At 35.7% G+C, this 144,179-nt stretch overlaps 1 protein-coding gene and 1 non-coding gene across 3 annotated transcripts; one reads left to right on the top strand and one right to left on the bottom strand.

Annotated features, from left to right (window-relative positions):
• The first annotated feature begins 9,223 nt into the window (after positions 1-9,223).
• KLHL4 (kelch like family member 4) lies at positions 9,224-116,749 on the top strand. 2 transcript variants are annotated; one of them, XM_047765600.1, is made up of 11 exons: positions 9,224-9,783; positions 78,864-79,031; positions 79,408-79,544; positions 82,330-82,526; positions 87,412-87,624; positions 92,259-92,445; positions 100,216-100,440; positions 103,636-103,798; positions 106,341-106,553; positions 110,338-110,509; positions 116,299-116,749. In XM_047765600.1, the coding sequence occupies exons 1-11, from the start codon at positions 9,362-9,364 to the stop codon at positions 116,362-116,364; spliced, it is 2,163 nt and encodes a 720-aa protein (XP_047621556.1). In that variant the 5' UTR covers positions 9,224-9,361; the 3' UTR covers positions 116,365-116,749. The 2 variants fall into 2 exon arrangements, with proteins under 2 accessions (XP_047621556.1, XP_047621555.1); XM_047765599.1 differs by lacking the exon at positions 116,299-116,749 and adding an exon at positions 112,596-114,035.
• Positions 61,792-61,896, bottom strand: LOC125119053 (U6 spliceosomal RNA). The gene has a single exon (XR_007133009.1). It is a non-coding gene; the product is annotated as a U6 spliceosomal RNA (small nuclear RNA).
• Positions 116,750-144,179: the final 27,430 nt, after the last annotated feature.

The raw sequence follows: 144,179 nt of genomic DNA on the forward strand, positions 1-144,179 counted from the left end.
AAGTCCCCATTTCCATCATTCTGATTCAGGCTCTTATAGTCTCTTATCTATGCTATTGCAGCAGCTTTCTGATTTTCACTGTTCCTCTCTTTTCACGGTAATCCATCTCTCACATTACTGCTATATTTATCCTCCTAAAATTCTAATTTTTTATAGGACTGTAAATATCTTCCATTACCTAGCGATGCTTTGTTCATAATAAGTAGTTGGTAAATACTAACTGAATTGAATTATTTGTGCAACCCTAGATATATGTACTTTTATATCTTTTACTCATTTACATTAACTATCTTGTAAAGTGTATTCACCCCCAGTTTGAGCTATGATCTCTGTGTCAGTGATTCCTAAATTTTTCTTTTACGATAGACTATCGTCTATATTTTGGTTTGAGTTCTCTAGCTGCCTATTAGATCTTACTATAGAAAAAATGTTTATCCCTATTTTATGACTCTAAACTCTCAAGAATCTGTATGCTGAGCTAACAGCATATAAGAGAAAAAATACCATTATTTCATAGGGAGATTACCTTAAATTAAAATTTTGTTGACTTTGGGACTTCCCTCATGGCTCAGTGGGTTAAGAATCTGGCATTGTCACTGCTGTGGCTCTGGTTGTAGCTGTGGCTGGAGTTTGATCCTTGGTCTGGGAAATTCTGCATGCTGCAGGTGTAGCCGATAAATAAATAAATAAATAAATAAATAAATAAATAACTTTGATTAAACAGATATGCTTTTAGTGTTTGAGAATAAGATTTTCCTTTAAAATAGAATTTTAAAAATTAGTTTTGGCCCTCATCAGTGTGAATCTCATTATAAATATAAACATTCACACTGGTCTTTACTTATATGACATTATGATATATTTTAATGTTAGCTACCATAAATAAATAAATTTTCAATATCACAAATATCTTTAGATGTAGCAATAACCTATTTTGATATTTAGTAAAACACTGTTCTTTATTTCTAACTTTTTAAATGGTTAATTTTTATTGAATAGATAAAAGTTATTAATTCTTATTTATTGTTTACCTTCAGTATGAAGAAAAGAAATGAAAATATGGTTTGATAAGACAAATGAAAATCATAAATTTTCATATTACAACTATTTAGATTCATTTCCAAGACCAGATCAAATGGAAGAGGATGGAAATAATCCAAAATATTATACTATGGAGGAAAAAATATCTAAATTACCCCAAAATTCTTACTGTCATAATGGAATCCATTAAAAGAACTAATTATACATGTAAGTAATAAGAATAAAGTCATTTTTACTATTTTATTTATTTATTTATTGGCCACTCCTGTGGAATGTAGAAGTTCCTGAGCCAGGGATCTGAACCATGCCACAGCAGCACCCTGGGCCTCTGCAGTGACAACTTTGGATCCTAAAACCTGCTGTGCCACAAAGGAACTCCACATTTTTACTATTTTAAACCAAAGCCTGTTTCCTTATTTCAGAATGGAAACTTGAAAAGAGGAAAGTAGCATACAATGGCTGAACAGTGTTTTTGTTTTTTTGGTTTTTTGCATGTGGGTGTATGCATGTGTGTGTATATGTGAATTTGATGTGCTATTTTCAACAGAGCCTCTTATTTTGGAGGCTATTTTTGGCCTTTTTAGAAGCCTCACTCTGGATGCCTCACATATATTAAAGAAATAACATATGATGTAACAGAAATAGGCAAAAGGTGAATCTGAATTATCTATAATAGTTTGTATTAGTATGTCCACAGTTACAGATAAAAAGTCAAAATCTATGTTCTACAAGGTTTTACATTATATTTATTGTCCAAACACATTATAAAATGAGAAAAGGGCTGCTGGAAGAAACTTGAAAGAGAATTTAGAAATTTCAACAAAACAAAAAAAACCCTCAAATTTCTAGATACAGAAACTGCATAATATTTCAAAATACAAATTCTGCAATGCAGTCTTCATGTGATGAGTACATGTTTTTTGTAAAAACACAGAGAAAAAAATGATAGACATACACATACACATAACAAGAACCAAATCATTTCCTGTAAACAAAAAAACTTCATAGCAGTAAATTCTATGTCAAATGGTCAATAATACAATTTTTCTTTTCCCATCACCATACAAGTACACAGATAAGCACACAGACCTTGGCAGAGTCATACAGGTATATTTATATACTGATAAGTACACATATATGCACACATAAACACACACACTGAATTCAGATAGAAATTTAAGGAAATAAATTTAAGAAGGTAAACTTTAATCTCTACTAAATTCTAACTCAGTTATGTGAACATACAAGTCAGAGCTACAAAATCACAGTAATCTGTTTAGCAACACACTTTGGCTTTAAGATATTTGTTCAAAAAATACTTACACACATATGCATAAGTATTATGTACATTCTCATAGTCATCACATAGAGAAGAATTACAAGACTGAAACATAGGAATTGCTGATGGTAGGTATCAAGTAAAAAGGAAAGAGTAATGAAAACTAAGGCACAGAGGGTAAGGAGAGACAGCATATTAAGAAAGATAAGGGGGAGAAAGTTTCCAAAAAGATGGAATGGTCAATAATGAAAAAGATAAGCTCTTGTCAGCAAGAACAATGCAATTATATTTGCATCCTAAAAGCCTAGCATATAGTAAGCATTCAATAAGTTTTTGTTGGATGAATAAATGAATGAATGAAGGCATAATTTTTTTTAAAAAGTCAAGGAAATAAGTAATGAGAAGAAATAGTTGTATTCAACTAGGGACATATCATTGGATATTTTTTTGCCACCATTCCGTGGGTAGCATAAAAAGGAAACAGGGACTACAGGAGTAGGTGGCATACTCAGCAATCCAAGAAGTAGATAATGTAAGTCTTCCCACTGCATAAATGCCCTTCCACAGGGTTTAATAAGGCATTAAGTCAATGTTTGGTGGGATCCTCAATGCCTATAGCCCTATACTCTATGTTCTCTGATTGCCCTCGTTCAATCTCAACCTAGCTTTATCCCTAGACTTCATCTCTCAACCTCTTCCAACTTGAGTATTCCTCTCAACTTTTTATTTCTCTGTCGCTTTTTTTGTTGAATGAGTAAATGAGAGTGAATCAGTGTGCTCATGATCACAGTACTATCTGGTGACAGGACCCAGTTTTTTCTCTGTTCAGCACTCTGCTACCCACTGTAGGGAATTGAGAAGAAACACAAACTATCTTTCTCTCTTTTACCCTATTACCTATCTGGGTCCAAATCAGTTCTAGTTATGTGCCTGGAAAATTGTCATGTATATTTTTCTATAGATGTTCATATACTTCTATTTATAGGTGACTTAATTACTGTTGATTTGTTAACTCAGCAGTGAATGATTTTAGCTTCCAATAAAAATATTAAAAAGAGAAAATATTTGTACACATCTTGATGTATATCTTCAGACAGTAAATTGAGGCTCAAAATGAATAAAGAATGTTTAAAGTATATGAGTCATTATGTTGAACAAAGGTGATACAAGGATTGTGGCCAAAGCACAAGCTTACTTTTACCTCCCACTGTTCTTTAAAAATTATTTAATGAAGATAATTGTCCTCATCTTCCAGTTCCCACTGATTACTTTATATTTTATTTTATTTTATTACATTTCATTTTATTTTATTTTATTTTGCTTTTTATGGCCCAAGCATATGGAAGCTCCCAGACTAGGGGTAGAATTGGAGCTACAGCGGCCAGCATACACCACAGCCACAGCAACACAGGATCTGAGCCACATCTGTGAACTACAGCACAGTTCATGGGTGCTGGATCCCTAATCCAATGAATAAAGCCAGGAATAGAACCTACATCCTCATGAATCCTACTCGGGTTCATTAACCTCTGAGCTACGAAGGGAACTCTCCCAACTGATTACTTTAAAACACTGTTACTTGGAGTTCCCATCGTGATGCAGTGGAAACGAATCTGACTAGGAACCATGAGGTTGCGGGTACGATCCCTGACCTTGCTCATTGGGATAAGTATCTGGCATTGCTGTGAGCTGTGGTGTAGGTTGCAGATGCGGCTCAGATCCTGTGTGGCTGTGGCTGTGGCGCAGGCTGGCAGCTGTAGCTTCAATTGGACCCCTAGCCTGGGAATCTCCATATGTGGTGGGTGTGGCCCTAAAAATCAAAACAAAACAAAACAAAAAAACAGTTACTTAAATTGTGATCTATTAGCCACTTGCAAAAGGAATCACCTCGAGTGGTTGCTAAAAAGGCAGATTTCTGTACCTTACCTCAAAACTACTTAATAAGAATCTGCAGTTTTAGTAAGTAACACATGTAAAGTCTTGGTGCACTAAAGTTTGAGAACGATTGCATTAAAGTGAATAGTTTCAATATAGAGCTAGGGACAACAGGCAGAAGATTTGTAGAAAGCTGCTGGAGAACACCCCTAATTACCTTACCTATAAAATGGAAAAAAAAGGGATTAAAATCAAGTCGTGATCTTTCAAAATTGAGTTAGCCTTCAGCAAATGTTAGCCTTCAGTAAAATGTCTTCAAACATTTTTTGCTCTACATAACCCCTATAAAAAGTTTGAAAAATATTGTACAGCCTGATACATTATAATGCTCACATACAAACTATCATATCATAAATTTAAATAGTTGCAAAGGGTATAATTTTCAGCATATTTGTAAATATTAGCATTTCAAAATAAATTCACCCTTTCAAATATATCCAATGAATCTAAATACTGTGGTAATTTAACACCTCTATTATTCATTTAATAATGCATGGGGAAACTTCTTTAGTAGAAGAAATTTTAAATAGTTCATTTTCCTTGAACTGATATTTTCATTCCACTTTGCTAAAATAAATATTTCCTAACACATTTTTACTAAACAAGGATTTTATTGATTACCTTATCACAGTCCCTGCAACAAAAATACATACATAAATCAAATTTTATTTTTAAAATTTCCTTTGACTTCAAGTGCAATTTTTTCATTTGAATGAACAATTAAAAAAATAACATAGCTGCATTTTATATTTGTAAAAAATATTAAATATTAAAATTTCAATGGGAATATGTTGTTAGTAGAAATAATTGAGTCTTTATGCTCAGTTCAAGTATCAACAATGGTTATTACTTTTTGCTAGAATGAGACAGGTGTCAGCAAAATTAATTTATATTTGTTTATTTGTGTTTTATAGATGTGAGCACTGAAAAAATTTAGTTTACCTAAATGAGTGGCTGTAAATTGAGGGAGTTTTATTATAGCAATATCATTGAATTACTTGATCTTTTTCAGTGTCAGGAAACTGACAGGGGCTATGAGTCAATATCAATGTTTGTTAACTTCCTTCAACATTTTGTAGTGATTTTGTGTGCAGTGACTTAGGACAGGATTGGTTGAAAGCCTTGGTTTAGCATCCAAGCTTTCCAAATCAGATGTTTCTTTTCTTTTCACCATAATGATGCCTATTGTGGTTTGTCCCAAGTGAATAATTCCACATCAGGACCTTGATAGGTTGTTGATGTGCAACTTTTAACAGACAGAAATCTATGACTATGATTATTTTTCTTTAAGTTGTATAACAATATAATTATGGGAAAGAAATAAAACTAAGTATTCCCAAGTACATATGAATAATGTTAACTGCTGAAGTGTCCTAGTAGCTGACTAATTTAACTTGCTGGCCAGAATTTTACTCAGAATGCAACATCGGAGTTCCCGTCGTGGCGCAGTGGTTAACGAATCCGACTAGGAACCATGGGGTTGCAGGTTCGGTCCCTGCCCTTGCTCAGTGGGTTAACGATCCGGCGTTGCCCTGAGCTGTGGTGTAGGTCGCAGACGCGGCTTGGATCCTGCGTTGCTGTGGCTCTGGCATAGGCCGGTGGCTACAGCTCCGATTCAACCCCTAGCCTGGGAACCTCCATATGCCGCGGGAGCGGCCCAAGAAATAGCAACAACAACAAAAGACAAAAGACAAAAAGACCAAAAAAAAAGAATGCAACATCAAGAGAGAATATGGCTGCTGAGTTGCTCGGATATTTAAAATGGTTTTCAGGCTTGTTCCTCCACCTGTATAATCATTAAGTATTTAGAAGGGTATTGTAGCCCATAACCATTATTATGATTTCATTTTAAAATTTCAGCACTTATTGAGACATTAAATTCTGTGATAATAAAATCATTTAGAATTTGTCATTCATTAATTCTACACATACTATATAGTTACTAGATACCAAGGAGATACTAAGGCAATGGGTAGGTAATAATCAATAAAATGTGTTTACTGTCTTCACAGACATCTTTATTTTTGTTTGAATATGTTTAAATCTTACTTTTATAATCAGAAATGTAAAAGGAAACCTCCTGCTTTGTAAAATATTATTCTTTTTTATTATTTTCTAGAAGATCTATATACTTTCTTAGTCATTCTATAATTCTATGTTTAAGATCTACGAAAATGGCCATAATCTACATACTTTAAAAGAGCACATTCTTGTAGGCTCATACAGAGTAATGTACTCTCAGTGTTTAGATTTTGAGAGGTATTAGTTACTATTCATCCTATTATAAAAGATACATAGGGACATACACAATTATATCTGAACCATTAACAAGCTCAGGGAATGTATTAGAAAAATAAGGTTGTAGATTCCTAATATCCAAGAAGGTTATTATTTAGACCCCCTTAGACGGCCAATTTAGTGATTCTTCTTGTGCCTACCACATATTATTTGTAATTATATTATAATATTTTATTCATTCTGCTTGATATTTTTAGTTTGCTCACTCCATGCCCAATATTGTGTTTTAGGCACAGTGGGGAATACAAAAATCTAAGATACATATCTTGACTCTAGGTATTTACTTGGAATGTTATCTATCCAGATAAAAGAAAGGCAAGTCATATTTAGTTGCCAGTACTCATTGTGTCTGGGGTTCATCAGAAGAACTATTTGAGATTCTCTTCAATTATTTATATGCTAAGTACCAGCAACAGACAATGCACTCACCAAGGAGAGATGATAATAAATGCTAACATGGAGGCTTAAGAAGCCTATTGGAAAATAGGGTAGAAAGTTGAAGAAAGGAGTAACCTGTTTATAACTGGTATAAAAAGCAACTATATATCCATCAGTGTGCTTATTAATTTTTTTGTATTAGAAAAGTATAGCTAGCTAGCTAGATGAGTAGATAGATAGATACTGATTTATTATAAGGAAATGATTCACATATTATGGAGGCTGATAAGTCCCAAGATCTGTAGTCTGGAAGCTGGAGATCCAAGAGAGCCGATTGTATATTTCCAGTTCAAAGGCCAGCAACTTGAGATCCAGAAAGAGTCAATATTTAAATTTGAGTCTGAAGTCAGGAAAAAAATGATGTCTCATCTTAATGCAGTCAGGCAGGAGGAATTCCCTCTTGTTCGGAATACGTCAGTCTTCTGATTATTCGGGCCTCAACTAGTTATAAGAGGCCCACCATCGTTAGAGAGGACAGTCTACTTAGTCCATTGACTTAAAGGTTAAGCTCGGAGTTCCCGTCGTGGCGCAGAGGTTAATGAATCTGACTAGGAACCGTGAGGTTGTGGGTTTGATCCCTGGCCTTTCTCAGTGGATTAAGGATCTGGCATTGCGTGAGCTGTGGTGTGGGTCGCAGATGTGGCTCGGATCCCGCTTTGCTGTGGCTCTGGTGTAGGCCAGTGGCTACAGCTCCGATTAGACCCCTAGCCTGGGAACCTCCATATGCCGAGGGAGTGGCTCAAGAAGAGGCAAAAAGACAAAAAAAAATAAAATAATAAAAAATTTAAAAAAATAAAGGTTAAGCTCATCCAAAAACATCCTCACAGAAACACCCAAAATAATTGACCAAATATCTGGGTATCCTGTAGCCCATTCTAGTTGACACATAAACTTACCATTACACCTATCAAAAAAGAAGACAAAGGAGGAGGTATAGTTAGGTTTATAGAAAACTGCAGGTGAAATACCCCCAAAAACTTAGAAAAAGATATTCATTCCATTCTCCAAGTTTTTTTAAATCCATTGCAAGTAGAAACAGAAATTTGTGCAGCCTCTCCATTATGTATGAAGAAACTGATGCAAAAAAGTAAAGTGACTTGTCCAAGATGATACAGCTCATTAACCATAAAGCCAGAGCTAAAATAAAAATCTTATAATTTCAGTATTATTTCAAAGGATACATTGGTACAGTTCCCCCCTTATCAACTATATGCATGATATAGAAGCTTTTAAGTTCAAAGTAAATTTCAAAATGCCATTAGTGAAGGCATTACTTATACATTACTGTCACAGAAACATTTACCTCTGTACAAAGTAGTGATTCTGATTCAGATCTCAAAGTACTTTGTGCACAGTTATTACTGAGTTATGTGACAATTTGGAGTTACTTCAAAACATGCCTTTTGCATCCTCTCATATGGACTTTTGAACAAAGAAAACAGACCTTTAACACTGCCTGTGAAACTAAAGAGCATGATAAGGAAGTGTTTATTCAGGCAAGGAGCCAGAATGGACTATTAGTTTTCAAGCTTTGGTTCCTGAGAGAAGACATTTCTTCTAACCTAACCAGCTTAGAAAAACACTACTCTCTTGCTTGAGGTATAGACTTAAAATACCATTGATACATTCCCTAGTGGGGTGTGTATTTTTAGTCATGAGTAACCATCACTTTGTTATGTTTCTGAATTTGTTCAGATTTTCAAGCAAATATTTCTATAAAGACACTAATATTTTCATGTACTTTGTAAAAATAACTACAAACGTGCACGAGGGGGCTGATGACAAGATGCTTTCTCTTAATTAACTACCTTCAAATTTTCCATAAGAACCTCAAAATAGATCATAATGAATTCTCTGTTACAAATTCTCCTAGGACAAAGTGGCACATTTTTAGAGGTGAGCTGCCAGGAAACAAAATCTGACAGGGGGTTGGGTGAGTAGAATCTAGAAGGAAGGGAGTTTAAACACTTTGCTTTTGCTCACTTTAAAGCTGAAGCTACTGTACTTCAGTAAGGAAGGAGCTGGGTTAGATATTTGTGAGTCCAGGCGGGAGGGCCGGAGTGTGCAAATCTAGCAGCTGGAGTGTGTTGTGGTAGCTGCTTTCCTGTGCTAAGCTGATTTACTTGTTTAAGGTCTGACCTCATCATCCTGTCAGTATGGGTTCCCACCTACACTGTTTGTGGCAGCCTTCTGCTTCAGCTGAAGCCAGAAGTATTCACAGTGTACCACAGACAGCAGGGGAGGGGGGAGGAAGAAAGACTGCTCTCTGCACTTGTGCTTTTGTTAGTCCACAGAAGAGGCAGAGAAACAAGAGATAACAAAGGCTGTTTCCTCTCTGTGAGAGAAGGCTTTTGTCTTTCCTCCTGCAAGATGTCAGTGTCTGGCAAGAAAGAGTTTGATGTGAAACAGATCCTAAGGCTGCGCTGGAGGTGGTTTAGTCATCCTTCTCAAGGTTCGCCCAACACTGGAAACTGCCTTCAGCAGGAAGGATATGAGCATAGAGGGACCCCGGTTCAGGGCAGGTTGAAGAGCCACCCTCGGGACAGGAATGGACTAAAGAAAAGCAACAGTCCTGTCCACCACAGCATACTGGCACCAGTGCCAGGACCGGCCCCTGCCCATCAAAGAGCCCTTCAGAATTGGCACCCACAAAACCTAATAGAACATCTTCAAGCAAATGAAGATACTCCTAAAGCAGTTCCAGAGGAGAATTTGTTCAAAAAATCTTGTGAGAAACACTCACAAGATTTGGAGATGATGGCTGATGATAATACAGAAGATTCTACAGCAAGGTAGGAGTTTTCAATCACATAACAAGTCATAAGCCCAGGTTAACTTATCCTCTAAAACTCTCATTTAGTGTTTAATTAAAAGTATTATAATAATCTCTGAATTTGTATGCAGACAATCCGGATCTCCAAGTAGCTCCCCCCCCTTTAAGTCTATAAAGGAAAATAGTAATAATACATACATTTTGATAATTAATGGAAATATCTTTTAGAGCTGTGAGTTTGCTTTTCCTATTCCACTCTGATTCCACTAAGAATTCTGTTTCAGTTCTAAGAGATGTTTATTATAATTGCTGATTTTCTGTAAATATTCTCTGTGGCTTGAATGTTCAAATAGTTGTGATTTTTTTTACAAGTGTGATGAATCAAATAGAACGCTTTTCTGACTTTGTCAGTTAGGCCCTCTCTGACAAAGTAAAAGTTCTGACTACTCAGTACATCCTTATCTGTTCCTTTGTACACAGTTGCTATATTGATGCTTGATAAATGTTATCCTTATGTGAGAATATGGAACAGTTCCCTTTGGCATTTGAGATTTATTTCAAGTTGTGTTACTTTGATAGCTAGTTTGCAATCATAAAAATATTTTGCGTAAAGCAGGTAATGAAAAGCTGCTTATAGCAGTGAGATCTTAAAGTAGGAAATGGAATATGTCGGCAATTTCAGGACATTAAAACAGAATAAGAAGTGATTAATAAAATTTAGTTTAAGTATATTTCATGAAATATTTGTCTTTATTTTTGAGTCCACTGGTATAATTTGAGTGGAAGAAAACAGTGTTCCCTTCTCTAATATTGTCTAATGTAATTTAGCCTGTAAATCTTTACTATTTTTTTTTCTTTTTTCGTTATCAGATTTTATTTCTCCAACATGCTGTAGACACAATTAATGATCTTGGCAATGTAATTAAAATGTAAAAGAGCTATAACAAAAGAAGTATTTTTGAAATGTCTTCAATTTTATGGCAGTTCAACATGAAGCTCTGCTAATTTATTTAGAAATCTGGGTATTTGATATACTATGTCTCTACATAAGTATAGAGGAGAAGGACTAGCAAATTTGTTTCTAGATATGTTTTTCCAATATATCTACCTGAAAGTTCCTCACTTCCATAAATTCAAAACATAACATCAATAGAAAAAGCAGGATGACAACATGGCAAAAGACAAAGCAACTATGCAAAATGATGCCTTTATAAGAACTAAGTCTCTGCTGAAATGCAAACATGAAACAATTTTTTGCAATGACTTTAAGTACAATAATAGATTGTGATGCAGATGTCTTAAGAAATAAAATGTGTATATATGAATTTTCCTAAGTATTTTTGTGATTACTCCAGAAAATGCTGTATAACTATTGGGATTGCAGGTTGTATTTAGTAAAATACTTGGACTTTCAAAGTAATATATAATCCATACTTTTAGATTCAGTAGGTTTTCAAATTATCTCCCCTCATCATGAAAAACAGTTTTTAAAACTGCTGAATTTGGAGGTTAATATTAAGTGCATTTGACTCTGTTGTATGTATAGAAATTTTAATTATCCACTGTGATTTCTTGACAAAATTCTTTGAGGATCCCTAAATTGATTTTCCAGCATGAGAATATATTAACAATAAATTAGTTGCTAAATGAAAACGCCAGACAAAATGTCAAATGTTAAGTGTCATCAAATAACATTTTAAAAATATATTTCACTTTTTATTTTATTCTTGATTATATGCATATCCTTTAAAAATGTTCTGTTAAATATCCTATAATTATGGTGGAAAGTTAATATTTTCTTAAAACAAATACATGAAGTGGTTTTATATATGTGTCAATGATATTTTAAGCAGAAGAGAAGGGGTAAATTAAGGACCTTATTAATTGAAATATAATGTTTATTACTCTATCATTACCCATTGTGAATAGTCTCATCTTGGTTAAGGAGAATTTGAGAAGGAACTTTCTTATGCCCCACTTTTCTTTTTTTATCTTTTTTTTCAAGTTTTATTGAAGTATGGGTGATTTACAAGGTTATGATAATTTCTGCAATACAACAAAGTGATTCAGTTCCACATGTACACAAATCCATTCTCTTTCAGAGGCATCTCTTTCAGATAATCTTTTCCCACAGAGATTATCACAGAATATTGGGTGAAGTTCTCTGTGCTATACAGCAGGTCCCCGTTGCCTCTCATTTTCAACAAAATTGAGAAGCAGGAGGAAAAGATCCTGCAAAGTTGCAGCAACCTGCCACCCCCTTAATAGAACTCTTGTGGTTAAAAAACAAACAAAAATAGCAGTCAATGTGGAGACTCATCATACTAGTACAAGATGGGCTCTGACACTTGGGGCAAAGTAAGGGTTTTTAAGCCATCCTCTTTTCTACAAATATTACAGGGAACTAGTAGAGAATGGACTAAGTTACTAGCATGTAATATAGTTGAGTAAACTACAGTTATTCATGGAAGAGATGATAAAGTCAAAGTAATAAAGTTATATCAATATATTGGTTAGGGGATTCAAAAATCTAAGTACATTCCTATGTAATTGAATTATAAGTATGTACTTCATTTGGAAGCAGCTCTATATCATGATCCCACCCTGTGAGTATGCACATATCACTAGGCCTGTCATCAGAGGTCTGGGCCCAATTATCATTTTCTTTTTGTTCTGGTTATCTACTAACTCTGCATCTTTGCTTTCCCATATATAACAACCTTGCTCAATGTCCTTTCTTTTATTTCGTGCCTAGAATTCCAAAATCAAAATATTTCGTTATTATAATTATGCTTTTATATGACAAAATATTAGCTATACAATTATATATATATATATTATATATAATATATATTATGTATTTAAACTGGTTATAAAGAAATGATTGCATAAGTACCCAGATGTATATCAAGGTGTTAAATTGCATTTGCTAAGACAAAAGCAGTTATCTCCACATTGTGCATGAGATCATTCAGTGCTGATGACCTGTGCATGGGCCCAGAACAATATGCCCCAGTGCAAAGTTGGAGATTCACAGGGCTGTTTAGTTTTAAGGAATTGGCAAGAATGAGGATTATACCCTCATCCTACCTGTTGGGGCTTTTAGTTTTGTGTAACTTACTGATTGTATGATACGTGATTTTCTATATCTTTGCCAGTGATACCCTGTTAGACAAAACTCCAAATTCCCTCTCCACTTGAGCCCTTTCCAATTGTCAAGTGAGTTTGCCTAGAAAAAAAAATAAAATTTAGAATTCATTAATAATTCATTCCACAAATATTGAGCACCATTGTGAACTAGGCACACTTCTAGGCACTGGAGATAAAGCAAAACCAAAACAGAGATCCTCTTTTCATGGAGTATACATAAAAATAAACCAAAATATAGTACTTAAGTGGTTGTAAGTAATATGAAGAAAAAATAATTAGGAAAAAAACTAGAGGAATGAGTGAAGAAATAATCCTTCAGATAGGGAAGTCCTTTCTGATGAGGTAACATATGAGCAGAGATCTTGTGGGCAGCTATGAGAATGTCTGACTCAAGAATTCAAAGCAGGTGAGAGGTTACTGCTGCTGTGCCACAGGGGAACCTCTAATCTCCATCTATCTTTTTCTATTGAAATCAATGCTACATGTCTCCAAACAATCCATTGATTAATGTCCAAAACATCCTTAACTGGTGAACTCAAAAATATTCCTTGACCTGTTATTTTTTCATGGTGACTTTAAGATCACAGGCATATTCCATGGCCACAGAGGTGACTTTCCAGCCATCCTGTAACCATGGTGCCATTTTGTCCTCTGGGGATCTGGCTATTCAGTCAGTAGATCAATGCCTCATGTACAGAGGCCCCTGTGCCCTTTGTGAAAATGATATATTTGCTTTCTTAACAAAACAGTTCAGATAAGGCCAAGTATATTGTTTTGTCTTCATCCTCAACACAAATCTATCTGTGACAGGGTATACACTTGGGAAATATTTATGCATAAGAGAAATCTTAAACCTTAAACATTGAAGCTTATTGTAATATCCTTTCTCATGAAGTAGGAAGTAAGGTATGTGGGTATTTATAGGGAAAACTTTCCAAGGAAGACAGAACAGCAATTTCAAGAGCCTTGAGATGGGAGTATGCTTGATATGTTCAAACACAAGGAGGCTAGTGCAGCTGGAGTAGAGTTTTTAAAGGGGAGAGTGGCAGCAGATGGTTTGGGGAAGGTAATACAACATTAAAAATAATAAGTACCCCAAAAAACCTTACAGTATACATACACACACACACACAAATAATAATAAGTACATTTTGTAGACATTTGCTATGTGCCAGGCATTAAATACTTTATGTATATTTTCTCATGTTCCCAAGGAAAATCTTTGAATGTAAAAATAGTGTTCACATCTACAAATGATATTTCTTTGAGTATAATTTTGTTGGATATATGTTGTTGTTGTTTCCTATCTTCTTACAAGGCACAAAAAATATGGCTTTCTAAAGTTCAGAGTTAGGCCTGCTTTACTTAATTTTACACTGAATTATTCAGTAGAAACTATCACTTCAAAGGAAAGAATAAGGAACAAACTATAATTTTATTGTTTTTAAGGTTAAATCCCTTTGTGGGTTGTAATGTACTGTACAAAATTAAATGAGTTATTCAATTGCTTTATTAAATTTAGAGCATTTTAACATATATTTTAAACTTAGTGCAATGATTCACAGCATTTTTAGAGATGGGACTTCTACCAGTGGATTTAAAGCCTTGCTACTCACAACCACTTTCTTGAGAGTGAAGTACCAGGTCTTTATGACTAATTCTTAACGGTGTGGAGTTACATATATATTTAAGTTAACATTAATTAAAATATATTTACTATTTCAGAAATTTGGGACTCCTTTCTATGTAGGGATCTGGTGATATGTTTGGGCCATATTTCTTTAAAAACTATGATTTAGCACATATAGTTGTTATTTCTGGTATTTGAAAGACAAGCATTATTTCCTTTTGCATCTGGAAATATAAAGAACTTAAAGTATATGGTATGATTTAATATGTGACCTCAAGAGCAGCATATTAATTACATTGACCTTTACATATTGTTTATATGTTCAGTCAGTACTTTAAATTTTATTTTTTAAATTTGTATATCTCCTTTCTGACTTTTGTAAGACATCAACTTCTTAACACTTATATTTTTTATTTCTTTCCTATGACCTATAAGTGAAAATAGTTCCAATATCATAGATATATATGCCACATGCACACCTACACTTTCGTATACGTGTGTGTGTGTGTGTGTGTGTGTGTGTGTGTATCAGTGTGAAATTCTTATATTTGAAGAAGATGAAAAACTGAAATCAAGGTGGAGGACTAGGGAACACTGTATCCTTAATAAAGAAACACAAGTCAATATTCTGTAAGATGAACCTGGAACATCCTGAGCCATAAAGTAAGTCCTCAAAAAAAAAAAAAATGATGATGGTGTGTCAGAGGGACACAGAAACCAACTTAAAAAAAGCTCCCAATGGCCAAAACTCAAACAATTTTAGCAAACAAAAAGTATTATAAATTTAAGTAAAAAATAAACATTCATGGAATTTCCATTGTGACTTAGCAAGTTAAGGACCTGACATAGTCTCCTTGAGAATGCGAGTTCAATCCCTGGCCTTTCTCAGTGTGTTAAGGATCTAGCATTACTGCAAGCTGCATGTAGGTCACAGATGTGGCTCAGATCTGGTGTTGCCACAGCTGTGGTGTAGGCCTCAGCTGCCACTCCAATTCAACCCCTAGCCTAGGAACTTGCATATGCCACAGGTACGACTGTAAAAAGGGAAAAAATTTATAAGTCTGTATGATATAAATAATTAAATACATAAATAAGAGAGAAAAACCAAATCTCTTGTGCAGAAGAATTCCAAATAATGTACATACATACTCTGTCCTCAAGGAGGTAGAGCTAAATACTGTGCCATAATTGTGGGCTTCTTTTCAAAGAGTATGGAAGAGTATGGAAGCATGGTGGGGGAAGAGCACATTTACAGTGGAGAAACCTGAAGAATACTATCTCAGGCAGGTAATCAAGATTAACATTAAAACTGCTCAGTTATGTGACAGTATATACACTTGGTATGATGTGATGAAAATGGCACTCCTGTTCTCTACCTCCATAAAACCCATCATGCCCATCTAAATCCAATCCTGAGAAACACACCAGACAAATCCAAATAAGAGGAGATTTTTAAAAATTCCTGGTCTTGACTCCTTGAACTGTCAATGTTATCAAAAACAACATCTGAGAAATTGTCACAACCAAAGAGGAGCCTAAGAAGACATGATGAATAAATGTGACATCGAACAGAAAAAGGACCTTAAATAAAAGCTGAGGAAATCTGAATATAGAATTGACTTTAGTTGATAGTGATGTATCAAAATTGGTTAATTGAAGAGAGAGGACAAGATGGCAGAGGAGTAGGGGGACACGCTCGCCCTCTCCCACAAACACAACAAAAAAAGCACATCTACACAATAAATGACTCACACAGAACAGCAACCAATCGCTGGCAGAGGAACCTAAACTCCAATAATGGCAAGAAGTTCGTGATATTACTGGGCAGAATGGGAGAAAGGAGGAGAGTGAGAGAAGGTGAATCCAAGCGGGACAGGCGCTCCCGAAAGGGAACTGCAGAGGAGAAAGGGATCCCGCACCCTGGAAAGTCACCTACACGGGGGAAAGATCAAACGAACCGGAGGAATCTCCAGATGCAGAGAAGAGTATAGCAGTAAGGTGGAGTACTGAAAAGCCGATCAAGAACCAAATGAACCATCTGAACTATGGGCACAGTCACCAAAAATTGAGATGCCTGGGTGGGGGCTGGGCACTGAGTCCTCGGCTCCAGAGGTTAGTCCCTGAGAAAGGGCGGGGGGATGCCGGGTGGGGGCTGGGCAGCGAGACCTCGGCTCCAGAGATTAGACCCCGGGGAAAGGGCTGGGGGGGCTGGGCAGAGCGGAAACTGCTTGGGAGGTCTAGAAACCATTTGACGGGGCAGAGACTGCCTGGGAGACTAGAAAACAAAGCTGTCGCAGAGGAAGGGAGCAATACTCTAGGGGCTGGGAAGTGGAAAGCCACATAAGAGGGAACCTGGGAGAAGAGCCTGGTCTGCGCCCATGCTGGGGAGGGGAGAGAAGAAGGGGTGGGTCCCCATAGAATACCACCCACGCCACAGCAAGCTTACAGGCCCGCTAGCTAGCGGAAAGCTGTGCTTCCCAGTGCATCCCCTCCCCCAACCCCCACCACCCCCTATGCTCTCCCGGAACCTGGGGCTGCCTGCCATCCAGGAGGGCTGGCCTCAACAATTGCCTGAAGCCTACCATCGCAGGGGCTGTCCCTGCACAGGCCTGCTTGCCCTTTGGAGGGACTACACTTCCGCAGAGCAGCACCAAACACCACCAGCCCCCGAGAAAAGGCCTGCAGCCCAGAAAAGCTAGAACAAGCCTAGCCAGGCCATGAATAGATCTGCCTAATTCCTGGACGGTTTTTCTGAGTCGGGCTGCCCTGGGGAGGAGCCTCTTGGGTTTCCAACGGCCCTGCTACCCACCCAAGCCCCCAGGGGGTGCCCCACTCCCGCAGAATAGCTTCTCAGCACCACCAGCCCCCTGGAGGACCCCCTGCAGCCCAGAAAAGCTGCAACAAGTTTTGCCAGACTGTGAAAAGATCCGCATACATTCGCAGGCCGTCCTTCTGAGTTGGGCTGCCCTAGGGAAGAGCCTCTTAGGTTCTCAGTGACCCAGATAGCTGCTCCAGCCCTCAGGGCGTGCTGCACTCCTGAGGAACAGCTGCCCAACACTGCCAACCCCCTGCAAGAACCCCACAGCCTAAAAACACCAGAGCAAGCTCTGCCTGACCAAGTGAAATCTGCTACCATCGTGGTGTGGACCTCCCAGTCCTGTCTGCCCTCAGGAAGTCCTCCTTTGCTTCAAAGAAACCCTGTTAGCCCCATCAACACTCCAGAAAAGCCACACTGCCTCAAAAAAGACTGACCAACAACACCAGCCCTCAGGAAACATTCCACAGCAGTGACAAGGCAAACACTGCCCAGTCACGGAGACTACAACTCCCCCAGGAAAAAGAAAACAACAGGGAAGATGAAGAAGCTGAGAAACCACCCCCAGTCAAACCAACAGGAGAACTCACCCAAAACAGTCAACAATGAAACAGATCTCTGCAGTCTGACAGACCTGGAGTTCAAAAGAGAAATAGTGAAAATACTGAAGGAATTAAGAGAAGATAGGAACAGTAATGCAGATACCCTCAGAAAGGAACTAGAAAATATAAGGAGGAGGCAAGAAAAACTAGAACACTCATTTGCAGAGATGCAAGCTGAACTAAGGGCAGTAAAAACCAGAATGAATAAGGCAGAAGAACGAATCAGTGATATGGAAGATAGAATAATGGAAATCACTCAATCCAGTCAACAGACAGAAAACCGAATCAAAAAGCTGGAAAGCAATATAAGAGACCTATGGGATAATATAAAGTGGGCCAAGCTAAGCATAATAGGAATTCCACAAGGAGCAGAAAAAGATAAGGGGATGGGAAATATATTTGAAGAAATTATCACTGGAAACTTCCCAAATCTAAAGGATACTGGGTTCAAGATACAAGAAGCACAGAGGGCCCCAAACAAACTGAACCCAAACAGACCCACAGCAAGACACATCATAATAAAAATGGCAAAAGTTAGTGATAAAGAGAGGATCCTAAAGGCAGCAAGAGAAAAGCACAATGTTACCTACAAGGGAACCCCCATAAGAATATCAGCTGATTTCTCTACAGAAACACTACAGGCCAGGAGGGAAGGGCAAGAGATATTTAAAGTGCTACAAGGAAAAAATATGCAACCTAGAATACTCTATCCAGCAAGAATATCATTTAAAATAAAAGGGGAAATAAAATTTTTTTCCAACAAACAAAAACTTAAAGAATACAGCAACACAAAACCCAAGCTAAAAGAAATACTGAAAGGGCTTCTCTAAACCAAAAAGAAAGTAAGGAAAGGGAAGAAAAAAGAAAAGAAAAAAAAAGAAGAGGAAGAACTAGGACTGAGGAAACCACAATCAGAGAGCAGTCACTCAAATAAGCCAGCATATAGATTTAATCATGAACAGGCCTCAAACAAAATAAAATTAAAAAGAAAAAAATAAAAAAGAGTCATCAAAACCATAAAATGTGGGCAAGGGATGTTAGGAAGTAAATAACCCTTTTTGTTTGTTTGTATGTTTCTCTTCTTAATTTTAATATAGTAATGAAGTGTTTGAACTTACAGGACCATCAGGCTAAAACACACAATTATGGGAAGGGGTTAGCATACTTAAAAAACAGGGTGACCACAAGCCAAAACCAAATATTGCATTCACAAAAAATGAAAAAAAAATACACTCAAGCAGATAATAACAGGAGACCATCCAACCAAAAAAAAAAAAAAAGAAAGGAAGAATGGAGAACCATAGAATCAACTGGAACACGAGGTTCAAAATGGCAATAAATAATCATCTATCAATTATCACCTTAAATGTCAATGGACTGAATGCACCAATCAAAAGACACAGAGGGGCTGAGTAGATAAAAAGGCAAAAACCTTCAATAGGCTGCCTACAAGAAACTCACCTTAGGACAAAGGACACATATAGATTGAAAGTGAAGGGGTGGGAAAAAATATTTCACGCCAATAGACATGACAGAAAAGCAGGAGTCGCAACGCTCATATCAGACAAAATAGACTTTAAAACAAAAGACATAAAGAAAGACAAAGAAGGACACTACTTAATGATTAAGGGATCCATCCAAGGAGAGGACGTTACTATCATCAACATATATGCCCCAAATATAGGAGCACCCAGATACATACAACAAATATTAACAGACATAAAGGGAGATATTGATGAGAACACAATCATAGTAGGAGACCTTAATACCCCCCTCACATCAATGGACAGATCCTCTAGACAGAACACCAATAAAGCAACAGAGGTCCTAAAGGAAACAATAGAAAAGTTAGACTACATTGATATCTTCAGGACACTACATCCAAAAAAAGCAGAATACACATTCTTCTCAAATGCTCATGGAACATTCTCAAGAATCGACCACATATTGGGACACAAAGCTAATCTCAATAAATTTAGGAGCATAGAAATTATCTCAAGTATCTTCTCTGACCACAAGGCCAGGAAATTAGAAACCAACCATGGGAAAAGGAAAGAGAAAAAACCTACTGCATGGAGACTAAACAACATGCTACGAAAAAACCAATGGGTCAATGAGGAAACCAAGAAGGAAATTAAAAACTACCTTGAAACAAATGATAATGAAGACACAACCTCTCAGAATCTATGGGATGCTGCAAAAGCAGTGCTCAGAGGGAAGTTCATAGCAATACAGGCCTTTCTCAAAAAAGAAGAAAGATCCCAAATTGACAGCTTAACCCTCCACCTAAACGAATTAGAAAAAGAACAAAAAAGACCTAAAGTCAGCAGAAGGAAGGAAATTATAAAGATCAAAGAAGAAATCAATAAAATAGAGACTCAAAAAACAATAGAGAAAATTCATAAAACCAAGAGCTGGTTCTTTGAAAAGGTGAACAAAATTGACAAACCCCTGGCCAGACTCACTCAAAAGAGGAGAGAAAGAACCCAAATAACCAAAATTAGAAATGAAAAAGGAGAAATCACAACGGATACAGCAGAAATACAAAAAACCATAAGACAATACTATGAACAACTGTACGGCAACAAGTTTGACAATCTGGAAGAAATGGACAATTTTCTAGAATCTTACAGCCTGCCAAAACTGAATCAAGAAGAAACAGACCAACTGAACAGACCGATCACTAGAAATGAAATTGAAGAGGTCATAAAATCACTCCCGACAAATAAAAGTCCAGGACCAGATGGCTTCACAGGTGAATTTTATCAAACATATAAAGAGGAATTGGTGCCCATCCTCCTGAAACTCTTTCAAAAGGTTGAAGAAGAAGGAAAACTCCCAAAGACATTCTATGATGCCACCATCACCCTCATTCCAAAACCAGACAGAGATACCACCAAAAAAGAAAACTATCGCCCAATATCATTGATGAATATAGATGCAAAAATTCTCAACAAAATCTTAGCCAACCGAATCCAACAACATACCAAAAAAATTATACACCATGACCAGGTAGGGTTCATCCCAGGTTCACGAGGATGGTTCAACATACGCAAATCAATCAGCATCATACACCACATTAACAAAAGAAAAGTCAAAAACCATATGATCATCTCAATAGACGCAGAAAAAGCATTTGACAAAGTCCAACATCCATTCATGATCAAGACCCTCGCCAAAGTGGGTATAGAGGGAACATTCCTGAACATAATCAAAGCCATTTATGGCAAACCCACAGCAAATATAATCCTAATGGGGAAAAACTGAAAGCCTTCCACTCCAATCTGGAACAAGACAGGGATGCCCACTCTCACCATTGCTATTCAACATAGTTTTGCAAGTCCTAGCCACAGCAATCTGACAAACAAAAGAAATAAAAGGCATCCATATAGGAAGCGAAGAGATCAAACTGGCACTGTATGCAGATGACATGATACTATACATAGAAAACCCTAAGGACTCAACCCCAAAACTACTTGAACTGATTAATAAATTCAGCAAAGTAGCAGGCTATAAGATTAACATTCAGAAGTCAGTCGCATTTCTGTATACCAGCAATGAACTATTAGAAAAGGAATACAAAAATACGATACCTTTTAAAATTGCACCTCACAAAATCGAATACCTTGGAATACATCTGACCAAGGACGTAAAGGACCTATATGCCAAGAACTGTAAAACTTTAATCAAAGAAATCAAAGAAGATGTAAAGAAATGGAAAGATATTCCATGCTCCTGGATTGGAAAAATCAATATTGTAAAAATGGCCATACTACCCAAAGCAATCTACAGATTCAATGCAATCCCTCTCAAATTACCCAAGACATTTTTCACAGAACTAGAACAAACAATCCAAACATTTATATGGAACCACAAAAGACCCAGAATCGCCAAAGCAATCCTGAGGAACAAAACCCAAGCAGGAGGCATCACTCTCCCAGACTTCAAGAAATACTACAAAGCCACAGTCATCAAAACAGTGTGGTACTGGTATCAAAACAGACAGACAGACCAATGGAACAGAATGGAGAATCCAGAAATAAACCCTGACACCTAGGGTCAATTAATCTTTGACAAGGGAGGCAAGAACATAAAATGGGAAAAAGAAAGTCTATTCAGCAAGCATTGCTGGGAAACCTGGACAGCTGCATGCAAAGCAATGAAACTAGAACACACCCTCACACCATGCACAAAAATACACTCCAAATGGCTTAAAGACTTAAATATACCACAGGACACCATCAAACTCCGAGAAGAAAACATAGGCAAAACACTCTCTGACATCAACATCATGAATATTTTCTCAGGTCAGTCTCCCAAAGCAATAGAAATTAGAGCAAAAATAAACCCATGGGACCTCATCAAACTGAAAAGTTTTTCACAGCAAAGGAAACCCAAAAGAAAACAAAAAGACAACTTTCAGAATGGGAGAAAACAGTTTCAAATGATGCAACCGACAAGGGCTTAATCTCTAGAATATATAAACAACTTATACAACCCAACAGCAAAAAAGCCAATCAATCAATGGAAAAATGGGCAAAAGACCTGAATAGACATTTCTCCAAAGAAGATATACAGATGGCCAACAAACACATGAGAAAATGCTCAACATCGCTGGCTATAAGAGGAATGCAAATCAAAACTACCATGAGATATCACCTCACACCAGTCAGAATGGCCATCATTAATAAATCCACAAATAACAAGTGCTGGAGGGGCTGTGGAGGAAAGGGAACCCTCCTGCACTGTTGGTGGGAATGTAAACTGGTACAGCCACTATGGAGAACAGTTGGGAGATACCTTAGAAATCTATCCATAGAACTTCCATATGACCCCGCAATCCCACTCTTGGGCATCTATCCGGACAAAACTCTACTTAAAAGAGACACGTGCACCCGCATGTTCATTGCAGCACTATTCACAATAGCCAGGACATGGAAACAACCCAAATATCCTTCGAGAGATGATTGGATTCGGAAGGTGTGGTATATATACACAATGGAATACTACTCAGCCATAAAAAAGAACAACATAATGCCATTTGCAGCAACATGGATGGAGCTAGAGAATCTCATACTGAGCGAAATGAGCCAGAAAGACAAGGACAAATACCATATGATATCACTTATAACTGGAATCTAATATCCAGCACAAATGAACATCTCCACAGAAAAGAAAATCATGGACTTGGAGAAGAGACTTGTGGCTGCCTGATGGGAGGGGGAGGGAGTGGGAGGGATCAGGAACTTGGGCTTATCAGACACAACTTAGAATAGATTTACAAGGAGATTCTGCTGAATAGCATTGAGAACTTTGTCCAGATACTCATGTTGCAACAGAAGAAAGGCTGGGGAAATAATGTAATTGTAATGTATATATGTAAGGATAACCTGACCCCCTTGCTGTACAGTGGGAAAATAAAAAAAATTATTAAATAAAAAATTGGTTAATTAATTTTAACAAATTTTCCATACCAGTGTAAGATAATAATAATAGGGGAAATTAGACATGGAGTTTACAGGGACTCTATCATTATACTATCAGATTTTTTAAAATATACAGTATTTTAGCAAAGAATATCCTAGTAACTGGGGTTCATAAATCAATACTAGAAGACTACCCAATTGTAAGAACAGTACCTGTTATTTGTTTTGTTTATCTTTGTTCTTTTGCAACTGATTAGGATACCAAATCAAAATCAATGGGCCATTACCTTCTCCATGCAAAAGTCCCATTTATACATTGACAACAAGATAGTAGCTATTTTATGATGATTTTTATTTTTTCCATTATAGCTGATTTACAGTGTTCTGTCAATTTTCTGATGCACAACATGGTGACCCAGTAACACATATATGTATACATTCTTTTTTCTCACATTATCATGCTCCATTGTAAGTGACTAGACATAGTTACCAGTGCTATACAGCAGGATCTCATTGCTTATCCATTCTAAAGGCAATAGTTTTCATCTATTAACCCCAAGCTCCCAATCCATCCCACTCCCTCCCCCTTCCCATTGGCAACCACATGTCTATTCTCCAAGTCTATGATTTTCTTTTCTGTGGACAAAGGTTCATTTGTGCTATATGTTAGATTCCAGATATGTGATATCGTATGGTATTTGTCGTTCTCTTTCTGACTTACTTCACTCAGGATGAGAGTCTCTAGTTCCATCCATGTTGCTGCAAAGGGCATTATGTTGTTCTTTTTTATGGCTGAGTAGTATTCCATTGTGTATATATACCACATCTTCCTAATCCAATCATCTGTTGATGGACATTTGGGTTGTTTCCATGTCTTGGCTATTGTGTATTCATGCGCTGCAATAAACATGTGAGGGCATGTATCTTTTTTAAGGAAAGTTTTGTCTGGATATATGCCCAAGAGTCGGATTGCTGGGTCATATGGTAGTTCTATGTACAGTTTTCTATGGTATTTTCATACTGTTCTCCATAGTGGTTGTACCAATTTACATTCCTATCAACAGTGAAGGAGGGTTGCCTTTTCTCCACACCCTCTCCAGCATTCGTTATTTGTGGACTTACTAATGATGGCCATTCTGACTGGTGTGAGGTGGTATCTCGTGATAGTTTTGATTTGCATTTCGCTAATAATCAGAGATGTTGAGCATTGTTTCAAGTGCTTGTTGACCATCTGTATATCTTCCTTGGAGAAATGTCTATTCAGGTCTTTTGCCCATTTTTCAATTCGGTGGTTGGCTTTTTTGCTGTTGAATTGTATATGTTTTTATATTTTAGAGATTAAGCCCTTGTCAGTTGCATTGTTTGAAACTATTTTCTCCCATTCTGTAAGTTGCCTTTTTGTTTACAACAAGATAGTATCTTAAAGGCAAGCATAGGGAAATCAGCTAAAGTTCTGACAACATCTCAAAACTAAATGCAATTCAATTCCTATCCTCACAGTACTGATTTTGGTTGTCATTTGGAATGGACTAAATTTTTAAAGGCATAGAAACCAATAAGTCCATAATTTGGTATGAAGATACTCCTTTTTATTAAATCATTCCAGAACACCTTGGATTCTTACAAAGTGGAATATATTCATTGGTGTTTCAAATGCAAACATATCCTGTCACTTTTTTTTTTCTATTTCTTTATATTGCTGTCTGTTATTTGTCTCTCAGGAGGAAAACAATAATGGCACACATAAGACAAGCACCCTTATATAAAAATATTTATTCCTTCATGATAAAATGAAAAATATAGCCATTGGGTATATTTTATTCATGGGCACTCTGTTCCATTATAATTATAGTTTCACTAAAGAGAATGGACAATGTGCATCCCTAGTGGCTGAGAAATAAGATTTATTAAATATACTGAAAAAAATCAAAGAAAATATAATGAAAAGTGAAAAAATGGAAATCAAATAGTTTTCATTATCTGACGTAGGATGGAACAGGTATTACTGAAATTTTATCCAAAAACCATTACATAAGGTTTTACTCTGAAAACACTGTAAAATTTGTATTTTCCAAATCAGTATATAGATATAATACGTACATGTTACTAGCATTTTCACTGGAGGAGAGCAATACCAGTGATATGTTTTTTGAAACTATTAGAAGTGATTCCTTTGTTACTCCTGGTTAACCTTTTGTAGCCTGTTACTATTAGTCAAAGTGACTTATCCTTTACATGTTTCAAATATTAATGTACAGAATGGAGACCTGCCCTCCTTACACCCTATCTATTGTTATTGCTTCTTCAGGAGACATACTAAACTCCTTGCAAATTAAATGATTGGTTCTTGATCATTCCACTGCTAGCTCACTCAATAGAAGCTGTGTGTCAAGTCTTTTGCCCACATTTCCCCTGTAAAACTAGATTGCTGTTAGCCCAATGGCATGTAGATATCTTTTTTTGGCTAACACTAATCACATTAGCTATAACAGTACTAATAAACAACTGCATGTGTAGCAGACAGTCACATAAAACTTCAGGCAACATGGCTATTTAATTTAGTCTGAATTCTGTTGTAACATTCAACAAGCCAGTTGCTTAACTAAGATGTTGATGTTCATTTGTTTCCTCCATTCAGCAAGTGGTTTTTGAATCTCATCTGTATGCATTATGCTTTCTTAGGCACTCTAAAGATGAAAAGATAAGTAATAGTGCTGATTCCCACTAAGGGTTACAGTACTAATGGTGAGTTAAAGTGCATTCACTTGGAAGGTTTTATGGCAAAATTGTATTGCAAAAACAGTTTAACTTGTTTGGTCTTAAACTGTTTTTTGCAATACAGTTTTGAGGGAACATTATAAATCAACTTATACTTTAATAAATTTACTTTTAAAAGTTGCTTGGTCATTGAAACCAATAAGCATTCAAAGACAAGTAATGATTCTTACCAGAGCAACCTTAGAATGCTTCATAGAGGAGCATGATTTGAGATGAATCTTAAGGATGGATATAGTTTTTTTGCTTTATTTTTTTCCTTTTTGGGCGCACCCACGGCATATGGAAGTTCCTGGACCAGGGATAGAAGCCGAGCCCCAGCAAGATCCTTAACTCACTGTGCCACAGTGGGAAGTCCAGAATGAATAGTGTTTTGATACAGATATAGGGAAGAATGTGGTGAGAAGAAAAATGGAAAATATAGGATTTGGCATATGGAGTACCCATTTAGGATATTTAGCTATAAGATGTATAATACTTTTAGCAAGGTCTAGTTGAATGGGATTCTGGGACTCTGAACAGATCACTAATAATACATTTGAATAAGTGATTTTTAATTTTTAAAAATGTCTTTTAGGTTTATTTTATTTTACTATTGGCTATCTATATGTCTTCTCTGATGAAATGTCTACGTTCTTTGTCCATTGTTAAATCAGGTTATTTGTGTCTTTGCTATTGACTTGTATGAGTCCCTTATATAGTTTAAATATTAAGCCTTAGCAGATAGACAGTTTATTAATATTTTCTTCCATTTTATAGGTTGTCTTTTCACTCTTGATTATTTCCTTCGCCATGCAGTTACTTTTAAGTAGATGTACTTCCACTGGTCTATTTTTGTTTTTGATGCATATGCTTTACTGTTATATCCAAAAAATTATTGCCAAGACAATTGTCATGAAGTTTTTCCTTTGTGTTTTCTGCTACAAGTTTTACACCTTCATGTCTTACATTAAAATCTTTAATCCATTGTGAGTTGGTTTTGTGTATGGGATGAGGTCCAATTTCATTATTTTGCACATAGATATCCAGTTTTCCCAACACCATTGTTGAAGAGGTGTCCTTTTCCCATTGCGGATTCTTGACACTCTTGCGAAAGATTTCTATTAAAAAATTACATTGAGATTTTGATAGAGATTGTACTGAATCTGTAGAAAGATTTGGTATTTATGGGCATTTTAACAATATTAATTTTTCCAATCCGTGAACATAGAGTGTCTTTCCATTTATTTGTGTCATTTAATTTTTTTAATCAATATTTTATAATTTTCACTGTACAAGTCTTTCATCTTCTTGGTTAAGTTTATTCCTAAGTGTTTCATTCTTTTTGACACTTTTGTAAATGGGATTGTTTTCTTAATTACCTTTTTAGGTAGGTCGTTTTTAGTGTAGAGCAGAAAAGATTATTTTTCTATTTAGAGGCACACCCTTGGCATATGGAAGTTCCCAGGCTAGGGGGTCTCATTGGAGCTACAGCTGCTGGCCTATGCCAGAGCCACAGCCATGCAGGACTCGAGCCGAGTCTATTACCTACACCACAGTTCACAGCCACGCCAGATCCTTAACCCACTGAGGGGGGCCAGGGATGAAACCTGAATTCTAGTTTGGTTCATTACTGCCTAGCCACAATGGGAACTCCCAGAAAATATTTTTACATGTTGATTTTGTATCCTGCAACTTTAACGAATTTGTTAATGAGTTCTACTGTTTGTTTTTTTTTTTTTTTTTTTTTTGAGGAAGCTTTAGGGTTATCTAAATATAAGAGCATGTCGTCTGAAAACATAGATAATTTTTCTTCTTCCTTTCTGATTTGGATTACTTTTTTTTTTGGCTATGCCCATGGCATGCAGAAATTCCAGGGCCAGGGATTGAACCTTTGCCACAGCTGCTACTAGAGCTAGAGAAGTGACTGTGCCAGATCCTCAACCTGCTGAGTGACCAGGGAACTCCTTGGATGACTTTTATTTCTTTTTATTCTCAATCACTCTGGCTAGGACTTCCAGTATTATATTGAATAGAAGTGGCAAGAGTGCATATCCTTGACTTTTTCTTGACCTTGGAAAAAAGCATGCACATTCATTTTTTTCACCATTAAATATGATGTTAACTGTGGGCTTTTCACATATTACCTTTATTATGTTAAGGTAAATTCCTTCTGTATTCAGTTTATTTGGAGGAATGATGATGTTTTAAAAGTCTTATCTTTTACCATGTTTTCAAATTTTATTGTAATGAATAAGACATTTATATCATCTATTAACAAGCTATTTACATCTTTTCAGGAGTCCGTGAAATTATATATTAATCATATAAAAAAAGACCATACAAATTTTAGGATATTCATATTGAGTACAATTACAATTGTATTAAAGAATATAGTACTTTAACTGGAAAAGTATTTCTTTTCAAAAATTAGTTATAAGAACAATCAGAGAAATGTTGTTGTATTTCCTTAGGATAGTTTCTTTAATCTTGAACTTTTATTATTAAATTCTGTACACGTGAAGACTACAATACAGATTACATATGCTTGAGAAAAAATGTTATTTTTCAGAACTGTCAAGATATTCCACGTTATTATATTTTAAAAGGTAATATAATTCTTTTGTGGCACAGTGGGTTAAGGTTCTGGCATTGTCACTGCAGCAGCTTAGGTCACAGTTGTGGCACAGGTTTGATCTCTGGCCTAGGATTACATTAACCTTATAATCTTCCACGTGTAATGAACTTTATTAAGTTCTTTGAAAGGATGACAGAGAATTAAAAACAGAGAATTACCCTTATGGAGTTCATAATTCAGTTGGAATGGAAAAAAGAGCCTTCCCAATCAAAGTTTTGAAAGCAGTTATAAGACTACCCAGGATAATTAAGATGGAGCTAGGGTTAATGGCTCAAGCCATCTTGAAATGCAAACATAAAACAGTTAATCCAAGAATAGAAACAAATTTCAACCACATGGAACATTTTTATTAATTTGAATTTTTCAAACCCCCAAAGAAAATAACCCATGAGAATTTACCATCACTGTGAATCCTCAGCTCTCAAGTGAGCTATTTTGAAGCCTGGACAATGATTACTAATACAATGCTATATATACTATAGATACTTATTGATCATACTGATTATATTCTGACACATTGCCTGCAGTCCTACCTTTCCTTCTCAGTTCCCAAAACTAATGCATTTCTCTTACTTTCTCTTTCACTATTTTTTTTTTTTTTGGCACATGAGGATTGTTCTCTTTATCTTCTATGTTTTCTTTGCTTTCTGTATGAGCTAATACATTAATAGTACATAAGTCCTTTTAGAATTTTTATACCTGTTGAACATTTCACGTTATCTTACTTGTAAAAGAAAAAAAATAACAACAAATGTCCAGCAAAAATAAAATAAATAAATTGTGGTGTATTTATACAACAAAATATATTTTTTAAAAAGTACATATGTCTGGAGTTCCCAAGATGGTGCAGCAGAAACAAATCTGACTAGGAACCATGAGGTTTTGGGTTCAATCCCTGGTCTTTCTCAGCAAATTAAGGATCTGGCATTGCCGTGAGCTGTGATGTAGGTCTCAGACTTGGCTCGGATGCTGTGTTGCTGTGGCTTGGCAGATGCCTTCAGCTGTAGCTCCAATTGGACTCCTAGCCTGGGAACCTCCATATGCTGTGGGTGCAGCCCTTAAAAAAAAAAAAAAGTGCATATGTCAAAAATTGTAATCCCAAGCAAAAACAATAAAAAAGGAAAATGGTTTATTGTCATTTTAAAGTGAGCTAGAAAATGAAATGAAAAATTAATCTTTTCTCTACAAATTATGAATCTGATTAAGATAATTAATATATCAAGTAATCACCTTTCAGAAGCATTTAACTGGTCTTAACTTGGATTGCTTAAGGATAAAGAAAATTTGATAGCAATTAGCATACATCTTGCTAATGTATCAAGATCAAGATTATTTTTATTTCTGTATAAAATATTTTTACATACACTTGAACTTGCTACATATGATCAAAGCAAGTACATACGATGTAATTATTTTCATAATTATTGCATATCTGAAGAAATAATGGGAGTTCCTGTTGTGGCTCAGTGGTTAATGTACCTGAGTAGTATCCATGAGGACGTGGGTTCAATCCCTGGCCTCGCTCAGTGGTTTAAGGATCCGGCATTGTTGTGAGCTGTGGTGTAGGTCGCAGACGCAGCTCTGATCCAGAGTTACTGTGGCCTCGGCATAGGTTTGCAGCTGCAGCTCCATTTTGACCCCTAGCCTGGCTACCTCACATGTCGTGGGTGCATCCCTAAAAAGACAAAAGACACACACACAAAAAAATAATAATAAGAAAAAGGAAATTAATTCTCTGAATTTTTTTGTCTTTTTTCATTTGATTGAAGTGTCTGTAATAATTGCACATTTACATATATCTTAGGATTTTAGAAAGGACTTTTAAAGTGGTGGACAGATGTGGGAAAACCTAAAACAGAGTGATTGTAGCTAATTAGTGCTAAAATTGGGACTATTAAGGAAAATTTCTAACCTCTGGACTTTCACAGTGCTATTCTATCAACAGCATATTCAGCTCCTTCTGGTAAATCTATAACTGTCCAGTCATCATTGCAGTTTACGTTTAAAAGCGCCTGTGTTGGAGTTCCCGTTGTGGCACAGTGGTTAACGAATCCAACTAGGAACCATGAGGTTGTGGGTTCGATCCCTGCCCTTGCTCAGTGGGTTAAGGACCCAGCGTTGCCGTGAGCTGTGATGCAGGTTGCAGACGCGGCTGGGATCCTGCATTGCTGTGGCTCTGGTGCAGGCCAGTGGCAACAGCTCCAATTAGACCCCTAGCCTGGGAACCTCCACATGCTGTGAGAGTGGCCCTAGAAACGAAAAAAAAAAAAAAAAAAAAGTGCCTGTGTTAAGCTGATTACAGAATTTCTTGGAATTAAATATTTGAAATAACTTTGACATTTTATTTTTGATTTTTTAAATTTTTTAAATTATAGTTGATTTACAGTGTTGTGCCAATTTATGCTGTACAGCATAGTGACCCAGTCATACATATATATATATATATATCTTCTTTTTTATCATACCATCTTCAATCGTGCTTTATCCCAAGTGATTGTATATAGCTCCCTGTGCTGTAGAGTAGGATCTCATTGCTTGTCCATTCTGCATGTAATAGTAGAATTTGCATCTACTAACCCCAACCTACCCATCCATCCCACTCCTCCCCCCTCCTCCTTGGCAACAACAAGTCTGTTCTCTATGTCTGTGAGTCTGTTTCTGTTTTATAGATAGGCTCATTTGTGCCATATTTTATATTCCACATATAAATGATATCATGTAGTATTTGACATTTTAAATTAGATAACTGCTACATCAAAGATATAAATTAGGACATATTACAAACCTTTGTATCATAAAAATAGTTATTATTGTGTTCATTCTACTGTTTACAGAAAACACCTAAAACATACAGTCAATTCAGGAGTAGATGTTTTAGTCCATAAATTGTCACCACACAGGGCTTCTCCATACACTCAGTTCAAGCCAAGGCAAGAGGTTTCCCTGGTCAGGAATCATCTACTCTTTTGGCTTCCGCTTCACTCTTGATTCTGCTAATCAAGAACTGAATGAGACCATATTTATGGGGCTATTTTAAAGTAGATCATTTTTGCAACTTTATTCAAAACTGTAAACCAGCTATAATGGAAAAAAACAAAAATCATTATATAAAAAATGAGGCAATTCAAATTACACAAAAACAATTTAGGCTCTATTCCCTTATTTTCCTTTCAGCAATGTAAAATTGGTGATAAATATATCTATGTAAAACCTTTAAAATAACTTTTAAAGTTATCCTTCAATTTTTTTCTTCTTCAAGCCCAACTGTCAGAATTGATATAAGATCTTAAAGTCCCCTTTCTTGCCCTCTGGGTAATTTAGTTAGTCTGCTGACAGCTATACAACTGGCAAGGGTCTGACTATCACAGATATTTTTTTGTGTTGAAAGAGGCTTGCAAAAATAAATGGATAAAAATTGCTGGTTTTACTCAAAGTTCTGTGCCATTAAGATGAGAAGAAAATACTGCCAAAAACATTAAAATTTGTGAAACATCTGGTATTGCTTCCATTCAAGCTCAAATAATAGGTATTTCCTCTTGCATAAAACCTATTTCCTTTTATCCTTCCAGCATAGCATAGATTTCACAGGTGCATGAGAATTCATGTCATTATTTAGCTAAAACATCAATCTGCCTAAAAATGTGGAAAAGGCTCATATGGGGGAATATTCTTTGCAAAATTAACAAGTTGTTTTTCATTTTCTTTCATTTTGAATGAATAAAATGATAGTCCTTCTAATGTTGTATTAGAGTTGTATTGGAGTTCCCTTTGTGGCTCAGGGATGAGGTTGTGGGTTCAATCGCTCAGTGGGTTAATGATCCGGTGTTGCCATGAGCTCTGGTGTAGGTCGCAGGCTCAGCTCAGATCCGGCATGGCTGTGGTGTAGGCTGGCAGCTGTATCTCCGATCAGACCCCTAGCCTGGGAATATCCATATACCACTAGTGCGGCCCTAAAAAGCAAAAAAAAAAAAAAAAAAAAAAAAAAGGAGTTCCCGTCATGGCTTGGTGGTTAACGCACCCCAACTAGTATCCATGAGGATGTGGGTTTGATCCCTGGCCTCAGTGAGTTAAGGATCCCGTGTTGCTGTGGCTGTGGTGTAGGCCGGCAGCTGTAGCTCTGATTTGACCCCTAGCCTGGGAACCTCCATATGCCATGGATGTGGCCCTAAATAGACAAAAGACCAAAAAAAAAAAAAAACTAAAAAAAAAGTTCAAAAAAAAATAAACTGTATTGATAGTTAATTAAGTAATTCTTAAATAGCTTGATCACAGCTTACTTTTAAAATATAGTTTAAAGATGTTTTCAAAAATTATAATCTAAACATGTATGTCTATTTTTTAAATTTTATACCAAATCACATATATTAATTTATAAATAAATAGAAACAATTTCTTTTGTTTGTTGAATGATGATTGTTTAATTCTGAAATTGTATCTAAGAAGCATTTATAAGCTAATGGACTATTAAGCATTTTTAATGATTAAAGAAAGCATTTGCATCTTTATATTTTTAAGGCTCTCCTTATTTTTCACTGATGTATACAGTTACCATTAGTGAAGTACACTGAAAGCTCTGAAGCATAGGATACATGAAACATTTATTAATAGTAGTAAAAATGGTGTACATTGTGACATCAGAACACACTCTATTGAATTTAAGCCTGTTTATTTTTATGTATTTATTTTTTATGGCCACATCCTCAACATATTGAAGTACCCAGGCTCCAGGCTAGGGGTCCAGTCAGAACTGCAGTTGCCTGCCAACACCATAGCCACAGCAACACCAGATCTGAGCTGCATCTGCGATCCACACTGCAGCTTGTGGCAATACAGGATCCTTATCCCACTGAGCAAGGCTGGTGATAAAACTCTCATCCTCATGGACACCATGTCCTAACCTGCTAAGCTACAGTGGGAACTCCAGCCTCCTTAATTTATTTCATTTGTAAAATATCTTTGTGTTGAAACATCTTGATCACTCATCTTTGCTACCGCTATGTTATAGTGCTGTTTCCCAGAAGGCATGGATTCATTCTTTTTTTTTTTTTTGTCTTTTTGTATTTTTGCCTTTTCTAGGGCCGCTTCCACGGCACATGGAGGTTCCTGGGAACCTAATCAGACCTGTAGCCGCCGGCCTACACCAGAGCCACAGCAACGCAGGATCTGAGCCCCGTCTGCAACCTACACCACAGCTCAGGGCAATGCCGGATCCTCAACCCGCTGGGCAAGGCCAGGGATCGAACCCACAACCTCATGGTTCCTAGTTGGATTTGTTAACCACTGCGCCACAACGGGAACTCCCATGGATTCATTCTTGTATGCAATCGAAAGAAATAAAACTCATTATTTCTAATAAAATACTATCTCTTCTCCCTACCTCCATCGCCCTAAAAAGAAGAATGGCTCTTGAATTTTAAATTCCCTAAGAGAGCCTTTGAGGTAAAAGTCACACTTACACTGCTGAAAAATAATGAAGTGAATATTGTGGATAAAAGAGTAAACTAAAGACTTCTAGCTTTTTTCCCAGCCTTTTTTCTTTAGTTGATATGTGGGAACCAAGAGGTCATTGACTTGGTGCAAGTTGTCCTTTAAAAACACACCTCTTTTGCATCAATTTTTGTTACTGATCGCATGTGATATTTGTCTTTCTCTGTCTGACTTACTTCACTTAGTATGATAATTTCTAGGTCCATCTATGTTGCAGCAAATAGCATTATTTTATTCTTTTTTATGGCTGAGAAATAGTCCAATGTATATGTGTACTACATCTTTATCCATTCCTTTGTTGGTGGGCATTTAGATTGCTTCCATGTCTTTGCTATTGTAAATAGTGCTGCAATGAACTTACAAAACAGAAACAGACTCAAAGACTTCGAAACCAAATTTGTGGTTACCAAAGGGGAAATGTGGGGCAGGAGGGATAAATTAGGGGTTTGGAATTGACATATACACACCATTATATATAAACTGGGTATCAAGGACCTACTGTATAGCACAGGGTAATCTACTCAATACTAAGTAATAACCTATATGGGAAAATAATCTTAAAAAGAACGAATGTATATATATAGCTGAATTATTTTGCTGTACACTTGAAACTAAAATACTAAGTCAAGCATACTCCAATAAAATTTATTTTTAAAAAATATCTCTGATTACATCAAGAAGACATAAAACAATAGATAATTTTTATTTATAGTATTAATTTGAATTCTAAGGAATAATTACTCCAGTGATTTTATTTTTTGTATTTTTAATGATTTTCTAATTTTTCAACTTTGAATGGAAATTCAGGAATGACTCTATGACCTTCATCTCAGAATCCCATAATAGTATTCAACCTACACACACATACTTCCTAAAAAAGGTCAAGCTTTCAAAAACCATATCTTCTTGTCAAGGCACAGCTAAATCAATATGATTTGTTTTACTAATGAAATGCTCAAATAAATCTTAACTAGCTTAAATAGCATTCATGCCCTTCAGATTTTTCTTAAGTATTTAAAAATATTTCTATATTTATTTAATTATTTTTGTCAATAGCTATAGTCTCATTCTTCTCATTTAATGGAAACTAAGAGCACATGGCCAGGAAAAAAAAAAAAAAAGGTGATATGGGGAATTTTCCTAATTATTTTGTTTTTATAATTCATCCAGATATTCTAAAAAGTGACTCCAGAGTGCTACAGAAGTCAAAATGAATTAGAAGGAGAGTCTAATCGGAGCTCCAAACATGTTCTGGATGACTATATCATAAAGCCAGGGTTGCATCATGAACCAACTATGTCAAAAAGATCGTGTCTACATACCTGATTATGAACTATCAGTATTACTGACATTTATTTCTAGAAACTACTATATTTTACCCACTAATGTTTGCTAGGTATGGTAATTTAATTAACAGAGCAATATCATAGTTGAGATAACAGAATTGGCCTTGAAAAAATTGGCAGTTAATTTTTGAGGGGACTATTACTGTATAGTGTTAGACATATAACTAAAAAAGAAAATGATTTGGAAGTTTCTATTTAGTAAATTCTACTCATACTAATCACATTGGGAATTCAAAATCTGAATTCATTTAATTTTATTTCTCTAAAGATGTTTATTTTGTGGAACCTTGCTAGAGTCCCAGGCTGAAATATAAAGGAAAGCCCCAAATTCTGCTACTATGTATATCACTCATGAGGTTTTGAGTGCGAGATTCACCTAGTTCTACATCCTTCACCCTCATGTCTCTGCTTTTCTCTTCTTAAATGACAGGGAGTTATGTGAGAGAAAACTTGGAAAGTACAGAAACAATACCACAGATCCCAAAGCCAGACCTACTCTTTTATTTGAGTTGCTTCTCTTGCTGGACATTGTTACCCAAACCTTTAACTTTTGCAGATTTCATTAAATAACATAGACTCTTTAGTACTAAAATAAAAAAAAAAATCACATGAGACATTCATTTTATTTTCCTATTTTATAAATAATTATAGCTAAAACATACATTCTTTTTTGAGAAGAGAGTACTGCACAAGAGATACAAGAATTTGTCATTTTAATGAGATTAGAAAATTCAAAAAGAACCAAGAATATACAAGTTATAGTCTGCATATTATACATGCCATATAATATATATAAATTATACATATATACACAGGATATATTTTTTTCTTAGTAATGTTAAAACTTTTGCGTCATTTGTGGTTTAGACTGTTTCCATACTAGTTTCTCTGAAATCTCTTACTGAGGGCTTCTTATTATTACCCAGTATCTGTTACATTTAATAGAAAGTGAAAAGGAGGACATAAAACTATTTTTTCTTGATTAAATCTTTTTGTCATAATTTTTATTTAAATATAAAATGTGCTCTGTTTTTTTTTTCCCTGTTTGTGTCTCCTGCCTATCTGGAAAGTAGCTTGACTTCTGCTAAAACATCATATTCAAGGCACATTCTTTATGTTTTGCTTGATGAATCTGATTTTTATATTAAATGATTTTTTATGAGATTCAGCTATACCAAACATCTTGTTTTTATGATTTTTTCATAGTTTTCCATTTCTCTATGAAACATCCAAAATAATATGCCATTGTAAAAAATACACCTAGTTGATTTTCAGAGTGAGCTGTGACTAAAAAGCAGCAATGTAAATTTGCCAATATTGGTTTCTTGAATTAATATCTGTGAATTTTAAGCAGGCACTACTGAAAGTTGATAATAATAATACTCTTTCCACTATGCCGAATGAAAACCAGTTTTCCTCCTGTCTCTTGATCTGCTCTATGCTGCTGGCTGCAAACTTAGAGAATAATTGTTAATTGTTATGGACAGCAGACAAAGTATGACTTTATAGTTTATGGTTGTCCTCCCTTGAAGAATCATTTTTTTCATTCTATACCACAGTTTGTATTCAATTTGCTCAAAATATCAGGCATCACTAGTTTTATAAAACTAATAGAAATGGAAAAGCAAGCTGACAAAATGGCTAATATGCTGAGTAAAAAAAATAATTATTATGAACAATGTCATTCAACTCATGCTAACAAACCTAAAATGCCCATTGTTTTCTGAAAAAAAAAAAAAAAAAGCTACTTAGAGCCCCACATCCAACCCAAGTGTGTTTGAGTCCCTGGACATTTTCCTCCCACTCATATGTTAGAAAAAGCATTGTTAGGGTGCACTCTGGAGTCAAAGTATCAAAATCCAAAGGCTAGTTCTGTAACTTATGACCTCAAGTGAGTTATTTAACCTCTTTGTATCTCAGTTTCTCTTGTTTTTAAAATAAGAGAATTATATGCACCTATTTTATATGGCTATGTGGAAGATTAATTGAGGCAATAAATATAAACTCATTGGAACAATGTCTTACATATGTGTTTAATACATGTTAACATTATTATTTTATATTTTCAACAATTTTCATAATACCTCATTTATCTTATGTGATATTGTTAAGCATTCTATAGTTTCTTATAGATGATAAAACCTGCCTCCTAATTATTTGGCCATTGTTTAATCATTCAGTTAATTATTTTATAACAGGTGTAAGTCATTGTTATTTTACCAATTCCTTCATTTAATTTCTCATTTGAGGAGATTGCCACATATCTTCGAAATCTAGTCAATTACAAACATTCTTCCCACATTCGCTAAAGTGGATTTGCTAAAATGATTATGTTTAACAGGTAACATTTCCTGTAATCCAAGCAGTGGATGCAATTAAAGAATTTTAAATACCCCATTTTACATAGTTGTGTTATGTTAGTTGTGGTAAAATCAAATTAACAAAATAGAGCCTATAAGATAATAAAAACGTTTAAGTCCTTGTTGATATTCTAGAAACACACATTGTGGAACACAAATGCAAATAATGTTTTGAACAAAGGTAAACTTTTTCTGTAAAGGAACAGAGAGTAAATATTTTGGGTTTTTCAGGCCATCCAGTCTCTGTTGCTGTTACTCAACTCTGACTTTAGCTCAAAAATAACCTTAGATAATGTGTAAGTGAGTGTGACGTGTTCCAGTAAGATCATATTTATGAACATTGAATTTGGAGTCACATATAACTTTCCTGTGTCCTTTGGTTTTGTTAGCCAGTAAAAAATGTAAAATCTGTTTTTAGCTTACAAACCATACAAATCAGATGGCTGGCTGGATTTGGTCCACAGGCCATAGTTTGTCAACCCTTGTTCTGGAATTATTTTGTGAGACATTAAGGGAATGTTTTCCACAACAGACAACATGAGAACTCTGACAGCCTTAGCTGAGATACTTTGAGCCTTGGACTTTCCCACTTTCTGAGTCTTGCTCATTTTCAGAAGTATTTTGTTTTGACACTCTATTTAGATTCAATGTTGTATGTAAAGATGCTCTTAACTACTGTTAACGAAGCTAAAATGATTCTGGGTGCATGTTTTTTATACTGATATAAAACAGTTAAATGAAAGTCAAGAAAGTGTATTGCTATAAATTCTTCACATCTGGAAAACTAAAATCATGTGAAAGCAAAACTTCTCCCCAAACTACTACTTCAGTCATATATCAATAAACATTTAGAATGTATACTATATAAAGTATCTTGACAGAGAGAATGATGTATATTTCCAATTGCTTACATTCTAGTAGAGAATATAAATATGCATACCAATAATTATGATGCAAAATGAAACATAATTAAGTGCAATAATAGTATATCCAATAAGCCATAGACAAATGTCAGTATTTTGTAGAGTAAATAAGAAAAAAGTGCTTATAAAAACTGTACCCTTACTGTTAAAGAATATATACAACTGTACCCTTAGTCCTGGCATGTTAACTATTGATATACATATATAGTGTGTGTTTGTGGGTGGGGTGTGTATGTGTGAGGTGTATTTATTCCTTTGGACAATAATTAAGTGCCCGGTGGTTTCATGAAAAGCTAGCTTGTTTTGTATACTGGGAAAATGTTCATGTTAAGGTAAAGCCAGATATCTAAAAGAAGTGTTTCCAACCAGCATTTGTTTTTAGAACCCAGGAGCAATAGTGCTTCAGTCTTGCTTCTGGACTCCTTATGGCAGTCCCTTAAATAGAAAATGTGTAATTGGAGGAGTACTAGAAAAATACCTCAAGGCTCAAATATTCTGCTCTTATTCACCTCAAGAATTTCCACATTTTGGGGGGAGATTATATCCTCTTTTTCAAGGCAGTCATTGTCCTCTGTTAAGCCATAAATAGCCCTGGCTCTTTTGCTACTGGTTTCAATAAGGATCATGTTTATTTATAGGCCTCTGATCCTGTTTTTCATATGTTGTTAGGTTAATTTTATCATAATCCAAATAAGGCAATGATGTCTCAAAATGGATCCTTAAATTTACGATATTACATTACATAAATTAATAGAATGTATTACCTGTAAACCATATCATCCCAGAAATCTACTTTAGCAAATACTTTTTAATTTAATGTAAATATGAGATAGGAATATATTTGGAAATACAATCCAAAAGACAGAAAAGGTACTTTATTAAGAAGAACAAGTTCTAGGAATGACCACCACATTTTGAAAACCAGAAACCTGTATTAAGAAACACTTAACATGTTGCTAGTATGAAATACAGATATTGTGTATAGGTATCTTGCCAAAGTTATTTAGTTGTAATGCATTGACAACCACATTACAGAAATATGAATATGCATTTTTGTAGGATTTTTCTAATACAATTTTTATAAATATCATCAAAGTAAGATTAATTAGATTTTTGATCAAGATACTTGTAAATTTTATGAAATATTATTGTTAATGTAGTGTTTGCTTATTTCAAAGCAAGACTTTAATTACATTAAAATAGGTACAGGAAACAGAAAAAAATCAACAAAATGAAAAAACAACATACAGAATGGCAGAAAATGTTCACAAACTATTTATATGAAATTAATATCCCAAAAATATAAAGAACTCATACAACTCAATAAAAACATTATTAAAACAAGGAGTTCATGTCATGGCTCAGTGGTTAATGAACCCAACTAGTATCCATGAGGACATAGGTTCCATCCCCAGTCTTGCTCAGTGGGTTAAGGATCCAGCATTGCCATGAGCTGTGGTGTAAGGAACAGATGCGGCTCAGATCCCACATTGCTGTGGCTGTGGTGTAGGCCACCAGCTCCAGCTCTGATTTGATCCCTAGCCTGGGAACCTCCATATGTCATGGGTGAGGCCCTAAAAATACAAAGACAAAAAAATATTATTAAAACAGGAGCTGCAGTGTAGGTTGAATCTGGCTTGATGTGGCTATGGCGTAGGCTGGCAGCTACAGCTCCAATTTGACCCCTAGCCTGGGAATTTCCATATGCTGCAGGTGTGACCCTAAAAAGACAAACAAACAAACAATCAAACAAAAACAAGCAGAGGACTTGAATACACATTTTTCCAAAGAAGACATACAAATGACCAAGAGGTATGTGAAAATATGCTCAATATTATTATTCATTAGGGAAATGCAAATCAAAATCACAATGAGATATCACCTCACACCTATTAGAAAGGCTATAAAAACATGTAAGAAATATCAAGTGTTAGTAAGGATGCTGAGAAAAGGGAATTTTTTTTTTATAATTTTTTTTTCCCACTGTACAGCAAGGTGATCAAGTTATCCTTACGTGTATACATTTTTTTCCCCACCCTTCGTTCTGTTGCAACTTGAGTATCTAGACATAGTTCTCAATGCTACTCAGCAGGATCGCCTTGTAAATCTATTCCAAGTTGTGTCTGATAAGCCCAAGCTCCTGATCCCTCCCACTCCCTCCCCCTCCCATCAGGCAGCCACAAGTCTATTTTCCAAGTCCATGATTTTCTTTTCTGAGGAAAGGTTCATTTTGCTGGATATTAGATTCCAGTTATAAGTGATATCATATGGTATTTGTCTTTGTCTTTCTGGCTCATTTCACTCAGTATGAGATTCTCTAGTTCCATCCATGTTGCTGCAAATGGCATTATGTCATTCTTTTTTATGGCTGAGTAGTATTCCATTGTGCATATATACCACATCTTCCAAATCCAATCATCTGTTGATGGACATTTGGGTTGTTTCCATGTCCTGGTTATTGTGAATAGTGCTGCAATGAACATGCGGGTGCATGTGTCTCTTTTAAGTAGAGTTTTGTCTGTATATATGCCCAAGAGTGGGATTGCTGGGTCGTATGGAAGTTCTATGTATAGGTTTCTAAGGTATCTCCAAACTGTTCTCCATAGTGGCTGTACCAGTTTACATTCCCACCAACAGTGCAGGAGGGTTCCCTAGAAAAGGGAATTTTTATGCACTCTTGATAGGAATATTAAATGGTGCGGCTGATATGATTAGTTTGGAGCTTCCTCAAAAAAATAAAAATACAACTACCATATGATCTAGCAACCCCACTTGTAGGTATATATCCTAAGGAAATGAAATCAATATCTTGAAGACATATCTTCATTCCCACATTCATAGCAGCATTATTCACATTAACTTAGGCATGGAAATAACCTATGTCCACTTAGGGATGAATGAATAAAGAAAATGTGGTATGTTTGCACATACAGGTAGATAGATATAGTTGTATACACTATCTAAATGCATATATACAGACATACACAATGGAATATTACCTGACCATGAGAAAGAAGGAAGTCTACCATTTGCAACAACATCAATAAACTTTGAGGATATTATTATGCTAAGTGAAATAAGTCAGACAAAGAAAGACAAATATTATATGATCTCACCTATATGCAGAATCTTTAAAAGCTAAATTCATATAAACAGGAAGGAGATTGGTAGATTTTGGTTACCAGGAGCTGAGGGTGGGGCAAAGAGAGAGATTTAGTCAAAGGGTCAAACTGGAAGCAAATTTCCAGTTATAAGATGAATAATTTCTGGGAATCTAATGTACAGCGTTGTAATTATAGTTAACGGTACTCTATTATGTACCTGAAAGTTGCTGAGAAACTTAAATGCTCCCATCATAAAAACTAAATGATATTTTTATGTGAGGTGATGGATGTGGTAACTAACCCTACTGTGGTAATCATTTTTCAATATATATGGTACATGCATATCAAATCATCATATTATACACCCTAAACGCTCACAACGTTATGTGTCAATTGTATCTCAAGTAGCTGGGGGGAAAGGTGCAAAAAAATAAGAAAATAGAAATAAACTAGAATGAGGAAGGAAGTTATAAAACAAAACAAGGTATATATGAATCTATTATCCAAAAATAGCTTGAGTTGTTTTGTGTATTTAAAAAAAAAAAATAGAGACAGAGTAGAAAGCGATTGACAGAGGCTGTGGCTTGGGTCAAATAGGGAGAAGTTGTTAAAAGGGTAAAACCTTTTAACTATAAGATGAATAGAGTCTAAGGGTCTAATTTAATATGGTGAATATAATTGATAATATCAATTGTGTAATTGAAATTTGCTAAGAAAGTAGATCTTAAATGTTTTCACCAAAAATTAATTAACATGCAAGGTGATGGATGTGTTAATTAATTAGATGAGTGAATCCATTCACAATGTGTACCTATATCATTATGATGTGCATTTTAATATCTTACAATTTTATTTTCTAATTATACTTCAATAAAGTTGAAAAAAGGAAAGTTAAATTTACTTAAGGTTTTAGCACATCCTGTACATTTTAGCATTTTAGCATACACCTACCTGTATATTGTAATCTAATGCAAAATAGCTGAAAGTCTCTAGCGTGTGACTTTATAACACTATTTCAGAATAAGTGCCCTCATTAAGAAGATGACATTTAAAAAGCTTTTCATTTCACATGAAGATTCAATCAACATCATGCTTAAAGGCCAGTCATTATCATTTTCTCGTGAACTCGATTTATTATTTTAATGAAATATTTTCATAAATATATGAGCTTTCATTTCAAACTGTAGTGTTGAACTAATCGGTATCTATGTATTTGGTGAATACTTTAAATATATATATCCTATGTGCCGTCTCCTAGGAGAGACAGATATATATATATAGGAGAGAGCACATAGGAAATATTTACCTCTTAAGAGGTCCTGAATGTTACTGCCATGCAGTTGCTGTGCATTATATATTATCTAATAGAGGATTATATAAAACAATCACAACTCCAATGATTTTGTGACAGATGATAGACATGTCACAAGAAATATGGTTTAGGTTACTTTAGAAATACATCTAAGAAAATAATTTTGTAATAGAATATATTCCCCATAAAAATCATTAAAGTATTTTATTTTTTTATTTTTTTGGCTGTTCCACGGCATAGGGAGTTCCCCCTCCAAGGATCAGATCCAAGCTGCAGTGGCAACCCAAGCCACAGCTGCAGCAACACTGGATCCTCAACCCACTTTGCCAGACTGGGGATTGAACCCAAGTTCCAGCACTCCCAAGACACCACAGATCCCATTGTGTGACAGCGGGGACTCCTATATTATTTTAAATATTATAATATTTTATTTAAAGTAAAGTAAACTATTTAAGGTAAACTATGTTTTCAAAACTCTCTTCACCTGACATGCACATTTTCTCCTTTTCCTTTATTATTTACTGATTTAAAATACAGATATACTTAAAACGTTTTATTTCAATTTTCACTTTTTACTTCAAAGACCCAAAACTCTAGCAAGTAACACCATACAATCTCTTTTTTTGGCCATCAGGGGTAAAGTGTGAGAGCAATCACTAACTTCATCAAGCTGTCATTGTTTTTATGAAAACAAAGATTCCAATTACTTTGTAATATCACAAAATTAAAGAAATCTCACTTAAAGGGCAAACTCTGGATGATTATCATTATGGCATACATTTCCTTCCACCTTTATTAATGAGTGTTTCTGTGTTGAGATATTTTCTAATTTTCATACCAACATTTTAATACTCCATTTAATCCATGAACTTGGTTAGGAAGAAATTTCTACATTTCGGTATTGCCTGGAGCAAGTGTTTTCAGTCACTTATATTGACTCAGCTATTGTATTTACTTTTCAGTTCTTCAAATTCAGTTTAATAGACTGAAATCCAAGATTTGCCAACTCTATATTTAGCTCTCATCAGTACACACTTCTTTTTCAAATTCCATTTTCATACCAAGGTTGGATTCTACCTTTCACCTATAGTTTTCCTTGACCACTCCAGCCCACAATGATCTCTTCCTTCTCTGAAATTATAGAACATAGTAGGCTTAGGTTAATATTTGGACCAATTAAATTTCTATTTTGAGGACTTAAACATTTAAATTGTATTCACTGAACAGGATATATGCACACCTGCTATTAGGAATTAAGCATTAATCTTCATCATGATAATGAGGTTTTTTTGTTTTGTTTCATTTTATTTTGTTTTGTTTTGTTTTTTGCTTTTTCGGGCCACACTTGCAACATATGGAAGTTCCCAGGTTAGGGGTTCAATCAGAGCTAGTCAGAGCTACAGCAGCTGGCCTGCACCACAGCCACAGTAATGCAGGATCCCCAACCCACTGAGCGAGGCTAGGGATTGAACCTGCATCTTCACGGATACCAGTTGGGTTCATTTCTGCTGCACCACAATGGGAACTCCCGATAATAAGTTTTTTTTATTGTGAATTAGGCTTGACCTAAGAATCAGACTAGGAGTTCCCGTGGTGGCTCAGTGGTTAATGAATCCATCTAGGAACCATGAGGTTGAGGGTTCGATCCCTGGCCTGTTTAGTGGGTTAAGGATCCAGCATTGCCGTGAGCTGTGGTATGGGTCACAGATGAGGCTCGGATCCCGTGTTACTGTGGCTCTGGCATAGGCCGGCAGCTACAGCTCCAATTGGACCCCTAGCCTGGGAACCTCCATATGCCGCGGGAGTGGCCCAAGAAATGGCAAAAAAACAAAAACAAAAAAGAATCAGACTAATCTGGTAGCTATCTGTTGTTACAAAGAACAGCTTACATTAACCATATTTTAATGATATTGCTGTATTTAGAATACATTCTTCAGTACTTTAATAGACAATATTAAATGACCCCCATCTAATTGCTCAAATAATTCAGTCCCTTGAGGTTCTTAGCTTAAAATCTTTACATCAATATGGAGACATATTGAGATTCTTTTAGGACTTTTCTTTACAATTTTTAGGCCCAAAATGTTTTTATGACTTAGTACTCTGGGGTCTCAGCCAAGTATGTATTAACATTATCAGGTGTATTGAAGGCTCGTGATTGAGCCCACACTTTTACAAAACCTACAGGTGTTTCTGCAGTCCATTTCTATACAGATTATGATCGGTCTGACACTAAATAAAAATAAAATCAGTCTTCACTATAGAAATTAAATCCAGTACTGGGTTTTTATTTTCTAATCAACAGTATACACTACTAATACTTCAGAAACCTATCCTCCCTCCATTGACTAGTCAATACCTGTCTGTTCATTCATTCTCTATCACACATTGCTTTGTTCTATTTTCTTCATGGACTAGTCACTGCTGAAATTATCTTGTTCATTTATAATCCCCCTCACTCCTAAATACAAACTCTACAAGAGCTGAATTCTACCTGTCTTGCTCACCTAGGTATCTCAGTGCTTGGTACATAGAAGGCGCTCAATAAATATGTGTTGAATTGTACTTTATCAAAGAATTCAACCATTAATAATCTTCCAGTAATAATCTTTACAAGTTCAATTGAAACCAGTGATATTTGACAGAGACAACATAAAGTATCAAAATTACCTATGTACCATTTTTAAAAAGAGGATTCCTAGGCTTTGTACTAAGCATACCGAACCAGAATATCTGGGGGCGGAGAGGGTGCATGCCTCAGGGACCTATATTGTGTGACCTAAATGTTGCCATCTAATACTGATGTAAAATAGCTCCACTAAATACATCTGATAGGTGTTTGAGAACAGCTGGTCTAGGCCTCATGCTAGTTTTCCATTCATCAGGTTTTGTAACTTCTGTCTCTGTATTATGTTAGCTCATTCTAAAGCAACAATCCTGAATTTTATGATGTAACCCAAACCCAAAGTTTGGGTAAGCTCAAACTTTTCTGAATTTACAATTTAATTTAATACCTTCAGTTTTTATAGAAAGGCATTAAGAGAAAACTTGGTTTATGAAAGCTTTCTGTGTCTCTCACAAAATTAGTCAAAGAAGTTGTCCTTTGAGTAACAAAATTTTCATTATTTAATGAGTCAGCAATAACTTCCTCCTTAGTTTTAGGTCAAGAAAAAATCTGTCACTCCCAGTTAACTTGTATGCTTCTGTTTCTTAGAAAATTATATGGCAGAATATGGTTTCCTTTTGATTTAGCAAGCTCAGAATAAATTTTACTATTTAACTATGGTAACTAATTTATACCAAGTGTTCAGTAATTTGTGGTTAGTTTCTGCTGTTTCTTTGATGTTTTGAAAGGTATCCTTTAGAATTCTACATCTGATTGCAATGGTTCTTTAGTATATATTTTAATATTTCTAGGCATCACAATCCTTTCTGAAAAAAAGTAGAATATAAATGATAAAAACGGAACTTTTGATGTAGTAGAAATATTCAGTGCTATTTTCTCATGTCTCATTGTATGTGTATATGTGCCTGTATATTAGGTTACTGAAAAACAATAATTTATTGAGAGAGAAAGAGAGAAAACCACCAAACACTTTGCATAGAGCCTTGAATATGAGTATTTAACTTGTTCAATGAGGGACTACACGTGTGTCAACTAATGATAAATTGCAATTTATACCTGAGGAGGCATAAGAACAAGTAGACGATTTGTGAATTTTATCTCTGTAAATGCTTTAATTTCCAATGTCTCTTTGCATAATATTTTATGTCTATGTAGAACTGTGTATCTGTGAAAGATTTTGCAGAATCTTGGTCTCAGGCATGAAATGCAAAAAAAGGTTGATTCAAATATACTTTTGTTTACCAAGAACCACACATCTTCACTTTAAAACTGTTATACTTGGAAATAGAAATACAAATAGAAGTTCAATTTACTACTTAGCTGTCATTTTCTGCTGCAGTTACAAGTGTTTGTTTTTCAGTTAGTGCATCTATCTGACCCCTCTCCAAGCAAAATTTTAGATTTTGTACAGTATTTTTCATAGTGTTATTTTAGCATAACTGTTTGTGAATTCTGGAGACATGCAGTAGTCAGTGTGGAAAGATAGTTTCATTAAAATAATCAACACATCAACAGACATAAGGAAATATAAATCAACACCTCCATTGCATATAAAGACACTCATAAGAAGATATCTCTATAAATATTGACTTCTCTGAAAAAATAAATAACGACTACTTATGTTTTACAAAGAATGGCTAAGCAGTGTAAAAAAAGTAGAAATGAAAGATTGAGGATCAGAAAAATGTATGTGCTCTAAAAAAACTAAAAAAAAACATATTTTTAAGTACTTAAACATTGGTAAAATTAGAAATATTTTTTATTTACTTTCATGATTCAATTTCATGCAATAACTTTTTGACTGAATCAAATCAGTGAACCACTACATTTTTCACAAGACTGAGGCCATTTCTCCACTGTTAAATTATTTGGCCAGTACTAAACTTTATGAAACTTTGAAATAGCTAAGATTGTCTATTTACTTAATATATATATTTGAAGATTTTTATGAACTTGTCACCCTTTGAGTTTGACAGTGATAAGAGAATGTTAATCATGGTGCTTAAATCATTTAAAAAGGGGTTTGAAAGGGCATTTTTATCATAGTGAGGGTAAAAATAGTTTAAAAAAGGAATTCTTTAGAAATTTAATAAAATTAATGGAGAATATGTTAAGTACTATCTAACTACTAAATGCACAAATAATTGGTGTCTCCAGGTGGCTCAGTGGGTTAAGGATCTGGTGTTGTCACTGCTGTGGTGAGAGTCACTGCTGTGGTGTGGTTTGATCCCTGGCCTGGGAACTTGCACAGCCCACAGGTGCGGCCAAATAAACACATGCACAAATAATTAACACAAATTTATTCATAAACTACAGTTTGACTCTTGAAGCTCACAGAAGTATAATACATAACAAATAGAATATATTTCCAAGAAAAGCTAGTTCTAAGATTATAAAATATGTACCATGAGAGTTGATACAGATTAAAAATAAATTATCTTGATAAAGGTTTTCATAAATTTCTAGATAAATTGTCTGTAATAATTAGGTTATTAAATTCTTATTATGGTACCGCCCTTTTTGAAAACTGTCAACACATCCCAATTTTCTACTAACAAGTACAAAATTGGAACACAGGCATTATCGTTATCAACAGAATGCTGTATTCCGCCTCTCACACCTATTTTCCAAATCCCAAAGGGTATGAAATGGTATCTCATTGTGGCTTTGATTAGCATTTCCCTAATGGCTATGATGTTGAGCATATTTTCATGGTTTTATTGACCATTTTTTTATCTTCATTGGAGAACTGTCTATTCAAATCCTTTGCTCATGCATTCACTTGAGTTAGTCTTTTGGTGTTTACTTGTAAGTTTAGTTGTATATGTTATAGATACAAGTCCTGTATCAGGTATATGGTTTGAAAATATTTTTTCTCATTATGTGGGTTGTCATTTTACTTTCTCGTTCATGCTCTCTAGAACATTTTAACTTTGACTGAAGTCCAATATATTAATTTTATATTTTGCCTCTACTTTTGGTGTCATATCTAAGAAACCATTGTGAAATCTAGGAGTTCCCGTCGTGGCACAGAGGTTAACGAATCCGACTAGGAACCTTGAGGTTTGGTCCCTGCCCCTGCTCAGTGGGTTAATGATCCGGCGTTGCCCTGAGCTGTGGTGTAGGTTGCAGACACGGCTCGGATCCTGCGTTGCTGTGGCTGTGGCGTAGACTGGTGGCTACGGCTCCGATTAGAGCCCTAGCCTGGGAATCTCCATATGCCACTGAAGCGGACCAAGAAATAGCAATAAATAAATAAATAAATAAATAAATAAATAAATAAATAAATACAGACTTTGGAGTTCCCGTCGTGGCGCAGTGGTTAACGAATCTGACTAGGAACCATGAGGTTGCAGGTTCCATCCCTGCCCTTGCTCAGTGGGTTAACGATCCGGCGTTGCCGTGAGCTGTGGTGTAGGTCGCAGACACGGCTCGGATCCTGCATTGCTGTGGCTCTGGCATAGGCTGGCAGCTACAGCTCTGATTCGACCCCTAGCCTGGGAACCTCCATATGCCGCAGGAGCGGCCCAAAGAAATGGCAAAAAGACAAAAAAAGAAAAAGAAAAATGAAATCTGAGGAAGTGAAGATTTACCCCTATATTTTTATTTTCCTAAGAGTTCTATAGTTTTAACTTTCACATTTAAGATCTTTGATTCATTCTGAGGGGGTTTTTTTTGTATATGGTTTGAAGTAGGGGTCCAAATTCATTCTTTCGCATGTGGATATACAGTTTTGCCTGTACCATTCTTGAGAAGAATGTTCTTCCCCCTTTGAGTGGTCTTGGCAACTTTGTCAAAAATCAATTGACCATAGATGTATGAGTTAATTATGTTGTTGGTGTTGTTTCATTCTTTTTCAGATTCTTTTCCCATATAGATTATTACAGAATATTGGGTAGAGTTCCTTGTGCTATACAGCAGGTACCTGTTGGCCAGTTAAACTCTCTATTATATTTTGTTGGTCTATATATCTCTCCTTATGCAGGTACCACATGATTAATGTAGTTTTGTACTATAAGATTTGAAATCGGGAGTTCCCGTCATGGCGCAGTGGTTAACGAATCCGACTAGGAACCATGAGGTTGCGGGTTCGGTCCCTGCCCTTGCTCAGTGGGTTAAGGATCCAGCGTTGCCGTGAACTGTGGTGTAGGTTGCAGACGCGGCTCGGATCCCACTTTGCTGTGGCTCTGGCGTAGGCTGGCAGCTACAGTTCTGATTAGACCCCTAGCCTGGGAACCTCCGTATGCCACGGGAGTGGCCTTAGAAAAGGCAAAAAGAAAAAAAAAAAGATTTGCAATCAGAGGATGTTCGAGTCCTTGAGCATCATTCTTTTATAAGGTCACTTCAGCTATTCAGTGCCCCTTATTATCACATATGCATTTTAATATCAAGTTTTCCATTTCTGCAAAAAAAAAATCTGTAGCAATTTTAGTGGTGACTGCATTGAATCTGTATATTGTTTTAAGAAGTATTAAAAATATTTAAATATTGTTTTCTAATCCATGAACAAATAATACATTTCCATTTATGAATATATGCTTTAATTTCTTTCAGCCATATTTTTTAGCATTGTGATTAAATATACATAACATGAAATTTACCATTTTAATACATTGTAATAGTATAGTTCAGCAGCATTTAGTACACTTGCATCATCTCTGCTGTCCATCTTGAAAACATTTTCTTCATCCCAAAATGAAAGTCTGTACACTCTGAACAATAACTGCTTCAGCCCCTGCTAACCAATATTCTATATTCCATGTCTGTGAATTTAACTATTATACGTACATAATATAAATTGAACCATACAAATTAGTCCTTTTCTGTCTTAGCATAATAGTATTCAAGATTTATCTGTGTTGCAGCATGTGTCAAAATCACAATCTTTTCTAAGGCCAAATAATATTCTACTGTATGTGTATATCACATTTTGTTTATGCACTCATCAGTTGATGGATATTTGTTTTGTTTTTTTTTTCCATCTTTTGACTATAGGATAATGCTGCTGTGAACATCTTTGAACAAATATCTGCTTGAGTCTCTGCTTTTAATTCTTTGGTTATGTATACCCAGAATTGGAATTGCTGGAAATACAATACAACTAGATTTAACTTTTTGAGGAACTGTCATATAGTTTTCCCCAGTGGCATCATTTTACATATCCTAAGTGTTCTGATTTCTCCACATGTTCACCAATATTTGTTATTTTTCTGATTGTGTTTAGTTCATTTGTCTTCTTTGTGTTTTTTTGCCTTTTGTCTTTTTAGGGCTGCATGCATGGCATATGGAGATTCTCAGCCTAGGGGTTGAATTGGAGCTACAGCTGCTGGCCTACGTTACAGCCACAGCAATGCAGGATCTGAGCCACATCTGCAACCTTCACCACAGCTCACGGCAACTCTGGATCCTTAACCCACTGAGCGAGGCCAGGGATCGAACCCACAACCTCATGGTTACTAGTCAGATTCGTTTCTGCTCCACCACAATGGGAACTCCCATTTGTTTTTTAATAGCCATTCTAATGGGTACGAGATGATAACTCATTGCGGTTTATTTCAGTTTTAAGTACTGTGTTCACCATCAAGTTTTCATAAAAGCCCTTTATCAGGTTGAGGAAGGTCCCTTCTACTCCTAGTGTCTTATGTTAATCATGAAAAGGTGTTGGCTTTTGTTGATTTTTTTTTCTGTATTGGTTGAGATTTTCATGTATTGTTTCCTTCATTCTACTAATATGTTTTATTATATCGATTGACTTTTGATTTTTTGCTCAAGCTTCCTGAGATAAATCCCACTTGGTTAATGGATATAATCCTTTGACTATGCTGCTGGATTTAGTTTGCTAGTATTTCATTGGTAATATTTATATCTATATTCATAACAATTGTTTTTTTCTGTTTTTTTTTTCTGGTAATATCTATTTCTGTCAATGCTGGCCTCATAAAATCATTGTAAAGTGTTCCTTCCTTTTTAAATTTTGAAATAGTTTGAGAAGGATTAAAGTTAATTCTTCTTTGAATGTTTGATACAATTTACCAATGAAGTCATTGGTCCTAGCCTTTTCTTTGTGGGAGGTTTTTTGTTTTTAATTGAAGTATTATATAGTTTCAAGTGTACAGCATAGTGATTCAGTATTTTTCACAGGTGATAATCCATTAAAATTTAGTATAATATAATGGATATTACCTGTGCAATACCGTACAATATCATTCTTACTTATGTATTTTATACCCAGTCATTTGTATCTCTCAACCCCTTACCTCTATCTTACCCCCCCCTTCACCTCTCCTGGTAACCATTAGTTTGTGTTCCATATATGTGAGTCTTTCTGTTTTGATACATCCATTCATTTTTTTTTCTTAGAGTATACGTATAAGTGATGTCATAAAGTATTTGTCTTTGTCTGAATAACTTCGCTAGGCATAATATTCTCTAGTTCCATCCAAATTGCTGCAAATGGCAGAATTTCATTCTTTTTTATGACTAATATTCCATTATATATCAGATCTTTTTATCAATTTGTCTGTCTTTTGATGGACACTTGGGTTGCTTCCATGTCCTGGCTATTGCTGTTAAGAACATTGAGATGCATGTAACTTTTTGAGTTAGTGTTTTCATTATTTTCTAGATGTGTAACCAGGAGTGGAATTGCTGGATCATATAGTCATTTTGCTTTTAGTTTTTTTAGGAACTGAGTTCCATACTTTTTTCTACAGTGGCTTCACCAATTTACATTCCCATAAACAGTGTATAGTAGTTCCCTTTTCTCCACATCCTTGCCAACACCTGTTATCTGTAGAATTTTTTATGTGCTTCAGTATTCTTGAACCAATCCATGTGATACACAATATTAACAAAAGATAAAAATGGTAGGGGAGGGAATGAGATGGACTGAGACTCTTGGGTTAATAGATGCAAACTATTGCCTTTGGAATGGATAAGCAATGAAATCCTGCACTATAGCACTAGGAACTATATCTAGTCACTTATGATGGAGCATGATGGAGGATAATGTGAGAAAAAGAATGTATATGTATGTGTGACTGGGTCACTGCTGTATAGTAGAAAATTGACAGAACACTGTAAACCAATCATAATGGGAAAAATAAAAATCATTTTTTAAAAAGAAAATAAACTAAGAAATCATTAGGGATCTCTTTAAAAAATCATATGTTCATCTTGATAGACACAGAAAAAGCATCTGGCAAAATTCAATATCTATTTATAGTAAAAACTCTCATCAGCATTTGTATACAGGGAATGTATCTCAACATAATAAAGGCTGTTTATGACAAACCCACAGCCAACATCATACTCAGTGGTGAAAAGCTGATGGCCCCTCCTCTAAATTCAAGAAAAAGACAAGGATCACCACTTCTACTTAAAATAGTATTGGACAGCAGTCAGATAAGGAAAATAAATAAAAGGTATCCAAATTGGGAAAAAAGAAGCAAAACTGTCACTGTTTCCATATGACATACTTTATATAGAAACCCTAAAGTCTTCACCCAAAAACCATTAGAACTAGTAAATAAATTCAACAAATTTGTGTGATACAAAATTAGTATACAGAGGTCAGTTGCTTTTCTATACAATAATACTAAGCTATCATAAAGAGAAGGTAAACCCAAACAAAACAATCCCATTTAAAAGTATATCAAAAAGAATAAAATACCTAGGAATAATCTTAACCAAGGAAACAAAAGACCTAAACTTTGAAAACTATAAGACACTGATGAAGGAAATTGAAGATAATATAAAGAAATGGAGGAGTTCCCCCTGTGGCACAGTGGTTAATGAATCCGACTAGGAACCATGAGGTCACGGGTTCGATCCCTGCCCTTGCTCAGTGGATTAAGGATCCAGCATTGCCGTGAGCTGCGGTGTAGGTTGCAGACACGGCTTGTATCCCACGTTGCTGTGGCTCTGGTGTAGGCTGGTGGCTACACCTCTGATTAGACCCCTAGCCTGGGAACCTCCATATGCCACGGGAGCGGCCCTAAAAAAGGCAAAAAGACCAAAAAGACCAAAAAAAAAAAAAAACTAATTAAATTAGAGAGTTCCCATCATGGCGCAGTGGTTAACGAATCCGACTAGGAACCATGAGGTGGCGGGTTCGGTCCCTGCCCTTGCTCAGTGGGTTAACGATCCGGCGTTGCCGTGAGCTGTGGTGTAGGTTGCAGACACGGCTCGGATCCCACGTTGCTGTGGCTCTGGCGTAGGCCAGTGGCTGCAGCTCGATTAGACCCCTAGCCTGGGAACCTCCATATGCCACGGGAGCGGCACAAAGAAATAGCAAAAAGACAAAAAAAAATAAAAAAAGAAATGGAAAGATATCCCATACTCTTGGATTAGAAGAATTAATATTGTTGAAATGGTTGTACTACTCAAAGTATCTACAGATTTAATGCAACCCCTATCAAAATTGATTATTTTTCACAGTACTAGAAAAAATAATTCTAAAATTCATGTTGAACCACAAAATACCCAGAATTGCCAAAGCAATCTTGAGAAAAGAGGCTGGAGGTATTGCCCTCCCTGACTTCAGTTTATACTACAAAGCCACAGTAATCAAAACAGTATGTACTGACATATAAGCAGGCACATTAATCAATGGAACAGAAATGAGAGCCAGATATTAAGGCACACTTATATGGTCAATTAATCTATGGCAAATGAGGTAAGAATATACAATAGGAAAAAGACAGTTTCTTCAATAAATGGTGCTGAGAAAACTGGACAGCAACATGCAAAAGAATGAAACTGGAATACTTTTTTACATCATATACAAACGTAAACTAAAAACATGTATTAAAGGCTTACATGTGAGACCTGAAACCATAAAACTTCTAGAAGAAAACATAGCCAGTATGTACTTTGACATTGGTCTTTGCAATATATATTTGTGGATATCTCCTCAAGCAGTGGAAACAAAAGCAAAGATAAACAAATTATACTACATAAAATTAAAGTTTCTTCTTCACAGTGGAAGAAGCTATCAACAAGACAAAAAGGCAATCTACTGAATGGGAGAAGACATTTGTAAACAATATATCCAATAAGGGGTCACTATCCAAAATATATGAAGATCTCATAAAACTCACCATTAAAAAAAATCAATCCAATTAAAAAATGAACAGAGAACTTGAATAGACCTTTTCTCAAAGAATATATACAGATGGCCAACATACGCATGAAAATATTTGGACAACATCTATCTGATTAAAGGGTCGATAGCCAAACTATACAATTAACTTATACAATTCAATAGTAAAAAAAAAAAAGAAAAAAAATCTAATTTTAAAATTAACAAAGTACCTTTATAATTACTTTTCCAAAGAGGGTGTACAAATAACCAACAGGTACATGAAAAGATTCTTGACATCACTCATAATCAAGGAAATACAAATAAAAACCACAATGAGATATCACTTCACACTTATCAGACTGGTCATTATCAAAAAGAGAGGAAATAACAATTGTTGGTGAGAATGTGGAGAAAAGGTAACTCTTGTGCGCTGTTAGTGATTTGTAAATTGGTGCTACAACTATGGAAACCAATATAGAAGTTCTTCAAAAAATTAAAAATAAAACCACCATATGATCTAGCAATTGCACTTTTGGATATTTACTGAAAGGAGAAAAAACTCACTAATTTGAAAATATATATGCACTTCAATGTTCATTCAGAATTATTTACAATAGTCAAGATAATGGAAGTACCCTAAGTGTCAGTAAGGAAAATGTGGTGTGTGTGGGGGGGAGGTGGAATATTACTTAGCCATAAAAATGAAAACTTGCAATGTGTAACAACATGGAGAGATCTAGAGGTATTATGCTAAGTGACATAAGTAGAATCTAAAAACAAAAGAATATCCAAAGTATACCAAGAACTTACATGACTCAATATCAAAAAAACAAACAATCCAATTAAAAAATGGGCTGAGTACCTAAATAGACATTTTTCCAAAGGATACAGAGACAGCCAACAGATATGTTAAAATGCACTCAACATTACTTTTCAAAACCACGATATCAACTCACTACTGTCAGAATGGCTGTTATAAAAAAGACAATGAATAAGAATTCACTGGGATGTGAAGAAAGGAGAACTGCACAGTGTTATACAAATTTTAAAATATTTTTACATAAACTGTAATGTGAAACTAAAATTGCTGGTTACTCATGAAAATATGGATTTGGGTTTTTTTCCCATTTTAATTATGTGGTACATAGTAATTCCTCTCATGAATCCATGGATGGGGAAGGCTCTCCATGTATCCCTTTCTTTTTGAGGAGGTATTCCATAAATGTTTAAGTGGATGAATAAATTCCTATACATTTTTTTTAGAAAATCTTTCACTTAGCAAGAGACTAAATAGCCTTCAATAAAGAAATTACCTAAATGTGTCTCAAAGATGTTTAGAAAAAACAATTATATAAGAGTTGAGGGGGTAGTTTACCTACAAATATAGTATAAATACAGTATGTAGTATGGAAAGCCAAAAATCATCAGGAGAAGGAAGGATTTATTACTTGCAGCAAGTAAGAAAACTGGGAATCTTTTCCAAAGCAATGTCTCCCTGAACAAAATTGGGGAAGTTTTAAGCTAAAGATACAAGCATATTCATGAAGGGCCTTGAGCAGAGGAAATTCGTCATAGAATTGGGGAAAAGTTCGACAGAGTCCAAGCTTTAGTTGATTGTAGTCACAAGGGTCAATATCGTCATTCCATTCTCTACCTAGTTGGGGCCTTAGTTCCTGCAGAACTCAAAGATATATATTGTGTGCATTTCTTGAGGAGGAACTAGAACTCTGCTTTATCACTGCACTATTGTTTGACTGCCTTTTCTCTGTTTCTGCATTTCTTTGTTCCCTCAAGAGCATTAATTACTGAGACCTGTTCAGGGGCAAGCATTGTGGCCAAGCTTAGATCACAAAATGGCTTAGGCCTAAAATGGTTTCTCTTATGTCAAGAAAGCCATTCCTGGTTCTCTTCCTCTGGGGACCCCTTAATTTATCTGCTTACAGAGAGGCAAAGAAGAACCCTTTAGGGCTTTAGAAGTTTTGCTTCTCTCTAAGTTTCTGCAACTATCATTTCAAATACACATATAAGAAAATTGGAGCCACGAAATGTCTCTCTTGGGCAGCCTTCCAACTTCTGGGATGCCTGAAAAAATCTTATGTATTATAGTTTGTAATAATTATTTATAACCTGATGAAATTTAATATATGGTTAGTCATTATTAGCCTGCCTTTAATCTCCAAAATTAATCAAGAAAGAGACCAATGAGACAAGATGCTTTAGAGAGAGGTGGTTTTGTTCAGTAGTTTAAACTCTGGTTCTCTAGAGAAAGACTATCTGGGTTCAAATTTTTATTGTATTGTTTAGCAGCTTTATGACTAGCATTTCATAAATAAATGATGTTTTATTACTGGCATTTCATAACCACTCTGCCCAGGCTATTTCCCTATCAATGAAATTAGTATAGGGATAGAGTTGTTGGGAGGATTAAATGAGTTACTTTACATAGGCTAAGAGAAGTACCTGTGATCATTCAGTGTTAACTATGATTATTATTATTGATATTCACACTGTATCTAGAATTCATTCTAGAACATAAAGATCGCCTTAACATAAGGAAATGAAGTTCTCATACTTGCTCCTCACCTTTCTAATAATACAAAGAATAATAAATCAAGATTTGTCTAAGTCTGCTTATATTTCTAGGTGTTACAGGTGTTAGCACAGACTTTTCTGGTATAAAACCTCTTCAAAGATGCCAAGACAAATCCAAGCTTAACTTTTACCTGCCTTTAATCCTCTTGAGTTTCTTAATATTCAAAGTTAGTTTAACCAAGCTTCAGTGAAGAAAATAAATTATGGTGAGTTTTAGGCATACAGAATACATGCGGAGAGGGGAGAAGATAATGGTTACTTCAAGGCAACGATATTCCATTTTGGTTCATATTTATTTTCAGGTGGGTAGAAACATAGGGCACTAGGCTGTAAACATTGTTTCTTGAGAATTTGACCATAAGACCTCCTAAAGAAAGAGGTGGGATGTTCACATGGGTTATAGTGCATATACATCGGCACTTGTATATTGTAGGATCTTGATAAAATTTGCTGAATTGAGTCAATCAGCATTTAATTCAATTTTTTTTTTTTTGATGCAGAGGAATCATTCCACAGACAAGAACATCAACTTTATCATGTTTTTCTTCTGTGGAAAAGTCTGTTCATTCAAATTTGATTTCACTAATTAATCTTAGATAATAGGGCGTTATAGCAATAAGGTTCAGATTCAGTTTTGAAAAGAAATAAAATAGTTTGAAATGCATATGCCCTACGAAGAATATTAATTCAATATCTATTCAAGAATAATATGTAATGAGTACATCAAAACCCAAACTGTTCTCTGTTTATATGAAGGTTATAGTGTTGGTTTGTAAATGATTGTTTCTCATGTATCTTAAAACTGTGTCTTCACTTTAAATGGTATGTATTTCCCTTTGGTTTAATAAACTCTTTTCAGCAGTATCAGTCTACCATTTGTTTGAAGTATTACAAATTCTGAATTAGCAAAGTCCAAATTAAAGAGTTTAACAGGACAATTATTATAGTTAATGTTAATATAGAATATATTGATACTTTAGCATTCCATTTAGTCAAAACAAATGGTGATATGTATTATTCCCAATAGCATATACACATTAATGTATAAACTAGATGATTAACAAGAACCTACTCTATAGTTTAGGGAGATCTACTCAATAGTTTGCAATAACCAATACTGGAAAAAGAATGGATATATATATATATATAATATATATATTATATATCTGATTCCTTTGCTGTACACCTGAGATTAATACAACTTTGTAAGTCAACTATATTCCAATAACATTTTTAAAAATGATATGTCTCTGAATTAACCATGAATAAGTTAATTATGTAATACAATCTAATAATTTAATGGAAAAAATAAAATAGTTTTATTATCTATTTTCTTAAATTTGAGCCCATTTGATTCTTATGAAATAATTAGAGAGGAATAAGTTATTCATCTGGGGAAAACACAGAAATGAATAAAATCACTAAGCATATTAGAAAAAAGATGTCATTTTGAGGATTAATGAAAATGAGCTTACCACTTAACCCAATCAAATGAGGGATAACAGAAATTAAAATTTTCAGTGTTATATAAATATCTCAAAATATATGATCCTAACATAATAGATTCTAATACTTTATTTTTTATATTTTTTCTGTCCAAAAATTAGTAAAATTCTAGATCCTTCAGTACTTCCCTGTTGAGCAGTAGGAGGCTTTGAGATGTTTTATGCAGGGTAAAAATGGAGAACTAAAACCTCTAAAAATACATGTACAGTAGAATATTTTATAATTTTTTTGTGAAAATCTGAAATAAGAACCATCTTATGGCTAAAACATGGGAAATAGGACTCAGACATATTTTGTCATAATATTTTTAGTGGTCTCATTTGCTCTATGGGTTATTGCAATTAAGATAATTTATAATATTACAAGGTATATAATATTTTTATTGTGATTTTTTTCCATTGGTTCCTCCTGAACACAGTTCAGACATTTAACTCCATGCTCTGTCTTTCTATAAATTTCTGCCCACTTCATCCTCATCTGCCTATATTGCTGGATCTTTGCTTTCTGAGATCTTCATTTCACTTTTCTCCGTAGTCTGTAATGACTGACTAGATCCTGACACATTGCCTTACCTTGATATCTAGGCACCCTTCTATAAGTACTATGAAAGGGAAAACAAAAAACAAACAAAAAAATAACATGTCCCAGAAACATTCAACTTAGTCTAAAAATATATGTTTTTTTCTTTTTTATGGAGTTCCTGTTGTGACTCAGTGGTAACGAACCCAACTAGCATCCATGAGGATGCGGGTCAGTTCCCCGGCCTTGCTCAGTGGGTTAAAGATCCAGCATTGCCATGAGCCGTGGTATGGGTCACAGACACAGCTTGGATCTGGCATTACTATGGCTGTGGCCGGCAGCTGCAATTGCGATTCAACCCCTAGCCTGGTAACTTCTATATGCCACAGGTGAAGCCCCCACCAAAAAAAAGCAAAAAAAAAATGTATATATATATGTATATATGTTGCTTTTTATATTCAAATTTAATCAAGCTGTGAGAACCAAATTATTTATGTTTTTTCAAAAGCACATGTGCAATGTATGAATTACATTTATCTTTTTATTCTGTTCACACAACTACATTCTGAAAAATACCACTGTTTTCCTTTTGTACAGTCACAGGCCCTGAATATTTTAAACATCTGAAGTCAACATATAATCAGATTCATTTGATCCTACAAATGGTTTAGAAATAGGAAAAATATAAGTAGCAAAAAAAAAAATCAGTGAAGTGATTCTCAGAGAATGACAAAAATGGGTTTAGAGAATTGTACTATACTGGTTTGAATAGGGCATTCTTTTTTTTAATAATGATTTTTATTTTTTTCCATCACAGCTGGTTTACAGTGTTCTGTCAGTTTTCTACTGTTCAGCAAGGTGACCCAGTTACACATACATGTATACATTCTTTTTTCTCACATTAACATGCTCCATCATAAGTGACTAGACATAGTTACCAGTGCTATACAGCAGGATCTCATTGCTTATCCATTCCAAAGGCAATAGTTTGCATCTATTAACCCAAGAGTTCCAGTCCATCTCACTTCCTCCTCATCCCCCTTGGCAACCACAAGTCTGTTCTCCAGATGATTTTCTGTTCAGTGGAATGGTTCGTTTGTGCTGTATATTAGATTCCAGATATGAGTGATAGCATATGGTACTTATCTTTCTTTCTCTTTCTGACTGACTTCATTCAGTATGAGAGTCTCTAGTTCCATCCATGTTGCTGCAAATGGCATTATTTTGTTCTTTTAATGGTTGACTAGTATTCCATTGTGTATATATACCACATCTTCTCAATCCATTCATCTGTCAGCAGACATTTGGGTTGTTTCCATGTCTTGGCTACTGTGAATATTGCTGCAATGAACATGTGGGTGCATGTGTCTTTTTCAAGGAAAGTTTTGTCCAAGTATATGCCCAAGAGTGGGATTGCTGGGTCATATGGTAGTTCTATGTATAGTTTTCTAAGGTACCTCCATACTGTTTTCCACAGTGATTGTACAAATTTATGTTCCCACCAGCAGTGTAGGAGGGTTCCATTTTCTCTACACCTCCATACCCTCTCTCTGCAGCATTTATTATTTGTGGACTTATTAAAGATGGCCATTCTGAATGGTGTGAGGTGGTATCTCATGGTAGTTTTGATTTGCATTTCTCTAATCATCAGTGATGTTGAGCATTTTTTCAAGTGTTTGTTGGCCATCTATATATTTTCTTTACAGAAATGCCTATTCATGTCTTTTGCCCATTTTTTGATTGGGTCGTTGGTTTTTTTGCTGTTGAGTTGTGTAAGTTGTTTGTATATTTTATACATTAAGCTGAATAGGGCATTCTTAAATCACTGAGAGGGTGCAATTATTTTAGTTCATCATTTCTACTTCTGTCACTATGTCATCAGCCATTACTTTGGGTTTGTTGATAGCATCACTCTCTGAAAAGAAAAAAAACAAGAACACTGTGTGTGGCCTAAGTATTCAAATAAAGCCTATTATCAAATCACAATGAAGCCATCCAACTCTATTAGATTAAGATGAAACCCATTATTCTGCTTTTGTTTCTTCTTGTAGTTCCTATTTTCCAAGTAGGCTACAAACTAAAGATTTGGTATAGGAATCTACAAAATATAAATCAATTAATTATCAGTCTGGCAATATTCCTTTTTTTTTTTTTTAATATGGAACACTTCACGAATTTGCGTGTCATCCTTGAGCAGGGGCCATGCTAATGTTCTCTGTATCATTCCAATTTTACTAATGTGCTGCTGAAGTGAGCACTGGCAATATTCTTTCAAGGAGAAATACCTGTCTTTCCTTTCTGCGTCTCCACTAAAATCTGGTAGTGAAGAACATAGTTTTTTGTTTCTTTTAAAACATCCATGGATAAGTTTTGTTTTTAGAGGCCAATAAATGACACAGCTTCAAGAGCCCTATATCCATGAAACAAGTTTGAAAACTAAAGACTCTAAAATGCTGAGGTTAGTAGGTCAGCCCAAGAAATTAATACAATTCCCAAATGACTTCTAAGTGAAGCAATCCCCAGATTTCTTGTCTTCCTACCTTAAAATATCTTGAGCTAAAAAATGTGATTTCCAGGTCACCAATCCTTACATTTTATCAGTATAATAAATAATTTAAGAAGCTTTCAAAAGTTATTAAGATTTCTGAAATTATAGAACTGTTGTCTCAACAAATTTATCTTTTCTAAGATTTTTTTAGAGTAACTGTAAACTTCACCAGTACCAGCTATTTAGAATACAATACAAAGATCCCAACATTTTCTAAGTTAAATGTGCAATGTAATATAAGTACTTAAATGGTATTGTGGAATACTAGAAATAATTAGTCTCAGGATCAGACAGATCTTTGTTTTAAAACCTAATTTTTCATTTACTAGCTATGTAATTTAGGCAATTTTTAAATCTTTCTGAGCCTGAGTTTCCTTATCTGAAAAATAAAGTTTAACTTACAGACTGTGAATATTAAATGGCTTAATATTAGATGTCTAGCATATTGCCTGAATCATAACTGACACTCAATAATCTGATTATGATTATGATTACTATTATACTGGTAATGTACAAGGATGTGTAAGTTTTCCTTTTCTAATAAATGGACACGAAAATAAAAGACTATTTTATACCTACCTGGGAACTTGCACTACAGTTAAAATTATAAAGTACATAGTTCATTAAAAAATTAATTTAGATATATTTCTCTTTGAATTGTGTCTCCTGTTACATACCGACTCTGAAGAGAAAGAGCTCATAACGGATATACCCCATAAGGCAAGTGTCAGTTCTCTCAGCTTCCACTTCAGTCTCATGAAGTTTTTGCTGTTATTTTTACAAAAGCTTTTGGAACTGAAAGAGAAAAATCTTTTTATAAATAAATATTTTCACTTGGTTAGCATGTTAGTATTTATTTTACTCTGCTTGAAGAATTCATATTTAGAAGACATTTAAACATTACCCACAGCAAATATATTAGCATGATACTCAAACTCTTCCTATTACTAATTTAATTATAGTTCATTTAGGCATGTAAAATGGATAGAAAATCTTTAACTGTATTTTAGAATGAAAAGAGAGGGGTCACAAGTACAACAAAGAAAGTAGTTATTTAAGAGCTAACATTTTTCTAAAATGATTATCATTAAAATTCACTATCAATTTTCTTTACTTTGTCCTGTGGATTATTCCTCCATTTCACTAAATTTTACCTCAAAACTAAGAAAGACAACAGCAAAATGAAAGAGCGTTTGAGTATAGTAATATTCAATAAAATAGCATTTGAAGTATAGTAACATTTCAGTTTCCAGCATTATCCTGAGAAGATTTTTCAAAATATATTCTTTTCACTTATATGATGACATGAATAGACTTAGTTTTATATTCTACATATATATCTTTATTACAGTCTCTAATTTTTCATTTGGGGTCTAAATGAGAATATTCATTTTCCCTTTTAATCTACATCTAAGACTTGATCCTGATGTTGACTTAAAATAATTGGTAGCACACTTTCACTAAGGTAAGTGGAACTATAATGTATTTATCTACATAGACATAAATTTGGGCAATTTTTGTAAAACAATAGTAAGGTCATATGAAGAAAACCTTGGAAAGGAGGGTGTTAATGAGGTTTTTATTATATAACAAATAACTTTTGTTGGCAAAACTCATCCTTGGTCCACTGTTGCTGAACAGAAACATGCAGACAGAGGTTTGGGTGAAGGAGAAAAAGGTAGCTTTATTGCTTTGCCAGGCAAAGGAGGCCACAGCAGGCTAATGCCTTAAAGACTGTGGTCCTTCCCAACTTGGAAAGCATTAGGAGGTGGTTTTATAGTTTGGAGAGTAGAAAATAGGGCCACAGATAAGGATCAGGGTAGAGGCAAGCTTGCATTGCCTGTCAAAACTGATGTTTAGTGCCCCACTCAGGACTCATTCTGGTGGTCCTCCTTCTTCTTGGAATGAATAATCCTTATCAGGTAGCTCTTCCATTTGTTGGGAGTTTTAATTCTGCAGAAAGGCTCAAAGATATTTTTATGTATACTTCTTAAGGAGGAACTAGGCCCCTGCACCAAGGATGCACTATTGTCTCTTGACTGTTTCTCCCTGGTCTCTGCATCCCCTCCCTTCCCTGATTAGCAACTGCCCTTTGGAACTCAGGGAAGGTCGTGGAGGCTGAGACTCATTCCCTAAAAACAAAAAATGGAAGACACAGAAAGGCTTGTGTGCCTAGGAGCTCTACAGGGCACTAGCTCTGTTACACTTTTTATGATGATACTAAAAAAGGGAAATGAACTACGTGCAATCCTGGCAGATTTATAAACATATTGGAAACAAGTATAGCTTTTCACATTTGAAATATTCAATGTGTTTTTATTTTCAGCTCTAACAGTTTTTCTGCTTATGTTAACTGAAACATTTGATAGACATCACAGATTCAATATATTATGAGAAATGTGGAAAATGTGCCTTAATTATGATAACTTATCCAAAAGGAATCCTATGTCAACCATGTACCAATACTTAGTTGTTTTGCTGTATTACTTGGCAAATTATTATACCAGATTTCATAACATTATTTAGCATTTTATAATTGCTCATTTTATATTACTAGCTTAAAATGTTATTTTGAATAGAAATATTCATACATAATATAAAAACTTAGGTAGAATTACAAATGTAATTCCTATAAATAAAATTAATGGATTTTCATGGACAGGGTTATTCATGATAAAAAGTTCTTATATTTTAAAAAAATATTCCTTGTAAAAAGAATTCTATCATTAATGCAGAAAGTTAACCTCTGTATTTAACATAAATCACTCACAAATTTCTTGAACTTTATAAAGCAAATGAAGAACAGTTATTATTACCAAGTTCAAGCTCGTATTGCTTGCCACACACAGGCCAGTAAATGAGAGACATAAGTGTTGGGGCAAGGAATAGTGACTTTATTCAGAAAGCCAGCAAACTGAGAAGATGGTGGACTAGTATCCCAAAGAGCCATCTTCCTCAAGTTTAGAATTCAGGCTTCTTTTTAAATGTTAAATAGGGAGGGCATGTGGCTGGTTGTCACAAACTTCTCCTTGTTGGAATCTTTTGTTCTTATAGCCAGCTATGTTGGCTAGGATACAATGTTCCTGTTCCAACTCAGCAAATGTTATTATCTGTTCCACAACCTTTTGTCTCTACATGAATGAAAAGTGAGGTCTAGACTAGGAGGTAGAGGTTTGAGAATGGACTATCATGTATATTTCAGATTTGCTCTTCTCTGTTACACTAACATTGTAACAAAATACTATCAAAAGTCTTTAGAAAAAAATATTAAAACAATAAATTAGCAAACATTTTAATACCATATTAAAAACTGGTTGGGAGACTGTCTACTTCGCCTTATTTTACCCACTTACCCATTGGAAACCCCAAATTTATCCCATAAGTCTTTCACCAGCCTCAAACTGAACACATCAATCAATCTTTGTGTCTAAGGGTTTGTCATTTTTTGTATAGATTGTGTGAATGTCTCATCATTTTGATTTTTAAACCTCTTTTCAGCTTTTTGTCCAGCATAGTGTAACCAAAAAAAAAAAAAAAAAAGTTCCCTTCTGTGAAATAACTCTTTCCTCAAATAAGAAAAAAAAAAATGCAACAAACAAAAAGATCACCAATTTTTCTTGATCCTCCTGCTGTTTAAATCACAATGCAATATTATTCTCTTTCTTGTCCTTGTTGTATTTGATTAAATCTGTGATTGTTACTTGTTGCTTTCACTTTTGTTTCGCATATAATCTCTATACTCCAATAAAGTTAGTCAAATGCTGATGCCAAACATGCTATGCATTTTTCTGCTGCCAGGCATCTGGCTCAGAACTGCCATTATTTCACTCAGGGAGACCTTAAGAGGGGCCTCACTGAAGTCAAATGCTAACTACTTGCATTCTCCTTGCTTCTTTGTCGGGTCATTGTCAGCCATAACCTAGAACTCTTCAAACTCATTCTGAACAACTTCTTACTAATGACTCAATTCCTGACCTCAGATTTCCCTTTTCTCAGTTTTCATTGCCCCCACCAGACTTCGTAAATGGTCTATGATTTTCCTAGTGTTAACCTCTGTTCCTAGTCTACCTTTTACTCTGTTATTTCTACATTCGTTCTAACATATCTGAGAAATCTAGCTGGGAAAAATAATAACAGTTACAAAATTTTGTTCACTTTATTCTCCATTCCTCAAATGCCTCTCTCACTGTTTTTTGCTCATCCAGGCCATGTTCATCCTTCAGGGATAAGCTCGCCTGTATTCTTTCTGTACCTTTTAAGGCTACCCTGTACTTTTTCTGTTGTTTTCACTATCATACCAGCCCTAAATGGGGATTGTGATGATGAGATGATGATGATGACAGTGGTGGTGGTGCTGGTGCTGCTGGTGACTGTGATATCTAATATTTAATGAGTATTTCCTGTTACTTTAAAAAAAAAAAAAAAACCTCTTTAAAGTGGAACTACTTTACGTATAAGAGGAGTTGAGTATTAGGGAAGATTACTAAATTTCTTAAAGTCACCTAATTAAATGTTGTAACTGAAATTAAGTATTTATCTGTGTAAAAAGCCTAAGTTCTTTGTGACTCCACCATGCAGTCTCCTCTCAAATTTTATTAATTTTTATAATAAAATTAATGCAATATTTAATAATACGTTTTTAACACCTCGTGATTTTGTCTTTTATTATTGTTAAATACATACAATTGCTTTCAGCAAATGTTTATAAGCTACGGGAAAAAATTACCTGGCCTTATATTTAATTTTATATATAGCTTACGTTAGTTTGCTAGGACTGCCATGATGAAATATCACAGACTCGATTAGTTAAACAATATAAATGTAATTTCTCACAATTCTGGAAGCTGGAAATCCAAGATCAAATAAATTTTAGCATCCTAGATGAAAGCAATTTCAACTTTGATGCCATCGTAACTTATTATAATTAAATACCAACATTTGAAAATATATTATCCTAAGTATTAATAACAGATAAGCCTTTATAGATGGCAAAATGTTTTGGATTTAATGGAAACATTGTAGGTTCCTGCTTTATATTATCCATATATAATATTTCCTTCCAAATAGTTTTTTTTACAAAAGATATCTTACAGTGTAATCATACATGATATTTAAAATGTTTATTTCACACAAAAGAATGCATCATTTATTCAGAGAAAAATCTCTACGTACTATAAGTTAGACTGTTGGTTTCATTCATGCCACTCAGAATCATAATATTATCTGCAAGTTTCTCAATATGTACCATAGCTATCTTAGTAAGAATAAGCTTTAGGTTTGTGATCTGCTTTTGAGATTTAATTCATCCACTTCCACAACTCCAAATACAGTAAAATTCAAACTACAATAGCATTAAAACTATGCCTTCATCAGACATTTACTGAGTGCCTTCTATTTGCTAGGAAAAGCACAAAACTGAAGCTTTAACAGTTCTCCAAAAGAAAACCAGTGCAAAAATTTTATTTAAGCAATAAGGTTGTCCCCTGCATTTAAGAAAGCAATTTTGGAGTTCCCGTCGTGGCGCAGTGGTTAACGAATCTGACTAGGAACCATGAGGTTGCGGGTTCGGTCCCTGCCCTTGCTCAGTGGGTTAACGATCCGGCGTTGCCGTGAACTGTGGTGTAGGTTGCAGACGCGGCTCGGACCTCGCGTTGCTGTGGCTCTGGCGTAGGCCAGTGGCTACAGCTCCGATTCAACCCCTTGCCTGGGAACCTCCATATGCTGTGGGAGCGGCCCAAGAGATAGCAACAACAACAAAAAGACAAAAAAAAAAGCAATTTTTCATATGGTCAATCATCACCATATAAAAAAATAGAAATTCATTTTCTGTGTAGTTTTACATTCCTTCAGTAAGAAAATAATCTTTTCTATAATGAGTTTTGGGAATTAAAGTAATACCATTAGAAGAAGGCTAAGTTTCCATTTAATCTCAATGACTCACTTGAAAAATGGAAAAACAGAAAAAAAAATTAGAACTATTTGAGAAATGTCTAAATATTACCTTATGCACTCTATGTTAGCATCACTTGGTTCTGTGACTTTACAACATTTTAACTATGGTAAAAGGCACATTCTTTCACATAGCTGCACTCAGATTTTCAATTTCGAACTTGAAAACTCCCCAAGAATGTCTTTACAAAATATCCATATGTTAAAGTTTATATTTCCAAATAGCCTTCCAAAGTGGCCTCCAAAATTAACAACTTTACCAATTTTTTAAAAAAATTGTTACAAAATAGTTTTGCAACAAAAACAATCTCAAAGGTTTATTTTTCTGATATCTGTTTTACTGCTACTCAGAAAAACATAGGGACCTCAAGGAATCTCCTTAAAATTAAATAAAATCAAACAACAGTAGCTTCTGTGATTTCAGTACAATGGCAGATTAAGAAGCTCCAGATCCTTGTCTTCCATGGCAATATCAAGTATACAACTACAGATTGATTTAAAAAGCTTTGTGGGAGCTCTAGAAACAAATCAGGAATATAGAACAACCAAGCAAATGCCTAATCAAGAAAAAGTCACATTCAGGAGTTCCCACTGTGGGTCAGTGGAAATATATCTGACTAGTATCCATGAGGTTGCAGCTTTGATCCCCGGCCTTGCTCAGTGGGTTGGTGATGTGGCATTGCTGTGAGCTGTGATATAGGTCACAGAAGCAGCTTAGATCTTGCATTGCTGTGGCATAGGCTGGCAGCTGTAGCTCCAATTTCACCCCTAACCTGGGAACTTCCACATGTCATGTGGTATGGCTCTAAAAATCAAAAAAAAAAAAAAAAAGTCACACATTCAAAAAAAATAGGAAATTTCATGGTATTTATCCTTGCTCTTATACCAAGGTGGTATGGCATAATTGGAAGAATGCAACTTATTTCTTGATTTCACACTCAAGATAAAAGGAATGAGTGGAATTTTTGCCACATTCTGGCCTATCTGTAGGCTATGCAACAAACTGATTTCAGTATTGCCTAACTCAGTGTTCAGATGAGAATAAGCAGTATAATTTGGCTCTCAGGTTGAAAGTCACAGAAAGTAGTACCAGGCACCAAAGTGCATGAAAATTGCAGAAGGACTCCAGGCCCATGGACACCTGGGGGCAAGAAATTATAGGCAAAGGAATATAATAGAATATGTAAGGCCCTGCAAAAAGCAGAAGTGAGACTTAGATAAATTAAGACATATAAGCAGTTGTGTGTATAGGAGATTGGGATAAAAAGCACACATGCGAGTCCACAGATTCATGTTCTCAGAAAAGGCCAGAGAAGACCTCAACATTCATGCTGAACTTATTAGTGAAAGACTTCCTCACACAGAGCCATTATGCAAAGATTAGGAATAATGGCTGTTTTTCCAAATGCCAAATTTTAACAAAAGATCACAAGGCATACAAAGAAAACTAGAAACATGGTTCATTCAAATGGAACAAAATAAATATCCAGAAACTATCTCTAAAGAGCCACAGGTTATAGACTTTCTAGATAAATAATTTAAGCTACTTTATTAAATACTCTCAAAGAGCTAAAGGAAAACACATTAAAAAGAACAAAAAAAATCAGAAAAATGATATATGAACAAAATAATATTAAAAGTGAGATAGAAATAACAAAAAAAGAACCCAAGCAAAAATTCTGAATCTGAAAAATGCAATACTGAATTGAAGGACTTACTAAAGGGCTTCAGTAGTAAACTTGAACAAGCAGTCCAAAAAAAACTTGTAAATTTGAAAGCAAGTTAAAGAATGAAAAATAGTAAATGGAGCCTTATAGACTTGTGAATGAGCCAACATCAAACAGACCAATATATATATAACTGAAATCCCAGAAGGAGAATAGAGGGAAAAGGGACAGAGAGTTTCTTTGAAGAAATAATGGTAGAGAACTCCCCAAATTTAAGGAAACATATAGAATTAAAGTATAATTCGTTAAAAGAACTTCAAGTAGGATAAACTCAAAGAGACCCAGACACACTGTAATCAAATTGTTGAAAGTAAAAGACAAAGCAGGCTTCAAAGCAGCAAGAGAGAAGTGAATCATCACATAACAACGAATCATCAGGTCTTCCTGCTGAAAATTTATAACCCCTAAGTGTGACAAAAGCAGACAAATCCCAGTTGAGGAAAGTCTAAGAAACTCTCACAGCCAAGAAGAGCCTAAGGCAATGTGGTATCGAAATGAGATTTCAGAATAATGAAAGGACGTTAAGTAAAAACTGAAGAAACCTGATTATGGACTTAATAATAATGTATAAATATTGGTTCATTAATTGTTTTTACAATGAGCCTTACTAATGTAAGCAGTTAATAATAGGGTCAACTGAGTGTGGATATATGATAACTTTCTATTGTCATCTCAATTTTTCTGTAAATCTGAAATGTTCTTAAAAGTCAAGTTTTTAAATGGCATTATTTCTTCCTTTTTTTATGCCTGAGTAGTATTCCACTATATATGTATCACATTCACAGCAACATTGATCAACCAGACATTCTCATACTAAGTGAAGTCAGAAAGAGAAAGACAAATATCATATCACTTATATGTGGAATCTAAAATATGGCACAAATACCATCCTCCTTAAACTCTTTCAAAAGGTTGAAGAAGAAGGAAAACTCCCAAAGACATTCTATGATGCCACCATCACCCTCATTCCAAAACCAGACAGAGATACCACCAAAAAAGAAAACTATCGCCCAATATCATTGATGAATATAGATGCAAAAATTCTCAACAAAATCTTAGCCAACCGAATCCAACAACATACCAAAAAAATTATACACCATGACCAGGTAGGGTTCATCCCAGGTTCACAAGGATGGTTCAACATACGCAAATCAATCAGGATCATACACCACATTAACAAAAGAAAAGTCAAAAACCATATGATCATCTCAATAGACGCAGAAAAAGCATTTGACAAAGTCCAACATCCATTCATGATCAAGACCCTCGCCAAAGTGGGTATAGAGGGAACATTCCTGAACATAATCAAAGCCATTTATGAGAAACCCACAGCAAATATAATCCTCAATGGGGAAAAACTGAAAGCCTTCTCACTCCAATCTGGAACAAGACAGGGATGCCCACTCTCACCACTGCTCTTCAACATCATTTTGGAAGTCCTAGCCACAGCAATCAGACAAACAAAAGAAATAAAAGGCATCCATATAGGAAGCGAAGAGATCAAACTGGCACTGTATGCAGATGACATGATACTATACATAGAAAACCCTAAGGACTCAACCCCAAAACTCTTTGAACTGATTAATAAATTCAGCAAAGTAGCAGGCTATAAGATTAACATTCAGAAGTCAGTCGCATTTCTGTATACCAGCAATGAACTATTAGAAAAGGAATACAAAAATACGATACCTTTTAAAATTGCACCTCACAAAATCGAATACCTTGGAATACATCTGACCAAGGAGGTAAAGGACCTATATGCCGAGAACTATAAAACTTTAATCAAAGAAATCAAAGAAGATGTAAAGAAATGGAAAGATATTCCATGCTCCTGGATTGGAAAAATCAATATTGTAAAAATGGCCATACTACCCAAAGCAATCTACAGATTCAATGCAATCCCTCTCAAATTACCCAGGACATTTTTCACAGAACTAGAACAAACAATCCAAACATTTATATGGAACCACAAAAGACCCAGAATCGCCAAAGCAATCCTGAGAAACAAAAACCAAGCAGGAGGCATAAGTCTCCCAGATTTCAAGAAATACTACAAAGCCACAGTCATCAAAACAGTGTGGTACTGGTATCAAAACAGACAGACCAATGGAACAGAATGGAGAATCCGGAAATAAACCCTGACACCTAGGGTCCATTAATCTTTGACAAGGGAGGCAAGAACATCAAATGGGAACAAGAAAGTCTATTCAGCAAGCATTGCTGGGAAACCTGGACAGCTGCATGCAAAGCAATGAAACTAGAACACACCCTCACACCATGCACAAAAATAAACTCAAAATGGCTGATGCAACCGACAAGGGCTTAATCTCTAGAATATATAAACAACCCAAATGTCCATCGACAGATGATTGGATTCGGAAGATGTGGTATATATACACAATGGAATACTACTCAACCATAAAAAAGAATGACATAATGCTGTTTGCAGCAACATGGATGGAACTAGAGACTCTCATCCTGAGTGGAATGACCCATAAAGACAAAGACAGATACCATATGATATCACTTATAACTGGAATCTAATATCCAGCACAAATGAACATCTCCACAGAAAAGAAAATCATGGACTTGGAGAAGAGACTTGTGGCTGCCTGATGGGAGGGGGAGGGGGAGGGAGTGGGAGGGATCAGGAACTTGGGCTTATCAGACACAACTTAGAATAGATTTACAAGGAGATCCTGCTGAATAGCATTGAGAACTTTGTCCAGATACTCATGTTGCAACAGAAGAAAGGCTGGGGGAAAAATGTAATTGTAATGTATACATGTAAGGATAACCTGACCCCCTTGCTGTACAGTGGGAAAATAAAAAAAATAAAAATTAAAAAATAAATAAATAAAATAAAATAAAATAAAATATGGCACAAATACACCAATCTTTAAAACCAAAAAAGATACACACACATTGATAACAGACTTGTGGTTGCTAAGCAGGAGGGGGAGGGAGTGAGATGGACTGAGAGCTTGGGGTTAGTAGATGCAAAGTATTATATTTGGAGTGGATAAGCAACGAGATCCTGCTGTATAGCACAGGGAACTGTGGCCAATCACTTGTGATGGAACATGATGGAGGATAATGTGAGAAAAAGAATATATATATATATATATATATATATATATATATATACACACATATATATATGTATGAGTCACTAAGCTGTAGCTGTACAGAAGAAATTGGCACAACACTGTAAATCAAATATATTTTAAATAAAAGGACAAAAACAAAAAACCTAAGTTTTTAAAAACAATTTTTGGTATGTTAAAATTTTATTTAAAATAATAGTTTTTTTAAATAATAGCACAAATTCCCCTTCCTCATTCTCAGAACTCAATAAATTTACTCATTTTACACCATAAAAATAGTTAATGTAGTGTAATATTTAGTCACTGAAATTTGACTTGAATATTAAATCATCAATTAGATTTTCATTGTGTGCAAAGTATTGCATTAAGTGCATTGTTATTTAAAAATTTTAAGCACAGCCCCTGCTTTCTCAGGCTTAAAAAGCTAATTGTAGAATTAAGAGATAAACCAGGTTCTCAAACATGACACCTGTGACATTTGGGGCCAAATAATTTTTTTTTTTATAGGATGTTTACTAAAATCCAGTTTTTTTTTATGGGATGTTTACTGGCCTCTAACCTCTTGATGTCAGTAGCATCCTTCCCTAGTTGTAACAACTAAAAGTTGCTCTTGAGGGAACAACTAAAAGTGTCCTACTTGTGACAACCAAAAATAAAAAATTCTCAAATTTTCTGTAATCCTATAAATTCTCTAAAATGTAAAGTCTGTTAATTAAATATCAATTCAAGACCAAAAATCTTTAAAATATTTATGGAAATAGTTACATCCTGGTAGTTAAGATTATCCTAACATAAGATTTAATATTTGTACAGAGACTTTTTTATGTACATTATCACATGTAATCATCTGAAGAGTCCTGTGACATAAGCATTATTGTTAGTAGTATTAGTATTAGTGTTATTTTACCTCCATTTTGTAGGAGAAAATTAATACCTAGATAAAATTACTTGCTCAAAATCACTCAGCTTTTAAGTATAAGGACAAAAACTAAATCCAGATATTTTGATGCAGTTTTCATCCCATGTCTCCCATGTCATCATCTGTAGTTACCATACAATGAAGAAAAAGGAAGAAAATTCTCTAATGTAGTGCTTTCAATTGGATCATCTGACCTGACATTATAGTATCTAAAATGGAGGCAAGAGAATTGTAACTTACAAGCTCTGGGAACTTATTAAGATCAGGTTAAGTTTCAGTAGATTAGTTTAACCGTTATTGTTGGTTTGCGTGTTTGTTGTACTATATTCTGCTTAGATAATCACCAAGAATAAATTATAATATTTTATATCTTTAAATAAATACTTTATATTTCAGATATTATAATTTGATCTACCCACATTTCTTTAAGTATTAATTTCTTCTTTTTTTTTTTTGTCTTTTGTCTTTTTAGGGCTGCACCCACAGCCTATGGAGGTTCCCAGGCTAGGGGTCCAATTGGAGCTATAGCTGCCGGCCACAGCCACAGCCACAGCAATGTGGGATCCAAGCTGTGTCTGAGACCTGCAACACAGCTCATGGCAATGCCAGATCCTTAACCCACTGAGCAAGGCCAGGGATTGAACCCACAACCTCATGGTTCCTAGTCAGATTTGTTCCCTCTGCACCACGACGGAAACTCCAAATTTCTTATTTCTCGATGAGACTCAAGATGCCTCTATCTTTTAAAACCTAACAAAATTATGTGTGGTTCATAGTGATAGGATTTTTAGATTCCAAAAATATACTTTTTAATTATTAAAAACACTGCAGATCTAATAAATTTACCGTGCCCAGGTAGACACATCCCAAACTAGATAGTAATTAAAGAGGCTTTTTTTTTTTGTCCTTAATCAAACTAGGCTGAAGAAAACTCACAGAATAAAATATTTCCTGGCAAGAACTTCCCAAAACATATTCTTCCTTTAAGGTATACCCCTCTCCAATACATGTTGGAGTGTACATGAGTACAGCTAAGATAATTAGACATAGATTGAATGTTTGATTTAATAAATGTGAATCAAATCATTTCTTGAGCAGAGGAAAAATTAGGATGAAGTGAAGGTAAGTGAAACCTGAATGACTTTCTCTATGATGACAAGGGATTCTTCCTTTCCAAAAGAAATAAACAAGCACATTTTTTGTAGCATACAATTTTTAAGGATATTCATACTGTGTTAGCCTGATTACCAATACACTATTGTGACTGTATGTTCCAAGTATCTTTAAAGATTAAGAAGATTTGGAGATTAATAATTTACTTGAATTATCCATACAAAAAGGGTAATGTCAATCTGGACCAATTGTCTTCAGAAAAACACAGGCTAAATTAGGGGATGGGGGAGACCTAAAACTAATCCTAACTGGTGATCAGAAAATGATGCCTGGAAGTAAGAACAGAAATGAGCAAAGTATTTAAATATGTTCATCCAACCACCATATTTTTAAGCTTCTACTGATTGTGAACCTCTATGTGCTTCTGTGGAATTTAATTTCAATTCCACCATTGTATGATGGTAAAAAGACACATAGCTTTCATTATTGCAAATTCAACAGTCATCACGTTTGCCTCAAAAGTCAAAGGGTAAAACATCCAGTTAGAAGGTGTATGAGTTCTAAGGATCTAATGTACAGGATGGAGACTACAGTTAACAATACTGTGTTGTATGCTTAAAAATTGCAAAGAGAATAGATCTATAATATTCTCACCACACGCAAAACAGTAATTATGAGCGGTGATAGATGTGTTAACTAAGCTTATTTTGGTAATCATTTCACAATATAATGTAATCAAATCATCACACTGTACATCTTAAACATACACAATTTAACATGTCAATTATATCTCAATAAAGCTGGGAAAAAAGATAAAAGATGGTAATATGCGTATTTTCTTGATGGGAATGAAATATTTAAATAATGAGGAAGGAGTACTCCCTGGAGAAGCTTCAGAATATAATCAAATTTGAAAAATATTTTGAACATTCATTCATGATAAAAACTCTTACCAAAGTGGGTATACAGGGAACATTCCTTAACATAAAGCCATTTATGACAAAATCACAGCAAATAAAATGTTCAGTGGAGAAAAGCTGAAAGCCTTCCCACTAAAATCTGGAACAAGACAGGGATGCCCACTCTCACCACTGTTATTCAACATAGTACTGGAAGTCCTAGCCACAGAGATAGGACAAACAAAAGAAATAAAAGGCATCCAAATAGGAAGAGAAGAAATAAAACTGTCCCTGTGTGCAGATGACATGATACTATATATAGAAAACCCTAAGGACTCAATCCAAAACATACTTGAACTGAGCAACAAATTCAGCAAAGTAGCAGGATATAAGATTAACATTCAGGAGTTCCTGTCGTGGCACAGTGGTTAACGAATCCGACTAGGAACCATGAGGTTGCGGGTTCGGTCCCTGCCCTTGCTCAGTGGGTTAACAACCCGGCATTGCTGTGAGCTGTGGTGTAGGTTGCAGACGCAGCTCAGATCCCGCATTGCTGTGGCTCTGGCGTAGGCCGGTGGCTACAGGTCCGATTAGGCCCCTAGCCTGGGAACCTCCATATGCCACGGGAGCGGCCAAAGAAATAGCAAAAAAAAAAAGACAAAAAAAAAAGATTAACATTCAGAATTCAATCACACTTCTGTACACTAACAATGAAATATTAGAAAAGGAATACAAAAACACAATATCCTTTAAAATTGCACCCCAAAAAATCAAATACCTGGGAATAAACCTGACCAAGGAGGTGAGACTTATATGCTGAGGACCATAAAACATTAATCAAGGAAATTAAAGAAGATGTAAGAAAATGGAAAGATATTCCATGTTCATGGATTGGAAAAATTAATATTGTAAAAATGGCCATACTACTCAAAGCAATCCACAGATTCAGTGCAATCCCTGTCAAGTTACCCAGGACATTTTTCACGGAACTAGAACAAACAATCCAAACATTTATATGGAACCACAAAAGACCCAGAATCGCCAAAGCAATCCTGAGGAACAAAAACCAAACAGGAAGCATAACTCTTCCAGACCTCAGGCAATATTACAAAGCCACAGTCATGAAGACAGTGTGGTACTGGTACCAAAACAGACATACAGATCAATGGAACAGAACAGAGAACCCAGAAATAAACCCAGACACCTATGGTCAATTAATCTTGGACAAAGGAGGCAAGAACATAAAATGGGAAAAAGACAGTCTTTTCAGCAAGTATTGCTGGGAAAACTGGACAGCTGCATGCAAATCAATGAAACTAGAATACACCCTCACACCATGCACAAAAATAAACTCAAAATGGCTGAAAGACTTAAATATAAGACAAGACACCATCAAACTCCTGGAAGAGAATATAGGCAAAACACTCTCTGACATCAACCTTACAAATGTTTTCTCAGGTCAGTCTCCCAAAGCAACAGAAATAAAAGCAAACATAAACCAATGGGACCTAATCAAACTGACAAGCTTTTGCATAGCAAAGGGAAGCCAAAAGAAAACAAAAAGACAACTTACAGAATGGGAAAAATTAGTTTCAAATGATGCAATTGACAAGGGCTTGATCTCTAAAATATACAAGCAACTTATACAACTCCACAGCAAAAAAGCCAGCAACCCAATGAAAAAATGGGCAAAAGACCTGAATAGACTCTTCTCCAAGGAAGATATACAGATGACCAACAAGCACATGAAACAGTGCTCAACATCCCTGATTATTAGAGAAATGCAAATCAAAACTACCATGAGATACCACCTCACACCAGTCAAATGGCCATGATTAAAAAGTTCAAAAATAACAAGTGCTGGAGGGGGTGTGGAGAAAAGGGAAACCTCCTGCACTCTTGGTGGGAATGTAAGCTGGTACAACCACTATGGAGAACAGTACCTTAGAAAACTATACATAGAACTACCATATGACCCAGCAATCCCACTCTTGGGCATATATAGACAAAACTTTTCTTGAAAAAGACACGTGCACCCACATGTTTGTTGCAGCACTATTCACAATAGCCAGGACATGGAAACAACCCAAATGTCCATCAACAGATGATTGGATTAGGAAGATGTGGTACATATACACAATGGAATACTACCAAGCCATAAAAAAGAACGACATAATGCCCTTTGCAGCAACATGGATGGAACTAGAGACTCTCATCCTGAGTGAAGTAAGTCAGAAAGAGAAAGACAAATACCTATATGATATCACTTATATCTGAAATCTAATATACAGCACAAACGAACCTTTCCACAGAAAAGAAAATCATGGACTTGGAGAACAGATCTGTGGTTGCCTGTGGGGAAGGGAGTTGGATGGATTGGGAGCTTGGGGTTAATGGATACAAACTATTGCTTTTGGAATAGATTAACAATGATATCCTTCTGTGTAGCTCTGAGAACTATGTCTAGTTACTTATGATGGAGCATGATAATGGGAGAAAAAAAGAATGTACACATGTATGTGTAACTGGGTCACCATGCTGTACAGTAGAAAAAAATGTATTGGGGAAATAATAATAAAAAAATAAAGAAAAAAGTATTTTGAATCATGCATACAATCCCATCCCTAATGACACATTTGTGATGTGAATAAAAATCAAAGAGGTTTGTATTTTGAAGTTTATGTTTGTGCATAAAATAATTACCACTAGCCCTGCAGCTGAACTATAAATATAGTTATTATATCCATGGTTACATTCCAGACATAAGTATTCACCATAACACTTCACTTTAATGGAGTTTAGAGAGAAATAATAGTGAGATATTTAAGATTGGAGGGCACATTTTAAGTTTACTTTAATTCAATATATTTCTTTTATAAGTATAAGTGCCTAAATTTCCATGGGACATTTGCACACTCACTAGGAGAAAAAAAACATATTCTCACACTTATCCCCCTTTCAGACTAGATACACAACATCCTAAGGAAATGAATGTCAGCAGATCTGAGGAGCAGTTCCATGCTGTAAATCATGCAGAACAAACTCTTCATAAAATGGAGAACTACCTGAAAGACAAACAATTGTGTGATGTGCTACTCATTGCTGGACACCTCCGAATCCCAGCCCATCGGTAAGTATCCTTACACAGACAGATCATTTGGTGAATATAGCAAGTATGAAGAAGAACGAATCAGTCCATTGATTACAAATTGGAGCACTGAGGAAAACTTTTTATATTGAAAAGGAACTAACTTAAATGATCCATTTCCCTGTGTGATGTTTCGAACAGCCAAACTAGAGAAATTAATGAAGAAAAACAGCATAAACTGTCTAAAGAAAATAAGCTTAATTAATTTACCTTTCTAATTTCACTACACTTTTCTGAACTATCAAAGCTTTATGCAGAAAACAGACTCACCAGTATCACAAAGTTACTGACTGTATTTCATGCTTTTCAGTGAGATTATGGGCTGATTTAAGTTCCTATGAAACATTCCTATTTTCAGGTTGGTTCTCAGTGCAGTGTCTGATTACTTTGCTGCAATGTTTACTAATGATGTGCTTGAAGCCAAGCAAGAAGAGGTCAAGATGGAAGGAATCGATCCCAATGCACTTAATTCCTTGGTGCAGTATGCTTACACAGGTAAGTGCTTGGCATGTATTAACTCATTCAATTCTTAAACAATAACCCTACATTTTATAACCGAGGTTATTATTATTCTGACTCTACAAGTGAGAAAATTGAAGGATAGACCAGTTAGGTACATTTCCTAAGGTAGTAAGTGGCAGAATCAGTATTTAAATTCAGTGGTATAAAGGAGCAAGAGGTAAATAATATGCTATAAAATATTTGACAATGAGAAAATAGAGCTATTTTAACACAAAGATGCAAGAGCATATCTCTCTCTCAAATGTTGTAGGTACATTGACATTTGTAAAAATGAGAATGAAAGTGGGATATTCTAACTCTACAGGTTTAATTTCTTCTTTTGAAATAATAACGTCATATTTACTCAAACTATAAAACAAGGTAACCAGTTGAGTTTGAGCACCAAGAAATATTTATTATTCATTCATTCATTTATTCCAACTTTATTGAGGAATAATTGACAAATATAATTGTATATATTTAAAGTATACAACTTGACTATATATATGTATTATATTTATATAGTGGAATAATTACCAAGATCAAGATTACTAATTCATACATCATCTCAATGTAGTTAACATTTTTTGGTGAGACCACTTAAAATACACTCTCAGCAACTTTCAAGTATACAATACCTAATATATTATTCCATGCTGTACTTCACATCCTCAGAACTTCTTGTAACTGAAACTTTATATCCTTTGACCTATATCTCCTCGTCTTCCCTTCCCCACCCCTATTCCACATACAAGTGATGCCATACAGTATTTATTTTTCTGTCTGCCTTATTTCTGTTAGCATAACGCCATCCAGGTTCACCCATGTTGTCACAAGTCGCAAAATTTCCATCTTTCTTATGGTTGAATAATATTCTATTGTATGTATGTGTATATTACATTATCTTTATCCATTCATCGGTCAAAGGACATTTAAGATGTTTCCATATCTTGTGAATAATGTTCCAATAAACATGGCAGTGTAGCTATCCCTTTAAGATCATGTTTTCACTTCCTTTGGAGTAGAATTACCGGATCTCATGGTAGTTCTATTTTTTTTTTAATTTTTTTCAGGATCCTCCATAGTGTTTTCCATAATGGCGGAACCAATATATATATTCACCAACAGTTCACAAAGGTTCCCTTTTCTCCAAAGCTTCACCGGCATTGAATATCTCTTTTCTTTTTGATAATAGCGATCCTAATAGGCATTAGGTGATATCTCATTGTGGTTTGGATTTGCATCTCCCTGATGATTAACGATATTGAACACCTTTTCAAGTACCTGTTGGTCATCTGTATGTTTTCTTTGGAAAAGAAAATGTCTATCCAGGTTCTTTGCCCATTTTTAATTGGATTATTTACTTTTGCACTATTGAGTTGTATGAGTCCTTTATATATTTTGGATAGTAAGCCCTTATCATATATATGGTTAGCAGATATTTTCTCTCATTCTGTAGATTGTCTTCTCTATTTTTTGGTTCCTTTGCTGTGGAGAATCTCTTCAGTTTGAGGTAGTTCCACTTGTTTATTTTGTCTTCTGTTCCCTGTTCTCTTGGTGTCTTGCCCATGAAATCATTGCCATGATCAATGTCAAGGAGCTTTTCTGCTGTTTTCTTCTATGAGTTTTAGAGTTTCATTGAGAAATGAATATTATTTTTAATAATCAGGTCAGGTTTCGGTGTCTACAGCAGATGAATAGTCATCTCTGAATCTGAGACTAGTTCATACTTCTCTGAGTTTCCTGAGATGTAGATAGGGCTATCCCTTCAAATTCCAGGATAAGAAACAACACACAAAAGTCTGCTGATGGACTGGACCCCTTTACAACACATTTTAGAGGTTGAAGATACAGAACATCTTCCAGTATGTATTATTCTTTTTTATGCTTATGCAATCAGATAGAACCCATATTAAGGTTTTTTACAAAGTACAATTATAAAGGAATGGATTATAGTTTATGTAATGCGTATGAAATATCATTATTTATAATTTTCTTATGCTTGGTTAAAACAAAAATTATAGGAATATAACTTATCAAAATTACTTATAACATTTGCAATAATTCATCAATAATTCTTGCTCCAAAAATAATGCAGATACAATAATATAAAGGAAACAGCTTAAATTGCTCTGATCTTGGTTTTTAAAATACTTTACAGATTTTTTTAAACAGAGTCTGTTTTTATATCTAAGAAAATAATCTTATAAGCAATTCTTTTTCTGAAGACTCCTGACAGCATTTTCTTTCTTTTGAGACAGTACCTGGCACTAATTCCAGGCATAATATTTGGGCAAAGTCATCCCTATAAACTAAAAAAATGCAGGTGCAGAACAAATGGACATATAGGATCAATGTTCTTATTTACCAAGATGTTTTCCCACACAAATGAGAGTTACCTGTATAGCCCATCCTTATACAATATGTCATAATGCCCCTTGATTCATATTGTAGATGGTTTTTGATATTTAGATGCAGGTCTGAGATGATAAAGAAACAAGAAACAAGAAATTGCTGTTCTTTACAATGATGGTACTCACTGTTCATTTATTCCTGTTGCTTTTGATAATCTAGTTTGGCTCCCTTCAGCCATCTTATAAGTGTTTGTACAGATTCCCTTGCATATATTCACCTCAAAAGATATTCCCTGAATAATTACTGTACACTAGAAAAAAAATAGCCCTATTGGTGAGGGAAATTGAAAAATTCAACTATCAAACATAAGTGTGTCTTACTTTATGGAATATATAATCATTCTTTACACTTTCAAACCATTTAGGTGTCTTGCAGTTGAAAGAAGATACTATTGAAAATTTGCTGGCTGCAGCTTGTCTCCTGCAGCTGACTCAAGTCGTTGAAGTCTGCTCCAATTTTCTCATAAAGCAGCTCCACCCTTCAAACTGCTTAGGGATTCGATCATTTGGAGATGCCCAGGGCTGTACAGAGCTTCTGAGTGTGGCACATAAGTACACAATGGTAAGATCAATTGCATCATGTTAATTTGTAGTAATAATACGTTAACAAACTACCCAAATTACTGATATGTTTACTGATGTGTGTGTGTGTGTGACTATTCTAAGGTTAAGATTGTAACACTGGGATAAATTCAAAAAGCAATATAGGAGTTCCCGTTGTGGCTCAGTGGTGAACGAATCCAACTAGGAAGCATAAACTTGTGAATTTGATCCCTGGCCTTGGTCAGTTGGTTAAGGATCTGGCATTGCTGTGAACTGTGGTGTAGGTCACAGACGCAGCTAGGTTCCCGAGTTGCTGTGGCTCTGGCTTAGGCCGGTGGCTACAGCTCTGATTAGACCCCTAGCCTGGGAACCTCCATATGCCATGGGTGTGGCCCTGGAGAAAGACAAAAAGACAAAAAAAAAAGCAATATAAATTTATATAATTTTCAAATGACTTGTACATAATAGATATTAGGTAAAAATATTTGTCTGGTTAGCTGTACTCAAATAAGGTTCACATTTTTTTTTAAACAAAAAAGATTTAATTAAATCTCAAAGCTTGGAGAAATGAAAATACTGCCCCAAATTAAACTGTACAAGTACATATTTCAAGTAGAATCCAAAGTAATAAGAAAACACAATTTCCCTGATGTTTTTGTACTATTAGAACTTTACTTTGTAAAATTGTACAAATTATTATTCCTAATGAAATTTAGATATTCAGTAAGTAAAAAACTAATATTAATGGATTGATATTAACTAGTAGAGCTTAAGAATTACCAAAGTAGTAAATCAGACAATTCTGATTGGGCTTTTTAATTGAATGGGCTTTTTATTTCTTAATGAAAATATTTTGGTTTAAAAGTTTGCAGTTTAATCCTTTAACTTAAAACCCCTCTCACTTCTACTAGGAATTATAATAAAATAATTAATGTGTTTGTATGTGTTAATTCTTTAAAAGTTGCATGGGATAAGACTATCTTTATTCAGTCAAATGACAGTGACATGAAATAAAAATTTCCATAGGGAGGCAAGTAAAAGTAGATAGAGGATATTAAATAAATACCATTCATTCCTTACCATTCATAGTAATAATTTCCTTATGCAAAGAGTATGAACTTTTTAACCTCTGAAGCAGGGAGAAATAGAAAAGATGGATCCTTCTGTGAAACTCAATCAAAAGATAAAGATTTAGGGAGTTCCGGTCGTGGCGCAGCGGTTCACGAATCCGACTAGGAACCATGAGGTTGAGGGTTCGGTCCCTGCCCTTGCTCAGTGGGTTAACGATCCAGCGTTGCCGTGAGCTGTGGTGTAGGTTGCAGACGCGGCTCGGAGGATCCTGCATTGCTGTGGCTCTGGCGTAGGCTGGTGGCTACAGCTCCGATTCAACCCCTAGCCTGGGAACCTCCATATGCCACGGGAGCGGCCCAAGAAATAGCAACAACAACAACAATAACAACAAAAAGACAAAAGACAAAAAAAAAAAAAGATAAAGATTTAAGCTAAGAAAATAGCTTTAAGATTCAAAAATAAAAGTATATAAAAGTGAACAACATAGAATCATAACTAAAAACAATAAAATTAATATTAAAACTTTAGAGTTGAGGTGCATGTATTTAAAAAGTATCTTCCTAGAGTTTTATACAGACCTTAATGTTTTAAAACTTGTAATTTTTTTTTGTCTTTTTGTCTTTTCTAGGGCTGCACCCACAGCATATGGAGGTTCCCAAGCTAGGGGTCTAATAGGAGCTGTATCCACTAGCCTTCGCCAGAGCCATAGCAAAGCAGGGATCTGAGCTGCATCTGCGACCTACAGCACAGCTCATGGCAATGCTGGATCCTTAACCCACTGAACGAGGCCAGGGATCGAACCTGCAACCTCATGGTTCCTAGTCGGATTCGTTAGCCACTGTGCCACTACAGGAATTCCTCAAACTTGTAATATTTTAATTCTCTAAAAATGTCTTGTAAACTCCCCCTTCATCTTCCCACCCCTGGTCATTGTTCAAAATTTGAAGTTTCAAACATATTCCTTAAACAATATCATTATATGGAAAATCGTATTATAATGGATTGGCATTTTAACATGTCATTTAATTATGCTATTTATATTCCTATGTCCTAAATATAGATGCCATATAATCTATAGGAACAGCAGTTCAAAGGTTAATCCTACCACAAAAGCCAAACATGAAAACTTCCTGTTAAATTACTTAAATTCTTGAACTAAGTATTAACAGTTTCCTGTCTGATATCTTACTCTTGCAGGCAAAACACATTCTGATAAACAGGTTGAATTATTTTTGTTGCTCAAAATGAACTTGTCTTCCTTTTCCTATTATGTGACTGAGGCTGAGTGTTAAAGCAGGATGTGCTTAAAAATGCAATAATGTTGTCTCCTTTAATCCCTCTTTAGTGATTTTATTGTCTATTATAAATACAGCAAAATACATAAAGATCTTGTATAATATGTTTTTGTAACACTGTATTGATAGTATAAAAATGTAAATAATTTTAATGTCTAAGATTAATGCTAAACTCTGAGGATTCAATTATAGTCATTTGAATCATAGATAGTAAAACAGATTGCCCTCCCTAATATGAGTAGGCCTCATGCAGAAATACCCTCACAGGCACACCAGAATAAAGTTTGGCCAAAAGTCTGGACACTCCATGGCTCAATCAAGTTGACACATAAAATGAACCATCCCAATCATATAAATGGTAGTCTGAAGCAATGAAATATTCAGCAGATATGTTATATTCATGTAATCCATTTTACAACAATACAAATGTGGATTTTAAAAAATGAATACCAACCCAAGGGCGCAAAACAAAACCCTTGGGAAGGTGCGTAGAAGAAAGTGTTTACCTTGAAATTAGGAGTAAAATAATTCCAAAATAAAGCAACTTAAAATTAATCTTTAAGCCCAACTAAATATTTCTCTATAGTACTGAGTATTGCAGTGCCCTATATATATAAAAGTGTATTGTGAATCATATTAGCCATTGAGTAGGGAGTAGGTTTTATGACTTTACACTCAGCCAGTCTCTCCTCTCTCGTTCTCTCTCCTTCCTTCATTCTTTTCCTTCAATGGAGACTGGATCAAGGGGGAATGAGATATGGGGTCTTCCATAACATCTATATGATTTCAAATTTTACATACACTACCAGTAAGTTTGAGAGTGTTTTATCTTTTTCTTAACCTTTTCATAAAAATTATGTCATTTATGAAAGGCAGTTGTAGCATCAAATAATTCTCATAGCTTATTTTCTAATAAGAATAATTCCACCTCCCACAAGATTGCATTGGTGATTTAATGTTTGTGAAAGAAATCTGGAAAGTATAAAGCACTGTATAAGTGTAATGTATTAGTATTATTACTAGCTTCATCATTTTGCTATAGGTGAGAGGATTTTCAACAAGGAACATCTGCTATAGTAAAATCAGTAGTTCTCTCTCAATTGCTTGGCTTAGTCACAAGAAGGTTCTTTGTCTAAATAGGCAAGTTAACTTGGAATTTATGGTATCAGAGCTTCCTGATGGGTCTATAAAACTGGATGATTATTGTATGGATAATTTTGCTATTAGGTTAACTCAGTTCCACAATGACTAAACTCAAAGGCATTGGTGGTTCAGTGGCAGAATTCTCACCTCCCATAATGACTAAATTCAGAGTGGAACTGAGAGAGTTATTTGACTTATCCAGGTCTCCCAGTTATTCAGAAGCTGTCTTAAGCTGCTTCCAGAATATCTATTTATTGTGCAACATAAACTACTGACTAGACATGTTTATATCAATTTCAAAAGTATATTTTATTGCATTTAAAACTTCAGATTTTTACTATGAAAAAATGTTAGAAATTATAACTGCGTTGTCAAAGAAAAATATATAACGTTATAAATAGAAAAAATATAGTGATGTTTTGACAGAAAAAACTGAAACACAGCTACCTGAAATTTGATACTTGACAAAATACAACACAAGTGACATAAGGGAGAATCAAGGTATAGTATGCAAACACTGAAAGACAGCCCCACTCCTCCTCAAAAAATAACTCCAGGGGAGTCACTTTTAGATTAAACTTAATCTTTAGATTTTTATCCATTGTAAAATATACTTTTGCCTTGATAAATAGAAGATTGTGCTTTTTCACAAGAGGGAGGAGTTTTTAATCAATCTCTGTCTCATCTCAAATAAATTCAGTATGTTGCCCCAACCTCAAATGCACAGCCAGAGCTCTCTCTCATGCTTTCAAAACAGCCTCCACTTTGAAAATGTTCAGACTTTCTCTTAAGGTTTTTTTTTTAAATTAAATTATAGTTTATTTACAATGTTGTGCCAATTTCTGCTGTACAGCAGAGTGACACAATCATATATACACATTCCCTGTCTTATATTCCCTTCCGTCATGTTCTATCCCAAGATACTGGATATAGCTCCCTATGCTATAAATTAGGACCTCATTGCTTATCCATTCTAAATGAAATAGTTTGCATCTACTAACCCCAAACTCCCAGTCTATCCCACTCTCTTTTTTTTTTTTTTGGCTGAAGACCAACTTGACATCAGTCAGTTCTGGATTCATAAACTGTGTCACCTGCAACAGCTGAGAGAGAAAAGCACTAACATCAACTCAGACACTATCCATGTGGCCTATGAAGCAGTTAAGGCCTTTCCTTGTGTTCAATAAACAATTCGAGGTGGAAGCATTTTGTTCTTCATCTTCAGAAGGCTCCTCCATTCTATTGTCATGGGCAGCAATAGCATCAATGTGCTATAAATGCACATATATGCCTCTCTGGCTTTTTCTGAAGTTTAACAAAGTAAAATGTTTTGATAAGCTTGTTTTGTTAAAAAGTTTCTAAAGTACAAAATTTCAGAAGACCTCTTTTTTCTAGGAACACTTCATCGAGGTAATAAAGAACCAAGAATTCCTCCTGCTTCCAGCTAATGAGATTTCAAAACTTTTGTGCAGTGATGACATTAATGTGCCTGATGAAGAAACCATTTTCCATGCTCTAATGCAGTGGGTAGGGCATGATGCACAGGCCAGGCAACAAGACCTAGCAATGCTGCTTTCATACATCAGACTGCCATTACTTCCACCACAGGTATGGAAACTTACTCAGGTAATGTAAAGTATAGTTCCAAACTACCACTAGGCCATAATCCATTCCTTATTTGTTTTATTTTATTCAGAGAATTTCTGGGACAGGATTTGTTTCACACATGTACAGCCTTCAATTAACAATACTAATAATGACAAAGAGAAAGGAAAAAGGTTTTTAAAAGATCTGCTGATAATCCCTAAACTTCAGCATACTTATTAATTTCAGTTTCCTCTATGACCAAACAGCACTTACGACAAGCAGGAAAATGACTAGGCTAACTCTTTTTCTTTTCCTGCCACATCCTAGGCAAAGTGATAATAACCATTAGAGTAGCATCCCAGAGGAGACTCTAGGAAGGAGCTAGAGTCTGGATAACCTACTACTAATAGCTGCTGTGATTGAAGGAATATTATAAGAGTTTCAGATGCACTAGAGCACCATTATAATGGTGTTCTCACCATGCATGCAGAAGGATATACTAAAAATGATTCTAAAAACCAACACCCTTTGATAAGATTCAAGACTGATCCACACCATACTAAATTTTAGTATGTGAACTTTAGTGAGGCTGGAGTGCAGGCTCAGTACATAGCTCTAATACTGGCAATAACCACAATTTTTTCTCTATAGCAAATTGATCAATAGTATATATCATTTATATATCATATAATTATGTGTGAATATATGGAACATATGCACACTTCATATACTATATAATCTGTGGCTAAAGTCCTCAAATGTCATTCATATTGGAAGGAAGGATTTTTCTAGACTTAATGGATCAGTAGTTTCATAAATATTAAAAATAATTGATTTTCAACAAATTAGTAATTAAATGTTAATATTGAAAAATGGAATATTAATTTGCTGATGAATTCTATAGTCTTTTTTAAAAAAAATTTAGCTGTTTGTTAAAGCCCATGGAAGAACGTATTTACTCTTTTTTTTTTTTTGCTCTAAAGAGCAAATACTCGCCGCATATGGAGGTTCCCAGGCGAGGTGTCCAATCGGAGCTGTAGCTGTAGCTGCCTACGTCAGAGCCACAGCAATGCGGGATCTGAGCTGTGTCTGTGACCTACACCACAGCTCACGGCAATGCCAGATCCTTGATGCATTACTCTTTTTTTTTAATTGAGGTATAGTTCATTTACAATATTATAATTGTTTCAGGTATATAACATAGTAATTCAAAATTTTTATAGATCATATTCCATTTATAGTTATTATAAAATATTGGCTATATTCCCTGTGCTGTACAGTATAACCTTATAGCTTATTTGTTCTGTACATAGTGGTTTGTCTTTTAACCCCCTGCCCCTATCTTGCTGTTCCTGCCTTCCCTCTATCCAGTAGTAACTACTACTTCTCTGTATCTGTGAGTCAATTTCTTTTTCTACTTTTTTATTTTTATTTTTATTTTTGTCTTTTCTAGGGCTGTGCCCATGGCATATGGAGGTTCCCAGGCTAGGGGTCTAATCAGAGCTATGGCTGCTGGCCTTCACAAGAGCCACAGCAACGCAGGATCTGAGGCGCACGGCAATGCCAGATCCTTAACCCACTGAGCGAGGCCAGGGATCGAACCCACAACCTCATGGTTCCCAGTTGGATTCGTTAACCACTGAGCCATGATGGGAACTCCCTTTTTCTATTTTTTTAATTGAAGTATAGTTGATTTACAATGTTGTGTTAGTTTCAGCTGTACAGCAGTGATATATATATATATATATATATATATATATATATATATATATATATCAGATTTTTTCCATTATAGGTTATTACAAGATATTGACTATAGTTTTCTGTGCTATACAGTAGGGCCTTCTTATTTATATAATATACGGTACTGTGTATATGTTAATCCCAAACTCCTGAGTTATCACCCCTCCCACTTCCCCTTTGATAACCATAAGTTTGTTTTCTATGTCTGTGAGTTTGTTTCTGTTTTGTAAGTAGTTCATTTGTATTGTATTTTTAGATTCCACATATAAGTGCTACCATAAGATATTTGTCTTTGACTTACTTCACTTAGTATGATAATCTTGAATTCCATCCATGTTGCTTTAAATGGCATTGTTTCATTCTTTTTATGGCTGAATAATATTCCATTGTATGTAAATATACCACTTATTTATCCATTTATCTGTCCAGGGCCACTTAGGTTGCTTCCATATCTTAGCTATTGTAAATAGTACTGCTATGAACATTGGGGTGCATGTATCTTTTTGAATTAGAGTTTCAGTCTTTTCTGGATATATGCCCAGGAGTGGGGCTGCTGGGCCACATGATAATTATTTTTAGTTTTTTAAGGAACCCCCATACTGTTCTCCATAGTGGTTGTACCAATTAACACTCCCCAACAGTGTAATAGTGTTCCCTTTTCTGCACATCATCTCCAGCATTTATTATTTGCAGAGTCTATTCCTTTTTTGTTATAATGACTAGTTTGTATCAATGTTTTAGTGTCCACACATTTGCTAATATATAGTATTTGTCTTTCTGTGGCTGAGTAGTGTTCCATTGTGTGTGTGTGTGTGTGTGTGCGTGTGTGTGTGTGTGTGTGTGTGTATGTGTGTGTGTATTATGGTGGGTGGGGCTGTGTCCCTGCCCAGGGAGTTGCTTGTCCTGTGGCATCCTAGTACTGGTGCCTACAGGCTGCTGGGCAGACACAGGACTGAGTCCTAAGACTAATAAGCTACAAGGAGGATTCCAAAATAGCCCTTGCCAGGACCAGTGTCCACCTTGCAGAATGAGCTCCCCAAGATGGCTGCCACCAGTGTCTATGTTTCCAGGGCTATCTCTGGTTGCCCACCACTTCTCCTGGTGACTCTCTAAGATTAGCAGGTAGGTCTGACCCAGGTTCTTTTCAAATTACTGCTTCTTGTGTCCTTGAAATGTAAAATCTCTATTTCCCACATCTGCATCTCCTGAATGTAAACCCTGCTGGCCTTCAAAACCAAACATTCTTCACTCTTCTTGATGCCAGATCCCCATGCTAGGAAGACCAGTGTGGAGCTTAGATCCCTTGCTCCTTGGGAAGAACCCCTGCAATTATAATTATTCTCCTGTTTGTGCGTCACTCATACTGGGGTTATGAGTCTACCCTTCTTGCTCTGTGCATTGTGGTTCCTTCTTTTTATCTCTAGTTGTAGATGATCTTTTCTGGTAGGATCTGGTCTTTTTTTTAAATAAATATTTATCCTGTAAATATCTGTAATTTTTGTGTGCTTAGGAAAGGAGATGAATTCAGAGTCTTTGTACTCTGCCATCTTTGAAACTCTTAGTACATGTTTACTCATAAGCCTAGGGTCTTGTTCAAAGCAATTTCTCATGCCTCCCACTACAGGCTTACTGAAACAATTTAAGGGGTTGAGGCCAAGGAGTCTGTGTTTTAACAAGTTTTCCAAATGATTCTTAGATAAGCAATAATTTGAGATGCACTGGTGTAAAAGATCAACCGTCCTTAACTTTATACTGTTGTAAGTCTATATTGACATCCCTTAAGCAAAGGGCTTAGTGTGGACTTCTCTTACTTTACTGGAACAACAGGAAGTATCTATCCCAAACACAACCAGTGGCACCTTGGTCTCTGACTTCTGAGTATGCCTAGAATGTGGACTGTGTGAACTTTTCCTGATGATGGTAGTGAGCAAAAGTGATCTTAAACAAATATGCTAGAAATGAAATAATGAAGAGCATTGTGATAAATGTCTGAAGAATATTTTTTTTAAGAAAAAACGTTACATAGCCTAGTTTTCAAACATATTTGCAGCAGCATATGCATTCCGGAAGTGCCTGGAGTCCCACCAGCCAAGTCAAAATAATGATCCATCAGAGATAACAGGTGGGATGAGAACAGAGTTGAAGTTAACCATTGCCAGGGAATATTAGCACCTCCATTCCGATAACCTGATCTTCTCAATGTGCTATATTGCAGACCTCCAACTCCAAGAAACTGATCTAAATGACCCTTGGAAAAATTCTGAAAAAAAACTCTTACTTTCTCAGTTAATTTCAGGAGGAGTACTTTACCTAGCTTTTATCTCATTAAATTAGGGTCATGTTATCTGCCAGGCAATAATGATAAGAAGGGATTGATTCCATATACTATTGCTGTTGAATTGGCTAGTTACAAATACGTATACTTTACTGGTGTACACACTTACATGTATAAATAAAAACCACCTGCTCTGTGCTTTGATTTGACAATAAAGATGCAGCCCCCATGGTGATATTATTTCATTTTAATTGGGCATGTTTGCACCACCTCCCATAAAACCACCAAAAAGATGGCTGCTTCTCTAGCTACATGCAATAGGGCAGGAGATGCTTGCTTTGTGCAGATGCAGCCATTCTCTTTCCTTTCAGCAAAACATTTTATGAGTGATTTTTCACTTTTACTCCTGGAGATTATATGTACATATTCAAAAGAGCAATACTATGTCAAATAAACGTGCATTAATGAATTAGCCACTATTATGAGCCTTAATCATAAAATTTTACTAACTTTAAATATTAAAAATAATACTTATACATTTGAATTAGCTTGTGTTTTCTCCAAAGTTATAGAAATGAAAATGCTATTTCTTATCATTTGTTCTTCACTTAATATACCATGCATCATTACTTTTCAGTTACTAGCAGATCTTGAAAACAGCTCCATGTTTACTGGTGATCTTGAGTGTCAGAAGCTCCTGATGGAAGCTATGAAGTATCATCTCTTACCAGAGAGAAGACCCATGATGCAAAGCCCTCGGACAAAACCTAGAAAATCAACTGTGGGAGCACTTTATGCTGTGGGAGGCATGGATGCTATGAAAGGTAACAGGAAAAAAGTAATCACTTTATAAAGCATCATTCAAAAAAGAAGCTATATGTTTAACATTATCCAAATTATGAGGATGGTATTAAAGCCATATTTAAAGGTGTGCATCTACAGCTAATTTTTACAAATAACATACTTTATGTAATTTTGCGACCTCCTTTTTTTTTTCTTACCTTATGGGATATAACCCTTTCATTAGTGTTTGCTAAACTCTTAATAGGTACTTTTATCTTATGGCAGTGATTTTATTTTTTATTACTTTTGTTCTATAGGACAGATTTAATTTCTTTTTCTTTTTCTTTTTTTTTTTTTGTCTTTTTGCTATTTCTTGGGCTGTTCCAGCGGCATATGGAGGTTCCCAGGCTAGGGGTAGAATCAGAGCTGTAGCCGCCGGCCCACGCCAGAGCCACAGCAACGCGGAATCCGAGCCACGTCTGCAAGCTACACCACAGCTCTCGGCAACGCCTGATTATTAACCCACTGAGCAAGGGCAGGGACAGAACCCGCAACCTCATGGTTCCTAGTCGGATTCATTAACCACTAAGCCATGACGGGAACTCCTTAATTTCTTTTTTATTAGACTTACAATATTATACTAGTTTTAGATGTATAGCATAGAGATTCAGTATTTTTGCAGATTATATTTCATTATAGGTTATTACAAGATAATTGCTGTAATTCCATGTGCTATATAGTATATCCTTGATGCTTATTTTATTTATAGAAATTTTATCTCTTAATCCCATACCGCTTATTTCTCAGTCTCTCCTTCTCTCTCAAACTTTGGTAACCACAAGTTTGTTTTCTATATCTGTGTGTCTGTTTCTGTTTTGGATACACATTCATTTGTATTATTTTCTAGATTTCACATATAAGTGATATCATACTGTGTTCGTCTTTCTCTGACTTATTTCACTAAGCATAATATTCTCTAGGTCCATCAACATTACTGCAAATGACAGAGTTTCACTCTTTTATGTGGCTAAGTAATTTATATTATATATATATCACATATTTTTTATCCATTTACTGTTGATGGGCACTTGGCTTGCTTCCATGTCTTGGCTATTATAAATAGTGCTGCTATGAACATTGGGATACATATATATCTTTTATTAGTGTTTTCGTTTTTTCCAGATATATACCCAGGAGTGGAACTACTGGACCATATGGTAGTTCTATTTTTATTTTTTTAAGGAATCTTCATACTGTTTTCCATAGTGGTTGCATCAATTTACATTCCCAGTAACAGTGTACAAGGGTTCCCTTTTATCCACATCCTCTCCAACACTTGTCATTTGGACATTTTTTGATGACAGTCATTCTGACAGGTGTGAGGTGATATCTAATTGTGGTTTTGATTGCCTTGCTCTAATAATTACCAATGCTGAGCATCTTTCATCTTTTCATGTGCTGGATATCCATCTGTATTTCTTCTTTGGAAAAAAGTCTATTCAAGTCTTCTGCCCATTTTTTGTTTTGGATTGGGTTATATTTTTTATGTTGAGTTGTACAAGCTATTTATATATATTTGTATGTTAACCTCTTGTAGGTCACATCATTTGCAAATATCTTCTCTTATTTCACAGGTTGTCTTTCCATTTTGTCAGTGGTTTCCTTTGTTGTGCAAAAGATTTTAAGTTCAATTAGGTCCCATTTATTTTTACTTTAATTTCTTTTACTTCAGGAGATAAATCCAAAAAATATTGCTATGATTTATGTCAAAGAGTGTTCCACCTATGTTATTACTAGGAGTTTTATGGTTTCAGGTCTTATATTCATATCTTTAAGCCACTTTGATTTTAGTTCTGTATATGGTGTGAGGGAATATTCTGATATCATTGTTTTACATGTAGCTATCCAGTTTTCCAAGCACCACTTGTTGAAGACCGTCTTTTATCCATTGAATATTTTTGCCTCTTTTTTCATAAATTAATTGACCATAGGTGCCAGGTTTATTTCTAGAGTCTCTATTCTATTCCATTGATCTATGTGTCTGTTTTGGTGCCAGCACCATGCTGTTTTGATGACTGTAGCTTTGTAGTGTAGTCTGAAGTCTGGGAAGATGATACCTCCAGCTTTGTTCTTTTTTTCTCAAGATTGAATTGGGGCATTTTCTGGTTCTCATGGCAGCAATTTTTAAATTTGAGTATTTTCTTTGCAGCATAAAATTTTTTCAGGGGAAATTTATTTAAAATTTATCATAAGTGGAAGGGACAAGGCCTTCCAAATTTGCCTTTATACATAAATAGAAGAGTGGCCTCTAACTTCTTGCTGTAAATTTCTTGATAGATGCTCAAAGACCAGTTACAAATAATCTTGAAGTGTTGACAACAAGATAAGCAATTCCGTCCTGGAATGAATTAATAATTTAACATAAGAACTTTATCAGTAGGAATAGGGAAATTTTTCTGAAGCTATCATCTCTACCCTGAACACTTATTAGAATTTATATTTGCTGGAGTTCCCTGGTGGCTCAGTGGATTAAGGATCCAGCATTGTCACTGCTGTGGCTCTAGTTGCTGCTAAGGTATGGGTTCAATCTCTGGCCCCAGAACTTCTGCATGGCATGGGAATGGCCAAAAAAAAAATGTACTTATTTTTCTATAACTCTGTCTTTTTACACTTGATTTTTCAGTCCATAGACCATGTTGCCAAAAGGATTGGGCAAAGACTTTGTAATTAAGAATCAATTGTGTAGGATATAAAATCAACCCACTTAAAGTTTGCCAAATCAAAATAGAAATGTCTTGACACCTTGTAGAAAATGACACAAAGATCAAAGTTCTGTGCCTCTACATCAGTTCCTTTTTTTGGTATATGTAACTGGCAAGACTATATAGGAAGTATGCCAATTAATTGTAAACCTATATAACAAGAGCTTGCGTATGCAATTATTTCCACAGCAGTCAAGTAACACTGGTTCTTCAGAAAATAACAAATACAATGAGATCTTATAATTAATTTCATGTCTGACAGGTTGATATTTTATTGTATTTTGTTAAATAGAATGAACATTAACATTTTAAAGGATTCTTCTATGATATTTAAATTAAAAGGGTACTAAATAGAAAATGCAAGCATAGCTATCCTTTGTTTCTGATTTTTTTTAAAAAAAGGGCCTAACAATGGAAAATTATGTGTTTTACTCTGTGGTTTTTTTAATCGTTTACTATTTTTCTTATTTTTTTCAGGCTTCTATTTTTTAAGTTGATATTACACAAATGAATGTGTTACACAAAATAGTAATAAGTATTTACAACTCCTTAACTTTTTACAACTCCTTACTTTCTCAAAATGAGTGAAATTTGAGCCTATAATCCCTTGACTCTATTAACACAGTTTGACATGGAAATAAATATGAGACTCTTGAAATACCTAGTGTATGGACATATAAAAGGCTTCTATGGGAAATTGCAGATACTACAATAATAGTAAAACCTGTTTTTGAGTACCTGAACCTTGATTGGCCTTTTGCAAACATCATTTCTAACTGATGTAATAATGCTACAAGATAGGAGTTCCCATTGTGGTTCTACGGGATTGTTGTCATGGGAGTGCTAGGACGAGTTTTGATCCTGGCCAGGCACAGTGGGTTAAGGATTAGGCATTGCCGCAACTGCAGCTTAGATCATGACTGTGGCTCAGATCTAATCCCTGGCCTGGGAACTCCATATGCTGTGGGGCAACCAAAAATGAAAAATAATTATAATAATAATGCTACAAGATAGAGTTAATTACCCCAGTTTTGCAGATGAGGAAACTAAGGCTCTTAAGGTCAAATAACCAAGCCAAGGACTAGAAAGGAAATTCTTACCCAAATTTTATGTTCCTTTTTGCTATACTACCACTATTTTAGAAGAAAGAGCAGCAACAAAACTGGCCCCTCTCTTTGGAGGTTTTCTTTTTTTTCTTTTTTTTTTCTTTTTTTTTTTTAACCACATTTTTTTATTGTTATTTCCCCACTACAATTTTTTTCCTACTGTACAGCATAGTGACCCAGTTACACATACATGCTTACGTTCTTTTTTCTCTCATTTTCATGCTCTGTCATAAGTGACTAGACATAGTTCTCAATGCTTAACAGCAGGATCTCATTGCTAATCTTCAGGGATCATTTCTAGAGTTTGGGGGTTTTAGAATCTATTGAAAAACCAGGGTGAGAACTTAAGAGCAAAAAAATAAAGAAAAACTACCTAAAGACATTAAAGTATATAAATAATATAAATATAAATAAATTACATTTATTGATTAAATACAAATCAGTATTACATTAAAAATATTAATTTATATTCTTAAACAAAACAATAAAAAGAATTTCTTATACATGCCTTTTTTTACCGTGTGTTGATTCATTTATCTTTTTCTCTTAAGATACTTTTTGAACTTTCACCTTTGATGTTTAGGAAATACAGTACTTCCTCAGTATTTAATTTCCTTTTTGACTCATACGATTGACTTGGAATTAGTTACTAAATATAGATATCACACAAGTGGCTGAGGTTAACTATAACTCCTACTGTGTATTTTAAAAGAATTATCAGAAAGTTGTAAGTATAATCACAGAGTCAAAATTTTTAAATGGTCAAACGATAAACATTGGGCTTTTATGCATACAATATAGTTGGTATCTTTTTCATTTATTAAAAACAATGAATTCTGAGAGACTATATGGAAGGGGACAAATTAAAAGCTAATACAGTGATTTTTAGTTCATTCTTAAAATAGATGGAGGAAATTACTAAATCAGATATATTCATAACTGCAGGAACTATTGTGTTCCAAACAATACTACAAAGTTTGGTTGGTTTTGCTCCCTCTTAAGTAGATCATAAGCGAGGATTGAATAGGAGTTTTGAGATAAAATAATAAACAATATTTACAGTGTTTTCGGGCAGAAGATCAATTTACACAGAAAAATTATGGAGTCCTAAACAGAGAGATTAGTTAAAAAAAATCTAATTTAAGTTTTCTCATCAAATATACAGCTACCATAACAAGGCAGCTAGAGGATTTACTTTTTTTTTTTTGTCTTTTTGCCATTTTCTTGGGCCACTCCCATGGCATATGGAGGTTCCCAGGCTAGGAGTCTAATTAGAGCTGTGGCCTCCAGCCAACGCCAGAGCCACAGCAATGCGGGATCCAAGCCGCATCTGCAACCTACACCACAGCTCACGGCAACGCCAGATCCTTAACCCACTGAGCAAGGCCAGGGATCCAACCCCCAACCTCATGGTTCCTAGTTGGATTCGTTAACCACTGAGCCATGACGGGAACTCCGAGGATTTACATTTTGATTAGCTGTAGCAATCATGGAAGTCGGCAAATGGGCTAAAGAAATTCAAGAATTGAAGATACAGAACTATCAGTCATATATGTTCACACGTACGAATAAGTGATGTGGGGTAAATTTATCTTTTAATTTTCTCTAATACCTGGGGAAAAATAATTTGGCGTGAAGCAAATCTCTACATTTTTTTCAATGTACATTTTCTGTATACAGCTGATTAATGTAGCTTTGTGCAATTTCCTGACTAATTACTTCACCATTAATACCTTCATAATCTTAACAATTAGTGCAACCTAGCTTTCATTTTCTAATCTAAATTGGCTTTTTGGTAAATTCCACTAATGAAAAGAGTTCAAAATAAAAAGTTAAAATAGGAAGGAGTGGATAGGAAGACAGATTTGGAAAGATGAAGTAGGAAGATATGAAAACAAAGAAAATTGACTGCTTGACAGAGTGAAAGTAGATGTTTGCTTTGTAGGTATTCCAGTTTTAGTAGTATCATCCAGAGGCATTTATTGTAGAAAAGATACTCCGCTAGGTGTGTTATTTGACCTCTCAGCAATAAACATCATCAATAGAGCAATCACTGACCTATAAATCAGCATTCAGCCAAATCTACCTTTTCAGTGAAAATGCAGGGATTAAAGAGAAATGAGTAAATGAGTGCCTGTATCGTCACAAGCTTTTTTGTGAAAATCCGAACTCTTGAGACTTAAATACTTATAGTGCACTATTCACCAGAAAAAGACTTAAAATAGAGAAAAGTTACACTGTTTCCACTAATCAATATAAATAGGAAAACATTCAGAGCTGCCATAGATATAATATACACTCCACTTAAATTTTGACTTGCTATAACCCCATACTGTAACCTTATAATTGGCCAGTGAATAGCCTTCAAATGTGAACTGTATTTTCATCATAACTAATGAATTATATTTTCTCCACAAATATCCCAGTAGAGGAACAACTGAAAAGTGATTTTGCTTATTCCTGTGGTTGGCTTTGTGCAATTGGGTTGAAAGTCCCTAAACCAGTCACAAGCTGTCCTAGGTATACTATATGGATGATTTTTTTTTTTTTTGTGGGAATGCATTTAGTAATACTTTCATTTTCCACTTTGGTTATTAGTCAGAAACATTCCTGTTGTGCAGAATCAAGTTTTGCTAAAAAATAACAGCAGCTATTGTTAAAGATTGATTAAAAAACTTTGCCTACAGAGGTAATAATTTATTATGAACTAGTGACAATTTACTATGGCAGTAGAGACAGTACACTATGATAATAAACTTGGTATTTCAGAAATTGAGTAGAAATGAACTTTTATTAACACATAAAGTAGGTAATACCTCAGAATTACATTCTTAATTATAATAAATAAATCCTACAAATGTAAATCACTATTTTCTTAATTATAATTATTTATGTTACCATCATGGAGCATTATGTGAATCAACACCAAAGGCCCATTTTTTTTTTTCATCTTTTTAGGGCCACACTTGCAGCATATGGAGGTTCCCAGGCTAGGGGTCAAATTGGAGCTGTAGCTGCTGGCTTTCGCCACAGCCACAGCAACACCAGACCTACACCACAGCTCATGGCCACACCGGATCCTTAACACACTGAGCAAGGCCAGGGATCAAACCTGTGTCCTCATGGATACTTGTCAGATTCATTTCTGCTGAGCCATGACGGGAACTCCCAAAGGCCCATTTAAAAGGAATTTTCATTTCTGTTTCTTTAGTCATTTGCATTATAAATAAACTACACACACATACCCTAAACAGAATAAAATAAAAGGGCATAAATTAATATGTTGAATGGTCATAGGCAATTAAAACTCTAATGGATGAGTAAAAAGTCAGTAATAGATCCCAAGGTAACTTTTTGTTGTAAAATATGGTGTTTGACACTTGCGTCAGTACTATTAGTAGCAATGTTATAGCCAAAGAAGCCATTATAAGAATTAAACCATATATATTAAATAAACTAATTTATTCTGACTCTTTCTTTTGGATTCAGGCATCGTGAAATATTATCCTTGCCTTGTCTCCCAGGTTGGAGAATCATCCGGGCTACTTTAATTTGAGTTGCAGTAATTGACTCTATGCTATAAATTGTAGGTTCATAAATATAATATGAATAATTCCAATTAAAAATTTGATACAGTCAGGAGTTCCTGTTGTGATGCAGTGATTAACGAATCTGGTTAGGAACCATAAGGTTGTAGGTTCGATCCCTAGCCTTGCTCAGTGGGTTAAGGATCCGGCATTTCCACGAGCTGTGGCATAGGTCGCAGATGTGGCTCGGATCCTGCTTTGCTGTGGCTGTGGCGTAGGCTGGCAGCTGCAACTCTGATTAGACCCCCTAGCCTGGAACTTCCAATGCCACAGGAAGTGGCCCTAGAAAAGGCAAAAGGACAAAAAAAAAAAAGTATACAGGCAGTTTTCACCACTGTTCACTATTGCCTTAACAGGTACCACTACTATTGAAAAATATGACCTCAGGACCAACAGCTGGCTACACATTGGCACCATGAGTGGCCGTAGGCTTCAGTTTGGAGTTGCAGTTATTGGTAATAAGCTCTATGTCGTGGGAGGAAGAGATGGTTTAAAAACTTTGAATACTGTGGAATGTTTTAATCCTGTTGGCAAAATCTGGACAGTGATGCCTCCCATGTCAACACACAGGCACGGCTTAGGTAAGAGCTTAATGTAAAATAGTTTCTAAAGAATGTACAATTAGTAGAGCTTTTTAAAAATTAAATTCAGCTGCACATCTTTGGGATTTAGCCAAATCCCTAGTCAAAATGTCTCTGAAATGCTGAAAAGCTTAAGTAAATAATAAAAGCTTGTAAAAATTTCCTGTCATTACAGATGACATACTTGTAATCCCACCTCCCTTCTACTGGTATTTTAAAGGGTTCCCACTTCAGAAATGATAAAAACTTTTAGAAGGAATACATTATTTAAAAAATAAAATTACAGCTGGGAGTTTTCTTCTCATCTTAATTTAGAGAAAGGAACACTTAGTAATGGAAAGACATTGTGTTTCTAGTGTCCCTCCCATAAGACACAAATCTATATTTAAGCAAAAGGCTTGGGATGCAGTTCGAAGGTAGGGATATTCAGAAAAACCACCTCACTTTGGAGCACCTCTAAGTTATACTTAAGCCAGAGGTTCCCAAGAAGTTAAATAAGGAATGGAGACTTCTGGAAGAGTGGTGAAATTTGATGCTCCTGAATGTTTGTCAAGATTCATGTTTCTTCATGCTAGTGTCTGTACATTTCAATACCAGAGAGTTTTTTTTTTTTAAAGAACAATAATTGCCTTGGTTTTTAAGAACTAACTTTTATACAGCTGAAGTGTGACACACAGATCCAAGACTAATATGGTTTGCCCCTAAATAGCTGATAAATTGTCTATGTCAAATGATAGACTGTAATTGCTCAGCTCAGAAGAATGAATAAGAGAGATGGAGGACATATTAGTGGAACTTATGGATGCAAAACAGAAAAGAGAAAAAAGATTGAAAACAAATGAAGAGAGTCTCAGAGAACTCTGGGACAACGTTAAATGCACCAGCATCCATATTATAGGGGTGCCAGAAGGAGAAGAGAGAGAAAAGGGGACAGAAAAAGTATTCCAAGAGATAATAGCCAAAAACTTCCCTAACATGAGAAAGGAACCACTCACTCAAATCCAGGAAGCACAACAAGTACCATATAATATAAACCCAAGGGGGAATGCCCCGAGACACATATTAGTCAAACTGACCAAAATTAAAGACAGAAAATGTTGAAAGCAGCTAGGGAAAAGAAACAAATGACATACAAGGAAACCCCGATAAGGTTAGTGGCAGATTTTTCAGCAGAAACTCTGAAGGCCAGAAGGGAGTGGCATGGTATACTTAACGTGATGAAAGGAAAAAACCTCCAACCAAGATTACTTTACCCAGCAAGGCTCTCATTCAGATTTAAAGGAAAAATCAAAAGCTTCATAGTTAGGCAAAAGCAAAGAGAATTCAGCAACACTAAACCAGCTTTACAACAAATACTAAAGGAACTTCTCCAGGACGAAAAGAAAAGGTCACAACTGAAACAAAAATACCACGAATGACAAGGCTCACCAGTAAAGGTATATATACAGTAAAGACATGAAATCATCCACACACAATTATGCCACCAAAATCAGAAATCGTGAGAAGAGGACGGTACAAATGCAGGACACTGGAGATGTACTTGCAGTTAAGAGACTGACAACTTAAAACAATCTCATATATACATACGCTCTTATATCAAAACTTCAGAATAACTGCAAGCCAAAAATCTACAGTTGATACACACACAAATAAGAAAAATCAACTCAAATACAACACTAAAGATAGTCATCACACCAGAAGAGGAGAGAACAATAGAAGAAGGAAAGAAAAAAGAGCAACAAAAGCAAATCCAAAGCAATTAATAAAACGACAATAAGAACATACATATCAATAATTACCTTAAATGTGAATGGACTAAACACCCCAACCAAAAGACACAGACTGCCTGAATGGATACAAAAAGAAGACCCATATATATGCTGTCTTCAAGAGACCCACTTCACTTCTAGGGACACATACAAATTGAAAGGGAGAGGATGGAAGAAAATATTTCATGCAAATGGGAATCAAAAGAAAGCTGGAGTAGCAATACTCATATCAGACAGAATAGACTAAAATGAAGAATATTTTCAGGGACAAAGAAGGTCACTACCTAATGATCAAAGGATCAATCCAAGAAGAAGATATAACGATTTTAAATATCTACAGACCCAACATAGATTCACCACCATATGTAAGGCAACTGCTAACAACCTTAAAAGGAGAAATCAATAATAACACAATAATAGTTGGGGACTTTAATACTCCACTTACAGCAATGGACAGATCATCCAGACAGAAAATCAATGAGGAAACGCAGGCCCTGAATGAAGCATTAGACCAGATGGACTTAATAGACATTTACAGGACATTCCATCCAAAAGCAACAGAATACACATTCTTCTCAAGTGCACATGGAACATTCTCTAAGATTGATCACATCCTGGGCTACACATCAAAACCTTGGTAACTTTAAGAAAATTGAAGTCATATCAAGCATCTTTTCAGACCACAATGCTATACAACTGTAACTATTCAGCTCAGTTCTGTCTGTGTGTTTCTTAGGAAACATATTTTACAGAGAAATCAGAGCAAATTTTAAAAATCTAATCAATATTGCTAAAGAGGTAAAAGAGGCAATGAGACTATACCACTAAGAGGTGGATTGAGATGGTGAAAAAAGTAGAGTGAAAAAGCCAATCAAGTGAATTCCCAGAGCAGATGAGAAAGAGAAAAGGGCTACTCAGTCTCTCATAGAACAAATGTCTAACTAAACCTTACTAAACCTATAAATTTCCTGCCTAGTTATTTCATTGGGAATCTTTTTTATTGCTATAATAAAAATCAGAGATTAGAAAAACCTATCAGAGTTAGCATACAATTCTAAGATTTATCTAAGAATCGGTATCATAGCTCATCAAACCCTTACCTTCAAAAAATGACATTGAAATTTTTCCAGAAATAAAAAAAACAGCTTCCCTTTTCTATTAGTCCTGAGAAATGTGTCCCACTACCTTCTTTGACATCAGTGTTAAAATGATACCCTTCCATGATACACTAACCATGCCTGAAATTTTCCTAGGACTAAAAGACCATATTTAATTTCATATCAAGATGGGTAAATTATTCATGTGTATACAAAATCATTTAAGAAAGAAAAACAAAATTGTAAGCAGTCAGTTTCCTGCAAAATAAAACAATAGCCATTATGTGTGGCACACCTAGATGAGCCCTCATGCTATCTTTATCCTTTAGGTGTAGCCACACTTGAAGGACCAATGTATGCTGTTGGTGGCCATGATGGATGGAGTTATCTAAATACTGTAGAAAGATGGGACCCTGAGGGACGTCAGTGGAATTATGTGGCCAGTATGTCAACCCCTAGAAGCACAGTTGGTGTTGTCGCATTAAACAACAAGTGAGTAAAGCCAAACATGCATGCTTTGTGCTCCCTGTTCAGTGGTACAGCACTTCAGTGATGTGATCCACCAATCAATAAGCTTTACCAGTGACCAGGACATCCTAGTTATTGATTGTAAAAGGGCTTTGTTGGAACTCCCCCTTCATTATAATAGAAAATACTTGTCTAAAATGAACATTTAAATATTGTGTAGCCCCTTGTCACTTCAGTGTGGTCCTAGGACCAACAGCATCAGCATTACCTGAGATCTATTTAGAAATGCTGAATCTTAGTGCCACCCTAGACCTCTTGAATCAGAATAAGCATTTTAATAATATCCTCAAGTGATGTGTGCACATTAAATTTGAGAAGCACTTTTGTAGACAAACCAGTTCCAATTTCAGCCTCAAGAAGCTACTGTTTTTACATTATAACTTGTTACTGACTTATGAAAACTTTGTAATAAACCAAGTCATTTTGCTCTTTACCACTCACTCTTCTGCATGTTCTAGACTTACACCTAGTCCCATCTTTCTGAATCTTCCCCTCTTCCTGATCACTTGCCTATGAGAGAAGCTAATATATTGAAATCTGATGATGTTAGGGGTTACTAAGAGCTTGAATTGGTTTTTTTCCAGGTAATTATGTGCTTTCTGAAAAGGGACCTTTGGAGACAATGATCAGTATATAGGATGGACTTGAATGATGAGAATTTCAGACACCAGGATGGGTCAGTGGCAGAAGACAGCCTTGTGTGTCTGTACTAACTATGCATAAAGCCAATATCTCATCATATAATTGGGCTCCATAGAAATTCCAGCACAGATGGTTTCTAGCACCTTGTGTAAGAAGTAGGAAATATCTATTGTTAAGAGGAGACTCAGGAGTTCCCTTCGCAGCTCAGTGGTAATGAATCCGACCATTATCCATGAGGACACAAGTTTGCTCCCTGGCCTTGCTCAGGGGTTAAGGATCTGGCATTGACGTGAGCTGTGGTATAGGTTGCAGATGCATCTTGGATCCTGCGTTGCTGTGGCTGTGGCAGAGGCTACAGCTCCGATTTGACCCCTAGCCTGGGAACCTCCATATGCCACAGGTGCCACCCTAAAAAGGCAAAAAAAAAAAAAAAAGAGGAGAGAGAAAGAGTCAGATTTACAGTGTCTTAGAGTTTAAAAAACCCCTAAATGTGATTATCTCTGGCCTAACCTGAGTGATATAAAGTGACTCAGTAACAATCTCCTACCTATTACAAAACAGGTTGAAACCACTGAATTTGGCTAATTTAAATTTAGTCTTTCTGACTTGCTATTGTTCACAAATGAGCATGAAAGGCAGTTATAGACAAATAGTTTAATAAATGTTCATCTTTATTAATATAGGATTAAATTTAAATAAGATTAAAAATACTGTGCATCAAAAGAATTGGCATTTTAAAATTTATAGGTGAAATACCATTATCAGTATAACTTCCTAGGAAAAAAATTTGATTTCTAGGTTTTATCCTATTCCCTTAGTTATTTATTAAATTAATATCTTCTTAATTACAAATGTTTTTAACACTAAATAAAGTAGTTCACAAAAACAACAGGGATTCTGAAGTTCCATTGTGGCTCAGGACTCAACTAGTATCCATGAAGATGGAGGTTCAATACCTGGCCTTGTTCAATGGGTTAAGGATCCAGCATTGCCACAAACTGTGGTGTAGGTCACAGATGTATCTCAGATATGGCTATGGTATTGCTGTGGCTATGGCATAGGGCAGCGGCTGCAGCTCCAATTCAACCCCTAGCCTGGAAACTTCCACATGCCTCAGATGCAGCCCTAAAAAAGGAAAAACAAAAAACAAACAAACAAAAAAACAGGGATTCTAATGTTAGGCAATTAACCTAGTTAAAACTATCATGTTGCTGGAGTTGGTCTTTGGAAACATCCTACCTTTAAAAAAAAACTTCCAGTTTTATTGAAGTGTAATTGGCAAATACTACCAACACTTTTGATATCTCCCTTCTTTTTCTGTACTTCATTTCCTATGGGATTATTTATTTATTTATTTATTTATTTATTGTCTTTTTGCCTTTTCTAGGGCCACTCCTGTGGCATATGGAGGTTCCCAGGCTAGGGGTCTAATTGGAGCTGTAGCCACTGGCCTATACCAGAGCCACAGCAATGCAGGATCTGAGCTGCATCTGCAACCTATACCATAGCTCACAGCAACACCGGATCCTCAACCCACTGAGCGAGGCCAGGGATCGAACCTGAAACCTCATCATTCCTAGTCAGATTCATTAACCACTGAGCCATGACGGGAACTCCCCCATGGGATCTTTTAATCTATTATGTCAAAGTACTGTCACAAAAATGATGAAGCAAGTAGGTGTGGGATACTGTAGATACTTAACAAATGCCTTCCAGTAAATATTCATTCATAAATTCAGGCCATTCACAACAAAATACTAAGGGAATAGAATACACAGTCCAACGCTTTGTGCGAGGTTCTTTCGTTTTCATTCTATGCACAAATATACACATGCATATACGCATACTTCTGTCTTTTTTCTAGGCTATATGCTATTGGTGGACGTGATGGAAGTTCCTGCCTCAGATCTATGGAATACTTTGACCCACACACTAACAAGTGGAGTCTGTGTGCTCCAATGTCCAAAAGGCGTGGAGGTGTGGGAGTTGCAACATACAATGGATTCTTATATGTTGTTGGGGGTCATGATGCCCCTGCTTCTAATCATTGCTCCAGGCTTTCTGACTGTGTGGAACGGTAAAATATTTCTATTTATGCATGCATTTGGTTATTTGTTTTTTTTTTTTTTTTTTAGAAATGAGAAGGACTTTTAAGCTGCGAGAAAGTAGTCTTCCAAATAAGTGTTAATCCTTTCAGAGGATTAATCTTTTATAAAATTGTATATTTACTCCTAGGCTAAAAATATTTTGAAGAAATCTTCCCTATGCATTCCAGATTCATCATAAGAAATGTATAAAAAGAATAGGTTGTTTTATTGTTTGATAGTCCTCTTATAAAATGAGACAAAAGAGATGTAAGAATAAATAAATTTACTCCAAACTGTATCATTCAACCTATTTACCAGCTCAGATTAAAATAACTTTACTGTTTTGAAAACCAAGTCAGTGCTCAAAGGATGAAGGCTTATCACCACAAAATAAACAGAAAGAATTCCCAAAGAGAGGTGTTAATAATGTGAACAATGACTCTATTGGATTAAGTATTTAATTTCCCAAAGGTAACTTCTTTGAATGGGATAAGTTCACTTGAATGAACAAAGTGTGCTTTTTTTTTTTTTTTTTTTTTTTAAGAGCTGCACTTGCGGCACATGGAAGTTCCCAGGCTAGGGGTTGAATCACAGTTGTAACTGCCAGCCTACAAAACAGCCATAGCAATGCCAGATCCGAGCTGTGTCTGTGATCTACACCACAGCTCACAGCAAGGCCGGATCTTCAACCCACTGAGCGAGGCCAGGGATTGAACCTGAGTCTTCATGTTTGCTAGTCAGATTCGTTTCTGCTGAACCATGACAGGAACTCCCTATTTTTTTTTTTTAATGTCAGTAGTATTACTTTGTAGTTATACCACTCACATTCCCTTTCAAGACAGAATTATATATATGCAAAGTTAACAGTTGATGATACTTACCTAACTAACTCCTGCATAACTGCTTTTAAAAGCCTTAACTTCCTTAAGAGTCCCAGCCCTGATGCTTCTCAGGGCCTTAGCTGTTCTATTGTAGTAACAATTATCTCTCGTAGTATCAGTAATCTCTGGTAGTATCAATTACTGATACTCTTGTCCCAGTTGTCTTTGCATCTGTAATTTTCCCACAGCTTTCACAAACCATGTGCACTGCTTCCCAAGGCTTTTCCTAGCCTGAAATCTGAGCTATACAACTTTTGATTAAGGTTAACACAGAAAATAATCCTTTAGGCAGCAACTGAGATAGGTTATATTGTTGCATATTAGCTCTGCCCTTTTCTCTCTGGTTCAAGCAGAGTAACTGGGACTGGGTCACTGCTTTCTCCAGTCCTCACCATGCCTTTTTTGGAGGGAGTGGGCAATGGAAAGTAAAAATGTCACAAAATTTCCTACTGATTTGAATGTAACTTTCTCTTGACTGAGCATTGATTTGGTTGCTATGGATCACTGACTGATTTCCAGAACTGCTACAGAGTTATTTTAGCCAGTCTCTGTTTGTTTAGTTAATAATTTTGTGACAGAAGAAGATCCTAGAGCTTCTTATTCTACCATCTCGCTGACAGTGATGCAACACTGAAAACAAGATAAAAACCACATGAAAAACACTCTGTGTTGCCTGTATATTTAAAAGATAAAGTTGAACTTGCTCTGACCTTTATATCCAGGAGCACAATAATGAAATTATATGCAATTACAAATGGAAAGGACCTTGGAAATCTAGTATATCCCTATCACCCTACAGAAGTGGAAGTTGAAGCCCTCTATGGTTAAGCCACAAATAGTGGCTAAGGGATTTTTTTGCATATAACTGGAGTTTATAAAGTTTGTAAACCAGTTATATTTGACTTTCCATTTCATTGTAAAACCAAGAGTTCACTATACTACACTCAGTATAGCCCTGATCTACCATTCATATATGTGTATACTCTGTTAGCTGAGTGCAGTATTGCCGAGACCAGCTCAGCAGGATGGGGCTGAAGAACAGGTGCTGTGGAACTTAAGAAAAAAAAAAGTTAACATAAAACAAGACACAGAGACTTTTATCTTAAGTAAAGGTGAGAACCGGGGGACTCAAGGTCTCAGGGACCAAGAGCTCTGCCTCAAGAAACCACACTGCTTTTATTGTGCTCTTGAGGATTATGTCAAGTGAAAAGGGGGTTGTAGGTGCAGGATATAGGGGTTTTTTTAAATTATTTTATAAGTTCTTTTATTATTTTAAAAGTCACTTAGCTGGTAGATGGTTAAAGTTTTACTCTAAACTTTAGGCATTTAAGAATCATTAGCATTTAAGTTAGCTATCTCTGCATAGCATTTCAGAGAATCCTCACTGTACTTCCGCAAAAGGCATGCTTAGTTGTGGCAACCCTGGGTGCCCAGGTTTGCACCTTGGTTCTCTTTGCTAATGCATATTCTGCTAACGACGACCACTCATAAACCACTTGGCCATGAGGTTCCTCTTTCTCTTACTCTTTAGAGGACATATCATGCTTGTGCAAATGCGTGCCAATCTGCACAGGTCTGGCGTGCCTAGACCAATGTATTATGTCCTCATTCAGCTGACCCCGCGAATAACCCATGCCTTTAGGTCTTTGTTCTTAAGCTTAAGTCATTTACCATCACCGAGACTGTTTCTCAAGCAGGAAGACAGGACGAAATAAGGAAGGACAAGATATGGAGTTTTCAGCCAAGAGGCTAAGAAAATATTATAAAAACATGTCTCGCAACACAGTATCAATTAACAATAGTAATTGTATTGAAAATTCAGCTTAACTAAATCATACAGCTATGGATTTTCTGGTTCTGGGTTTTAGTTTAACCTCAGAATTTAAGGTGACATGCTACATGACACTCAATATGTGGTGGATATTGAGGACATCTTAATTATTGCTGATTTCAGATATTATTAAAAATATTATTGGATGTGAGACCAAGTTTGAATGGAAGCTGGGATTGTATGATTTAGAATATGATTAAAGAGATAAAAACAGAAATAAGACAAAGAATACAAATATAAGGAAATTATTAGATAGTAATAAAATATTATACAAAAATAAACTCTAAAAAAATCTTTTGTAAAATAATGTTTTTCAGTGGAATTTACAAAAAGGCCAATATAAAATCAAAGAGAATTTCCATGTATAATTACATGAGTTTTATTGTTCACCCCTTTTAGATTTTAATATTATATATTTTTACATAAACTTCAAATTTTAAGAAGGAATTACTGGAGATTTTAATTAATATCACTTACTGAATTCTCTTTAATTTTGCTTACAGAAAAGGTTGGGGGATAAATTGTTAACTTCAGATTAAAATGGGGAAAAAATCCCAGAGTCCTATGAAGATAAATAAGAACTCTCATAGGGGAAAAAGAATAAAACTGTGGTCATTGTAACTGCAAACAGTATTAAAACTAGGGTACTATATTCCATAAAACAAAAAGGCAGTTAGATCAGATTTACTTAAAATGTGAGCTCTCATATAAACAAGATCAGGTATCTCACGTATAACTTTGAATATGAGAAAAACACATTCTAATCAGCATACTAATGAGAGAGGGAACACTTTTCACATAATGTTAAGATGCCAATAAGTGAAACTTCCTCATAGGGAATCTGAGTATTGCTCAAAGAATGCATTTGCACTAAGCTTCAAGTGACCTCTGGTGGCTGAAGAGAATTCTGTCATGTAGTTATTCTTAGTCAGACTACACTTGATATTTATATGGTATTTTTAATTTCTTATATCAGATAAGTGTACATTTTATTAACATCTATTATTTTTTATTTTAACACTACTGAACTTCCCTCTCAATTGTCTTCCTAAACCTCTTAAGGTATGATCCAAAAAATGATTCATGGTCAACTGTGGCACCTCTGAGTGTTCCTCGAGATGCTGTTGCCGTATGTCCCCTTGGAGATAAACTCTATGTGGTTGGAGGATATGATGGACATACTTATTTGAACACTGTTGAGTCATATGATGCACAGAAAGATGAATGGAAAGAGGTACTCTTATTTAAAGTATTCAAATTGATATATTTCAGGTTTTATTTTTAAAATTAAAATATATGTTTGTAATTAACACCATTTTCTCCCTCTGTAGATCTGAACCAAATTCTTTCAGTGAAATTTATAGTATGCGATTTATTTATGCTATAAGGAATTATTAATTGGCCTGTTTGATCATTAGCAGGATCTTCTAGTACTTATATAAAGGGATGACGGAACATTCTATTAACTTGATAGACTCATTCCATTTATAGAGAAGTAAATCAGTATAGCACAGTCTCTTGGGATAGACCATGATGGGAGATAATATAAGAAAGGGAATATATAGGAGTTCCTATTGTGGCTCAGCATGCCACAAACCCCACTAGTATCCACGAGGATACAGGTTCAATCCCTGGCCTCACTCAGTGAGTTAAGGATCCCTCATTGCCACAAACTGCGGTATAGGTCACAGACATGGCTTGGATATGGTGTTGCTATGGCTGTGGTGTAGGCCGGCAGCTGCAGCTCCAATACCACCTCTAGCCTGGAAACCTCCATATGCTGCGGGTGTGGCCCTAAAAAGCAAAAATAATAATAAACTTGTTAAATGTATCAATTTTAAAAAGTGAAACAGATTGGATAATCCAAGAGCTTTACTCTATGACCAACTTTCTACATATGTATTATGATTTTAGAACCAAAGAATAATGTTCTCAGCCACAAATATCTGCTCCTTCTTATTGTCTGGTGCCCAGGAGAAAAACATTTCAGTCCCCTCCTTATAGAGATTCTGCGAACTGCAATATTCCTAACTACTAGTCAGTCATTCAAGGTATTTAGTGCACAGTAAGAGAATGGAATTAAACCCTCTCAACTGTGTTGGGCGTCTAACAGAAGAAATTCTAAGGAAAGTACAAGAAGAGGCACTGAAAAGGACATCTTGGAGATGTTAAAGGTAAATTATACTATTTACAAGTTTTTCAGTGACAGCTCTAGATTTATTCCAATATATCTAATGGTGTTTTGTTAGTTAAATAATGGATTTTTTTTTTTTTAAGGGCCGCACTTGTGGCATATGGAGGTTCCCAGGCTAGGAGTCCAATCAAAGCTGCAGCTGCCGGCATACACCATAGCCACAGCAACACCAGATCCAAGCCACGTCTGCAACCTACACCACAGCTCACGGCAACGCCAGATCTGTAACCCGCTGAGCGAGGCCAGGGATCGAACCTATAACCTCATGGTTCCTAGTTGGATTCGTTTCTGATAATGGGAACTTCTAAATGATGGATTAATAAAATATGAAGTATGATTGGCTCTTGAACCATTTCTACAACAAGCAAACCTTGTATTTGGAATCTAACATCACCTTGCCTTATACTAACTTTATGTTGCTTTGAATTCTACATAGTAAGCTGGTTACTGTTCTAAGTAAGCATGTGTTAATATACTGACACCTGATAAAGAGTTTCTATCTCTTTCTTCAAACATACAATTCATTAAGGACTTCAGAAATAGTCAAGTTCTCCCATGTAGGTCAAGTTCTGCTTAATCTTTACAATGGTTAGGACGAGCTAGAAATGGAAAAAAAAAATTTAGCAAACAAGGATGTAGGTCAAATACAATAATCAAAATATCTGTCTAATCTTGTGTAATTTAGTTTTCTGAAGATAATACACCAATAGCTAAGAGATGTAGATTCTATTCCAGGCTTTTCACCATTTTCATTGTGTGATCTTGGAAAGGGTGAAAGAGAATTAAAAATGGGATTATAACTACTATATGCCTAATTATTTCCATTCATCATCTTGCTTAACCTTAACAAAACCTTGAAGGATGATTATTTTAGCTGTACTTTTTCAAGTGAGGAAATTATCAGTGAGGTGAAACTTAAGATCACTTGCTCTTTGAGCTCAGGTCTACATCATTTTAAACACTACGCTGTTTCCACACTGAACTGTGGGCTGCATTTCTCTTTATCTTCATACAAGGTGAAGGTTGGGTCAGAACAGCTAAGGACTTTTTCAACTCCAATATATTATGCCAAAGACAGAGTTCATTCAAACAGCATTTTTTTCCTTGTTTTTGTTTTCTGTGTTAGGAAGTTCCTGTTAACATTGGAAGAGCTGGTGCATGTGTTGTGGTGGTGAAGTTACCATGAAGCTCTCTTTACCAAAGGGAAGAAAACTGGATAATTTCAAGAAATGGAGTAGGAAGAGTAGAGGAAAAAGAAACATATTATTTCCTTCAGTTAGTAATCAAACATGAAAATTTTTGTGTCATTTTAATATGTAGTTATAAATGCTATCATTTGTGAAGCCAAAGCAAGTTTTCAAACATTAATTACATTAGGTATTAGGTGTTAAGTGTATATGTTGTTACAGCTGATAATATAATTGGAAATCAAATAGTCTAGGTTTAGCCTCATTACCTTAAAATGTTAAAATGTTTAAGGGAAATTGATAGTGACCAAAGTATAAAAGGTTATAAAAGCACTGGTAATTTTAATTTGAGTCTGATAAGTTATAAACATTTTCTATTCCAGAAAAATAGGTATTCTATCATTTGGAACATAAATAATATAAAAGAGAACATCTAAAGCTTAAATTATAAAATTTATCTCTTATTCAAACAATATCCCAAATAGCTAAATAATACCTCACATTTACCAAGAGGAAAGCTTTTACTGTCATGAGGTTAAAAAAAAAAAAAAAAAAAAAAAAAAAAGAAAAAGAAAAAGCTATGCTGATCACAGTATGTTTTCACAGAATTACCCTTTTACAGTACCATCTTCCAAAGCACACATATAGATTTGGTATTCCGTAACATGCTGTCTTATTAGATTTGTTACCAGTAATATATCATTGTAATTTATATACATACAATCTATACAATAAAATGGTGAATATTTATCATATTGATACAAACTGTGACCTCAGCTTTAGGGTGTCAGAGCCCCATTCATATGTAATAGTCTTCTCAAACATTTCTGTGGACTCACTGTAAACACCTGCCATTAAGTTAAACAAGTTTTCAAAAACAAAACAATTTTTAAACAGTGGTAAACTCAAGATGCCCTACAACATTAGCACATGGAAACACCAAAATGTCCAACATCCATGGTTAATTCTACAATTATCTTCTATATACCAATACAAACTTTTCTGTTAACTTTGTAATCATCCAGTAGAGAATGTTAAGGGCATATGCACTACAAAATAGTTTTAAATTAAAAAACAAAACAAAAAGAAGGCTAGCTGGGTAGTATTTTACTTTTGAATTCTTAGTTCATTTATCCAATTATAAAAAATACTTAAGATAAAATGTTGAAAAAAATTTCTTTATGAAAGTAACTTTTCAAGTAAATTTTAGAAATTCTGCAGTGTGTCCTTTCAAATGGGCTTTGTATTGTAGTATGTGAAACCAGCATATAAATCCAGAGAGATGCTTATAAAATACTACTACATTTTAAGTTTTTAAAAAAGAGCAACATTAAGTTGTACAAAGATATTTTGTACTTTGGAAAAATGAATTTAAATAAAATCTGTTTCCTCTGGTTATAAAGAGTGTGGCTTCAGAGTATGTCAAGTGCAGCTTGAATTGACTTTTTGATATTTATTGTTCCAATAGCTAAAATATTCAAATACAAAATAAAATTCCCCTGCTTTGTTTCTTATCACTGCCATTGTTTTTAATTCTAAATAAAGGGCCAAAGGCATCTTCAGTCATAGCAGTGGAGGTGAAAACATAGAGATGCTGTAAAAAAATAAACCCACACACAGAGTTCTGTGGGATCTTTAAATTTATACCTTTTCTAAATCAATGCAGAAGTAGACATACTTAACCCTTTATCCCCAGAGCAAAGTTAGAGTGAGAGCCAGTGGAAAAAGAAAGATCAAAGGACCTATATCATACTATACCATAGCCCAGCTTGCCAACTTTCCAGTTAAAGCTAGATGGCACCTATAGGGAGATTGCATCCAGAATCATGCTTGGTCAGGCAAGCAGAGAAAGAATATCATCTTCTTGATGGTCCATTTAAGCTTGCTTCATTTTGATCAGGTGTTGACTAGTAGGAGAGGTATGTATATGTTGCCCAGGGCTACCACAGCACAGCTGCACTTGAAAATCATACTCAACAAGCCAAAAATAAATAAACAGGTGAGACTACATCACACTGAAAAATATCTGTAACTAAAAGAAACCATCAACAAAATGAAAAAACCCTAAAGAATGGTAAAAATATTTGCAAATCATACATATATCTAATAAGAGGGTAATATACAAAATATATAAAGAATTAATACAATTCAGTAGCAAAAAAAAGCAAATAACTCCAAATGGGCAAAGAACCTGAGTAGACATATTTCCAAAGACAATATATGAAATGCCAATGGGCATATGAAACAATTCTCAACTAGTCATCAAGGAAATGCAAATTAAAACCACCATAAGGTATCACCTCATGCATATTAGAAAGGCCATCATCAAAAAGACAAGAGTTAACAAGTGATGATGAGGATGTGGAAAAAAAGGAACCCTCCTTCACCGTTGGTGGGAATGTAAATTGATGCAACCACTGTGGAAAACAGTATGGCAGTTCCTCAAAAAATTATAAGCAGAATTACCATATGATCTAGCACTACCATTTCTAAGACTATATCCAAAAGAAATGAAAATGCCAACTTGAAGAGATATCTGCATTCCCATGTTCATAGCAGCATTATTTGTAATAGCCAAGACATAGAAACAAAGTGTCTGTTGATTGATAAATTGATGAAGACATCATGGTCTATCTCTTCATGCAAAGGAATATTATTTGGCCATGAAAAATGAGGAAATCCTACCATTTCAATAATATGGATGGATCTAGTGGGCATTATGCTAACTGAAATAAGTCAGAGAAAGACAAATACTGTACGATCTTACTTATATGTGGAATCTACAAGAAAAAAAGAAATAGAATTCAAAGAAAAAGAGATCAGATATGTGGTTACTAAAGGTGGAGGGTGGGTGAAGGAAGACCTCGAGGAAGGTAGTCAAAAGGTACAATTTCCAGTTATAAGATAAATAAGGATTAAGGATATAATAATGATTATACTTAATACTTTTTTTATGATATATAGGAAAGTTAAGAGTAAAGCCTGAGAGTTCTCATCACAGAGAAAATGTTTTCTTTTCTTCTTTCTTTTCTATTTATTGCATCAATATGAAACAATCAATGTTAGCCGAGCCTATTGTGATAATAATTTCACAATATATGTAAATAAAACCATCATGAAAAACCAAGATGATGGTTTTAAATCAAGCCATCAATTATATTTGATTGATGTAAATCATACATCAATACAGTGATATATTCATTATATCTCAATAAAACTGGAAAAAAAAATGATGCTTGGGGGGCTGGGCTGCCAAAATCTGGGCAGATCTGAGCAGTTAGAATGGAAAGCTGTAGAGGCTCAGAGTACTAAAAAATAAACAACTGTGCTCTCCTTAGTCAAATCTAGTTGGGAAGAAGAGTTACAGGGTCAGGCCCCTTGTTACCATAGCATAGTAGAGATGATGTATCAGTCTGGTTTAAGCTAAAAAGGATAAGAGAGTTATTAATTTATATATTAATTCAACAAATATAAGGACTGACACATTTAGACATTATACTCAGATTGGAAAGAAAATATTGTTCTCAATTTTTCTATAATCACTATGGCTTGCTCTCAGGGTCCCCTCACTCTGGATCCTTAGCCTATATTATGATGACTCTCCAGACAGCACCATTAGCTACTTGCCTGGTATTTCCATAGGGCATTCAGAAACTTCTAAATACCTTCTCTACCACAAAGGAACTGAAGGAGACTCTAGGACACTGAACTCAGTTCCTCTCTCTGCCTAACCATGTTATACATCAACCTGGCTCAGATGTGGTTGCTGCCCCATTTTGATACAGACAGAACAGTGAAGGAAGTCTCTTCCTATAGTCCCAAATGCAATAAAGAACAAAATCTCCCCTGATTTCATATTTTCTCTTAAGTCCTCTAAAAAGACATCCACCCCAAGAAAAGAGACCATAAAACATATATTTCTTCAGTTGTCATCTTCCTCTTATCACAGTCACCTGAGGAGGAGGACAGTTTTATCAGCTACTTTTCCTCTGTGTAATAAACTTTTATATCATATCCCCCTTGCTAGGGACACCAAGCCCCAATCTGAAAAATGGAAGGAGTATCTCCTCTCTAGTCTGTGGAAGATATCGTATAAACATCCTATTTCTTCAGCCTGCCTCTCGATATGCAAATAAAAGTTTTTTAAAATTTCATAGTTTTTTCCTCTCTTGACAATACCTGTTTTTCAAGATTATTGTCTACTACAGATTAAGGAAAAAAATCCTATTCTACATGCTAAAAGTTTAATATTGATATCTTTTTTGCATTTCTAATATAATCCTAATCCCCTCCCCTACACAGACACACACACACACACACACACAGACACACACACACACACACACACACACTCAGAGCATACCTAAGCAATGGGGGAAATGGGCATATCTAGCAAAATATGGGAATCTCATACATGAGTAAATTTTAAAAGGTAAAAACACATTAATAGTCTTAAAAAATAGTACCCCTCTGTCACAAATATCTATTGAAGATCTACTGTGTCTTAGTCCCTAGATATATAGATATATATAGATATAGATATATATAGATATATAAATTAGGGATAAATTTATGAAATCTCTACAAAATCTAGGTCCATATAATTTAAATTATATTCCAAGCAATGGAGAATCAGTATTTGATGTCCTCTCTTCTACAAAGGCCAGCCAAATTTTCCAAGTTCACATTTCATCTAAGGTCATGGAGATCCTCAAACAGCCTGATTCCATAAGCTAAATTCAGTATCTATCTGAGTGGTTAAATAATCCTATGTAGGTCATAACTAATTAGATCTCACCAGAATTAGAACACAGAGGTTCTAGCCATGGAGGATCTTTTAAATAAGAATTAGTCTTATTTAAAAATAGGTCTGAGGAGTACCCTGGTTGGCCTAGTGGTTAAGGATTTGGAGTTGTCACTGCTGTGGCTTCGGTTTCAATCCCTAGCTCAGGAAATTCCACACACTGCAGGCACAACCAAAAAAAAAAAAAAAATAGGTCTGAAAAGACAAAATCAAAATCATAAGATCTTTGAGGGGAATGATGTCAGCAAAATGACAAATGGCAGCATAGGAATCTCTGCTGCTTGTTCCTCTTCCTCCTCCTCCCCCAGTGTCAATGTGAATATTTATCCATGCACAAAAAATACCTTCCTAAGAACAAATATTCTAGGTGAGGGAATCACAGCAGTTGGGTGAAGCACAGAAATAAGAAAGGACACATTGAAGAAGGTAAGAAAGATAGATTCATAGTACCTTATTGCCCCGCCCCTAACTAAGGCAGCCCAGCATGGATAGAACTCTCGTTGGGAGGAGAGTTAAATGAGTGCCCAACTTTAAACCATAGACCTCAGAGAGGATCCATTCCAGCACCAAGCCAACTCCCACAGTACTAGGTGGGTCACTGCAGTCTCCTGCAAACCCAGCACTGTCCCCACCCTGCCCAGTACCTGTTAGCCCCAGTAGCTCCAAATGACATCCTTAGCATCACAATCCCAGCAGGCTCCCATGAACCCAGACCCCAGCTCACCCCAGGGCCTGCCTACTCCAGTGGCTTCAATGACAGGGCTCCCAGAGGGCTCCCAGGAACCAAGGCCCCTGCTCACCTCCTCATTTGTCAACTCCAACAGCCCCATGTGGATCCCATGACAGCAGAATCCCCAGGAACCGAGACTCCCAGAAACCAAAGCCCTCATCTTACCCTGGTGCCTACTGGCTCCAGTGGCCGCAAACGGCACCTTTGGCATAAAGTTCCTGTGGGCCCCTGTGAATCCTGACACAGATTTACTCCGAAACCTGCCTTACTCCAACATCCCAAGCAGCTTCTGTGACAGGGCTCCCAGCAGGCTCCTGGGATCCCAGGCCTCCATCATACCCATGCACCCGACAATCCTAGTAGCTCTAAGCTGCTTCTTTGGCCCATGGTAGTTCCCGGTGGGCTTGAGGATCCCACCCACCAGCTTTCATAGCCTCAGGCAACATTTTAGTCACCATGCACCAAACGTGCTTCTGTGAATCCAAGTCCCCCACATAATCCTGGCACCTGGCAGCTCCAGTGACCCCATGTGGGTCCCACTGCACTGGATGGCATATGTGCCACCAAGCTTCAAACAAATCCCGAACTCATTCTGACATCTGCTGACTCCAGTGGCCCCAGCGAGCTTCCAAGAACCCGGGTAGCTTCTACAGCATCAGGCTTCAAGCAGGTTCCCAGGAAGCCAAGTTCCAATTTCACCTTGCTGTCTGCTACTCCAACAGCCCCAGACAGCATCCATGACTTCAGGCAGCTTCCTTGGATCCAGGTTTTCAGAAGGCCCCTGAGAACTCAAGCTTCTGCCCACCAGGTAACTGGCCAGCTTCAGCAGTCCCAGGTGGCCAGCGGCCACAGGTGATTCTTCCTCTCCAGGCAGTTACCTTGTCTCTAGGCTCCTAGAATGCTCCCATGAACCAATCTTCAATCCACTCTGGCACCTGCTGGCTCCCATGGTCTTGGGCATCTCCAGTGGTCCCAGGTTCCCAGCCCACCCAAGTGCCAATTGACATCCCTGAACTAGGTTCCTGGCAAGCTTCCATGAATACAGGCTCATACCTTATCCCAACAGCAGCTGGCTCCTGGAGCACTGGGTAGCTCCCTTGACAACAGACTTCCATCTGGCTTCAGCAGTTTTGCAGCACATTCCAGCACTGGCTGGCTCCTACTGCCCTGGGTGGCTCACGTGGCATCAGGCTCCCAATCAATGCCTGTGACACAGGCTCCAGGAGGAATCCCTCAGGGCTTATTGCCAAGCTGACTACCCTGTCCCAGGCTGTCAAAATCCACTCTAGCACCATGCACTCAAGGACTCCAGCAACAAGAAGGGAACACTCCCAAGCTCATTTTACAAAGCCAGCACTACCCTGATACCAAAGCCAGATAAGAACACCACAAGAAAAGAAAAATACAGGCCAACATCCCTAATGAGTATAAATGCAACAACAACAAAAAGTCAGCCTTAAAGAAGAAGTAAATTCTAACACATGCTACAACATGGATAAAACTTGAGTTATGCTAAGTGAAATAAACCAATCACAAAAACACAAATGTTGTGTGATTCCACTTATTAAAGACATTTAAAATAATAGAATTCATAAAGACTGAAAGTATAGTAGTGGTTACCAGGCGTTTGGGGCAGGAGGTAATAGGAAGTTAATGTTTTAGTGGCCACACAGGTTCAGTTTGGGATGATGAAAAATTTCCAGAAGTGGATAGTGGTGATGATTACACAACATTGTAAATATATTTAATGTTACTAAATTGTACACTTAAAAAATTTTAAATGTGGAGTTCCTGTCATGGCTCAATGGTTAACAAACCTGACGAGCATCCATGAGGATGCGGGTTCAATCCCTGGCCTCAGTCAGTGGGTTGAAGATCCGGCATTGCCATGAGCCATGGTGTAGGGTGCAGACATGGCTCAGATCCTGGACTTGCTGTGGCTCTTGTGTAGGCCAGCAGCTACAGCTCTGATTCGGCCCCTAGCCCAGGAAACTCCATGTGCCATGGAGCAAGGGGATGCAGGTCCCACCTTCGGCCCCAGCACAGTTGGTTAAGGATACAGCATTGATTCCTCTAGATGTCATCTTGTTCACAAAGTTTGGTCACATAGTTTATTTAGGTGATTACTGAAAGGGAAGCTAGAGGAGAGATATGGTCATCTGTTAATTATTTATTCTTTATTTCTACTTTGATCTCTGGAAAGAACTGACAAGTTAGGCAAAGTATTGTGTTATTAAAAGATTGGAAAGGTGTGCTTGGGCCAGAGATGATTAGAGCATGGAAGGTGAATGGTTTAAAAGTTAGTTACAATATAGCTCTGCTAAAATGACAGGAAAAGGGGATTCCTGCTGAGGGAAGATTCCTGTAAATAACTACTTTCAGTTTGAGAACTAAAAAGGTAATATGAGGAGACTGACAACAGCAAGGTGGCAGACTAGGAAGCTCCAGGCCCTATTTCCCCATGAAAATGTTAAATAAACAACATATGAACAAAAGTAGCTAAGTGGTATTTTTAAAAATAATTTAATAAACCGCAGTAACCAATGCCTAGTCAAGAAAGAGACATACTCAAAGCAGTGGGAAATTTCATGAAGTGTTTGATTTCCTTTGCATCAATCATCTCCAGAGCTACACAGAATGGCACAGTCCCAATTCCTGGTTCTTCAGTCAGGACATAAGGAAAGAGTGTAACTTATTTGCAATATTCTGGCTTGTCTGGGAGCTGCCAAAGGGAATGGTTTCTGTCTTGTCTTACTGGGGGCACTGACAGGAATGGTGGCATAATTCGGGTATCAGGTTGAAGGCCAATAAAAGCAGTTAGTGGGGAACTGTGGGCAAGAGGGTACTGGGGGGCAGGAAATTACAGACAGTAGAATACAGTAGAATATCTATGGCCCTGAGAAGAAGCAGGTGTGAGATGCCTCAGGAAATTAAGACACTTAAAAATAGTCATGTATTTGGGGACATTAGGAAAAAAAGCACATACGTATTTACTCAAGATGCATCTTCAGAAAAGAGAGGAGTTTCTGTTGTGTCTCAGTGAGTTAAGAACCTGACATAGTGTCTGCGAGGATGCAGTTTGATCCTTGGCCACACTCAGTGGGTTACAGCTCTGGCAATGGTGCAAGCTGCGGTATAGATCTGGTGTCACAGTGGCTGTGGAATAGGCCTCAGCTGCAGCTCTGATGTGACCCCAGCATGGGAACTTCCATATGCTGTAGGTGTGGCCCTAAAAAGAAAAAAAGAAATCAAAAAAGAAAAAGAAAAGGCCTAAGAAGACCTTGAGTCTTCATGATGGACTGATTAATTAAGGTGTTCCCCTGCACAGAGCCAGTCTATGAAGACTGAGAAAGGTAGATGTGTTCTTCAAATACTCAGTTTTCAACAAAACATGGATACCTATTTCATCACTTCTATTCAACACAGTACTACAAGTCCTAACTGGAGCAATTAGACAAGAAATAAAAAGCATCCAGATGGGAATGGAAGAAATAGAATTATTTCTGTTCACATATGATATGATCTTATATGCAGACAATTTAAAAGATTACCCCCACAGAAACAGTTAGAATTAATAAACATTAAGCAAAATTGCAGGATATAAAATCAACATACACAAATCAGTTGCATTTATATACACTGATAATTTATAATTCCCCCAAAATAAGACATTTTTGAGGCCCCGATAAACTGCTTTCACTGGCCTCTAACCTGACACCCAAACTATGACACTATTCCTGTCTATGCCTTGAGTTAGGCAAGACAGAAACCATTCCCTTGGGGAAGAGTAAAATTGTCACTATTTGCAGATGACATGATGCTTATTTAGTCTTCAACCCGAAACCATTATAACTAATAAATGAATTCAGTACTGTTGCAGGATGCAAGATTAATACATAGAAATCTGTTGCATTTTTATACACTAATAATGAACCATAAGAAAGATAAAGCAAGAAAAAAATTCCATTTAAAACTGCATCAAAAAGAATAAAATACCTAGGAAAAAACTTAACAAAGAAGGTGAAAGAACTACACTGTGAAACTATAAAATATTGATGAAGGAAATTGAAAAAGGTACAAAGAAATGGAAAGAAGAATTAATATTGTTAAAATGTCATATCATCTAAAACAATCTATAGATTTAATGCAATCCATACCAAATTCCCATGAGATTTTTTTAACAGAACTATGTTATATGTGTCAACTGAAAAACCGTACAATCTAAAAGTTGAGAACTATGTGAATTATGTTTTTTTGTTGTTGTTTTTTTGCCATTTCTTGGGCCACTCCCAGAGCATATGGAGGTTCCCAAGCTAGGGGTCTAATTGGAGCTGTAGCTGCCAGCCTACACCAGAGCCACAGCAATACAGGATCCAAGCTGCGTCTGTGACCTACACCACAGCTCATGGCAACACCGGATCATTAACCCACTGAGCAAGGGCAGGGATGGAACCCGCAACCTCATGGTTCCTAGTCGGATTCATTAACCACTGCACCACAATGGGAACTCCTGAATTATGTTTTATTTGAAGAAATTACTGAGGAATATTGCCCAGGAAGGCAGCCTCTCAGATAACTCTAAGGGTCTGTTTCAAAGAGGTAAGGAAGGAGCCAGAATATATAGCAGTTGTTGCTGGAAAAAATAACAACATGTAGTCAAACATCTAAAGATTACTGCTAATTACAAAAAAACAAGATATCTCAAGTCAATGATTTTAATGTCTTTCTATATATGGGAAAATGCAAGAGTCTGGGCTCACTAAAATTATTCCTTTGATATGCATCTAAACTATATAGGGCCCAGCATCCTTTTTTTTCCATCCTGAATTCCCTTCAGGGTACACTGTTGTGGAGTGGCTGCAGTGTCTGAGGGGTTGATGGCTGCAAAATTTGTTGCAGAATGCCAGGCATTTTTTTTTTTTTTTGGTCCAAATGTGGAACCAAGAAAGACCCTGAATTGTCAAAGTGATCTTGAGAAAAAAAAGCAAAGTTGGAGGTGGAGATATCACAATCCCTGACTTCAGACTATACTACAAAGCTACAGTCACCAAAAAAGCATGGTACTAGCACAAAAACAGAAATATAGATCAATGGAATAGGATAGAAAGCCCAGAAATAAACCTATGCATTGAAGGTCAATCAATCTATGACAAAGGAGGCAAGAATATACATAATGGAGAAAAGACAGTCTCTCCAGTATGTGGGGCTGGGAAAATTGCATAGCTACATGTAAAAGAATGAAACTAGAACATCCTCTAATATCATATATATACATATATATATATATATAAAATATATAATCAAAATAGATTAAAGACTTAGGTGCTAGGATCTGAGTTGCAAACACAATCCCCCCACAAGAGAATTGATTAAATTTGAATTTCAGATAAACAATGAAAACATTTTTAGTATAATCATATTTCAAGTACTGCATGAAGCATACTTACACTAAAACAGTATTTGTTGTTTACCTGATATATAAATTTAACTGGTATCCCACATCTTTACTAAATTTCCTAACTCTAGCAAGAGCATATGTATTTCCAATGGCATCTCTACAGTAGCACATGGCCTACAGAGCATGGGGAATAAGCATTTTGTTTATAGACTTATGGCCAGCTCTATGTGACCTAATATCTTATGCTTCTACCACACTGTTTCGTAAACTTCTGTGAACTACATCCCAGCTTGGCAGGTGGTTCCATAACATATACAGAGGCAACGTTTAAAACAACATATTTAAATGGAGGTAAATCCTATCCTTGCTGGCCAGCATGGTAGTGGTAGCATTTATCACCTAAGTGAGAAAATGAGAAGAGAATCATAAAACTTGCAAAGTGTGTGAAACACTGGAGACTGTTTGGTGAAATATCCATTCTGAACCTGGAGATTCTCCTTCCAGATGTAATCCAGAGGCAATATTCATATTGCTGGAGTCAAGACGACTGTTTTCTCATAAGGCTATACTGTCTGCCTGGCTATAGTGCCTCATGCTGAGGAGGCAAACTAGGGACTGTCAAAACAGAAAAACCATGGACTAGTATCTAGGGAGGGACTCCAATAAGTTACACAGCTACTTAACTTGAGGAAATTTCTCCCCCAAGGTTTATAGCACCAAGAAGCAAAGACGTGGAGATAAGTCCAGTTGATGAGTCACATCTCAGATTTCAGGAGAAAGGAACAAGACAGGAATGAAATCAGAATTGATTTTCTGGGATCAGCTACCAGGGGAGATGGGGCATGAGAGGAAAGTCACACAGGGTTAATGACCCTAGGATCTATAATCCCCAGAAAACTGGGCTTCTGTGCTTTCTTGACCAGGAGAATTAACAACTGGTTTTCAACAATTTTTTAAAAGACAAACAGAAATCATAGCTGAAGATATACACTAGATGGCTCCACTTCTATATATTTATTTAGATAAGTAAAGATTTTCAAGTTTTGAAAAATTTCCACTGTTTTATTGTTGTCATTTCTGGGTCAGATGAGTCACTGCTGTGTGAGTCTCATTAAATTTTATTGGTCATCATCCCCAGTGATGGATGAAACATAACATTTCATGTTACACAATTGCATAGTAATAGAGGTCAAAAATACTCTTAGGACAAAAGGCTATTCTTCTTAATCAGGAGATTTTGAGAGATGCTTCATTGATGAAATGAAACAAATTTATAAAAGAAAGCACTGATTTGACACATAATTAAGAGCTAAGGATTTAAACGTCAGGGTTAAGTCTGTCGTTCATGCATATAGGAGCCTCGGGTAAAATTTTCATTTAAATGAGTCCCTTTCAAAATTGTATGAATGAGACAGTCTGAGGTTATGCTGTGTTAGAAAAGTAGCACTCTTTTGGTTATATTAGCTTCTCTTCAGAGGCTTTTTGTTTTTTTTTTTCTTTGTAACTCAGCCATAGTCATTCACATACATTCATGGCAGAGTAGATGCAACAGAGACTATATGATCCACAAAGCTGAAAATATTTACTGTTTTACCTTCACAAAAAAAGTTTACTGACATCTGGGCTATGTCTTAAGAGAGGTTTTTCTAGATTCCTCTAGGCCTCTTTAAATACATGACAGGATATTATATTTAAAAAATACCATCTCTGCATTTACAGTTCTGCATGTAATGAACAAATAAAAAGAAGAAAAGACTGAAAAATCAACAACTCTTCTAGGATCTATAATAGAGGAGAGAACATAGGGAAAAGAGCTGATGTTAAGCTTGTTGAGACAGACTGATACAGGGAGTCACAGATTAACAAAGAATGTAAAACTGGTAAAATAAGAAAAGAGAGAAAACTGAAACATATTAAATGCTTAATTAAAACTGCAAAAGGCAGAAAAATAATGAAAGGCAAAAATAGGAACAAAGAACAAGGATAACACATAGAGAACAGTAACAAATATGGTAGATATTAATACAACTATTTAAATAATCATTTTGAATGTCAATGTTCTAAATGTAACAATTAAAAGACAGATATTTTCAGAGGGGATAAAAACACAAGATCCAATTATATGCTGTGTAAAAGAAGCTCATTTTAAATATATGAACACATGTTAAATTAAAAGTAAATTGATGGAGAGAGATAGACCATGTTAAAACTAATCAAAAGAAAGCAAGAGTAGCTATACTAAATTTCAGACAGAGCATTCTTCAAAGAAAGGGAAGTTATCTGAAATAAATAAGGGCATTAGACAATGATAATGATTACAAATAATAAAGGAGTCAATTCTCCAAGACATAACAGTCTTTAATGCATATGTAAATATGTTGTGGACTTTTTAGTCATCTAAGGCAAATCCATGGAAGAATAATTGATAAACTAGAGTTTATTAAAATTTAAAACTCCTGCTCTGTGAAAGACAATGTCAAGAGAAGACAAGTCAATAAAAATAAAAAGAACACTTAAAACAACAATAAGAAAACAATGCCCCAATACAAAAAAAAAAAAAAATGAGCCAGGGAGTTCCCATTGTGGCTCAGCAGTAACCAACCTGACTAGTATCCATGAGGATGCAGGTTTGATCCCTAGCCTTGCTCAGTGGATTAAGGATCCGGCATTGCTGTGAGCTGTGCTGTAGGTTGCAGATGCAACTTGGATCCTGCATTGCTATGGCTGTGGCTGTGGCTGGCAGCTGCAGCTCTGATTTGACCCTAGCCTGGGAACTTCCATATGCTACAGATGCAGCCCTAAAAAGCAAAAAAAAAGCCAAAGACAAATGAGCATATGAAAAGATACTACACATCATATGTCATCAAGGAAGTGCAAGTGAAAACAATCATGAGATACAATTACACCCTATTAGAATGGCCAAAATCTAGAATTCTGGAACACCACCAAATACTAGCAAGGCCATGTAGCAACAGGAACTCTCATTCATTACTGGTGGGAATGCAAAATGGTACAGCTGCTTTGGAAGACAGTTTGGCATTTCATACAAAACTAAATATACTCTCCTTTGTCTTTTCAAGAAGTTAAGGTGCACAATTCCACTCCTTGGTATAAATTCAAAACAACAAAAACCCTAATTTGAAAAGATACATGCACCCTAATGTTTAAAGAAGCATTACTTTTAATAGTCAAGATATGGAAGCAATGTAAATGTCTATCAACATATGAATGGATAAAGATAAATTATCAAGTTCTGACCTCTGGTTCCTGGTTTAACACAGGTACTAGGCTTCAAGATTTTAATTCCCAGTTTGGGTAGTAGAAACCACCTTTTACTATGCAGACAACTGTTACATAATGTTCTGTATCCAGAGGAGTCAGTATGCCTGGGGTGAAGCCTCCCTGATTCCAACCAGCACATCATTGTATCTCTGCACCAAGTCCATTGCTCAAGACACAACAATATTGTCCTGTGTGACCTAAATACATAAAAGATGAGGATATGTAAATAGGCATATGCCTTCTGTTCCCCCCAGGTATGAGCTTTGTTTTAGACTGATATTTTCCAAAGAGGGTTCAAGGATCACTCGTATCAGAATTACTTGGGCTGTCTGCTTAGAATAAATATTCCTGGGCTGCACTCCAGACCTACTGTAAGGAGTGAGGTCCAGAAATCTGTATTTCACACCAATAATACAGGTGATGCTGATGCATATTAATGTTGAAAATAGCTGTTTTGTAGCATCATCTGTAATTTCAGATTTTCTCAGGAGATGGTGCTTTCTAACCATTTTTCTCTGTATTTGCATCACCGTATTAACAGTTTACTGTCAGTATCAAGGTATGGCAAATTCTGTCTCTCCATCTTCTGTTTGATAAATATACATTTTCTTAGTCTCACACATGCTATTTTCTCAAAACACACACACATAAACCATAAAATGAAGATGTTGTCCAAAGATATTAGAATGGTTAACTAGATAAGGAATTGACAATTGTTTTCTATAAAGGGTCAGAGAGCAAATATTTTAGGTTTAATTGGCCATACTGTTTCTGTAGCAACTACAAACTCCGTATCATGGAAATAGCCACAGACAATAAGTAAGTGAATATGTAAATTAGTTCCAATGATACTTTATTTATGAAAGCTGAAATTGCAATTTCAGGTAATTTTTATGCATAATGAAAGAGTATTCTTCTATTGTCTTTCGAACTTTTAAAAATGTAAAAAGCATTACAAACTCATGAGCCATATAAAAACAGAGAATGGACAGTATTTGGCCTGCTGCCTGTAGGATCCCAGATCTAGATACTTGTTATTTCTTCAAACTGAAAGCATAGTAGTTCTGAAATTGGGCAGTCCAGGTGCAAATGCTGGCTTAAGAAAGTTTCTTAACATTTCCAAACCTTAATTTCTTTATCTGTAAAATGGAAATAATAACTGTAAAGACCACTTAAGATTATTGTGAGACCCTCACACCATGCACAAAAACAAACTCAAAATGGCTGAAAGACTTAAATATAAGACAAGATACCATCAAACTCCTAGGAGAGAACATAGGCAAAACTCTCTCTGACATCAACATCATGAATATTTTCTCAGGTCAGTCTCCCAAAGCAATGGAAATAAGAGCAAAAGTAAACCAATGGGACTTAATCAAACTGACAAGCTTTTGCATAGCAAAGGAAACCAAAAAGGAAACAAAAAAACAACTTTCAGAATGGGAGAAAATAGTTTCAAATGATGCAATGGGCAAGGGCTTAATCTCTAGAATATACAAGCAACTTATACAACTCAACAGCAAAAAAGCCAATCAACCAATGGAAAAATGGGCAGAAGACCTGAATAGACATTTCTCCAAGGAAGATATACAGATGGCCAGCAAACACATGAAAAAATTCTCAACATCCCTTATTATAGGACAAATGCAAATGAAAACTACCATGAGATACCACCTCATACCAGTCAGAATAGCCATTATTAATAAGTCCACAAATAACAAGTGCTGGAGGGGCTGTGGAGAAAAGGGAACCCTCCTGCACTGTTGGTGGGAATGTAAACTGGTACAGCCACTATGGAGAACAGTTGGGAGATACCTTAGAAATCCATACATAGAACTTCCATATGACCCTGCAATCCCACTCTTGGGCACATATCCAGACAAAACTCGACTTAAAAGAGACACGTGCACCCGCATGTTCATTGCAGCACTGTTCACAATAGCCAGGACATGGAAACAACCCAAATGTCCATCAACAGATGATTGGATTTGGGAGAGGTGATATATATACACAATGGAATACTACTCAGCCATAAAAAAGAATGACATAATGCCATTTGCAGCAACATGGATGGAACTAGAGACTCTCATACTGAGTGGAATGACCCATAAAGAGAAAGACAAATACCATATGATATCACTCATAACTGGAGTCTAATATGCAGCACAAATGAACATTTCCACAGAAAAGAAAGTCATGGACTTGGAGAATAGACTTGTGGCCACCTGGGGTGAGGGAAGGGAGTGGGAGGGATCAGGAGTTTGGTGTTATTTGTTACAACTTGGAGTGGATTTACAATGAGATCCTGCTGAGTGGCATTGAGAACTATGTCTAGATACTTATATCATAACAGAACAAAGGGTGGGAAAAAAATGTATACATGTAAGTGTATCTTGGCCCCCATGCTGTACAGCAGAAAAATAAATAAGTAAATTTAAAAAAAAAAAGATTACTGTGAGGATAAAAGAAATTGATTTTTGAAAAGAGCTTAGAAGAGAGCTGAAAATATAGAAAGTAGCCAGTGAGAGCTATTGTTATATACTAAGACCTATCTTTGATGGTTTCCACACATTTCATTTTAACCTCAGAACAACTCTTGAATGTATTATTATACCTCTTTAAAGTATAAGGAAACTGAAGCTCTGAAAAATAAATGATTTATACAATATTACATAGCTAGTAAGCAGCAGGGCCTATATTTGGGGTCAGACTCAAGTTTGTCTTACTTCAGAGTCATGTTTTTGCCACTATGCTGCTCTCCTTGAGTTCATTTGTATCATGCTATGGATAAAGGCTAGAACTCTATCCAGTTATTCATTTCATAGTGCTAAAATTTCTGTCTAAAAGAATTACTGAGATTCACTGTCAACATACTATTATGTGTGTTAATACAAAATAACTTATAGAGTTCAAAACATATGATGGTGTTATGGTTAGTTTTATATGCCAACTTATATGCTGGGTACATAGTTATTCAAATACTAATCTAGGTATCACTGTGAAAGTATATATATAGGGAGTTAACATCTTCAACCAGTTGAGCTTAAGAAAAGGAGATTACTTCAATAGTATGGGTTGGAATCATCTAATCATTTTAAAGGTCTTAAGAGAAAAACTGAAGTCTCCCTGAGAAAGAAGAAAGTCTGCCTCAAGACTGCAACATCAGGTCCTGCCTTACAAACTTTGGACTTGGCAGCTCTCACAATAAAGTAAATAAAATCCTTGAAATAAATCTCTACTAGTTCTATTGTTCTGGTGATGCCTAATACAGATATACAATTTGAAACATATAAAAAAAGCTAGGTATATCGTCATTTGTACATGCAACCAGGATTTCTCAGACTCTTAGACTCCTCTCACTCAGGGAAGGGGGTGGGGTAAGTGCCAGTAACAATTGCAAAAAAAGATTTTTCTGATTTTGCTCTCTCATTCTACAGCAGCATTTTTTAATTGGGAGCAATTTTGCCTTCCCAGGGGATATTTGGCAAATGTCTGGAGACATTTCAGTTTGTCACAGCTGATGGGTACAATGAGCAACTAGCAGTTATAAATCAGGGATGCTACTAAACATTCAACATTGCACAGGGAAACCCATCAAAACAAAGGACTACACATCCCAAATGTCATAGGACTATGGTTAAGAAAATCTGCTTCAGGGAGATGGGACTAAGATGGTGGAACAGAAGGACTGGAGCTCAACTTCCCTCCTAAAAACAACAAATTTCACAACTAAAAGCTGAACAATCTCCACCCAAATGGACCAAAAACCTTAAAAAAGATATCCTAATCCAGAAGAAAAAGAGGAGGACACATCAAGAGGTAGGAGGGGTGATTTCACAATATAATCAACCCCATACCTCCTGCGGGGGAAGCCCCACAGACTGGAAACTAACTGGTTCACAGAGACTCACCTACAGGAGTGAGAATTCTGAGCCCCACATCACACTCTCACGTGTGGGGATCTGGCAGAGGGAGAAAGAGCCCCTGGAGCATCTGGCATTGAAGGCCAGTGGGGCTTGTGCACAGGAGCTCCATGGGACTGGGAGAAACAGAGACCCCATTCTTAAAAGGCGCACACAGACTTTCAGGTGAACTGGGTCCCAGGGCAAAGCAAATTCTCCATAGGAATCTGAGTCAAACCTGACTGCAGTACCTGGAGGACATCCTGGGAAAACAGGGGTGAATTTGGCTTATTGTGAGGGAAGGACATTGGAATCAAAGCTCTTGGGAATATTCAGCAGCCATGCCTTTCTCTGGAGGTGGCTATTTTGGGAAAATCTGGCTCCACCCATCAGTCAGCCCTGAGAAGCCCCAGGGCAAACAACAATCCAGGTGGGATCACAGCCCCACCCCTCAGTAAACAGGCTACCCAAAGACCACTTAGGCACACAGCTGCCTCTAATTCCATCCAGAGACTAAGCTGCACCCACCAGAGGGATTAGAGTTGGCTCCACCTACCAGTGGGCAGGCATCAGCCCCTCTCATCAGGAAGCCTACAGCAAGGCCCCATACCAACTTCAGCCACAAGGGAGGTAGACACCAAAAGTAAGAGGCTATAACTCTATTATCTGTAAAATGGTTACCACACCAAAAACCTATAAAAATGAGAAAACAAAGAACTATAACTCAGATGAGGGAGAAAGGAAAAACCCAAGAAAACCAGCTAAGTGATGAGATTCTCAGCCTCCAAGAAAAAGACTTCAGACTGTTGATGCTGAAGAGGATGCAACACATTGGAAATAAACTGGAGGCAAAGATGGATAACTTACAGGAAACACTGAGCAAAGAGATACAAGATATAAAACTTAAGCAAGAAGAGATGCAAAATACAGTAAATGAAATAAAAAATTCACTAGAAGCAGCTAACAGCAGAATAGAGGAGCAGAAGAACAAATAAGCGAGGTGGAGGACATATTAGTGGAATTTATGGATGCAAAACAGAAAAGAGAAAAAAGATTGAAAACAAATGAAGAGAGTCTCAGAGAACTCTGGGACAACGTTAAATGCACCAGCATCCATATTATAGGGGTGCCAGAAGGAGAAGAGAGAGAAAAGGGGACAGAAAAAGTATTCCAAGAGATAATAGCCAAAAACTTCCCTAACATGAGAAAGGAACCACTCACTCAAATCCAGGAAGCACAACAAGTACCATATAATATAAACCCAAGGGGGAATGCCCCGAGACACATATTAGTCAAACTGACCAAAATTAAAGACAGAAAATGTTGAAAGCAGCTAGGGAAAAGAAACAAATGACATACAAGGAAACCCCGATAAGGTTAGTGGCAGATTTTTCAGCAGAAACTCTGAAGGCCAGAAGGGAGTGGCATGGTATACTTAACGTGATGAAAGGAAAAAACCTCCAACCAAGATTACTTTACCCAGCAAGGCTCTCATTCAGATTTAAAGGAAAAATCAAAAGCTTCATAGTTAGGCAAAAGCAAAGAGAATTCAGCAACACTAAACCAGCTTTACAACAAATACTAAAGGAACTTCTCCAGGACGAAAAGAAAAGGTCACAACTGAAACAAAAATACCACGAATGACAAGGCTCACCAGTAAAGGTATATATACAGTAAAGACATGAAATCATCCACACACAATTATGCCACCAAAATCAGAAATCGTGAGAAGAGGACGGTACAAATGCAGGACACTGGAGATGTACTTGCAGTTAAGAGACTGACAACTTAAAACAATCTCATATATACATACGCTCTTATATCAAAACTTCAGAATAACTGCAAGCCAAAAATCTACAGTTGATACACACACAAATAAGAAAAATCAACTCAAATACAACACTAAAGATAGTCATCACACCAGAAGAGGAGAGAACAATAGAAGAAGGAAAGAAAAAAGAGCAACAAAAGCAAATCCAAAGCAATTAATAAAACGACAATAAGAACATACATATCAATAATTACCTTAAATGTGAATGGACTAAACACCCCAACCAAAAGACACAGACTGCCTGAATGGATACAAAAAGAAGACCCATATATATGCTGTCTTCAAGAGACCCACTTCACTTCTAGGGACACATACAAATTGAAAGGGAGAGGATGGAAGAAAATATTTCATGCAAATGGGAATCAAAAGAAAGCTGGAGTAGCAATACTCATATCAGACAGAATAGACTAAAATGAAGAATATTTTCAGGGACAAAGAAGGTCACTACCTAATGATCAAAGGATCAATCCAAGAAGAAGATATAACGATTTTAAATATCTACAGACCCAACATAGATTCACCACCATATGTAAGGCAACTGCTAACAACCTTAAAAGGAGAAATCAATAATAACACAATAATAGTTGGGGACTTTAATACTCCACTTACAGCAATGGACAGATCATCCAGACAGAAAATCAATGAGGAAACGCAGGCCCTGAATGAAGCATTAGACCAGATGGACTTAATAGACATTTACAGGACATTCCATCCAAAAGCAACAGAATACACATTCTTCTCAAGTGCACATGGAACATTCTCTAAGATTGATCACATCCTGGGCTACACATCAAAACCTTGGTAACTTTAAGAAAATTGAAGTCATATCAAGCATCTTTTCAGACCACAACGCTGTATGACTAGAAATCAACAAAAAGTAAAAAACTGCAAAAAACACAAACACATGGAGACAAAATAAAATGCTACTCAACAAACAATGGATCACTGAAGAAATCAAAGAGGAAATTAAAAAATACCTAGCAGTTGGAGTTCCCGTCGTGGCGCAGTGGTTAACGAATCCAACTAGGAACCATGAGGTTGCGGGTTCGGTCCCTGCCCTTGCTCAGTGGGTTAACGATCTGGCATTGCCGTGAGCTGTGGTGTAGGTTGCAGACGCGGCTCGGATCCCGTGTTGCTGTGGCTCTGGCATAGGCTGGCAGCTCCAGCTCTGATTAGACTGCTAGCCTGGGAACCTCCATATGCCATGGAAGCAGCCCAAGAAATGGCAAAAAGACCAAAAAAAAAAAAAAAGAATACCTAGCAGCAAATGACAATGAAGATACGACACTCCAAAACCTATGGGATGCAGCAAAAGCCATTTTAAGAGGAACGTTTATCGCAATACAAGCCCACCTCAGGAAACAAGAAAAAGCTCAAATAAACAAGTTAACTTTATATCTAAAGCAGCTCAAAAGAGAAGAATAGCTGAGACCTAAAGTTAGTAGTAGGAAAGAAATCATAAAGATCAGAGCAGAAATCAATTTAATGGAAACAAAGAAAACCATAGAAAAGATCAATGAAACAAAAAGCTGGTTCTTTGAAAAGATCAACAAATTTGATAAACCCCTAGCCAGAATTATCAAGAAAAAAAGAGAGAGGTCTCAAATCAATAAAATTAGAAATAAAAAAGGAGAAGTAACAACGGACATCACAGAAATACAAAGGATCATAAGAGACTACTACATGCAACTATATGCCTATTAAATTTAAAGCCCAGAAGAAATGGACAAATTCTTAGAAAAGTACAATCTTCCAAGACTAAACCAAGATGAAATAGAAAAGATGAATGTACCAATCAGAAGTACTGAAATTGAAACTGTGATTTAAAAACTTCCAACAAACAAAAGTCCAGGACCAGATGGCTTTACAGGCGAATTCTATCAAACATTTAGAGAAGAGATAATACCTCTCCTTCTGAAACTATTCCAAAAAAATTGCAGAGGAAGGGACACTCCCAAACACATTCTATGAGGCCACCATCACCCTGATACCAAAACCAGACAAAGATACCACAAAAAAGGAAAACTAAAGCCCAATTTCACTGATGAACATAGATGCAAAAATCCTCAACAAAATACTAGCAAACTGCACCCAACAAGTCATTAAATGGATTGTACATCATGATCAAGTGGAATTTATTCCAGGGATGCAAGAGTTCTTCAATATCTGCAAATCAATCAGTGAGATATTAACAAACTGAAGAATAAAAACCATACGATCCTCTCAATTGACACAAAAAAAAGCCTTTGACAAAATCCAACACCCATTTCTGATAAAAACACTTCAGAAAGTGGGCATAGAAGGAACCTACCTCAACATGATAAAGGCCACATATGACAAACCCACAGCGAACCTCATTCTCAATGGGGAAAAGCTGAAAGAATTCCTGCTGAGATCAGGAACAAGACAAGGATGTCTGCTCTCACCACTACTCTTCAACATAGTTCTGGAAGTCCTAGCTGCAGCAATCAGAGAAGAAAAAGAATGAAATGGAATCCAAATTGAAAAGGAAGAAGTAAAACTATCGCTCTTTGCAGATGACATGATACTATACCTAGAGAATCCTAAAGACTCTACCAGAAACCTGTTAGAGCTCATCCATGAATTTGGCAAAGTCACAGGATACAAAATTAATACACAGAAATGAACTGCATTTCTATACACTAACAATGAAAGATCAGAAAGAGAACTTAGGGAAGCAATCCCGTTTACCATCACATCCAAAAGAATAAAATGCCTAGGAGTAAACCTACCTAAAGAGACAAAAGACCTGTACTCTGAAAACTATAAGACACTGATGAAAGAAATCAAAGATGACACAAATAGATGGAAAGACATACCATGCTTGTGATTGGAGGAGTCCATATTTTCAAAATGACTATACTTCCCAAGGCCTCAGATGAAAAAATGGCTGCAGAAAGACATTTTAATACAGAATGAAATAAAATGAACTTTCCTCAGGCTGAACAGCCCTTGGCTTGTGGCAGGATCCATTAAGAAACTTCTGGTCCCTGGGAAAAATTATTACTTGGGGTAGGGGATATGCTTGTATTTAACCAGGTCTTGGATTACAACCTGTTTGGATACTATCAAGAAAAATCACCTCTCATGTCAAATAATTCTGTCCTAGCTGTCTTTACTTTGGTTTCTATCATACTGAGTATTCCCTTAACAGCAGTGGGAGAAACTAATTATACCTACTAGGCCTATGACCCCAATCCTCCTTTATTGAGAACTTTGGAATGGCGTGAGGCTCCAGTGCATATATATTAATAATTCCTCCTGGGTCTGGAGGATGACAGACTGCCCTATTTTAGAAAAGAAGGGACACCTTTTAATCAAATTTTAGGGTTTAAAAATTTGCCAATTTGTATTGGAAAAGAAACGTTGTTTAACTCCTGAACCTCAAATGTGGTTTTCAGGAAATTTAGATATGCCCACCAGTGAAGATTTACATTTAGTTATGGGCTGGAGTTTCGCTTACTGTAAGGTGAAACCAGTTAATGTGGGGATGCCTGACAGGCCTTTATGTTACTCAAAAAGACAGATACCTTCAAGAGAATGAAAAATCAAATTAATTGGAATACATGCAGGGTAACAGAGGGGGTCATACTGCTTAATGTTTCCTATGGAACTGTATGGGATTGGTCCCCTAAGGGGAAGCCGATTCCTGTCTGTATGGGCCATCAACCTCTGTGTTCTATTAATGAATTACTATCTTGGACAATCTCCAGCCAATCAGGCCAACAAAAAATAACTAAAGCCAAAAGCCCCATAAGTTGGAAAGATTCAGGACTTGTGCCTCCCTATCCTCAATTTGGTAATAGCAAGCCTCAAGTTGACTTGTGGAAAATTCCCCTTAGCTTTGAAAATATTCGAAGCTGGGATGGAAATTATATTTATGAAGAGTCGAAAAAGGAATCAATTAATATTTTACTTTGTATTGTGTTACTCCCTATGAGTATAATTCTAGTGTAACATCATGGGAACAAATTAAGAAGCATTTGCGATGTCACTCGGATGAGCTGACCCTGGATACAAAGAAACTGCAGACTAGAGTCCAAAGTATTCAAAAGGCCTCTCTACAAAATATACCTCATAAAGAGGTACTGGATAATATTCTGGAAGATTTAAAAATAATTAATCCTTTGAAATGGTTTAAAGATTTTGGTGGAGGAATAATCAGGTCATTAATAATTTTCTATTTAGTCTATAGATGCATGAAGTGAGCAATCCAAGAAGTAATGAAAAAAGAAGTTGCAAGATCTACTTTCGTCCTCCTACAAAAACAAAAAGGGGGAGATGTCGGGAGATATGTTTCTACAATCTTTTCTTAGCCTCTTTGCTTCTTTTTTCTATGCTGAAAACTCCATCTTGTCCTGCTTTACTTTACCGCATATTCCTGCTTGAAAAACAGGTCACAGTGCTGGTAAATGACTTCAGCTTAAGAACAAAGATCTAAAGGCATAAGTTATTCATCTGGTCAACTGAATGAGGACATAATGCATTGGTCTAGGCATGCCAAACCTGTGCAGATTGGCATGACATTTGCACAGCAGGATATGTCCTCTTAAGAATAAGAGGAAGATAAGCCTCTTGGCCCCAAGGGGTTTATGAGGCGTCATTAGCAGGATATGCATTAGCAAAGAGAACCAAGGTGCAAATTTAAGCACAGTGGGTTGCCTCAGATAGGCATGCCATTTGTGGAAGCACAGTAAGGATTCTCTGGAATGCTATGCATAGATAGCTAATGCCAGGCTTCCTCAAATGCTAATGATTGTTAAATGCCTAAAGGTCAGAGTAAAAGCTTAACCATCTACCAGCTATGTGACTTTTAAAACAATAAAAGAACTTATTAAAATAATTTTTAAAAATCCCCACTATATCCTGCACTTATAGCCCCCTCCTCACATGATGTAATCCTAAAGAGCACAATAAAAGCTGTGTGGTTTCTTGAGGTGGCGCTCTTGGTCCCTGAGACCTTGAGTCCCCCGGTTCCCACCTTTAAGAAAAAAAAAAAACAACAAAAAAAACTACAGATGTGATAAATAAAAAAATAAGAAAAAAATAAAATAAAAAATAAAAAAATATAACTACAGATGTGATAAATTCATTTGAGTACTAAAAAATAAAATAAAATAAAATAAAACAAAACAGCTTTATTGAGGTATAAGTTACATACCATGAAGTTTACCCATTTAAAATGTGTAATTCAAAGTTTTAGTATATTTACTGTTATGCAGACTATTACCATCTTTTTACAAAAGAAACCTCCAACATATTAGCAATTATCCTTCGCTCCACCACTGTCCTACTAGGCAAGAGTCTGCTTTCTGTATCTTTGGATTTGCTTGTCTGGAGATTTCATAGCAATGGACTCACACAGTATATGCCTTCTTTAAAATAATGTTTTTGAGGTTTTTCCACATTGTAGCTTATGTATGTATCAATAGTTCATTTCTTTTTATTGCTGAAGAAATTCCATTGTATGGATACGCCAAATTTTATTTATCTATTCATCAGTTGATGTACATATGTTTTCATTTTTCTTGATTGAGTATATACTTGGGAGTGGAATTCTTGGGTCATGTGGTAACTGTTTTAAATTTTTAAAGAACTGCCAAAATGTTTCCAAAATGCTATACCATTTTACATTCTCCCACCAGCAAAGTTTGAGGACCTCAACTTCTCCACCTCCTTTCCAATATTTGTTATTGTTCATCTCTGTGTTTTTTTGGTTTCTTTTTCTTTTCTTTTCTTTTCTTTTTTTTTTTTTTTTGCTTAACCAAATCCAAAATGTCTCATTATTAAAGTATTTGTATATTCATGCTTTTTTTTAAAAAAGTCCCTTTTGCATATAATTTCCTGCTTCCTTTCCTTGCTGCCCCTCATCAGAGTTTAGAAATATTTAAGCATTTTATTTTGTAAATTACCCAGTCCTACAAATGTAATTAATGACATTTTAAAATGAGTTTTTAAAAATTGAGTTGAATTTTTATCAAAATCACTTGGCACTCTTACAAAAAATGAAAGATCAAGCACATTTAGCTTTGCGAGGTTTTAATGAATCACGATGACTGAAAAAAAGATAGAAAAGAAAGACACTAAAATTTTATTTTTACAGAAGAAAGGGAAAGACTGAATTAAATGATGAGAGCTCATGAAAAAGTTTTAATTTTGAAATTCTATAATTGAACTTTGGAATATCAGGATTTGTGATTTTTTTCATGGTGCACCTATTTTTATTGGGTAAATTCATACTCTGCACTAGAATTGAATACAATAAAGAATATGATCTTGCAGCATTTAAATTTGGTGAAACATTCAAAGGTTAATAAAAAGGGCACTTGAATTTTATCTTGCAAAAAAACATTCGTTGAAGACAGATACTCTGTATAGAAGCAAAAGTAATATATTTAAACTGAAACAAATATACATTTCAATACAAACAAGAGAATTGGAAATAAACTCTTTTTGGAAGTAGTTTCTCTGGGATCCCCAGATACCTCATGACCTATAGACAATATATTGTTCATTAAAATGATCATTGCCTGAAGAGTAGAATCAACTTACAGTATAAAAATTTTCAAATTTTTTGGTCAAAAAATGAAACTTTGAAAAGCATTTCAGAGAAAAGAGAGTATTTTAAAACATTTTTGCCCCAAGTAGCATAATATTACAAACAGATGGGGCAAAGGATCTGATTAAAATATATGAATTATCAAGAATAAATGTTCTGTAATGTTCTTTTTTGATGTTCAGGTAAATTATATAGTTTTTTAAATGTTGCTTTAGTTGACAGAGATACATGCTATTTTCTTTTTGAAAAAAATTTCACTTTTGAGGATAGTTTTTGAATAAAACTATTTTATAGGTCTAGCAACATAGTAAAATGAATTTGTCATAATTTCAATTATTTTGGCTCTCCCTTTCACTTTCTAAAGTCACACAGTTTGGACTGTATGTTATAAATCTGATGTTCACTCTATCCTTTGGTGCATCAAACTCACCTGCTTGTTAAACAAATGCAGATTTTGAAAATGGAATGAGACTCTTTTGGAGTGGCCAGGAATCTGAATTTTTTTAACTCTGATGATTATTAAACATACTAAATTTGTAAAGGTGCTTTAGTAATGATACCCTATTTCTATGTCCAAACAACCCATAAACCAAGAGAAAAAAAGTAAAAGAAGCTCAGTGGGGATAGCAGCAGGGAAATGGTCTAGCCCTTTGACAGCTGGTGTACAAAAGAAAGCAATATTAGTCATTGTAGTATTGACAGTACATTTTTATTAAGAAATATCTTCATTTTCTTCTTCTTATAAAAACAGTTCATTTTCCTCATAGAAAATCAGAAAATACAAACAAGTAAGAAGAAAATAAACATCCATACTACCTCCATCTGAAGAAAATTATTCTTGAAACCATGACCAATTTTATTTTCAAATTTTTCACCTTGGAAATTCCTTTAAATTATACTACTCATTACATCTTAATTTCAAAGATTTTCTATTTTTGTTTTGAGAGGAATAGGTCTAGTGTAGCCATACAAAGAGAAAAATTGTGTGCATGTAGATACAATGGCTATTATCTTGTTGGCTGAACATTATAACACTCAGTGGCTTGCACTTGTGGAGTTTGACTGGGTTCAAATTCTGGCTCTATTACTTTCCTGCTGAGTGATCTTAGTTATTTAAGCCATCTGTGTTTCAGTTTGTTCAGCTGTGAGAGGAAGTTAATAACAGTATCTACTTCATATTGTTCTAAGCATTAAATATAGTACAGAGAAAGGAACTGGCATATTGTGAACACTTGATAAGTGCTAGGTATTATTATTTTGAGCTATGTGATTACATAAAGATCATCTGTTTTAGCTCTGTGAAGGATAAGACTCAATCTTCTTTGAAGATTAACTTCTATATGTCTCCTCTGGAGGCCAATTAACTCTCAGTGCCAGCAGTGGAGATTTGACAGATATTACATTTCTTCCACATAAGTAATTTTTATGTTTTTTTGTTTTTTGTTTTTTCTTTCTTTCTTTCTTTAACTTAAATTTCCTACCAACTTCCCAGGACCAGGTTTCATCTTGGCATTTAACATCACAACCTACACTTGCAGGCCATCACCCTTACTTATTGCCCCACACCAGTTAATTTTCCTTTAATGGCCTATTGCATAGGCAAAAGCAAACACACACTGAACACAAAGAAAAGGACAACTTCTTCTTATCTAGTATTCAATAAAGTAGCAATCACAGTCTAAAAAGAAGCAGACTATTTACTTAGCTTCATGTTGTTGGGAGTCTTCAGAATTGGAATGTTCTTACACTGAAAAAAGAAAAAAATAATCTCATGTAATCAACCCTTTGGCAAATTAGTCCATCTGAAACTGACATCACTTATGACTTGGACCTAGCCAGAACCCAGATTGGAACTTGAACCCACAATTTTTAAATTAGAATCACTCACCCTGTGTCTGAACTTACCGAGGTTCAGGTTCTTTATGCCTCCTCACAGAAGGAACTCAGGGAGAGACAAAGTGATAGGCAAGAAGTACATTTATTAAGATGTGAGAGATGCAAGCAGGCAGGTGAGGAGGCTCTGCCCTAAGGATTATGTGGGCTAAAGTTTTAAAATCCAAGGGGAGTATGGGTGGGAAAAGATTGACTCTTCCTCTTTCTTTGAGTATTAGCTCCTCCTTCATATCTGGTAAGAGAGAATTTGACCCTATAAGTTCAAACTAGGACTGTCAAGGTGCTTATTCAAATCAGCAGAAGGGTGGTCCTTAAACTCCTGCCCTTGGTCTGAACCTGAGTATAGGCCTCACTTCATCCCCAACCCAATGACCTGAGGTATATGTTGTGCCTCCACTAGTCTAGCAAGCCTGCATCATTCTAAATAATTTCTTGAGCAATTATCTTACAGTGATATCCCAAAGTTCCCTAAGTTTCCCTCCTCTCTATATTATGGTCCCTTATTGGGACTTCTACAACTACCTGTGTAACTATCCTACTCCATCCCTATCACATCTTCATTAATTTACATGGTCTTAGCTTTTTATTTTTCAAATTATATTTAGGCTTTCTATGATACAATTATGTCTGAAGCCAGAATTTTCTTTATATCATGTGAGATGGTGAATATTTATGTGTATGACTATTAAATAAGAGACTACCAATCTTATAGGTCCTAAGCCCTCTTGCTCTAGTAAAAATTATAGTTAGTCATTTAAAAATATTATGATAGAATATATGATCATTTTTAATTATTCATACATAGATTTCTGACTTCTTTTCAAATACATCATTATTATTTCTAATGTCAGTTTTGTCAAATAAAAAAAAAAATCCAGAATTAGGTAATGGAAGATTTTATTCGAAAGGATTGTTACCACAAGAGGTGACTATTGCAATAGGGAGAACATTTCAATTGTGAGATTGGCAAACTTCTCAAAGGTAAGGTAGAAAGAAATTTTCCTACACTGGGAAGGATAAACAAGGCTGGAAAAAAACAAACCAAAAAGAGGGAGTGGGCAACAGGAGTGAATAAGTGGCTTAACTGACAGTTGAGCAAGATATATTTTTCCTTGCAGCTGGCTAATGCTATGGAGCCATTAAGGAGGAGCTGTTCCACATTCTGATGCTGGCTCAGGCTGAGGGTGGGTTCAAAGTTCAGGGACGTGGAGAAGGGTAGAAATCTGAGAGTTTGGTCAAGTCAAGTTAGTGGAGAAGGGTAGAAATCTGAAAGTTTGGTCAAGTCAAGTTAGTGAGATTTAGTCCAGATTGGTCAATAGGGACAAACAATCTAGCAAATCATTTTTTGAGGCAAAGAATGGGAATTTGGAAGGTCATTGTTGAGCCCTGTCATAGGTAAACAATGGGGTCATCTACCAGTGTTATCTAAGTTCTTTGCAGTTAGCTATTTCCTGAAACACAAAAGGGTGTGTGTGTGTGTGTGTGTGTGTGTGTGGTGGGGGAGGGGTTCTTAAGACACTGTTTTCCAGAACACGAAGCTCTATTGAAGTTTAACATTTCAAGTTTGTATATTAAGGACATTTTCCTTGGTAACTACCTAATGCCTAGAGGGCTCAGTCACATTTACTTATAGTATTGCTTCTCTTATAAAGCACATATATGGTTAATAGGGTGGTGGAGTGGGGAAAATCCACACTTGGCCAATGGGATTTTGACAGAACAGTGCTTTTAGTGTGTTGGCAATTTTCGCTTCTGTACAAGCTCCTGTTTTGTTTTGTTTTTCTCTTTTCCTAAAATTTTGTTTTATTTGGTTATTTGTTTTATTTTTCTTTTTTGATTTTTAATATAATGTTTCATGTATCAAAGTATACTATAAACATACTTAAATATCAAATAATACTGAAAGTTTTTGGGTTTTTTTTTTTTTTTTGCTTTTTTAGGGCCACACCCATGGCATATGGAGGTTCCCAGGCTAGGGTTCAAATGGGAGCTGTAGCTGCCAGCCTACAGCACAGACACAGCAACACAGGATTCAAGCTGTGTCCACAACCTACACCACATCTCAGGGCAACACCAGATCCTTAATCCACTGAGCAAGGCCAGGGATCAAACCCTCGTCATCATGGTTCCTAGTCAGATTCATTTCTGCTGTGCCACAACGGGAACTCCTGAAAGGTTTTTAATGAAATACGGTAGCCCGTTGTTCTAAAATCTTCCTGGCTCTAATCTCCAGAGGCAAATATTTTTAATTCTTATAGTAGCTTAAGTATAGAAAAATCCCATCCTTTGTTCATTAATTTTAAATATTTTTCAGGTTATCGCTATTGTCTTCCTATTAAAATAATGATTTAGTTATCTTGTATCTCCCCTGCCTTCCCAACTGACCCTCTTCCTTCCTACCAATACATGTAAATCACTATATTACTTAAATAATTAATCAGCATGTTCATAATTATTACTATATAAATATTCACTGGATAGCCAAGTCTTATCATCAGATATGTTTATTTACATCTTTCATATTTTCAGGCTATTATTAGTTTTTTCCCTTGTATAATTTTCCAGATGTTCTTAATTCTTTCTATTTGCACCATCACATTATCTACCACAGCATCTGCTCTACTGAGTTTAATTTTCCTGAATACCTCCTTCCTGGGACCTCCATCATTTTGCTCTAATCTGAACAGACTGCTTTGCAGGGTTGTCATACAGTTGCTACCATGAGACTAATGTTCACAGCAGTCTTTAGTAAGACTAAGACTTATGAGTCCCTAAACTCAGGACTGACAATTACCTGGCATACAGCTGTAGGGCAGAGTAATCAGACTTCCTCTTGATTGTTTGAGAATCCATTCTTAGTAGTCAGTGTCAGGCAATATTGGTTGTTAAGTATTTTTAACACCATATATTAAGGAACTCAATATCTTGTTCCTTCTTACTGTATAGTCCTATCTTGCTGGCAAACATGTTTTTATGATAGATTTTCTAAGCACCTCCCTATTTCTCACCCTTGATCTCTACTATAAATACTTTTTCCAGGTTCTGAACTTTTCTGGGGTTCTATATGAACATATTAGTTTGCCTATATTACAACAATTTTTCA

The sequence above is a fragment of the Phacochoerus africanus genome, chromosome X (genome assembly GCF_016906955.1).
Source record: "Phacochoerus africanus isolate WHEZ1 chromosome X, ROS_Pafr_v1, whole genome shotgun sequence".
NCBI classification, from domain to species: domain Eukaryota; kingdom Metazoa; phylum Chordata; class Mammalia; order Artiodactyla; family Suidae; genus Phacochoerus; species Phacochoerus africanus.

Excerpts from the sequence above, each read along its gene's own strand:
- KLHL4 (XM_047765600.1), top strand. The coding sequence starts at position 9,362 with ATGTCAGTGTCTGGCAAGAAAGAGTTTGATGTGAAACAGATCCTAAGG. Across the intron at positions 103,799-106,340 it reads GTTGTCGCATTAAACAACAA|GCTATATGCTATTGGTGGAC; the intron begins GTGAGTAAAGCC and ends TCTTTTTTCTAG. Across the intron at positions 106,554-110,337 it reads CTTTCTGACTGTGTGGAACG|GTATGATCCAAAAAATGATT; the intron begins GTAAAATATTTC and ends AAACCTCTTAAG.